The 144179-nt window shown below is 38.3% G+C and overlaps 9 protein-coding genes and 1 non-coding gene across 12 annotated transcripts; 5 read left to right on the top strand and 5 right to left on the bottom strand.

The window, feature by feature from the left end:
* The first annotated feature begins 1874 nt into the window (after window positions 1–1874).
* LOC138893800 (uncharacterized) lies at window positions 1875–2862 on the top strand. The gene is made up of 2 exons (XM_070178463.1): window positions 1875–2630; window positions 2755–2862. Exons 1-2 carry the CDS (start codon window positions 1875–1877, stop codon window positions 2860–2862), a joined length of 864 nt encoding a protein of 287 aa, XP_070034564.1.
* Window positions 2863–7920: 5058 nt separating this feature from the next.
* On the bottom strand, window positions 7921–11877 carry LOC138893799 (uncharacterized). Its single transcript, XM_070178462.1, has 4 exons — window positions 11464–11877; window positions 10607–10780; window positions 9075–9392; window positions 7921–8286 (listed from the first exon to the last, which is right to left on the bottom strand). The coding sequence occupies exons 1-4, from the start codon at window positions 11875–11877 to the stop codon at window positions 7921–7923; spliced, it is 1272 nt and encodes a 423-aa protein (XP_070034563.1).
* Window positions 11878–26370: 14493 nt separating this feature from the next.
* Window positions 26371–30816, bottom strand: LOC104112629 (E3 ubiquitin-protein ligase At1g63170-like). Of its 2 annotated transcripts, XM_070177276.1 has the most exons (4): window positions 30510–30816; window positions 28170–28708; window positions 27411–27783; window positions 26371–26864 (listed from the first exon to the last, which is right to left on the bottom strand). In XM_070177276.1, the coding sequence occupies exons 2-4, from the start codon at window positions 28673–28675 to the stop codon at window positions 26718–26720; spliced, it is 1026 nt and encodes a 341-aa protein (XP_070033377.1). In that variant the 5' UTR covers window positions 28676–28708; window positions 30510–30816; the 3' UTR covers window positions 26371–26717. The 2 variants fall into 2 exon arrangements, with proteins under 2 accessions (XP_070033377.1, XP_070033376.1); XM_070177275.1 differs by lacking the exon at window positions 30510–30816 and having other exon boundaries at window positions 28170–29185.
* A 10796-nt stretch (window positions 30817–41612) lies between these two features.
* LOC104112618 (uncharacterized) lies at window positions 41613–45854 on the bottom strand. 2 transcript variants are annotated; one of them, XR_004511229.2, is made up of 3 exons: window positions 43690–45854; window positions 43053–43253; window positions 41613–42001 (listed from the first exon to the last, which is right to left on the bottom strand). XR_004511229.2 is itself a non-coding variant. In XM_009622595.4 (2 exons), exons 1-2 carry the CDS (start codon window positions 45424–45426, stop codon window positions 43164–43166), a joined length of 1827 nt encoding a protein of 608 aa, XP_009620890.1. In that variant the 5' UTR covers window positions 45427–45854; the 3' UTR covers window positions 42861–43163. The 2 variants fall into 2 exon arrangements, 1 of the variants encoding a protein (XP_009620890.1); XM_009622595.4 differs by lacking the exon at window positions 41613–42001 and having other exon boundaries at window positions 42861–43253.
* A 24000-nt stretch (window positions 45855–69854) lies between these two features.
* Window positions 69855–70712, top strand: LOC138893797 (zinc finger BED domain-containing protein RICESLEEPER 2-like). The gene has a single exon (XM_070178461.1). The coding sequence runs from the start codon at window positions 69855–69857 to the stop codon at window positions 70710–70712; it is 858 nt and encodes a 285-aa protein (XP_070034562.1).
* Window positions 70713–76011: 5299 nt separating this feature from the next.
* Window positions 76012–79279, top strand: LOC104093337 (nucleotide-sugar uncharacterized transporter 2). Its single transcript, XM_009599062.4, has 8 exons — window positions 76012–76140; window positions 76670–76789; window positions 77520–77671; window positions 77812–78020; window positions 78100–78193; window positions 78303–78469; window positions 78569–78739; window positions 78814–79279. Exons 2-8 carry the CDS (start codon window positions 76711–76713, stop codon window positions 79097–79099), a joined length of 1158 nt encoding a protein of 385 aa, XP_009597357.1. The 5' UTR covers window positions 76012–76140; window positions 76670–76710; the 3' UTR covers window positions 79100–79279.
* A 1571-nt stretch (window positions 79280–80850) lies between these two features.
* On the top strand, window positions 80851–85245 carry LOC104093336 (uncharacterized). The gene is made up of 8 exons (XM_033655396.2): window positions 80851–81278; window positions 81865–81994; window positions 82119–82199; window positions 82328–82527; window positions 83029–83124; window positions 83267–83360; window positions 83479–83595; window positions 84838–85245. Exons 1-8 carry the CDS (start codon window positions 80919–80921, stop codon window positions 84939–84941), a joined length of 1182 nt encoding a protein of 393 aa, XP_033511287.1. The 5' UTR covers window positions 80851–80918; the 3' UTR covers window positions 84942–85245.
* Window positions 85246–92024: 6779 nt separating this feature from the next.
* LOC138893796 (uncharacterized) lies at window positions 92025–93953 on the bottom strand. The gene is made up of 2 exons (XM_070178460.1): window positions 92864–93953; window positions 92025–92287 (listed from the first exon to the last, which is right to left on the bottom strand). The coding sequence occupies exons 1-2, from the start codon at window positions 93951–93953 to the stop codon at window positions 92025–92027; spliced, it is 1353 nt and encodes a 450-aa protein (XP_070034561.1).
* An 81-nt stretch (window positions 93954–94034) lies between these two features.
* Window positions 94035–94793, bottom strand: LOC138893795 (uncharacterized). Its single transcript, XM_070178459.1, has one exon. It carries the CDS (start codon window positions 94791–94793, stop codon window positions 94035–94037), a length of 759 nt encoding a protein of 252 aa, XP_070034560.1.
* Window positions 94794–95624: 831 nt separating this feature from the next.
* Window positions 95625–95731, top strand: LOC117276068 (small nucleolar RNA R71). The gene has a single exon (XR_004506292.1). It is a non-coding gene; the product is annotated as a small nucleolar RNA R71 (small nucleolar RNA).
* The last annotated feature ends 48448 nt before the right edge of the window (window positions 95732–144179 follow it).

Genomic DNA, 144179 nt, shown 5'->3' with positions numbered 1-144179 from the left:
TAAAATCACCTTTGGGGATATTTTCAAGCAACTGACAATTAGAGAGGATATTGTCAGGATAAAGGAGATTCTTTTTAAGGAAGAACCAACTACTGAGAACAGAATTATACTACAGCAGGCACAAGCTGCACAAAAGAGGTACCTGAGCTTTGAAGAGCAATATGGGAAACAAAAGGCAAGCATGAAATGGTTTGCTGAAGGAGATAGAAACACCACTTTCTTCCACAATCATGTTAAAGGAAAGAGACAGAAATTGCAACTCAAAAAGATTCAGAATGCCAAAGGAGATTGGTTTGATGCCCAAGAGGGTATTGGTAATACTGCAACTACATTCTTTCAAGCACAATTCACAGAGGAAGGACAACTTACCAACACTGAACTTCTAAATAATGTCCCTTCCATGATTTCCAATGCTCAAAATAGGGAACTTTGTAGATTCCCAACAATTGAAGAAGCCAAGAATGCAGTAACAGCACTGAGTGGGGATAGTGCAAGTGGGCCAGATGGCTTCACTAGGCTATTTTTCCAACACTGCTGGGATATTGTGGGAGAGGACATATATAACATGATACAACAATTCTACACAGGATCACCACTTCCAAAATCCATAACACATACTAACCTAGTGCTAATTCCTAAGGTTCAGCAAGTACAAACATTCTCCGACCTAAGACCTATAAGTCTTAGCAACTTCATCAATAAGGTGATTTCAAGAGTGGTACATGACAGAATGGAGAAGATTCTTCCATTTCTAATCTTTCCTAACCAATCTGGTTTTGTGAAAGGAAGGAGCATTTTTGAAAATATCTTGCTCACCTAGGAGATAGTCACTGATATTAGACTGAGAGACAAGCCAGCAAATGTGGTCATCAAGCTTGATATGGCAAAAGCATATGACAGGATCTCTTGGAATTATCTGATTCAGGTGTTGAGGAAAATGGGGTTTGAAGAACACTTTCTCAAACTGATTTGGAACCTAATTGCTAATAACTGGTACTCAGTCTTAATCAACGGGCAAGCCTCAGGATTCTTTAAATCTAGCAGGGAGTCAAGAAAGAAGACCCTTTGTCACCATCATTGTTCATACTTTCTACAAATGTCTTGTCAAGAACTCTAAACAAACTGTTTGAGGATAAGAAGTTTATAGGGTTTGGGATGCCCAAGTGGACAAACCCTTTAAATCACCTAGCATATGCTGATGATACAATAATACTTTCATCCTCTGACCCTTACTCCTTAAGGAAAATTATGGAGGTACTAAAGCAGTATGAACATGCATCAGGCCATCTGATAAATAAGGCCAAGAGCTCCTACTACACACATCACAAAGTGGCAAGGAAAATAGTGCAGTCTGTTGGCATTCTTACATGTTTTCAAAAAGGAAACCTTCCTTTTAATTACCTTGGTTGCTCAATATTCTACAATAAAAGAAGGAAGGCATACTACAATGATCTTATCAAGAAAGTAAAAGCAAAATTGCATTCTTGGAAAGGGAAGTTACTTTCTTTTGGAGGAAAGACAACTCTCATAACAAATGTGTTACAAAGCCTAACTACACACATCCTCTTAGTAATGGATCCCCCTAATAATGTTCTTGAGCACTTGCATAAGACTTTTCCAGATTCTTTTGGAGCACTAAGGAAGAAAGCAGAAGCAGACACTAGAGGAAGTGGATGAACATGTGTCTACCTAAGGAGGAAGGAGGAATAGGGCTAAAGTCCCTATTTGATGTCTCCAAAGCTCGATTTGCAAAGCTATGGTGGATATTCAGAACCAACAAATCATTATGGTCCAATTTCATGTGGAACAAATACTGCAAAAACGAAATGCCTGTTGTTGTATAGTTCAGAGAAGGATCCCATGTGTGGAGGAAAATGCTGGAAGCTAGAGAAGAGGTTGAACATGAAATTCTCTGGGAACTAAATAGTGGTAACACAAGTGTTTGGCATGAAAACTGGACAGGCATTGGCCCTCTATATCATGTACTCCCCCAAGAATTCAACATAAATGAAAAATTACAAGAAGTAGAAGAACTGAGGAATGGTGATACCTGGGATGAACTAACACTTGATCAAAACTTCCCTGCAGATATCTCAGATCACATCAGGCACAATGTTTCATTTCATCATACTACAGAAGAATTGGACACCCCTCAATGGATGCCAACCACAACAGGCAAGTTCTATGTTAACAGTGCATGGAGGATTATGAGACAGAGAGCAACACATAACCCAGAATTATGCAACTTGTGGACAAAAGTTTTACCTTTCAAAATCTTTTTCTTCCTATGGAGATTGTGGAAAATGAAGATCCCCACTGATGACTTGTGGAGAAGAAATGGATATATCATTGTATCTAAATGCTGGTGTTGCTCACCTCCTAAAGAAGACTCCTACCAATACCTCTTCTTGAAGAGTGAAACAGTAAACAGAGTGTGGAAATCTTTCTTGCAACTAGCTGGAATTATAATAAACATGGTACAAGTCCACCAAGTCGTTAGAGCATGGTGGAGTGAACCATGCTGCCCAAAATTGAAGCCACTATTTCAAGCAACACCTGCCATCATAACTTGGGAATTATGGAAGAGGAGAAATAAAATGAAACATGGGGGAGCTGTTTCAGAAAAAAGGGTAATTCATGAAGTGAACAAGACTCTATTCTTTCTGGCAAGAAGCAAATATCCCTAGCTAACAAACATCCCAGTATTGTGGACAGATATGATCAGATACTTTGAAAGCTACAAGCCTTATGTAGTCAGCTGAAGAGTTATCTGGCAACTGCCCAATGCAGGCTGGTTCAAATGCAACTCTCATGGAGCATCTAAAGGGAACCCAGGTCCTAGTTCTTATGGTTACTACATAAGAGACAGTGCTGGAGATTTAATATATGCTCAATCTACAGACATAGGACAAACAACCAATATAGTTGTTGAAGCAAAAGGAATCCTATATGGTCTGATGTATTGTGTGGACAAACCGCTCCATCTTTAATCATGGAATCTGACTCTTTGGTGATGAAAAAGATCATTAAAAAGGAATGGGAGTGCCCATGGACAATAAGAGCAGATGTCAAGAAGATAAAAGAGATCAAGGGCAACTATAATGTCTTGTTTCAGCATGTGTTCAGAGAAGGAAATGCAGTTGCTGACCTGCTAGCTAACTTGGTTTTCTCTTCTGCAGGTGATTCCATATTTAACTCATTCCATAGTCTGCCCCCAGTAACAAAGACTCTTATCAACATGGACAAATCTCAAATCCCTAACATTAGGGTAAGGGTGGCTAAAAGGTTTCCACAACACTGATTGATGCAGTCAGTACCATAGTGCAGATATATGGGATCACTCCTAACAGACCATGAAATTAAAAGAGATAAGAATCACCAACTGCTATGCCTAATGGTGAATCTGCAAGCACAATTCCCACCTTACCTCCTGCACATGCTAATAGAGTGTGAAGGTACCAGAGATAGGATATACCCTCTTAGAAACTAAACAGAGGGGTGTTCCCTCAAGAATCTCAAGCTGGTCTTAAGCAAGAACAGTTGGAAAATAGAACACAATCAGCACACACAACATACTGGAGCACTTTAACCTGTTTTCTTTAGTGTGCAGGTTGATGTAGCCACATGACTATTGGACTTCTGTAACAAGAGCAATGTTTGGAAGCTCATGCTCAACTGTTTATGCACAAAAACAGTCAAATGCCACTACTCAACAATTCAGCTTACAGTATATAAAAGCTACATGGTTGTTGGACTCCAGGAACTAAAGGAAGGTTGAACTATGGCTGAAGATCAACTGCTTCTGCACAGCAACAGTCAACTGCCAGTATTCAACAAGGCAACTCTCAATATACAAAAGGTGCACACAATTGGAAGATATCAATACACTGACCAGCTACATTATGGGATTACAGTATCCATTATTCACATAAGTGTAAGGATACACATATGATATGCTACTTGGTTAGGATTCAGTAGACCTGAACTGACAATATGAGTACATCTGTTCACACCAAATGATAAAAAACTACTGCTTCATGTTGTTAAACACAGTATAGTGTTTTATCATTTTCTAGTGGTATTAGTGTGAATGCAAGCTTAACCTGGAGATGACAGAACACTATATTGGCCTATATCACAAAACATGCAGTACTGCAGTCGGTATGCATACTTTTTACAACATCAAAGGTGGAAAACATGTTGCCACTACTGCTTCCATTACAACTGACTCATTTTTATCAGCAAACACATCATGGAGATGTCAACAGGGAATATCTCTAACTACAAAAGAGGCAAAAAAAATAGAACATCAAGCTTCCCAGCTTCTACGCAACAACTATCAGCTGCCTCTACTCAACAAGACAACTTTCGGTTACAATAGGTGCACACAATTGGAAGATATGACATGCTACAAAAATGGATGCTTGAATATTAGTACAGTATAGTAATCTATCATTGTCCAGTGGTATTAGTGTGCACGCATGCTCAATCTGTAGATGAGAGAACATTATATTGTACTCATATCTCAAGCACACAGTACTGCCACCTTGCTGCATTCATCAACTACATGCATAATCCCCATTGAAGATCCATTTGAATACCCATTGAAGCAACTCTGCTTCTGGAGTAATGCAAGTCCAAAATGAAGATGTCCAAACTGATCTGCTTTGCAACTACTGGATTTAAACATACCTATTCTGTTGGATTGCAACAAAAGGCGTCGGGTGAGAGCTTTGGAGGTGCTACAACAAATTGTTTGCAACTGGTGTGTGCATTCATGGTCGTTGGCAACAATTGGATGTTACAAATGACTAGCTTTGTATTTTACATCTTCCATTACGCTACTACTTCATTATTTGGTAGCAATAGCCATCGGATCACTTTGTCACATTATTCTCTCATTTCCTTTTTCTTTTTGTAGTTCACTTGAACATTTTGTAATTTTGACCCAATTTGGGATTTATTTAATATATTAACTACTAGGTGAATACACCTAGTAGTATATTTGCTAAAAATAAAACCTTCCCAAACCTGCAAATTTCCAATATTCGCCAAAATGCATTAAATCAACCTACGGACCTCCAAATCCAAATCCGGACATACGCCCAAGTCCAAAATCACCATACAAAGCTATTTGAATCATCAAAAAACCATTCCTAAGTCGTCTACACAAAATTCAAATTCCGGTCAACTCTTTTCACTTAAGTTTCTAAAACAAGAATCATCCTTCCAAATCCATCCCGAATCGTCTGAAAACCAAACTCGGCCACATATGCCATTCATAATACATAATACGAAGATGCCCGAGACCTTTAGCCATCGAACGGGATGCTAATCCACAAAACTACCGGTTGGGTCGTTACATTATTAATGATACTCGCTAATAACCTACTCAGTTCATCAATGCCATAAGTACATAAAAATAATATTATCATGTCATAAATGACGGATTAAGCCACTTCGGTGTACAAAAAAAAGCATAACAAGCTCTGTTTCAATTAACAACCCAGCATATAGAGAAGATTTTCAAAGCAAAGCATGTATACATTCCTGATCTAGCATATAGAGAAGATATGCGAATAAAATATGTATACATCCTAGGAAATTGCGAGTAGAGGAGAAATGCAATAACCAAATCAAACACTAGCTAGTTTTCTTCATACCGTGTATACACCATCAAGAGAGAAACATGAGAGGGTAACCCTAGGAGATAGATCCTTATCCACACGTGGTACGGACAAATAACGTATCATATATAATAACTACACGGATAACTCACGTGCTATCATAACTTAGATCGGCATGGACCACTCACGTGGTATCAACCTAGTCCATGTCACACAGAAAGCATATACAAGAATACATGTACCGAAACAATGAACATCAAATTATATACTCATGGACTGATATATGTGACATGCTAAGGTGTAGGCACGTGCGAAATGTACTACCATAGGTCAAATCAGGTGATTACGCCGCCATAAGAATAGCAATTAACATTTTTGAACAGAAGATTAACCAACAAATAATCTCTAATATAATTCAATTAGCTCATAAAGGAGATACAACATAAGAAGCACGATAACATGAAGTTTAGCAATCAATTCAGGGCATACAATAGCCTAGTCACTACCTTGAGCGTGGATAATGCCCCAGTACACGCACATGGGCTCAATTCCCTCACATGTGTTCCACTCATAGCACGTAGCCAACACTAATAACTCATGCAACTAGTTCCTCAACCAAGTTTAGGTAACATACTTACCTCAAGCAAGCCAAATCAATACTCTAAAAATCCTTTCCCCCGTAAATCAACCTTTGGACGGCTCGAACATAGCCTAAATAACTTAATAATATCAATAAATGTCATAAGAAACTAACCAAACAATAAATCTCTGATATTTAACAACTACACAAACTCAACCCAAAAGGTCAACCTCAGGCTCGCACTCTGGAACCCGAAAAAACTTACAAATTCCGAACCGTCATTCCAATATGAGTCCAACCATACAAATTTCATCCAATTTTGACTCCAAATCACGGTTCAAATCTCGAATTTACACTTTAGATATGTTTTTACCAAAATCCCCAATTTTATCTCATACAAACACCAACCAAAAGTCAAAATCAAGGATGAAACCATGAATAATAACCAAATCCGAGTCAAAAACTACTTACCCCAAAGAAATTTATGAAATTTAACTCAAAAATCGCCCAAATCTAAGCTCCCAATCTCAAAATGTGATAAAATAACAAACCCCTCAAAATAAATATGTTATGCCCAGCAATTTCACTTTTGCGGGAAAGAATGCCGCTTATGCGGTACCGGATCTATGGAAAAACCATCCACAGATGCGGAAGTCACTTACTATTTGACCTTGCGCTTCTGCGGACTCCACATCACAGAAGCGCATCTGCTTTTGCAGAAAATCTCCGCATCTCCGGACTTCCCCTACCAGGAAAAATCCCGCATGTGCACATCCAAGGCCGTATCTACGGCTTCGCATCTGCGGCCAAATTTTTGCAAATGCGAAAACATTAGAACTCAACAAACTACAACAATGCCAACTCAATCCAAAATGATACGAAATCCATCCAAAACACACCTGAGGCCTCCAGGACCCCATCTAATCACACTAACATGTCTTAAAAAACAACACGAAACTACTCAAGGCCGCAAATCACACAAAATCACATCAAACTGATGAATCGCACCTCATTTCAAACTTAATGAACTAATCCAAATTTCCAAATTCAAAACTTACACCGAACATGCCTAAACAACTTGGAATGACCTTAAATTTTGCACACAAGTCCCAAATGACATAACGGAACTATTCCAAATCTCACAACAGCAATATAAACCTGATATCAATAAAGTCAACTCCCGATCAAACCTATGAATCTTTCAAACCTTAAACATCCCAACTTTCGCCAAAAAGAGCCAAATCAATCTAGGAACCTCCAAATCCGGACATATGCCTATGTCTAGAATCACCATATGAACCTATTAGAATCATCAAATGCCAATTCGACACTGTCTACACATAAGTCAAAGCTCGGTCAACTCTTATAACTTAAGCTTCTAAGAATAAAATCAAATGTTCCAACTCCCTCTGAAATCTTCCAGGGACCAAACCAACAAACCCCGCAACTCACGAAACATAAAGTGAACATAGAAAAGGCAATAAATAGCGTAACAGGGCTAAAATAGATAAAATAATCCGTCGGGTCATTACATTCTCCCCCTCTTAAATAAACGTTCGTCCTCAAACTATTATAGAATCATACCTGAAGTGCCGAAAAGGTGAGGATATCTGCCTAGCATATCATGCTCGGTCTCCCAAGTTGCTCCTCGACCGGTTGACCCCTCCACTGAACCTTCACCGAAGCAATATTCTTTGACCTCAGTTTGCAAACCTACCTATCCAAAATGGACATTATCTCCTCGTCATAAGTCAAATCCTTGTCTAATTGCACCAAGATGAAATCTAACACATACGACAGGTCCTCATAGTACTTCCAGAGCATAGAATCATGAAACACTAGATGAACTCCAGATAGACTAGGTGACAAGGCAAGTCTATAAGCCACCTCACCAACCCTATCCAAGACCTCACATGGACTAATATACCGAGGTCTCAACTTGCGCTTCTTCTTAAACCTCATCATACCCTTCATGGGCGAAACTCTAAGTAGAACCTTCTCACCCACCATGTATGCCACATCACAAGCCTTCCTATCAACATAACTCTTCTCTGTGGACTGTGATGTACGAAGCCACTCCTGAATCAATTTCACATTCTCCAAAGCATCACAAACTAGATCAGTGCCCAACAACCTAGTCTCCCCATGCTCAAGCCAACCAACCAGAGAATGACATTGCCTCCTATATAAGGCCTCATACGGGGCCATTTGGATACCTGACTAGTAGTTGTTGTTGTAGAAGAACTCTACTAACAATAAAAACGGATCCCATTGACCCCCAAAATAAATGACATATGCTCGCAACATGTCCTCCAAGAGCTGAATAGTACGCTCAGACTGCCCATCCATTTGGGGATGGAAAGATGTACTCAGCTCGACCTGTGTGCCCAACTCACGTTGCACTGCTTTCCAAAAATATGATGTGAACTGAGTGCCTTAATCAGAGATAATTGACATAGTCACACCATGAAGGCGAACAATCTCTCAAAGAAAAATCCGAACCAGCTGCTCTGAAAAGTAGGTAATCATGACTGGAATGAAGTGTGCAGACTTGGTCAGCCTGTCCATAATGACTCACACCGCATCAAATCTCCTTAAAGTCCATGGAAGCCCAGCTAAAAAATCCATGGTGATACGCTCCCACTTCCACTCTGGTATATCTAATCTTTGAAGCAAACCACCCATTCTCTAATGCTCATACTTTACCTGCTGACAGTTCAAACACCGAGCAACATACTCATCAATATCCTTTTTCATCTTCCGCCACCAATAATGTTGCCTCAAATAACGGAATATCTTCACGGAACCCGGATGAATGGAATACTACAAACTATGGGCCTCCTCAAGTATCAACTTTCGCAACTTACCCCCATTAGGCACACAAATATGGCCTCGAAGCCATAATACCCCATTATCACCAATAGTAACCTCCTTAGCATCCCTGTGCTGCACCGAAGGACAAGCAAGTGGAGATCATCACACTGACGTGCCTTGATGCGCTCAAGAAAGAATGACTGTGATACAACACAAGCAAGAACCCTACTAGGCTCCGAAATATCCAACCCCACGAATAAGTTTGCCAAAGCCTGAACATCAAAAGCTAACGGTCTCTCTCTGACTTGGATAAAATCAAGACTTCTCATGCTCTCCGCCTTCCTACTCAAATCATCATCCACCACATTGGCCTTCCCCAGATGATAAAGAATGATGATATCATAGTTTGTTAAAAGCTCTAACTACCTTTGTTGCCTCAAGTTCAAATCCTTTAGCTTGAATAGATGCTGGAGACTTATATGATACGTGAAAACCTCACAATACACACTATAAAGATAGTATCGCCAAATCTTGAGCATGTAAACAATGGTTGCTAACTCCAAATCGTGCACTGGTTAGTTCTTCTCATGGGGCTTCAATTGATATGAAGCATAAACAATCACTCTACCCTTTTGCATCAACACACACCCAATTCCAACCCGTGAAGTATCACAATAGACTGTATAAGAACCTGATCCCGAAGCCAAAACTAGAACTAAGTTGTGGTCAAGGCAGTCTTGAGGTTCTAAAAGCTCTCCTCATACTCATCAGATCACCTGAATGGGGTACCCTTCTGCTTCAACCTAGTTAATAGGGATGCAATAGATGAAAACCCCTCCACAAAATGGTGATAATACCAACCAACCCAAGGAATATCTGGATCACGGTAGTAGTAGAAGATTTGGGCCAACTCTGAATTGCCTCAATATTCTTCAGATCCATCCTAATCCCCTCACTAGACACCACATGACCAAAGAATGCCACCGAGTCTAACCAGAACTCACATTTGGAGAATTTAGAATATAGCTTCCTCCCTCAAGGAAAGGAGCACGATCCTCAAGTGTTGCTCATGGTCCTCTCGGCTGCGAGAATACACCAATATATCATCAATGAACACAATGACTAAGGAATGCAGATAAGGCTGAAATATATTGTTCATCAAATGTGTGAATGTTTTTAGGGCATTGGTCAGCCCAAAAGACATCACCAAGAACTCATAAGGCCCATAACGGGTCCTTAAAGTCATCTTAGGAATATCTTAAGCCCTTATCTTTAACTGATTATACCCTGATCTCAAGACAATCTTCACCAATACCCTAGAACCTTGAAACTAATCAAACAAATCATCAGTATGCGATAATAGATACTTGTTCTTGATAGTAACCTTGTTCAACTATATGTAGTCAATGCACATCCATATAAAACCATCTTTCTTCTTCAAAAATAGTACCAATGCACCCCAAGGTGACACACTGGGCCAGATGAAACTCGTATCAAGAAATTCCTATAACTGATCCTTCAATTCCTTCAACTCCACCGGTGACATGTGATATGGTAAAATATAGACGGGATGAGTGCCCAGCACCAAACCAATACCAAAATCAATATCCCTATCAGATGGCATGCCCGACAGGTCTATAGGAAATACATCTAAGAACTCCCTCACTACTGGAACTGACTCAACAGTAGGAGTATTAGCACTAACACCTCTCATGAAGGTCAAATACGCCAAACACCCCTTCCCAACCATCCATTGAGCCTTCAAATATTAAATTACTCTATTGTGAGTGTGAATAAGAGAACCTCTCCACTCCAACCTAGGCAACCCCGGCACATCCAACGTCACGGTCTTAGCGTGACAATCAAGAATAGCATGGTACGGAGATAGCCAATACATACCCAAAATCACCTCAAAATCAACCATACTGAATAATAAAAGATCGACCCTAGTCTCATAACCCCCAATGATAACAACACAAAACCAATATGCACGATCCACCACAATAGAATCACCTACCGATTTAGATATATGAACAGGAATATCAAGGGAATCATGAGGCATAAAATAACGAGCAAAATATGATGAAACATAAGAATAAGTGGAACCAGGGTCAAATAACACTGAAGCATCCCTGTGGCACATTGAAACAGTACCTGTGATCACGGCGTCAGAAGCAGCTACCTCTGGCCTAGCGGGAAATGCATAGCAATTGGCTTGTCCCCCACCTAACTGACCTCCCCCTCTAGGGAGACCTCGAACCGACTCGGTCCCACCCCTAGCTAGTTGTGCGGGTGGTGTAGCTACTGATGCTAGAACTATATAATGTGTGCTCTTCTGTGGTTCACTACTTAGAAGTCTGGGGCAATCCTTCTTGAGATGACTTAAGTCTCCACACTCGAAACAACCCCTCCTCTAACGAGGATGTTGACCCTGCGACTGACCTTGATAACCCGAATAGCTGCTCGTGGAACCCTAAGCAGACAAGCAATGTATGAGTTGTGTCTAACTGATAAACCACGGGGAATATGACGAGTTGCCTGAGCAGGCCTAAAAGGACGACCTATGTTGTAATGTGACTGGACTCCAGATGAGGCACTACCAATACCACCTGAACCACGGGGCCTCTTTACCTCATTCTCTTCTCTCTCAAGCCTCCGAACATGCTCCAAGCATCTAGCAATCTCAATCACCTGGTCAAATCTAGCATCCATCTCAGACTCTAGAGTCATACCATATCGAAGACCATAAATTAGGCCATCAATGAACCTAATGATCCTCTCCCTCTCAGTAGGGACCAAAAACACTGCATGACATGCCAACTCCATAAATCTCATCTCGTACTGAGTCACAATCATTCCCTCCTAGCATATATGCTCAAACTCCCTACGCAACTTCTCTCTGCGAGTCTGTGGGGAAAACTTCTCTAAGAAGAGAACTGAGAACTGATGCCATGTGAGTGGTGCTGCACCAGCTGGTATACCTAGCCTTCCACCACCTGTAGGCTAGCCCTGTCAGCTAAAAAGTAGTAAAGTTAACTCCATTGGAGTCCTAAAGACCCGCAGTGCGAAGAATCCGATACCACAGATCAAGAAAACTCTGAGCATCCTATGACTCTCTTCCACTGAACTGGGCAGTATGAAGCCTCTGAAATCACTCTAACCTCTTCTGCTCCTCATCAGTCAAAGATGTTCCAACCTCGGTCCTAAGCAACAACTGGCTAAACTGGCAAAACCCCTAGTGTCTAATAACCCTGAGCTTGTTGCTCTAGTGTACGGGCAGCAGGAGTCTGGGCTCCTTACCCATCCTGAGAATTAGTTGGTGCAACTGTTATCATGCCCGCCTGAGCCAAGCTCGTATGCACACTCAAGATCTGGGCTAAAATCTCCTAAAGACAAGGCATAGCAACTGGTACTGTCAATGTCTGATTTGGTCCATTGGCTCAACAATATCTGAAACCTGCTCCTCCACTAGAGAAATTGGTGGCTCCACAGGTGCTGCTCTAGCTGTAGCACGGGCCCCACCTCGGCCTCTAACTCGGCCAGGCCTCTCGTGTCCCTACTTGGAAGTGTTGTGCCTGCCCATCTGATCTGGCTGAATGTGTCTTCACCATCTATGAGATAATAAAAAAGTAAAAGTTCAAACTTCAAAAATAACAAATCCACATGACAAGAATAAAACAAAGCAAAAATTTTCCTAACAGTTCGGTAGCCTCTCAAAGATACGTACAAATGTCTCTGTATCGATCTGCAAGACTATACTAAACTTTCTCATAACCCGTAGAACCTATGAACTTAGGGCTCTAATACCAGATTCGTTGACCCAAAACCACAAATCGGTATCTTCGACAAACCTCAAGCGGGACGAGTCAATAGCAGATGCAGATTTTATTTAATAGCTGCGCTTACTAGTCGTGATGACGCCTAACACACTTGCTAGGCAAGCCGAACACAACAAAAAAGGATCCTAATAACATAATTAATGAAAATAATATAAATCTAAAGCCAGCTGACATAGATAACGGCATCAATACATAAAAGTCCCTTAGAATTGGTAATACAGATTCATGAGCTCTAACATAAAAGTACAAGTCTAGAATACGAAATGAAAAGATTGTCTGAATGAAAGCCACAGTACAAAAATAACAAAAGACGCCAAAGACTGAAGTCAAGATGCAACTCTACTTTGTCTCTCGAAGATAATCACAGCAATAAAACACAACTACTCACGGCTCGGTCCAACACCTGGATCTGCACAATTAAGTGCAGAGTATAGTATGAGTACAACCGACCTCATGTACTCAGCAAGTATCATAACTAAACTCGGCGAGGTAATAGAGGCAAGAATTATTAATGATATTCACTAATGACTTACTAGTTCATCAATTCCACAAGAATACAACAATAATATTATCAAGTCATAAATTACAGATAAAGCCACCTCAATGTACAAAAATAATGTAACATGCTCTATTTCAGTTAACAACCCAGCATATAGAGAAGATATGAAAAACAAGGCATGTATACATTTCTGATCTAGCATATAGAGAAGATATGCGAATAAAATATGTATACATCCAAGGAAATTGTGAGTAGAGAAGAAATGCAACAACCAAATCAAACACTGGCCAGTTTTTATCATATCGCGTGTACACTATCAAGAGAGAAACATGAGAAGGTAACCCTAGGGGGATGGATCCTTATCCACACGCGGCACAAAAAACTCACGTGCCATATATAACAACTACACGAACAACTCACGTGCTAACATAACTCAAATACGCATGGACCACTCACGTGTATCAATCTAGTCTATATCACACAGAAAGCATATACAAGGATACATGTACAGGAACAATGGATATCAAATTATATACTCATGGACTGATGATAAGTGAGACGTTAAGGTGTAGGCATGTGCGAAGTGTACTACCATAGTTCAAATCAGGCGATTACACCACAAGAATAGCAGTTAACATGTTTGAACAAAAGATAAACCGACAAATAATCTTTAACATGATTCAATTAGTTCACAGAGGAGATACAACATAATAAACATTATAATAGGAAGTTTAGCAATCAATTCAGGGCATATAATAGCCTAGTCACTACCTCGAGCATGGATAATATCCTGGTGCACGCACATGGGTTCAATCTCCTCACATGTATGCCACTTATAATGCGTAGCCAACACTAATAACTCAGGAAACTAATGCCTCAACCAAGTTTAGGTAAGATACTTACCTCAATCAAGCTAAATCAATACTTTATAAATCCCTTCCCGTGTTAATTAACCTCCGGACGGCTCGAATCTAGCCAAAATAACTTAATAATATCAATAAAAGCCATAGGAAACAACCCCAAATAATAAAGACTATACAAAGTCAACCCAAAAGGTCAACCTCGTGAATGGAAAAAAAACACTTCCGCACAAAAACCAACTGGCAAAGAATGAAAAATGCTCTCCGTACAAGAGACACGCCGCTACAGTAACGGGTGGTGGTCTTATGGCCACTGCTTCACCGTCCGGTGGTGGAAAACCATCCAGACCTATCTCAAAAGATGCGTCTTGATAAGGCGAACACACCCCAATAAGTTTCAGTTCAAGATTCAAAATGAGCTGCTCCACATCTCAAAAATGGATCCGCGATTACTGTAGCAAACAGTCAACTGGGTAGCTAATTGATTTCCTAGCTCGATTTTGTGTTACACCCTAACAACAGTACCCAAAACAATACCAAACAAGAATCATATGCTGGTCGTTTGAATCACACACAAAACGCAACAAATCTAACAAAGACAATTCTCAAGAAAACTGAAGTTGTTCATGGGTGGTTAGACCGGCCATGTTGTATGGGGCTGAGTGTTGGCCCGTTAAGAATTCACATATTCAGAAGATGAAAGTAGCAGAAATGAGGATCTTGAAGTGGATGTGCGGGCACACTAGGATAGATAAGATAAGGAATGATGTTATTCGGGAGAAGGTGCACGTGGCTCCCATTGATGACAAGATGCGGGAAGCAAGGCTTAGATGGTTCGGACATGTTCAAAGGAGAAGCCCAGATGCTCCGGTATGGAGGTGTGAGCGACTGGTTATGAAGGGCATGAGAAGAGGTAGAGGGCGGCCTAAGAAGTATTGGGGAGAGGTGATCAGACAGGATATGGCGAGGCTCCAGATTTTCGAGGACATGACACTTTATAGGAAGATATGGAGGTCAAGTATTAGAGTTGTAGGTTAGGATGTAGTTGAGTCTTGACTTACTTCGTACCATTGTGGGACTAGCCACGTAGGGTTTTTATCTAGGATAGCTAGTGATAATATTGTATTTTACTACTTCGTTTTTCAGTGCATGTCCTATTTACTAGCTATCATTTTTGCTTTGCATCTTTCTTCTGCATTTCATGGTGTTCCTATTTTTTCTATGATTGTTGTGGTGATACTAATATTGTCTCCTCTTGTCGTTTTGTCTTTTTGTTTTATTGAGCCGAGGGTCTTTCGGAAACAATCTCTCTACTCCTTTGGGGTAGGGATAAGGTCTGCGTACACACTACCCTCCCCAGACCCCATTAGTGGGATTATACTGGGTTGTTGTTGTTGTTGTTCATGGGATCCTAACCCTGCAGTTTACAATGGAAGAAAGGGAAGAATTTGCTAAGGAAGAAGGATTACATCAAGCTATTGTGATCAAACTCTCTAATGGCGCACCCAATCTGGAAATCTTAAGAACATTACTGCCCAAATTCTTTGGTGTGAAAGGTAACAGTTTACTAGGTTTACTCGCACAAAGACAACTTTTGTTGCGTCTTGATCAATATGAAGATTTTGTCGTTGTACTAGCACGTAGTGTGAATTATTTCTCATACAATGGCAAGGAATACCAAGTTAGGATTGTTCCATGGAGTATTGGTTTCAATCCTAATGAGGAAACATCAATGGCGGCAGTTTGGATTTCCTTACCAAGCCTGTCACCAGATTTGTTTGCTCGTCGTTCGTTACTGTCCATAGCTGCTACTGTTGGGAGGCCAATCACAGTGGATAAGGTGACGTAAGTGAGGTCGAGACCTAGTACGGCTAGAGTTAGGGTGATTGTGGACTTGTTGGACAAGCTTCCGAACAAAATTAAAATTCAAAGTATCGACAACAAGACTGGAAAAACTATTGAAGTTTTACAGGAGGTGGTGTATGATAATTTGTCGTTATATTGTTCTCATTGTAAGCACCAAGGCCACGATGATAGTTCATGTCGACAGCTCGTTTCCAAATCTCATGAGAATGATCAGGTTGATTAAGGTGTTGGTGATAAGTATAATGGTGATTTGAGGCAACTGCTAAACGAAATGAGAGGTCTGATAGAAGGGGAAAAAACAGTTGGAGCTCAAGTTGACTCTACTGGAAATGAGGCAGTCACAACTATGGATGCTCATGTCTTAAACGTGCCTCATGAGAGTCATGTACAAGATGGAAGTTTGGTGCAATACAAAGAATCAACAGATGTCATGGGTGTGGATATGCAAAATAAAAAATTTGGAGAAAAAGAATTGCAGAGGAGATTGGAGGCTGCTCAAGGTCTAGGTGAGGCTGGGCGAAACTATGGGGGTGTAGGTGTTGAGAAGGTCAAGAAAAATCAATTTGGAGCTGATAAGAGGTTGAAGGATATTCCTGCTTCCACTAATTTTGCAAGGATGTATACAACTACTTCTACCGCTTTAACGAATGTTGCTGATCGATCTGCCACTTCAAACAAGCATGCTGTGATTCAACAAATTGCTGGGGCATCTAGGGAAAAGGAGCCTGCTAATGATCCTGGTTTCAACTGTTTTCCAGCTAAAAGTACAGCTGTGGAATCAGCCTTACAAAATAACAGTGATGTGGACAAGGGTAGCAATCATGCTGAAGTGAAAATACCAACTGTGGGAAAGGAGCAAATACCTGCGCATGAATTGCTAAACTTAGGCAAAACTAGTGTAGCACCTTCAGAAATAGGTGCACACTTCAATGCACCTGGACAGATTCAATCATCTTTACCATTCCATGTTTCAACTGTGCAGGCTGGATGTCATTCTCGTCTTACAGCAGATGCATTAGGTGATCATGTAGATGTTATGGAATTGGAGTATGCAACATCTACAAATCCTAAGGAAGTACTCAGTAGGGCTGTGCTTTCAAATCTGGAAACTACTGATGAAGTACAAACAGCTAGTGACCGTGCAAACACTGAGGTAATTGAACCTAATGTCACTTTGGATGTTGAGGAAGCAAATTGTGAAGCTTTCAAAGGGTCTAGCATGGGGAATGTAGAGGCTAAACAAGTACAACGCTCAACAGAAAAGGCGCACGCAGCAAATAGGGTTTTGAAACATATTGGTTCTTTGAAAACATATGTGGCTAAAAATTCTCCTACAGCTGTTCATTCAATTTCAAAGGATGTTGGGCACTTTCTTGAAATTGCAACGCATTCATAAACTTCAAAAAGCAAATCAGATACAATGACTAACAACTGGATAGGGGTGACTAGATCACCTAACAATAAGAAATCACCAGGCCTTCAAATGCAGATTGTACCATCAGCAGTCATTGGGGTTTCAAACTATTTTGATGTTTTGTCATGCGAGGGTGAGGATGTTGTGATAGAGTCTGAAATTGAGAAGAAACAGCTAGATGATGCGACACGACCTGTAACAGAACTGAATAGCTCTCCACGAAGTGATAAGAAGCAGAATAATACAAAGGACATAAGTGCTCGACTTGAGATCGTAACTGTTAACGATCACACTCTTGGCACAACTCAATCAACTGCTACAGCAAGACCAATAATAAAAATTTCAAATCTGGAGCTAGCTAAAATGGTAAAAGATGCCCAAGCAGCTATGATGCTGAACACAACAACAATGATTAAAGCACCTCTAGTAACACTAAATACTTCAGTCTTTGAGGTACCCTCCCAAACAATGGAGTCTTTTGGTGAACATGCAGACGATTCTGGACAGCAAATACTTTCTACGGCCAACAATCAGCAGGCAAACACAGGAATGATCTCGCTCTCAGAAGCATCGACAAATGATTTAAGAGACACTAAAGAGCACCATGGAGCGACAAATGCATTGACTGTTAATCGGAGAACTTGGGCAGACCAAGCAGAAGAGGAAGACGACTATTATGCAGACATGTTTCATGAAGCTACTGAAGAAGAGGCAGTCCAGTTTACAACAACTCCTCCTTCAAAGGAAGAGGCAGCAAATGTGCTAAGCGTGCAAGTTTCTACTCCAACGTATGTTGCTCCAACAAAGAGAGGTTTGAGCCCAAATGCTGCTGTATTTGTACCTTCTGGACAGTATAGCTTGACTCCGACAAACATCCTCCGAGCTCTGGTAACTCATGACATGGATACTTTAAAGGCTCTTGACAATTCGAGGACCGAAAGAGGAGCTCTAGTACCAGCACACAATCCTATTGACGCTTTTGGCGTGGAAATGGGTTGAGATTGGTATGAAGAAGGGGAAGAGAAAGAACTACTAGATGTTTGCTTTAAAAATGTAGCTAGGGAGGGAGACCTATCACCCAGGAAAATGAGAAGTGGATCAAACAAAAAGAAGGCACATGAAAGACAACATAGTTGGGATTGCAAAGCAACACAAGAGGTTGTCATTAGGAAAGCACCAATGAGAACTGCAAAGCAAAAGGCGAGTGTCCCTACAACCTCTACAAAGTCAAATAAATCAAAAAAGAAATGAAAAAGTTTGAAGAATATTTGAAGACAGTGGAAGAAGAAGCCAATGAGTTACAAATTGAAGCGTGCACAAGGTTGAAGAAAGAGGGGCAAGACTCAATATTTTACCTTGTTTTATTTTATCATTTTTTAAGTATCATCATTTGTAATATCATCACAGGGTATGTTATAAACTCTGTGATGATCATAGAGTATTTAGTTCTTTCTAGTTCGTATTTTCTTCATGCTTGCTAGTAGATGAGGTTTATTATGCCTCAATAGGATTTGTAAGGTAAGGTCTAGCACAGTATCTGTGTGCTATATTCCTATGCCTTTGGGAAAATCTAAGCGGCTATGAGATTATATGCCCTCGTGAGACTTCTGCCGGTAGCTACACCATGATCCTCTACATGATGCTGTCATCTTAAGGCAATGGAGGCGCAGAGGAGTAATTATATAGCCAAGGCATAGAGGCAACACTATTGTAGCTAGCCCCCTTACTTGTACTTTTCCGTTGTGGTTTCTTTTTTTCTTTTATTATTAATAAAATAGCTACTAGGCATGCCTAGTAGTATAATTTGTCAAAAAAAAAGGTCAATCCCGGGCTCGCACTCCGGAACCCGACAAAACTCAAAAATTTCGAATACACATTCCAATACAAGTCCAATCATACAAGTTTCATCCAATTACGACTCCAAATCGGGGTTCAAATCTCAAATTTACACTTTAGATAAGTTTTTACCAAAATTTCCAATTTTCTCCCATAGAAACACCAATCAAAAGCCAAAATCAAGGATAGAATCATGAATAATAACTAAATCTGAGTCAAAAATACTTACCCTAAAAGAAAGATGTGAAAATCTCCTCCAAAATCGCCCAAATCCGAGCTCTTAATCTCAAAATATGATAAAATAATCAAACCCTCAAAATAAATATGTCCTGCCTAGCAATTCTGCTTTTGCGAATAAAATACCGCTTCTGCGGAAAAACCATCGTAGATGCAGAAGTCAATTACTTCCTGACCTTCCATTTCTGCGGACTCCATATCGCAAAAGCGTAGCCGCTTTTGCGAAACATCTCTGTATCTGCGAACTCCACTGACAGGACAAATCCCGTATGTGCGCATCCAAGGCCGCATCTGCGACCAAATTTCCGCAGATGCGAAAACACAAGAACTCAACAAATTACAGCAATGCCAACTCAATCCAAAATGATTTGAAATACAGCCAAAACACACCTGAGGACCCCTTCTAATCACACCAACGAGTCTTAAAACACAACACAAACCTACTCGAGGCTACAAATCACACAAAATCACATCAAAACCACGATTCGCACCTCAATTCAAACTTAATGAACTAATCAAAACTTCTAAATTCAAAACTTATGTCGAACATGCCTAAACAACTCGGAATGACCTCAAATTTTACGCACAAGTCCTAAATGACATAACGGACCTTTCCAACTCTCAAAACAACAATATGAACCCGATATTAATAAAGTCAACTTCCGGTCAAACCTATGAATCTTCCAAACCTTCAACTTCCCAACTTTTGCAAAAAATATCCAAATCAACCTAGGAATCTCCAAATCCAAATCCGGACATATAGCTAAGTCCAAAATTACCATACGAACCTATTAGAATTATCAAAATGCCAATCCGAGATCGGTTACACATAAGTCAAACCTTGGTCAACTCATATAACTTAAGCTTTCCATAATGAAATCAAGTGTTACAACTCCTTCCAAAACCTTCCTGGGACCAAACCAACCCTGCAAGTAATGAAACATAAAGTGAAAATAGAAAAGGCAATAAATAGGGGAACGGGGCTAAAATACATAAAATGACCAGTCGGGTCGTTACACTCAACCAAATTTAGATAAGATACTTACCACAAGCAAACCAAATCCATACTCTATGAATACCTTCTTGCACGAATCGACCACCGAATAGCTTGAATCTAGCCAAAAGCAATTCGAAAACATCAATTAATACCATAGGAATCAAATCCAAATGATAAAAGTCGAATTTTTAATCAAATACTCAAAGTCAACCAAAACGTCAACCTGGGATCGCACCTCGGAACTTGAAAACACCCATAAATTCTGACAACTCATTCGAATACGAGCCCAACTATACAAGTTTCATCTAAATCCGACTCCGAACAGAGGTGGAGTCAAAATTTGAACCTTATGGGTTCAAGATTGTAATTCTTTTAAGTTATTGGATTCTAAATTAATAATTTATACATATCCAATAAATTTCTTAAGATAAATATAATATTTAAATAAAGGCTACAAGGTTCGGTCGAACCCGTATCCCACACTATTGCTCCGCCCCTGACTCCGAATTAATGTTCAAAACTCAAGTATTCACTTTAGAAAAGTTTTGCCAACCCTCCTCCCCCCCCCCCCCCCCAATTTCTCTTTTAGATTCGCTAATCAAATGCTAAAATCAAGTATAGAATCATGACTAATAGTCAAAATTGAGTCAAGAACACTTACCCCAATCCGAGCTCCCAATCTCAAAATATGGTAAAATGAACAAAACCCTCGAAATATAAGCTTCTGTCCAGGATTTCTGCTTTTGCGAACCAATTGTCGCTTTTGTGACATTACATCTGCAAACAACACATTGTAGATGCGAAACACACTTAACCTCTGCCTCATCGCTTCTGTGCGACAAAATCTGCATCTCTAGTACCGCAGGTGCGCTCCTCATGCGCCCTCACTCCTGCGCTAGAAATTCCGCACTACGGACTGACCTGCCCTCGCCCAGATTATGCTTATGCACATCATATGCCGCATTAGGACCTTTGCACATGTGCCCAAAGTTTTGCAGGTGCTACCACACCAGATCCCTGCCAATTAGCAATATCCTACATATCCCAAAATGGTCTAAAACTCGTCCGAAACTCACCCAAGGCCCTCGGGACCTCATCCAATCACACCCAAAAGTCCTTAAACACAACACGAACCTACTCAAGGCCCTAAATCACACTAAATAACATCAAAGCCGTGATTCATCGATCAAGATCAAACTCTTAAGTTCATAAACTTCAACCAAGCATCTGATTCAAGTCTAACTAATCCGGAATGAACCCAAATTTGCACACAAGTCATAAATCACCATATGAACCTATTCGAAGGCTCGTAATCCAAAACGGACATCAATTACCTTAAAGTTAACTATGGGTCAAACCTATCGACTCTCTAAACCTTTAAATTTTCAACTTTCGGCAATTAGCCTCAAAATCATCTAAGAACACTGTAACTCAAATTCGGGCATATGCCCAAGTCTAAAATCACTATCCAGACCTAAAAGAACCATAAAAACTCAGATCTGAGGTCAAATACACAAAAGTCAAACTTGGTCAACACTTCTAACTCAAGCTTTTAAATCAAGAGTCAATCTTCCAAATCAATCCTGAATCACTCGAAAACCAAAACTGACCATACACAAAAGTAATACATCATATGAGCTACTCAAGACTTCAAACCACTGAATGAAATATTAATGCTCAAAACGGCTATTCGGGTTGTTACATACCTTAGTCATAGTCATATTTTTCAGTCATGATATTATATCTGTGTGTTATATATATGTGCACTCTTTATATGTTATCTCATATTTTGATAGTGACCTTGTGTGTGTGATACTGGTTTGAGATGAGTTGTGTCACGTCGGTATATTCTGTGCGGTATTTTGATTATGGTACTGTAAGATGTTGGCATAATGAGACTTGAGGAGATTGATGGCTCATCTTGGGCCATAAAGTCAAGTTGGTATTGATTTTAAGGTGACGCTTGTGCCAAGGCCCCCTATTAGACTGAGTGATATTAATTGTTCACTTTTGATTTGATTGGCGCTTGGGCCAGGATACCCCCCCTCCCCCCTCCTTTCCCCCTCCGGAGTCAGGTGATAACCCATGTTACTTTGGGCCCTGTGAGTACGGGCACTTGATATGTGCTTAGTGAGGGACTTATGCCAGGCACCCGTACAGTTCTGATTGTGTGCATTTGTGATGATTCAGGGACTTTGAGCCAGGTACCGTGAGCATGCTGAGACTATCGTTAAGGGGCATTTGTGCCAGGCACTATGTATGTTCTAAGATTGTGTTTACTTGATGATTAAACTATAATATCGTTGATTTTGGCATAAATACTTATCATACAGGCATAGAGTTGTACCTTCCTCATGCTATTTGTTATTTAAACTCTTTAAAGTCGATGTCTTGATTGATATATTTGGAAAGCATGCTTATTTTCCTCTTAATGTGACATAGTTGAACCTGATATTATCGAGTTATTTTTTATTTTCGCTATTATTATTATGTTGTTGTTGCTGTTGGCTGTTGAAAGTGAGTATTGAACCTTGCTAACCTCGTGGCTGCCTTCAAATCGAGGTTTGTCTTGCTACTTATTGAGTACATGGGGTCGGTTGTACTCATATTACAATGCGCACTTGATGTGCAGATCTTCCAAGTGTTACTGATCGTGGTGGTTGCCAGTGAGCCATATCATGACTTGTTGGAGATTTCGAGGTAGCACTGTTGTTCCATTCGCAGGTCTTGAAGTCCTCTCTTTAATATCATGTCATTGCCGTTCAGTTTTCCAGACAGTATTGTATCTTTTTCAGACTCTGTATTTAGTATTCTATAGAGTTCATATTTTTGTCGATACCTGATTTTGGGATGGTTTCAATTGTATAGTCATTTGACTTTAGTTATTTATGCTTTTTCGCTATTTGAGATTTATTTCTTACTGTTGTTGAAGTTTTTTTTATATATTTATTGTTGGCTTGCCTAGCAAGCGATATTAGGCGTCATCACGGTTCCGATGGGATTTGGGGTCGTGGCAATGAATGCTCGCAAAAAGCAAATCTTGGTATTGACTTATTGAAAATCTCTTTGAGATTTCTTAGATAAATCTTTTTATATGAGGCCGTTGTTATGCTTTTAATCAAGAGTAGTGAGTTGCACTTACTCAACAAAGGGGTGCTTGGTCAATCTATTTGTATATTAATGCTAGTTTCCTATATAAAAATATAGTGCTTGGGTTAAAATAATCGGAGCTCCCATTAGTCCCTAAATAGGTCTATCTCTCGTATGCATGATACATACCATGTCCGTTCAACCAATATAATGCACGAAACATGTTCAAAATGTATTCACTAAGCTATTTTCTTTTTTCAATTCTTTGGTATATATAAAACTTAGTGAAGTATTTAAGAGCATAGCAGTTTTCTGATAACGTGTGTACGCTAGGAAGCCTATAATTTTAGCTTTTCTATTATGACTGCATAATGGGGATAGACAAATAACAACTACTATAGTGGGAGTGTTATTAATCCAAACTTAAGGAACGAAATCTTTGATTTTCGACATCTCATGTAAACGGGTGACAATGAGAGAGCTCTGCCTGTCAGGGCAGATCTATCTTATAGGGTTGGAACGGTACACCACCGACACGCGTCGGCAAAAATTCTTAATAAGTATGTTGATATCTGTGACAAAAATGGTCATATATAAAAAGTGGCGCCCAAATTACACAGTGGCATGTGGGTACCATGGTTCAACGTTGCTTTTTGAAGTCTCTCATTTACCGGACGGGTCTAGGTTTTCTTCTTTTATTTTAAAAAAAATAAAAAATCTAGTCCCTATTTCCTTTATTCCTTGTTGGGCCTTGGGCCCTCATCACTTCTCCCTTTTCTTTGGGGATTTGTAGTCGTACCTTATATTTGTGCAATATTTTAACTTGTACCCTATTTTTAAAAATTATTGATTTGGTAGCTAGCGATAAAAAAATTCGTAATAATATGACAATTACACCCCTGACAAAAGATATAAAACATGCATCACGCATTAATCGCGTGATCTGCAACCTCATTTGTGAAAAAGAATCTCCTCCTCTCCTCTCAGCAGCTTTATCAAAAAATCATAAACTTGTCCAAATTCATCTTCAGAATCACACTTGCATGAAGTTGTTTCACCTTGAAGCTAAAACTCCATGCTAATGTAGCATGAAGTTGTTTCATATTGAAACTAAAACTTCATGCTAATATACCATGAAGTTGTTTCACATTGAAGCTAAAACTCCATGCTAATGCATGTTGAAGTTATTTATCCAGCAGTCTACAATTTTGTCACGAGTTTTATCCGAAACTTCAGTCTAAACATGCTGAAGTTATTTAGTTCATTTGCTAAAACTTCAGACTAAATATGCTTAAGTGTTTTAGTTCATTTGCTAAATTTTCAGACTAAACATGCTTAAGTTTTTTAGTTCATTTGCTAAAATTTCAGACTAAACATGCTTAAGTTTTTATCTTGCAGTATGTAATTTTCTAATGAGTTTTTGCTAATGCATGCTGAAGTTATTTTGTTCATTTCCTAAAATTTTAGACTAAACATACTTAAGTTTTTTAGTTCATTTGCTAAAACTTCATACTAACATGCTTAAGTTTTTGTCTTGCAGTATGTAATTTTCTAATTAGTTTTTTCTAATGCATGCTGAAGTTATTTAGTTCATTTGCTAAAATTTCATACCAAAACATGCTGAAGTTTTGCCCTGCAGTCTATAGTTTTGTCAATAATCTTTTATTAAAGAAGGACAAAATTATCTTTTTAAAATACTTTTTAACAAAAAAAAATTGGGTACGGGTGCAAACGGAAAAATAAAATGGGTATAAGTTAAAAAGGGGCGACCAAATACAGCGCCCCATGCAATTTGTACCTTCCTCTTTCTTTTTTCCTTTTTTTTCTTCCTATTATTTGCTACTAAATCCTCTATCTTCTTTCTTTTTTAAATTTTTTTACATTAGCTTATTTTGAGTGACTTTTAAGTAAAAATAGTTTTTAAGCCATAAGTTAAGAATTCTACCTTTTGGCTTTTGGCTTTTGGCTTATTTTTGTCATTTTAGCTTAAAACAAGTGCTTAAAAGTATTTTTTTTACTTTATCCAAAATTACAAAATGGCTTAAAAGCGATTTTGACTTAAAAGCACTTAAAATAAGTCAATACAAACGGGCTCTATATCTTATTTCATGAGCAATTTTTTTATGGGTAGTCTTAAAATTCTAGTTAATATATAGTTTTTCTCTTTTTAGTGAGACAATATTAATTTATATATTGGAATATAATTTGAGCAGTATCATTTATTAGTTTTTAAAAATATATCTTGATTAATAGAGGTTTTGAGTTGACTCTCATAGATGGGAAATTTTGAAAACTTTGCTTTGAAAATAATTGTCATATAACTCAACAATTAAATTAGAAAAATTAACCCAAGAGTAATGATAACTAATTGAATCAAACAAAATTATATAGTAATTAAGCTATACTTTAAGAAAATTTCCTAATTGGAGGCATACTTTCATGAAATATTATTTATTTATTTATTTGTAATTTTATCCAAGAACATAATTAAATCAAGCATAAAAAAATTGAACTAAAATCGAACTCATTTGCCTTTTTCTAAATAAAAGACCTAACTGAATTAATCAAAAATTAACTGAATCATCCATTCTTTTTATTCAGACTATGTCGTTGAATCATATATATATATATATATATATATATATATATATATATATATATATATATATATATATATACTAGTACCCGTAATCTTCAAATTTTGGATCCGCTTCTGGTTTTGATGCCATGTTAAATTGATCAACATATTTAAAATCTTAAGTTGTTAGAGACATAATTTTATTTGCTTGTTTATTTTTTCTAGTTCAACTTCTTGATTTTGACTCTTGCGAATAGTACTCTCGCCAGCCCGCATAGTCAGTCACCATCAGGGAACTCCAATTTACAATGGCTTCTGTTTATCTAGTTAACCATATGTTCCATACAATTTATCTCTACATACTCTTTGATTCAAAATTGGACTAAAGAAACAAAAGGGGGGGGGGGGAAAGAGAGAAAACGGGAGAAAGTATGCAAAAAATACATGAAGTATAAAGCTTGAGGAGCTTTTCATGCATTTTTACCTCTCCAGTTCTTGTTTGCAGAGAGGGCAGCAAGATATAATTCTAAGCCATTGGTCCACACACTTAAGATGAAATATATGAGAGCAAGGCAATTGTCTGATCTCTTCCTTATCTCCGTACTTTGCTAAGCATATACAACATTCCTGTTGTGACACAAAAACTTGTTTAGTCGTTGATTTCAACTTTTGTATATTGATAGTATAATTACAAAAAGGTCACCTAAACGATAGCATCTATAAAAAGTAAGATTTGTGATCTTAAAAGTAGGTCAGATAGCATACATTATTTAACCTATAAGTGTAAAAGTTATATAATCTTTGGACTTTGAGTTTAACATTTATACCTTAACAATTTAAAAGAAATTTTATACGATTAGGTCCTTAAAACATAACTAGGTTATCTCTTATGATAGGTTGTAAAACTTTTTTATACTGTCAGTATAGATAAGTTAAATATTTAGACTTTGAGTTTAACTTTATGCATTAAAAGTGTAAAAGAAGTTTTGCCCAATTTAAAAAACATAAAAGATAACTATAAAGCAAAATACTATACTGCGATCAATGCATATAAATTAAATCTTTAGATATTAAATTTAATTCTATAAATTGACATGGTACACAAATTTTACACGACTAAATCATCTAAAAGATATCTAGAGTCCATGAAAAATAGAATTAAAGATCACTTACCACATTTTCATTTTCATTTTCCACACCCGAATATTTGGGTTGTTCCTTTTTTCCACTTTCCTTGTACTTCCAACTGGGTAGACTGGAGAGTTGTTCATCAGAAGCCCCTCGATCTACGGATCCCATGTTCATGTTGTAGCCTAAAAAGCTACTCAAAATTGGGACACAGCAGCACAACAATAGAAACAATAGGAAGGGGAAAGAGTAGGCGACAGCATTCCAAGTAAGCAGTGAGATGCAGAGCAAGTGAAGTTTAGGAGCACGATGGTAAGACAGAAACCGCGATTCGAACACCCAAACATTCCCCATCACAAACCATATGGCAAAGAATAGCTCAACACCAGTCCTCAATATCTCCATCACATGCAATGCCCTATCATAATATTGTTGAAAATTTGCAAGTTTTAGTTTAATAATATTTATTATATATGCTTAAGGAAGAATGGATTTTTGCATTTCATATGATCAATTAGCGCGTGATAGAAGATATTTCATATGAATGGACCAAGAGTGGAACAGAGGGTAAAATTAAGCAATTTCAAATTATAACATAGGAGAAAATATGACATTTTCCTTTTTCTTTTTTTTATTAACGTCCTTTTCACATCCCCGCTCGAGTAACATTCAACCCTTCATATGTACAAACACTATCCAAAACATCTCTTTAGGCATCCATCCTTGGACAAAAATAGTATCAAACTTCAAGAGTACAGTAGAGACAGCTAAAAGGGAGGGACAGAATGTGTACTAATTAATCACCTGGAATATTCATCATGGCTTCTTTGTTGCTCCATGTCAGAATCATCTCTTTGTGGCCTCACATAGAATGCCCAGTAGCGCCAGTAAAGCAACATGACACTAATAATACAGCCAAAGGCATATCCCAACACCCATATCTTCATTGGCCAAACTGGCTTCTCTTCCTTTGAAACAGCCAGTGTATATGAGGCAATAATTATTTGGACACTTAATGCAATGCACTCCATCATCATCCAAGTCATTGAATTTAAGGGATTTGATCCAAGATCAGATCTTGAGCCATTCTGGTAGTGGAAAACCCTTCTTAGGAAACTAAACCACCTTGCTCTTGATATTCTCATCGCCATTCTTACTAATAATGAAGAAGGGAGAATAGACCTGTTTCTAGTTCCACCCACGCTAGACATTCTTTCATCTCCTGTTGCTGCTGAAATAATTGGTGGGAATGATACAATAATGCTCGAATGGCAAAGCGACACTGGTGTAAGAAAGTATCGTGTATTCATCGGGGAATAATATTTAGTATGGACCTGATCGATCTGTATTAGTAATAGGTGACTGTTATAATAAACACGATTTGATAACAACAAAAAGAAAGTAAATATAGTTAATATGCTACTATAACAAGTAAAATTACAGTAATAATGTAGACATTCTTTACACAGTCGGTATATATAACTTAAATTCATCCCTATTAACCGGGAGAAATTTCCAAGAACTTTCAACTTCTACGTATGCAAGTTATGTTTCATTTTAGCAACTGCATGGACAAGACACCTTGTGAGTGTGCACAGAATTCCCATGCTTAAAATGATCTAACACCAGCTAATTATTCAACCTATTTTATGGTCCAATTTCAATGTCACAATTTATATGCTGACTACTACTTTTGATCATTAACCTCCAATGCCATATTTCAAGAAATTCAACAGCAAGGATAACAGATAAATGAAGTGGCTGTACTATAAAAGTATGATAACGGTGAAAGAAAATAGATACAGAAAGAGAGAGATATGGAAATGGAAATAAAAAAAAAATGCTTAAGAAGAGAAAGAGGCGATGGGGTTGAATCAACATGACAGGGGAATCTGTTGAAGTCGGGTTCAGATGGTGACCAAGAATCGAACAGCTTTACTTTGATTCCAAGTGAAGTACTTTTATGAGATGGTGAGAACCATACCATTTGCCTAACTTCCTGCGACGTTAATTTAATTTCTTTTCTTTTTGTTTATTTAGGAAGCAAAGTAAGGCTGTAAGTTTGTAGTTCTTCAAATGGACATATACTCACGAATTGAATTGAATTAGAACATCGGCAAACGATAATTTACTTTTCTGACGTTAACCAATGGACGAGCCAGAATTTTTACTAAGGGGATGTATTGGTGGAAAAAGTCATGACACGTGGAACAACATTAAGCTGACGAGGCATGACGCGTGGAGTGTCGATATAGCTACAAGTGGCATTCTCAATTAACTGAATTAAGAATGCGCGGAAGATACGGAAGAAACACCCACGGGGTAGCATAAGAGAAAAGAACCGAGCCTGACAGTTGTCAAAGGAAAAACAGGAACGGAATGAATGAAGACTGCAAAGAAGGGAAGATACATGAACCAGAGATAAATAAGAAAGGAAAATCGGGAGCAATTATAAGGAATCTTTAGTCATAAATATGTCAGTTACGGTTATCTATAGTAATGGGCAATCAATACAGTTAATGCCCTTAATTAGTCCAAATTAAGTATGATAATAGTTACGATTGTATGCTCCTATATAAGGATGAGAATTCCATTTGTAAGGACGTGTGACGATTATTACTGAAAATCATACTACAAATCTTTGCTTACTCTCCAAATTTTCAACCTTGATTTTGGGAAGTATTTGTCAATTTATTCCTCATTTTTCTTTGTTAATTATTTCCATCATTTCTTTTATTTCTCATAAGATTATTGAGAAAGTGAAGTAAAACTTGGTTATCAGTAACCCGTTTTCTTCTAGATATTGACTTTGACCGAAAAATCTATTTTTGATTAAACAAATTAGTTCCGTTACCGGGAATCTGATAATCTTTTCACTTTCTAAATTCTACTTTTTAACAATCAACTATGTCAACTGCTGACGGAAATAACCAGTTGAACCCACAAGGTGTAACTCCACCACTCCCTTCTCCAACGGGATCCCCTCAGCAATTCCGTGGAGGTTCACCTGAAAGGTCTACATCGCCCGCTGATGATCAACAAGGAGATGAACAAACTGTAGAGCAGGACGCTCTAAAGCAATTGATTGCAGAATACGTGAATTGTTCTCTACAAGCTTTTGTTAGAGGATTGCGCGCCACAAACTCCTTAAGAGGCAGAAATTTCCAAGAACTTTCAACTTCTACGCATGCAAGTGATGTTTCATTTTAGTAACTGCATGGACAAGACACCGTGTGAGTGTGCACAGAATTCCCATGCTTGAAATGATCTAACACCAGCTAATTATTCAACCTATTTTATGGTCCAATTTCAATGTCACAATTAATTATATGCTGACTACTACTTTTGATCAATAACCTCCAATGCCATATTTCAAGAACTTCAACAGCAAGGATACCAGATAAATGAAGTGGTTGTACTATAAAAGTATGATAATGGTGAAAGAAAATAGATACAGAAAGAGAGAGATATGGAAATGGAAATAAAAGGAAATGCTTAAGAAGAGAGAGTTTTGATGGGGTTGAACCAACATGACAGGGGAATCCGTTGAAGTTGGGTTCTGGTGACTAAAGAATCGAACAGCTTTACTTTGATTCCAAGTGAAGTACTTTTATGAGATGGTGAGAACCATAACCATTTGCCTAACTTCCTGTGACGTTAATTTAATTTCTTTTCTTTTTGTTTATTTAGGAAGCAAAGTAAGGCTGTAAGTTTCTACTTCTTCAAGTGGACATATACTCACGAATTGAATTGAATTAGAACATCGGCAAAAGATAATTTACTTTTCTGACGTTAACAAATGGATGGAGCCAGAATTTTTACTAAGGGAAGTCAAAATATAAAGAAATAAATACACAAAAAAATTAAGAGGATTACACATATAGTTTACAGATAAAAATTTTTTTACTTATCTACACAATATAATTTATGACACACTTTGGACAAGGGTGGCTCTGCCACTGGTTAACGCTTGTAAGGTCCATTTTTATTTTTAATTATAGAAATGCTAACTGATTATATTCGGATAGCTATATTATTTGGGGAGTAGTATTTAATTTGATAAAAAAAGAGTATTTTGGAAATGATCATGAGGAGTAACAATAGTTAACGGATTGACGATCATTTAGGATAGCAACTTTAGGATCATTTAGGATGGCAGATGGCCACCATATCAAAGTAGCAGTAAGAGCAACTTTAGCATCTGTGGCCAGCCACTGTCAGAGCTGGTACTTTGATATGTGCAAAACAACTAAATCCTAAGGAGTAGTTTTTGTTAGGTTAATTTTTCTCCAAACATACCTTATACATAACAATTTGCATTTATGTATAATTTCAGTTTGTGTTTATTTAGGAACGCTTGAAGGGATTCTCCAAGCTAGGCTATTTCTGAATATTTGTCATTCGGTCATGCTCAATCGAAACCGATATATATATTCTGACTTGTACATTTATAGGAACCTTCGAACTTAGCTTGTAATTAATATCCTACTAAAAGATCAATTCCCTACTTTGCTCGTAAAAAGTTTACCCTTTTAAAGGTTATAAACAAAAAAGACAGCTTAATTTGTTGTTCTTGAACATATATCAGCAATCACTATCGAAAGAACAACTTGCTTCGACTCGAAAATTATGATGCTTAGGTTTAAAGTTTTCATGGTTTTTGCAGAAAAACTATAGAGCGCTGGAGGGCCATGGTTGGTACTTGGAACTTAGTAGGGTAGACGTATCAAAATTACACTATTTTGACATCCTTAAATTAAGAAAGCTCAATTGTTCTCTATATACGTAGCATCAATAGGTTGGATCGTCAGCCTCACTAGCTTGTTGAAACGTTACATGGCTTCTCCAAACACCACCAATTATCCCACTGATATTTTATATGTCAATGCCACACAAGAGGGGGTGATTTGTGTGGTATCCAATTTTCGCGTGCACTGATTATAGAAGGACCTGGTTCTTCTAAGTATTCCTTAACCTACTGTTGCTGAAATAGTAAATACGAAAAGTAAAGAACACAAGTATTTTTATGTGAAAAATACCCGGCTCAAAAGGTAAAAAAACTACGACCTACTACTCTGTAGGATTTTTCCCAACACTTCACTAAATTACTAAGCCAAAACAGCATTTACAAAAACTCTTTGTAAACCTAAGGATTACCTCTAATCCAGTTGTGGCAACCAGTCTCTAACTGTTGCGACAACTTCAAGTTAACTCTAACTTGAATACTCAGAGTACCTATTACAATTGCTTCTAGATAAAGCTAAAAGGTACAATTTGAAAACCACCTACTACAATTGAACTAGAATAAAAGACAGACGCTTGGAACCAGTTCTTCTATCTGGTTCATGTAGCTTCAGGTTCGCACACTTGAATCACACAAGAATTGCTTACAAAATGCCTTGCTATTTTGCTCTCAACTCACGTTTAACTTCTGCTTTTGTGCGTGCCTGTAGAATGAGAACATCCTGCAAGATATAGAGTTAGTAGAATAAGAAACAACTAGAGTTCTAATGCTACTCTTCCTTGGTGGAAGAGCTCTAGTTATCCTCAACTTCTAAACCCTCCCTTATCTTGGATAGTGTTCTCTTTGAGTAAGGAGTCATTTTCCTTATCAATTATGCAACATTTTCGATAAGGAGATATCTGATATAACAAGTTAAGCTTATCTCATTCACGTGCATTCTTTATGCTAGAATCTGTCTGTGTTTGTGTACACAGGGGATGGACCTGGTTCATGCCTAAGCTTCCTTTGTCAATCTTCAAAACAAAACTTCTCTTGGGCCAACGAATTCCCCCTTTTTGATGATGACAAACTCTGTGCTTTTCATAAGCTTAGACCTTGTTTCAACTCAGCTCAACATCAACACAATGTTAGAACATTTTACCTTTTTAAAGTCACTTGTCATCAAGGACCAGGTTCATTAGGTTATAAACATCACTGTCCAAAGTGAAAGCACAACCTTTTTCCCCCTTTTTGCATCATCGAAAAGTTGCATAATAATGTTAGATAACCTGATTTTAAATAGAAATTACTCATGGCCACCGGGACTACATCACATGCAATCATGGAGTCAAATATCATCAATCAATCTAAGGATATTAGCCATCTAAGAAATATCAACAAACAATTATAGCAAAAGCAGTGAATTTCATTGATTGATAAGATCCTACCACAAAGCATAAGAAGAAATAAAAATACCGGATCATGAGCAAAAGAAGCAAAAACAAATCCCGAACTGGGTCACTGGTTGATCTACACTAGGCTAGGAAGCTTAAGGCTGGGAAGGAGTAGGTTATTGGTTTTGGGTTTGGAGCAGTTTCAGCATATCCTGAAGAATACTATCATTCTTCTCCTTTTCTTTTGCCAACTCAGCTCTGAGAGTATCTCTCTCAGTCTCCATCTCTGCCAACTTCTTCTTTAGCCTATCAATCTCAACATCCTTAGCCCCACTTTCTTGCATCAAAGTTCGCACTTTGCTGTTCACCGGTATCTTTTTGGATGAACCAGGTTCTTTAGGAGTGGTTTGGACTTCATAGTCACAAGCATTTAGAGTGTTTGCCCCAAAATGATCCTTGCTTGTACCAACTTCCCATTTCTTGATGGGTACCTTGAAGTGTGCAAGTACAGCAGTGAGAATAAAGCCATAGGGTATGGCGTAAGTCTTGGTGCCATTTAGAACCCTGTCAAGAAGCCGGATGATAAATCCGTGCCAATTGATTTGCCTCCCACTTTCCAAATATTCCATAAGGACCAGGTCCATGAATGTGACAATGTGCCTCTTTTCCTGCCTTGGCAGCACACATTTGTTAACAAATTCGAATAGCACTTTGTGGGGAGGCTTCATCTAACTTTTGTAAATAGTCTTGGGCTCAAGCTCCTCTTCATTGTCACCAAACTTCCTAGTAATGGAAAGGGCAGTAGGGAGATTCTCTAGATTTGTCCATTTAAGTTTCTTATAATCATTATACCCTTCAGCAGATACACCTAAGATATCTCCCAATTCTTTATCATCAAAACTCACTTTCACCCCATTTACCACACTGGTGACCCTACCATTTTTTATCTCACAATTTGTTATGAACTCCACAATTTCAGTCCTGGCCAGTTTTTTATCCATCTGAAGAACCATGTCCTTCCATCCTTGCAATTGTAACTTCTCCAGCAGCAGTAACATACCTTCCTCTTCCAAGTCCCTTAGGAGTTTGCCTTTCAAGATGGTTTTCTTCCCAAACTTAACCATCTTATCCTTCTCAGCATCAGATTCTTCTTCTTCTTCTTCTTCTTCTCCACTCTATTCCTCTTCCTCCACTATTTTCACTTTTCTTGGTTTCAATGCAGACCTGGTTCTTTTTCCCAAAGTAGATGGCTCCGCAGACTTAGCCTTTGAAACAAACTTCTTTGTGGAAGTCTTGGCTTTCCTTGACTTTGGAGTCACAACCTCCATTTCCACTATCTCCTCTTCTCTCGATGGACCAGGTCCATCTCATCAATTTCAACAGCCTCAACAGGCTCAACCACCTTCTTTTTTTCTTTAGCAACAACTTTTCTCTTACTTTCTGCTAAGGCTTTTTCTAGTTCAGCCTCACTCTGCTTCTTCTGACTCATTGTAGCTCTTCCTCTTGTAGGAGAAATCTTTATAGGGATAGAAAAAGCAGCCTTTCTCTTCTTGTTTGCCCTAGCAGTGCCATGAACTTTGACTTCTGGACTCCTTTTCTTTTTGGGATTGTAACTGTCAGCCACCCTTTTCAGTAGGTCTACGAGGGTTTCCTGGTCAGATGGAACAGGCTCTTGAGCATCTTTCCCTAATCGAATCAACCCTTCAGCAGCTTCTCCAGAACCCACTACCCCATGTTTCTCTCACATTATCTTCTTTTCCAACAGACTCCTTACTCCAAACTACCATAGCACCCGATTCGTTAGTTAAACCAACAAGAATGGGTGAAGAATCAACCACTCTTTTTCCCGTACCCCTCACAATACTTCGTTCACCCTCACTCTCTTTTTCTTTTCTCTTTTCATTTTTACCACCAACCTTTCCAGACTCAGTAGTTTCAACACTTGCTACAGTTCCTACCAGAACAAACCTAGTCTCCAGATTTATAGCAATCTCAGAAATAATTTGAGGAGTACCTTTAGGGCCAGAAGTTACCTGCTCTGTTTCAGAAGAAACTATTTCTTCCCCCTCAATAGCAGACTTGAATGATTCATCAGATTTCTAGGGTTCTTCTTCCCTACCCGCTTTCAATCTTTCATTTATTTTCTTGATTTTCTCTCCACCAGTGACAACCTTGCAAGCTATCATTTTTACCCTACTTTTCTTAGAGGTTGGCGAAGGTTAATAGATGGGGTGGATGTGATTTCATTGGGTGGTGATGAAGGATTCTCAGAGGTGTTAGCCATTTCTGTGCTTGGGAATTTTGGGGGAAATGGGTTTATGTATGTTTTGGAAGATGAGAGAGAAGAGAAATTCTTGATGGCTTGAGAATTGAGAAGTGAGGAAGAAACTGAGGCCTAATCAATTTAAAGTGGAGGTCTTTGATTGGGTAACGGCTGCTTTTACAGAAGTCTAATCAAACTGAAATTCAGTTTGAAAAGACGTTGAAGAGTGTCCCTAGAATCTAGGCACTTAATGTGGTTTGAACTCTATTTGAATGAAACCGGTCCATTTCGTAACTGATAAGATCGAGGGGTTTAGGATTGAATGGGACTCTCCTTTTGATCAAAATCCAAATATAATTATTCTAAATTATGCAGAGTGGAGAATACGTACCAAGTAATCTTGATGAACCAGGTTCTTCACTGAGAAATCTCTTGTGTAAGTCTGAATTTTTCAAGAAAATAGAGAAAATATCATTAGGTATGAATGAGTCATTTTAGCACATGGCACAAGAGTATACTGATGAAAGTATGAAACTTAGCAAAATCTAATCAAATTATGTACAAAATTTATAGATTTTCTAACCAAATTTTTTTTTTTCATTATGAATTTGAACTGGTCCTTTTAGGTGATCTTAATCATCCCTAATTCTAATATGTTCCTTTCAAAGTGATCTCTACTTAGAGATTTTGTAAAGATGTCAGCTATTTGCTTGTCAGTAGCACAAAACTCCATAGAAATCAAACTTTTTTCATAGTTATCCCTCAAAAAGTGATGCCTCACATCTATGTGCTTAGTCTTTTTGTGATAAATCGGGTTCTTGGTCATACTAATTGCACTAGTGTTATCACAAAAGATAGGGATACAACCTACATCATTTCCAAAGTCCATTAATTGTTGTTTGGTCCACAGCAATTGAGCACAGTATGAAGCAGCAGCAACATACTCAGCTTCAGCAATAGATAAGGCCACAGAATTTTGCTTTTTGGTGGCCCAAGACACAAGACATGAGCCAAGAAAGTGTGTCATACCTGAGATGCTCTTTCTATCCACAAGAAAACCTGCATAATCAGCATCATCATATCCCACTAGATTGAAATTACTACCTTTCGGATACCATAGACACAAGTCAGTGGTGCCTTTTAGGTATCTCAAGATCCTCTTGACAACAGTCAAGTGAGACTCCTTTAGATTTGCCTGAAATCTAGCACAAAGGCCTACACTGAAAATAATGTCAGGTCTGCTAGCAGTGAGATACAATAAAGAGCCAATCATTCCCCTATACAACTTATGATCAGCAGATGAACCAGGTTCATCTATATCCAATTTTGTGGTTGTTGCTACAGGAGTGTCAATTTCTTTGGAATCTTCCATTTTAAACCTTTTAAGCAACTCTTTCACATACTTTTATTGATGGATCATAGTTCCATTTGAGTTATGTTTGATTTGTAAGCCTAAAAAGAAATTAAGCTCATCCAACATACTCATTTCAAATTCACTTTCTATTAGTTTAGCAAATTCTTTACTTAACTTATCAGTAGTTGCTCCAAAGATTATATCATCAACGTATATCTGAATTACCAAGAGATCTTTACCTTTTTCTTTCAAGAATAAAGTATTGTCAATTTTACTTCTCTTGTAGCCATGCTTAAGCAAAAAATTTGATAGTCTTTCATACCATTCTCTTGGAGCCTACTTGAGCCCATAAAGTGCCTTGTCAATCTTGTACACACGATCAGGACATTCCTTGCTTTCAAAGCCCGGAGGTTGATTGACAAACACTTCTTCCTTTAGATAGCCATTGAGGAAGGCACTCTTGACATCCATCTGATGGAGAGTGAATTCCATGTAAGCAGCAAAGGCTATAAGGAGTCTAATTGCTTCCAATCTTGCAATTGGAGCAAAAGTCTCATCATAGTCTATGCCCTCCTCTTGACTATACCCTTGAACCACCAATCTTGCCTTGTTCCTTGTAACTGTTCCATCTTCATCAAGTTTGTTTCTGAAGACCCATTTAGTGCCAATTACTGATATGTCCTTTGGTCTTGGTACCAGATGCCAAACTTAACTTCTCTCAAATTGGTTGAGTTCATCTTGCATTGCATTCACCCATTCTGCATCCTGCAAAGCCTCAGCAACATTTTTAGGTTCAATAAGAGATAGAAAAGCATCAAAAGCACAAAGATTCTTCAAAGAAGATCTGGTTTTGATTCTAGAGGTTGGATCAGTAATTATGTTCTCAATGGGATGAGAACTTTGGTACTTATAAGGTTTCACAACCAGCTGGTTTCCCTTAGATATTCCTTTAGTATTTTGTTGCTGAGGAACAGGTTCATGGACAGGTTCCCTCAGGGTTTGAGGATCAGTTCTTCTTTGTTCAGTTCCCCCTGTCAGGTTGCCCTGGGTAGAAGGACTTGTTCCTTCCTTTGGTACAACTTCAGTCTGGGCTGTGGTTTTATTTGAGTTTCTAACCAGACCAATTGCTTCAACTTCATGTTCCTGTCTCTCAGAAAGAATGTTAGTTTCATCAAAAACTACATGTACACGTTCTTCTATACACATAGTTTTTTTGTTATAAATCTTGTAAGCTTTACTATGTGAAGAATATCTCAAGAATACTCCAACATCACTTCTGGGATCAAACTTACCTAGAGAGTCTTTACCATTATTGTACATAAAGCAGTTGCATCCAAATGCCCTAAGATGAGATATGTTTGGCTTTCTCCCTTTAAGTAACTCATAGGGAGTCTTCTCTACAAGAGGTCTTGTCATACACCTATTTATGATGTAACATGCAGTGTTCACAGCTTCTGCCCAGAAATTATGAGGCAGTTTACTAGAAAGAAGCATAGTTCTAGCCATATCTTCAAGTTTTCTATTTTTTTCTTTCAACTACTCCATTTTGTTGTGAAGTCTTAGGAGCAGAAAAGTTATGATCTATGCCATGTTCATCACAAAATTCAGAAAATTTAGCATTCTCAAATTCAGTATCATGATCAGACGTAATTGATGCAAGTTGATTACCTAGTTGTTTCTGAGTTTTTCTAACAAATGAAGTGAACATGTCAAATGCTTCATCTTTAGATTTTAAAAACAATGTCCAAGTAAATCTAGAGTCATCATCAACAAGCACCATCACATATCTCTTACCACTTCTGCTTAATATTCTCATTGGTCCACAAAGATCCATATGGACCAGTTCCATCGTTCTGGTAGTGCTTACCACTTTCTTGCTTTTAAAAGAGGATCTTACCTGCTTTCCCCTTGCACAAGCCTCACAAACCTTATATTCCTTGAACTTAATGTTAGGCAGTCCTATCACCAAGTCCTTGGAGACAAGTTTGTTGAGTTGACTTAGACTGGCATGTCCAAGTCTCTTGTGCCAAATGAGGGGATCATTATTCAACACACTTAAGCAAGTGAGTTCATTTTATGAAAGTGTGGACAGATCTACAACATATATGTTGTTCACTCTTTTTCCCTGCAAAACTATCTTGTCAGTGGTAAGATTAATCACAAAGCATTTGGTAGATGTGAATGCTACCATGTTACCTCTATCACACAATTGTGATACACTTATTAGACTGTACTTTAGTCCATTTATCAAGTAGGCATTCTCAATAGAATGAGAATCATTCTTACCTACCTTTCCAACCCCAATGATCTCACCTTTCTTACCTCTTTTAAGGTCCTCAAGTGAAAGGAATTGGTTCTTATTTCCTGTCATGTGCTTTGAGCAGCCACTATCCATGTACCATATTTGACTGCTCTCCTTCACTTGGACCTGCAAAAAGAAATCAGGGGTTAGTCTTAGGAACCCAAACTAGTTTGCGTCCCTTTCTATAGGCAAAAGGATAAATTAAATTCTTTTTAGCCCAACTTGGTAGCCTATTTCTTCCTTGAACAAATTATTTATTCTTTTGACTTGCCTTTTCTTTTGCAGTGCATTCACATTTATAGTGACCTGTTTTACCATAGTGTGTGCAAATTTTGTTCTCAGGAAGTGTGAGGTACTTGATTTTAGGATCCCATTTAGGTGCCAGGTTCCCAAAGCCAAGTCCTCTTCTATTGCTACTATGATGTTCCTGTAGCCATGAAAGTGCATCGGAGGACCTGTTTTATTTACAAGTTCTGTCTAGCTCATGCTTGACCTTGCTTAAATCCTCCTTTAGGATTCTTACCTGCTCATCCCTTTTATACAACTCATCTTTCTCATTTTTCCTATATTTTCTTCTAGAGTGAGTTGTGTGTTATCAGCTGTCTTTTTACCTGTTCCTAATTTCAATTTTAGATTTTCAGATCTAAGCTCTAGGACAGTTGAGTCGAGTGCACGAACCTGGTTCTTCAAAACAGTATTTTCACTTACAGTTTCACTAACCCTAAGTTCCAGGTTTTTGCACTTAGCCTTCAAACTCACACATTCTTTAGACAACTGTTCCTTTCATTGTTTACATACTCAGATTCATCAATTAGTTTTAGAAGTAACTCAGATAACCTTTCTTTAGACAATAATTTAATCTTGTCTTTGAGATGAATTACACTTACCTCAGTTTCCTCATCAGATTCTCCAATGGCCATAAGTGTTTGTTCATCCCCATCATCATCATTTGAGCTTTCTCCCCAAGCAGTGACCATAGTCTTGGTTGATCCTTTGCTTTTCTTGGGTTGAACCTGTTCCTTCTTCTTGTTCCTTCGTTCAGCTCTTTCCTTATTCCATTCAATTTCCTATTGGGGACAGTTTTTAATGTGGTGATCAGTCTTTCCACACTTGTAGCATCCATCATTGGTTTGCTTCTCAGGAACTTTTGATTTACTATAGCTTCCACTTCTTGAAGGACCATTTCCTCTCCTCAAGTACTTCTTGAAATCCTTGGTGATCATAGCCATTTCATCATCTTCTAGATCAGAACCTTCAGTGATTCTGAGTGCAAGGCTCCTTTCCTTCTTAGGTACATCCATTTTCATGGTTTGTCTCTTAAGTTCATAAGCAGTGAGATTTCCAATTAATTTATCCAGTGGGAGGGTGGCAATGTTCTTTGATTCCTGAATGGCAGTAATTTTGCTCTCCCAAGTAACAGGAAGAACCCTTGTCAATATTTTATCGACTCTACCTTCTTCAGAAATAATCCTTCCAAGAGACTTTAGTTCATTGTCAATGTAGTGAACCTTGTGTATATCTCTTGAATGGTTTCTCCTTCCTTCATATTAAAGTTCTCATATTGAGAATACAGTAGAGTTCCTCTGGACCTTTTCACCTGAGGTGTTCCTTCGTGATCCACTTGCAGAGTGTCCCAGATTTCCTTGGCAGTGGTACAGCTTTGGATTCTGCTATACTCATCTGGACCAAGTCCACAAACAAGCCATTCATTGGCTTTAGCATTCTTCTCCCATTTCTTCAAGTCCTCAACAGTGCAATCAGCTCTTGTCTTTGGCACATCTTCTCTTTTAGCATTTTTCTTCAAAGTAGCCAGTGGATCATCAGTGACAATATTCCATAGCTCATAGTCCTCTCCTATGATGTGATCTCTTATCCTACTTTTTCACCAAGAGTAATATCGGTCGTTGAAGAGTGGTGGCCTAGCAGTGGATTGCCCTTCCCAGTTTCCAGGTGGTGCACTCATCTTGATCTTCTCCTAAGGTGTTAGCCTCTTCAAGGATAACCCGCTATAATACCAATTGATATTTTATATGTCAATGCCACACAAGAGGGGGGTGATTTGTGTGGTGTACAATTTTTGCGTGCACTGATTATAGAAGAACCTGGTTCTTCTAAGTGTTCCTTAACCTACTGTTGCTGAAATAGTAAATGCGAAAAGTAAAGAATACAAGTATATTTATATGGAAAACACCCGGCTCAAAAAGTAAAAAAAACCACGACCTACTACTCTGTAGGATTTTTCCCAACACTTCACTAAATTACTGAGCCAAAACAGCATTTACAAAAACTCTTTGTAAACCTAAGGATTACCTCTAATCCAGTTGTGGCAACCAGTCTCTAACTGTTGCGACAACTTCAAGTTAACTCTAACTTGAATACTCAGAGTACCTATTACAATTGCTTCTAGATAAAGCTGAAAGGTACAATTTGAAAATCACATACTACAATTGAACTAGAATAAAAGACAGACGCTTGGAACCGGTTCTTCTATCTGGTTCATGTAGCTTCAGGTTCGCACACTTGAATCACACAAGAATTGCTTACAAAATGCCTTGCTATTTTGCTCTCAACTCACGTTTAACTTTTGCTTTTGTGCGTGCCTGTAGAATGAGAACATCATACAAGATATAGAGTTAGTAGAATAAGAAACAGCTAGAGTTCTAATACTACTCTTCCTTGGTAGAAGAGTTCTAGTTATCCTCAACTTCTAAACCCTCCCTTATCTTGGATAGTGTTCTATTTGAGTAAGGAGTCCTTCTCCTTATCAATTATGCAACCTTTTCGATCAGGAGATATAACATATAATATAGAAGGTATTACATAAATGAGAGGATTTATAATGTGAAGGGCATAATAGACTTTTCAGGCGAAAGGTTTGTAAAATCTGGTCAAAGTGATTATTGTGATAACTAGAGCATAGAAAATTATTTTTGTGTAACAAAAGAAAGAAAAGTGACTTTTGGAAAATGAACACAAAGTTGAATGATTTTTACGTAATAAAAGAAAGAAAAATAATTTTTGGGTAATGAACACAAAGTTTAATGACCGCGATGCAATTTACTCAGAAAGAAGACATTTTAAATGTTGAGCTACTTTTTCCTTCCTCTTTTGAATTAAATAGATTTCGGAAACTAGCTGGTTTCATTTGTAGCATGGCCTGGACAAAGGTCTGAATTCTGATACATAATATATGCAGAAAGTGCCATACCTTTTATGCAGAACGCAACCCACTTATTAATGTTCTAGCAATTAGTCGGACCAGTGGTTACTTGGAAAGGCAGAATCATTGACCCGTTTGTAAATTAATTTACCAACCGTTTCTTCTTTCTCGATTCCCATGATCTACAGTGACAACTTGTTAACCATTTGATAGTAATTTGGCAGCAAGAAGTTGAGCAGATGCATGCCATATTTAACAGGATTTGACAAATTACAAGGAAAAGGATATGTTTGAACAAGTTTAATTGTACACAGAATAAGGCATTAGAAATTAACGTTGGAGAAAGTTAGTACTCTCCCCTCATCAGATCAAACAAATGTCCTAGAAAATTAACACATAAATAAACCTACTTTAAAACTAACTACTACCCAATAGCCAAGGAACTAGCAATTTATGCACTTATATTAACACATGTTGAAAGGGAATTAAACCTCGAGAGAGTTTTGGGCAGAACATAATTAAAGTCTATCACATGCTGGGCACAAAGTAAACCGCACTTCTCTGTATGGCTTCTGAGCATTAGAAACTTGGATTTGTTGTACTTATTCCTTTTGTCCTTCCAAAACAAACTCAACATACAAATCTTTAATTGCAATCAAAACTGTAGTTATTAGCGGCCCCATTATGGCTCCCTGGATAACATACGTACGCACCAAAATTAGTATCAAACATAACATCACTTTTAGAAGCAAAAGCATAAACTGTAAGTTGTGAAAGACTGTGCTACAGAAAAGATTATTATTCAAGGTGAAACCGCACTTTCTAGTGTTATCCTTTCTGGCTTAGAAAAATAGCAGAAACTATGCACATATGACTGGTATCTGCTCTATGCATTCAATTTATGTAATTCTTCTTCACACGCCCCATCATAAAATATAGTATAAATTGTGTAAATGTTCAATCAAGCCGCTCCAATTTTAAAAGTTAAGACTAATTCATCTCAGGTAACATAAGGACATTCGTTGCTAAAGCCTCATGATCCTAGTTATCCATATTGAAACAAGTTTTTACCATAATAACAAAAGGCATGCATGGTTTACCCAAAGTTTAAAGTAGTTTGTCAATTACCTCAACTACTGAAGGGAACAATGTCATTCCACCAATAATACTGAGACCAGTGAGATATGCACTATAGCCAGGGAAATCCTCTTGGATTTCAGATGTACCAAAATCCATAAGCACAAGATGAATAATAGATAAGCTAATGGCCAGCATATATCGACCTTCAAGCACCAACTGCAAAGCTGCTGGACTAGTCGAAACCAATGAGGGGAAAATAGGAAACAAAGGACTAACGAATGCAAGGATAGTTGACATATACAAAAAATGTATGGAAGATAATCTGAACAACAGCCAAGTCAGGCATCCTTGAAAGAACGCAATCTCAGCAGTTGCTAAAAGAACCCCCGAAATAGCTTTATCAAGAACCTCAACAAAACGAGTTCTTGCAAAACGCGAAATGGGAAGCATACATATCACTTGTTCTGTTACTCCACCGGACTCGGTTGTGATAAGATAATAAAGTACCCAGAAAAACAAAATCGACTGAGATACAAAGTTAACAAGCCCTGCAGCTCCTGAAACTATGGAATTCCCAATCAAGAACATGACCTTCACACTGCCACCTAAAACAGATTTGCTGCTAACAAGTACACGTCGAGCAAATCCTTTCGCCTTCTCAACCAAGTCTACTCTGGTGATCAGTAGTTCCCTGAAAATTGCATCCACTTCTGTGTATATTTGCCCCCATTCAAGATCCTTAATCCTCCTTTTTAGGCTCAACATCTTCTTAGTATATGGGGAGCGCGATGCCAAAGCTGTGGACCGCTCAAAAGAGTTATTCGCTGGGGTTATTACAAACTGTTTGATACCAGAAACAAACTCAGTCATATTATACTGCATAGCATAGCTATCTATTTGGTCAAATACTGTTTGGCACAACTGAGTACTGTACTTATCCACCATCTCTGGGACGTCGTGTTCGTCCATCCATTTCCTGATGCCAATTTTCTCAGCATAGTTACTCTCTTCTACATGTGATTTCAATGCAAAAACTGCATCTTTCCCCTCCACTCCAATTTTGTAAGAGAAGAAAATCATACCAGCCAATGATCCTACAATCAACCCTACAATCAATCCAATAGCTACAATGGTCTTCAATCTTTTCAATATCCCTCTAGTAAAGAAAGCAGTAATAGGGAGTCTCCGAAAGCTATGACTCCTAAGAGATGTCACTGCATTAATAGTAGAGTCCACACTGTTAGCTGTGAACATAAATCCCAATGCAAGAAGAGCTACTGCTCCAATACCACCAATTTGCTCATAGGTTATAACAAACACCCAAAACGACACTAGCCACCTCAACAATATAAAAAATCCACTTCTATGACGCCTTAAATCGTTCTGTTTCTGTCTCCTATGAACGACACTGAATGTCATATCCTTAATTACAACAATGGTTCCAACAAAGACCCTGAATACAGCCACGGGGACGGCTAATACGGTCTCTGTGAGGCCTAGTTTTAGAGGTTCAGACCAGAATGCAACAAGGGCTTGTTGAATTCCCCTCAAAGGAATTGAACAGAGGACAGCCCATAAGAGAGGCCTCAAATAATCTTGAAGCAATTTACCAACAGCATAAAGAATGAAAATTGTGAGGGCCATGCTAGCATGTGCCATGGCAATGTAGAGAGCCTGGCGTACCTCGGGATTAGCTGACAAGGTATTATGATCTGTGTGGTGTTGCATTGAACGGTTTTTTGGGAGAGGTTGTTGGTGATCAGGTGGTGGCCTCGGCTTCCTCATTGAGGCTAATCCAGAAGCCAAACAAGATAATTGAGATGCGCACAAACTGACTCTGAACACTTTAATTAAAGAAAAGAAAAGGAGGATGAGAAGGGAGTTTAGAAATGCCTTTCTTTCTTTGTTTCTTTCAAATGCCTTTCCTGAATATTAGAAAAATCATGATTCAAATTCAGGGTAGTCCATCTAGGTATTAAAATTCTCAAGAAGCTTTTGAAGAGAAGTTGGCAAGAGGAGGTGTCTCAGGAATAAACTGACACAAATTGCAGAGTCAGGGCTCAGGACTTGTGCTTCCACAAATCTTGGAACTGACGTTCTTGAATGACCATAAACGATATCCATAGTATCCAATTTGAAATCAGGTCTCAATTCTTTTACTTCTGACTTCTGAGCACAATATGATGATCCTTATGATGCAATGACAAGTTTACCGTTGGTTCTCCTCATCTTATGCCTAGTTCTATGACTGACCAGAAGTTTTTTAATTCTAAAAATGCATCATAGCGTTTTACTTATGCTACTTTAAATTTTGACTCTTCTTTTTTGACAATTTACATTGTATCTCTTGATTCTCAGGTATTGCTGATTGAAAAGAAAAGGTAAGACTCAAAAGTGAAACCTAACGGTGTTAACTTTAAGTTAGTTATTTAATTAAAGTTTAAATATGCTTAGCCCGATAAGACAGAAATTAGAATCTATATAATTATATATAGTAGGGACATGAAAGTCTGATGTGGCACTTCTAAAATGTTAGGATTTATATTTATCTATTTTCTTAGAGTTTTGCCTTTTTAAATGAAAGAAAAGTGCAAAAGTTAAAAAAAAAAATATACCCGTCTTTTCATATTCTTTCTGTTTTTAAAACTTATAAACCCTTTCCGAAAGTCTCTTTACTTCCCCTTCCCAAGTAAACTCCTCATTCTTTACACTCCACTTAATAACGCCTTCCTCTCCTCTTCTTCCTTGCCTTCCTCTCCTCTTCTTCCTTCCGTTCGCCAGTCGTCTTTGCTCTTCAATATTTTTTTTACCTTAAATATTTTGTTCTGTTATTCTTTCCCACAAGTTTCAACTACCCTTCATAGCCTTTTTCTTAATCTATAGTTACCACATCTCCAAAACTAACAAGATTTCTCTGAAGAATCACATGTAAACAGTTTTCGTTAGTTAATGATTGACGAATATTTGCTTCACTTTTTTCGCATTGTAGAATTTGATGTTATGTTGACAAAAGTTACCATTTTTCTCTGGCAGTATGTATTTGTGTATTTTGAGATTTGTGTGGAAGGACTAAAAGATTATCATGTGAAAATGCATCCCTGTATTGTTCCTCAGATATCAAGTTTCACTCTTTTCACTATTTTTATTCTGTTTGCGATTAAATCACCTTTCATTTTTGTGTATTTTTCAGTTCCACCTGTCTTTTTGAATTACATATCAAGACAAAAGTTAAAAAGTGTCAACGTGAGTCTATTAGTCACCAAAATTTTGCTCCTGGAAAAGCCAAAACATGCAAGGTACCTTCTCTTTCTCATAAAACGAGAATTTAGGCGGCTTAAGTAAATCATACTATTAATTTTTTATTTGCACCTTTTTTGTTTTTTTTTTTTTTGGCTTGGATTTCTTCTTTGTTCTTTTTTTTATGCTAGGATTTTTTTCTCTTTGTTTCATTGTGTTTTGGGCGTTGGTGTGATGTTTTCAAAGCACAGAGATGCCAAAAAGGAAGTAATTGTTTCGTTTAGACAAAATTAATTGGTTGAAAATTAATTTAGTCTGACTAGGGGCTGAGATTTAATGCCAACGTTAAAATGGTAGATTGTGTTCAGACACCCTTTACCCCGGATAAATTCATTTCATTAGAGTGAACTCATATGTTAAATGAGAAGTTTGTATACTGGTTCATCTAAATAATTTGACACAAATAATTTTGAGTTGAATAGATACTATTAAATTTGAATTTACCCAGATAGACATGAAGTTGAGATTCGTTCAACTATATTTTCAAATTTTCTTCTAGGATAGTTTCAAAAAAAAATTCTGTAATAAGTAAAGAGTTTACTCGGTGTTGCGTCAATTCCTATTATTACTTCATGTGATAGCGTCCTTGTGTCTTCCTTCCAATGTTTGCACATTTAAAGAGCTAAATAATTCTGACATAATCTGATCATGGATAACTAAAGTTTGTCAATTAGTTAGTAAATTAAATCTATGACCATTTTTCACTATATATTTTCTTATAAATCTTTATTTAGGTTTGAAATACTCTTGAAAGTACAAGAAGAGAATATATATCACCTTTCCCCCTCTTCTTCATCTTCTGTTGTTGAGTATTCTTCTTTTCTCCCACTCGCCAAAGAGGATTTATCTTTGTTCCTGTTGTTACTCTCAATTCTCAATGTGAATCTCTTCTTTATAATTTTAGAATATAGTTATTTGCCTTCATGTTTAAAAACCATATGAAGTTTAATTTTGGAAACCATATGAAGTTGAAGGTGGGACTTCTGCAACTTCACTATCAATTGAGCTAATTTACTGAGATATCTAAAAACTACAAAAAAAGACTAACTACTTGATTGTATGATGGGATTTTGCAGGAATTGATGAGATCTCAATGTGTATAAATGATAAAAAATTAATCATTATCCAGGCAATTGATCCAGTGAGTATAGTTCATTATCCAGGCAATTGATCCAGTGAGTGTAATGAGCAAACTAACAAATTTTTGGCCAGCACACATAATCTTATGAGTTGTGGACCACCCAAATTAAGAGCCAGAGAAAGAGGAACTAAAGAAAGAAGATAGCAAGAAAGAAAGAAGAGGACAAGGAGGAGCACAAGAAAGAAAAAGCACAAAAGAGGGAGGAACTAAAAGGAGCCTTAAAATAAAGAGGAAGCTAAGAAAGAGAAATCCAAAAAAAAGAAAGGCAGAATTACAACCAATTATGCCACTTTCAGTTTTATTCTCACAAATCAATCTAATCTAACTTTTGTAGGAACAGTACCAACCCATTTTTTATCATCTGAAATAGCTTTTGCTCATGCTAAAGCAGAGGTATAGAATAGTGAAGCCATATTAGCCGAGGTGAATAAGCACCAGCAACAACAACACATGCACCAATAGCCTGATATGACAGTAAATTATGAACAAATTAGTTTAGCTAGAGAACTCTCTACTCTCCATACGTAAAAAAAAAAAAATCGTACAATCTCCCTTCTCTTCCATTTTTCTATTTCATTTTATTGCAAGAAGACAATAACTAGATTTATTATTCTTCATAATTTTTCTCTCTTTGTTCTTTCTCTACCATTTGTAAATTTGTGCATAATTTCTCAAATAAGTGTTTCCTTCTAAAGCCTCAAAGCCTTTTCATTTCTGTAGAACGATATATGTTTTATAACTTCTAATTTTTATATTGATTTACAATACTTATGTTTCTTAAATATACTATTATAATTCAGAGTATTTTATTTTATTTACAACCGTGCGAAACAAGGATAAATTTACTAGTTAGACAATAACTCAAGGACTAAAATCATGTTTCCCCTTTGAAAATAAAACAAATAATAGTAGGATAAATGACTAATAAAAGGTACAATAAAAAATATAGAAGAAACAAATGAGCCTGGCATATGTTTGGTAGGTTCAAATTTTTCTATGTTTGGTTGGCTTAAATGTTTGAAAAAATAATTTTATTATAAACTCTTCTTCTGATTTCATGAAAATGACTTCCCTGCCAAGATAAGATAAAGGAAAAATATTCTCTAAAACTCTCCACCCCACCACCAATCAACCCCAGCTCCACTGCCCACCTCCACCCCCAATTCAACCCCTACCCGCGCCCTCCCTGCCCTACCCCCAAATCCAACCCCGACACCCCGCTCCCACCCCCCAAACCACCGCCCATCCTTGGTCCCCACCCAATTGCCCCCTCGACCACCCAACCCCTACCTAGAAAATAAGTAGGAAGACTACTTTTTTCAAGAAAATATTTTCTTTGAAAAATATTTTTCTTCATATCAAACACACCTTTAAACGTGTTCTCACATTTCTCGTCTACAAATGCTGAAATTTGTTCTGCTTATACAGTTTCACTTAGCACTTTAGTTTAAAAAATAAGTTTAAAATAATCAATATAGAGCTAATTATCTTGAAATGTGCAGAGACCGTTATAAAGAGTTGATTCAATTTGGAGCAAATAAAAAAGGAAAGAAGCATGGAAACAATTAATCTAATTTCTTGTTATTTTTTATCAACAATTATACGTTAACCAAATCCCTAAAAATAGCATAACATTTGAGACTAAGCAGTAATGGTTATTGTATTGACCAGCTACATCAAATAGTTGAAAAGATCTAGTTGCACTTTCTTTTTAGTCTATCGCAAAAAGAGTGATAACTTTTTATATTTAAAAAAAAAATTTAATTTTAAATTTTTTATTTATAGCCACATAAATATTGATATTTTATTTTAGACTATAAATTTCAAAGTCAAAACTTAGTGCCAATCAAAATGCATCACATAAAATGAGATGGATAGAATAATATACAATTAAATAATATTATACATGTTATAAATAGAATTATATTTAAGGTGAATGTCTATATTTTAGAGAGATTTTAGGGTTTGTTACTTGGTGGCTAAGTCAATTTTTCGCTATAAATAGAGGGGTTCTATTCCATTGTAAATCATCCCAAATCAATAAGAATTCTCTCTCTACTTTTCTCTACAATACTCTTCTTCTTCTCTTGTTGTTTTATAGCACGTTATCAGTACGAGACTCTAACCAATTGAGTAGAGGCATCTGCTTTGGTCACCAGGCTTTGAAATACGTGCATGGTGCTCAACTAGAGCATAATGATTATCAATTGTTGTGATGACCTGATAGGTCATCTAGAGTTTTAAATGTTAATTCTGTATTTCGAAACCTCAAATATCTCATTTTAGCCTTCCTCAATTTATGTGCGCAGTCCGTATCTTTTTTCGGGAGGCTTTTATGTTAAAAATTGATAAAATGTGAAATTGTACCTTAAAGATCCATTTGAGTTGACTTCGGTCAATGTTTTGAGTAAACGGACCCGGATCCATACTTTGACGATCCTGGTGGGTCCGTATCATAATTTTGGACTTGGGCGTATGCCGGAAATCGAATTCGAAGGTCCCTAACTCGAGTCATCGCATTTTGTCGAAAATTTAAAGTTTAAAGGTTTAATGAATTTAAAGATTTGATCAAGGTTTGACTTTATTACTACCGGGCCCGGATTTTGGTTTTGGAGCTTCGTATATGTTCATTACTATATTTATGACTCGTCTGTAAAATTTGGTAAAAAACGGAGTTGATTTGACGTGATTCTGACGTCCGGTTGTTAAAATAGAAATTCTAAAGTTTCATTGAAAATTTCATTTGAGTTGGTGTCTGATTCGTAGCTCTAGGTGTTATTTTGGCAATTTGATCTCGCGAGCGAGTTCGTATGAGATTTTAGGACTTGTGTGCATATTTGGTTTGGAGCCCCGAAGACTCGGGTGGGTTTCGGACAGGCTACGGAAGGATTTTGGACTTAGAATCATAGCTGAAGCCTTTGTGCTTCTGGTGTCTGCTGCAGACTTCACAATTGCGAGGTCTGGCTCGCAAATGCGAGCCTCGCATTTGCAAAGATATCATCGCATTTGCGAGCATGGGCTGGGAGATTGGTTTCTCGCAATTTTGAGTACTCTGGCGCAATTGCGAAAGAGGCAGGTCCGCATTTGCGAATAAATTATTCGCATTTGCGATGGGAACCAGGGGGAGCTTGTTCGCATTTGCGATCAATTGGGTTGCATTTGCGGTAGTGTCATGACCCATTTTTACCTATAGGTCATGATGGCGCCCAACACTACGGCTAGGCAAGCCAACTTAATAAATTAAATATTCATTGATAAAATTTAAAATCAAGAGAATTAATAAAACCTCAATTCTACCAATGTGTGTGCCAAGACCTAGTGTCACAAGTGTATGAGCATCTAGTAGATTATATAAAACCTCAAATACTGTCTGAAATAAAAATAGACAGAATTAAAAAAATACAAAGAGAGATGCTAGTAGCTGCAGAACGGATCAGAGAAACAACTCACCATTATGCCCCTAGATAACGTGGGTATAAGACGATAGGTCCCCCACTAGTACTTGCCTCAGTTCCTACACAAAAAGTGCAACAAGTGTAGTATGAGTACGTAAACAACGTGTACCCTGTAAGTATCAAGCCTAATCTCGAAGTGGTAGAGACGAAATGACCGACCGTGACACTCACTATGGGTCAATAATAATAATTGAAATCCAACTAGGATATTTAAATTAGCATAATTTACAGAATTTAAAATAATTTATTTAATCAGCGGAAATAATCAAATTTCTTCAAATGCAACAATTCTCAATATATTAATTAAATTCCTTCAATTCAAATAATTTCCAATTTATCAATTAAATATCATTTACAGGAATAACAATTAATTCTTTAACAAGCAAGAATAATAATTCATTAAATTCCAAGGATTTTTCAATTTATCAATTAGTTTCGCAAGCTGAAAAAAGCTATTAAAGTATCGTGTAATAATAATTATTATTAAGCACGATTTCTGCCGAGGACGTACGGCCCGATCCAGAGTATCGTGTACACTGTCGAGGGACATGTGGCGCGATCCATAGATGCATCTATCCTGCCGAGGCGTTCGGCCCACTCCACAAGAAAGGAGGATATTTTTTTATGTACCTCCGGAAGGAGAGTATATTTATTATGAGATAAATTCGGGAGGAAGAACAATTTCTTTTAATAATTAATTGATTTAAACAGAAAATCAAGCATATAAAATTTCCATCCTTTAATATCTTTATCTAACAATTCACAATATATTCATATATATCAATTTAATATTAATAAATCAGGGAATACAATTTATACAAGTAATTCATGCTTTGAGTCCTAAACTACCCGAACTTTAGTATTTATAGTAGCTACGCACGGACTCTCGTCAACTCGTGCGTACGTAACCCCCACAATTAGCGACAATTATTCAATTTAATCTCTATGGGGTAATTTTCCCCTCACAAATTTGGACAAGAGACTTACCTCGTCACAAAGTCCACTTTCCGATTATCGCGTCGCGTAAAATTCTTGATTCAATGCCGAAAAATCTGAAACTATCCAAAAGTTATATAAAATAATTAATATATGTTCAATAATTTAAAATTCATCTATTAAATAAATTGTCCTATCCAAAATGGTAAAATTCCTAAAATTCACCCCAGGCCCATGTGCTCGGATTCTGGAAATATTTGGATGAAAACGTTACCCATAATCTCAAGAACTCAAATATATAATTTTTATCCAATTCCATAACCATTCTCGTGGTTAAAATCTCATTTTTATAAAAATCTAGGTTTTTCACCTAAACCCTTGATTTCTAAGATTTACTAGTTATAATCTACCCATAATTTATGTATTCAACTCAAAGGGTGTAGAATTAACTTACCTCCAAGTTTTTAGTTAAAAACTCCTCACAAAGAGCTCCAAAATCGCCCAAATACGGAAGAAAATGGGCAAAAATGGTGAATTTCCGTTCTTTTAAGCTTTTTGCCAAACAGGTCTTTCGCACCTGCGGAAGTTGGAACGCACCTGTGGCTCCGCACCTGCGGAAAAATCCTCACAGGTGCGAGTTTCACTTGCCTGGCCAATTCTCGCATTTGCGCACAAAGCTTCGCACCTGTGCGTTCGCAGGTGCGCAAATCGTCCGCATCTGCAGTGGATTGCCCCCTTCCCTTTTCCGCTTCTGCGCTCAAAATCTCGCATATGCGAGTGCCGCGCCTGCGAGCTTCCGTCGCATCTGCGAATGTCGCACCTGCGACTGGCCAAGCGCAGGTGCGATTCTGACAGTAGCTGGGAGCTTCAGTTTTGGCTCCCAACTTCCAACTTGGTCCGAGCCTCGTCCGATTGACACTCGGGGTCCCCGGGACCCCGCCCGAACATACCAACAGGTTTGAAATCATAAAAACGGACTTGCTCAAACTCTCGGAACGTGTAAAGCATCATCAAATCTAAGAATCATATCCTAAACCAAATTGATTCAAACTTAAGAATTTCAAGTTCTTCAATTTACTTCCAATGCGCTGAAATATACTTAAACTACTCGGAATGACACAAAATTTTGCGTGCAAGTCTTAAATCATTATACGGAACTATTCCCAAACTCAGAATTCCAAACGGACTTCAATTACTCAAAATCCTACTCCAAACCAAATTTAAAGAATTTTAAACCTTCAAATAGTTGATTTTTTCTATTAAGCGTCAAAACGCCCCCGGGTTATCAAAACCTCGATTCGGACATAAGCCCAAGTATAAAATCATCATACGAACCTATTGGAACCATCAAATCCCGATTCCGGGGTCGTTTTCTCAAAATATTGACCGAAGTCAAACTTGGCCTTTTAAGGCTAATTTGGACAAGAGGGGTTGCTTCGATGGTAAGCAACCTCCACTTCCAACCAAGAGGTTGTGAGTTCGAGTCACCCCAAGAGCAAGGTGGGGAGTTCTTGGAGGGAAGGATGCTGAGGGTCTATTGGAAACAGCCTCTCTACCTCATGATAGGGGTAAGGTCTGCGTACACACTACCCTCCTTAGACCCCACTAGTGGGATTATACTGGGTTGTCATTGTTGTTAAGGAACCAAGTATTCCGATTTCAACCCAAACGCTTCCAAATCCCGAACCAACCATCCCCGCAAGTCAATAATCATTAAAAGCACATACGGGAAATTTTATTTTAGAGAACGAGGTTCTAAAAGTTAAAATGATCGATTGGGTCATTACAAGTAGGGCCTAGTTCGCATTTGCGAACAAATCATTGCAAATGCGATGATAGCAGAAATGTGGGGACTTCGCATTTGCGAAGGAAATCTCGCATTTGCGGGTTTTGTAATTGTGAACCCTAGGTCGCAATTGCAACATCTATTCTTGGTCAAAAGCTGAGTTAGACTGGATTTTGTTCATTCTTTCAAATTTTCAAACCTAGAAACCTTAGAGGCAATTTTTTCAAGAGCCTTTCTTCCTCAATTTGTTGGTAAGTGATTCTAACCTACTTTCTTTCAATTAACCATGCATTTTATAAGATTTCAACCTAAAATCTAGGATTTTCATGATAGAAATTGGAGATTTTGGTAGAATTGGGAATTTTTGTAAAATTGGAAGCTAGACCTCAAATTGAGGTCGGATATCAAAACAAATTGCATAACTGGGCTCGGGGGTGAATGGGTAATCGGATTTTGGTTCGAATTTCGAGTTTGGACTAAGCGGGCCAAGGAGTTGACTTTTGTTGACTTTTTCAATAATGACCTAAATTGAACCTTTCTCATTCGTGGGTAGTTCTTAAGGCTTATTTTGAATAGTTGGTTGATAATTTGCTAGATTTGGTTGCTCGGAGGCTTTTTCGAAAGGCAAATCCGTGGTTAAGCTTTGAGTTAATTTTTGGAGCGAGGTAAGTATCGTGGTTAACCTTGACTTGGGGAATTAGGACTTGTTTGCCTGTTTGCTACGTGTTTAAATGTTGGGTACAATGTATATATGAGGTGACAAGTACTTATGCGTTGTTCTTAGGTTAAAGCATGCGGTTAGAACTTGTCTCGTGATTTATTTCCTTCTTTGATTATGATTTCCTTGTCTAGACTAGTTTATTACTTAATTGATCAGTCTTTTCGCATTTATGAATTAATTGTGATAATTAAATATTATTAGAAATTGAGCCCAGGTATTGTGGAAAAGTTGTTGATGTAAGATTTATTCTTGATTATTCTTTCTCCCAAATGTCAAATATTCATTGCTTCATGCCGTGCCGATTATTGTACCATTTGTTGATTCATACATAGTGAGGAAGAGAGTAAAAGAACGAAGGGTGATGTCGTACCATTATTACTGTTTCATGGTGAGGTTGAGAGTAAAAGCACGAAGGGTGATGTCGTGCCGTATTTATCATTTTATGGAGAGATTGAGAGTAAAAGAATGAAGGGTGATGTCGTACCATTATTACTGTTTCATGGTGAGGTTGAGGGTAAAAGCATGAAGGGTGATGTCGTGCAGTTTATTTTGTACCCCTCTCGCATGTCCCCTCCCAATAGTACATGTTAAATCCTTATTTGTCGTTATGTTGTGCGTTTATTTTTGTCTATACATGTATAATTACGTAGGTGTCCTGTCATAGCCTCGTCACTACCTCGTCGAGGTTAGGCTCGACACTTACGGAGTACATTGGGTCGGTAATACTCATACTACACTTTGCACTTCTTGTGCAGATTTTGGTACTGGTCTCAGCTGTATGTGAGGTGCATTAGCTCGGATTAGCATTTGGAGACTCGAGGTAGATCTGCTGGCGTCCTCAGACCTTGGAGTCCCCTTTCTTTTTTCCTTATTTACTTTTCATCTCATTCGAGACAGTTGTATTTATTTTAGACTCTGTATGTAAAACCTTTAGAAGCTCATGTACTTGTGAGTCCAGATCCGGGTTGTACTAGATATTGGATTATTATGCTATTTCATACTTCACTTTAGCTTTATTTTTGTTTGATTGGTTAAATTGTTCAAAGTGTTTAAAATTGGTATAAGAATTATTCTAACGTGGGCTTGCCTAGCAAGTGAAATGTTAGGCGCCATCACGATCCCGAAGGTGAGAATTTCGGGTCGTGACAATTGTTCCGTGAACTTCCTTCAGGAATAAATTTTGGATTGAAGGTAAGTATTTTACCTTATTTTTCTCTTCTAAACTCTTGAAATTTTATTATTTGATTTTAAATACAAGCAAAGACAAAAAAGTTTGATTATCAGTCTAATAGAGTTTGTAAGAAATTATAACCACTCAAAGTGGCAAAATTTCTCTGTCTTGCCATGATCAAATTCATGTATGATTGTGAGCACAAAAAGTGAAAACTCGTCCCATTGAATTTGCTTCATTCTCATTCCCTAAAGAGAATATGGTAGCAATATATAATAAGTCTAAAAGAAGACAAAATTATTACCGTGAAGGTATCAATGGATGTGGATGTGGCAATAGACGAAATTATGATCGTCATCATTATGGTAATGAGAATAATAAGGATTCTCAAAATAATCCTTCACTCTGTAAAAGTAATGTTTGTCATCGATTTGACATTAGATTTTGTAAAGCACATATAGATAATTATGGTCCATTCATTATGTGAATGTGATAACATGTGATTTATGAATACATATTTATTCTTGGAAGAATATGAACGTGCTAGTGGTAGTGAATACACCACACTCACCTCTAGAAGAAAGTTTGAGATGAAATAAGAAAATAATGTCATTATTATGACATGAATGGTCATTGGTCACGTACCTATTATACGCCAAAATATTTTGGCAATGTGATTTTTAAAGAACAATAGTAATACAAGAAACACATCTTTCATATAATTTTGACCATGACCATAATGGTATATGTCACGACCCAAACTAACCTCTGTCGTGATGGCGCCTATCGTGGAACTAGGCAAGCCGACTCATTTCCAAAACAAACCAATATTTTTGTTTCAAAGATAATTTTAAGGTTATTTAAATAAAACCTCCATTTAAAGAGTTCAAATCAAAGAAAAACAGAAGTGCGAAAAAGAAAAGCCCGACATCGGGGTGTCACTAGTCATGAGCATATACTACAATCCGTCTAACAATATCAACTCTAACTCAGCCCGAAAAATAGCTAAATACAACTAGAGAAAGATAAGAGGGAGAAGTGTAGGGGCTGCGATCGCCAAACAGCTACCTTGCTATCTCCAAGAAAATCTGCAACCAGAACACTCAATAACCGCTACCGTGTCCAGCTACACCTGGATCTGCACACAAGGTGAAGGGAGTAACGCGAGTACGCCAACTCAATAAGTAATAACAATAAATAAAGACCGAGCAGTAGTGACGAGCAATGAAGCATATAACGTTCATGTCAGAAAATCTCAATAAAATACCACATGCCTTTAAAAATCAGGATTTGAATCAAATTAACTAGTTTAAACCCAGTTCCAATAAAAAAAATCATTTAAAGACATTTTTCCAATAATTTTCAAACAAATGCTCAATGCAAAGGTGAGCAAAAATGATGAAATCGCAAACAACCCCTCGGGCAAAAGATCACTCATATACAGCCCCTCGGGCAAACCTCACAGTCACTCGTGCCACTCGGGCATACCTCACAATCACTCTTGCCACTCGGGCATACCTCACATCACTCATGCCTCCCAGTCACTCAGCACTCGGCACTCAGCACTCACACTCAGTAGGTACCTGCTCTCACTGGGGGTGTGTACAGACTCCGGAGGGGCTCCTTCAGCCCAAGCGCTATAATCTGCACGGACAACTCACGTGCCATAATAATAAAGTATGCTGCAGGCGGGCAGCCCCGATCCACACTCATCCTCACAAATCAGGCTCTCGGCCTCACTCAGTCATAAGTATGCTGCAGGCGGACAGCCCCGATCCATACTCATCCTCACCAATCAGGCCCTCGGCCTCACTCAGTCATAAAGTATGTTGTAGGCGGGCAGCCCCGATCCACACTCATCCTCACAAATCAAGCCACTTGGGCATTACAGTAAAACGGGGCATTCGGCCCAAAATATTTATATGCATCAAAATAGAGTCATAAAACTGAGTTATGCAGTAAACAAGTATAAACATGACTGAGTATAGATGTTCAATCAAAAACAGTGAGAGGATGGTAAGAAACAGCCCCTAAGAGTCCAAACAGCATTGGCGCAAGGCCCAAACATGGCATTCAGCCCAATTTACAGAAAATCTTTCCAAAACATATAAGTATCAATGGTTTCAACAAAGTATGCAACTTTACAGTTGCTACGGGACCGACCAAGTCATAAATTCCCAACAGTGTACGCCCACACGCCTATCACCTAGCATGTGCATCACTTCAAAATAGTAGAATGATACGAAATCCAGGGTTTCATACCCTCAGGACTAGATTTACAATCGTTACTTACCTCAAACCGGTCAAATCTCTATCCCGCAATGATCTTGCCTCTGGACTCGGCCTCCAAATGCTCCAAATCTATTCACAATTAGTATAATACCATCAATATATGCTAGTGGAATGAATTCCACAAGAAAAGCTTCAAAATTAGACCAAAACCCGAAATTGGCTAAAAACAATTGCTTGTGGGGCCCACGACTCAGAACCCAACAAAAGATACAAAATCCGAAAGCCCATTCAACCACGAGTCTACCCATATCAATTTTACCAAAATTCGACCTCAACTCGACCCTCAAATCTACAAATCTTATTTCCAAATTTCTAAGTTCCAATCTCCGATTTACACCTCAAAATCATATAATCTAGTCGGATTATTTGATGATAATTCAATATTATGGAGTAGAAATGATCACAAGGGACTTACCTCAAGTTTTCCTTGAAAATATATCAAAATCGCCTCTCTTCAAGCTCCAATTTGTCAAAAATGGCAAATGGGACGAAGTCCCTATTTTTTATAATTCTGCCCAGACAACCTCGGTTCTGCCTCGGTCTTGGCCTTCGATCGAGGTCCTCGATCCTGGCCCTCGATCCTGGTTCTCGATCCTAGGCCTTCTATCCTGGTTCTCGATCCTAGGCCTTCGATCCTGGTTCTCGATCCTAGGCCTTCGATCCTGTCTTCGACCCGGCCTTCGACCGTGACCCTCGACTCTGGGCTCGATCATGGCTTCGATCGTGGCCCTCGACTCTGGGCTCGATCATGGCTTCGATCATGGCCTTCGAACCTGGGCTCGATCATGGATCGTGGCCCTCGACCCTGGGCTCGATTTTTGGGCTCGAATCTGGCAGAAGCAATTTCCAACAGAAGAAAATTGCAGCCGCTGTTCTAGTTCAATTTTTTGATCCGTTAACCATTCGAAACTCACCCGAGACCCTCGGGACCTCAACCAAATATACCAACAAGTCCTAAAACATCATACGAACTTAGTCGAATCCTCAAATCACCTCAAACAACACTAAACCCAAGAATTACACCCCAATTCAAGCCTAATGTACTTTGAAATTTCTAATTTCTACAAACGACTCCGGAACCTATCAAATCACATCTGATTGACCTCAAATTTTGCACACAAGTCTTAAAGGACATAGCAGAGGTATTCCAATTTTCAGAATCAGATTCCGACCCTGATTTCAAAAAGTCAACCCCCCGGTCAAACTTCTCAAAAATTAAACTTTCGGCATTTCAAGCCTAATTCCTCTACGGACCTCCAAATAATATTCCGGACACGCTCCTAAGCCAAAAATCACCATACTGAGCTATTGGAATTATCAAAATTCGAATCCGAGGTCGTTTACATATAGGTCCATATCCAGTCCACTTTTCTAACTTAAAATTTTCAATTATGAGACTAAGTGTCTCATTTCACTCCGAGTTCCTTCCGGACTCGAACCAACTAACCCGATATAACATAATATAGCTAAATAACACAAAAATAAATGGGAATAGGGAAAATGGGGTTATAACTCTCGAAACGACCAGTCGGGTCGTTACATCCTCCCTCTCTTAAACATCCGTTCGTCCTCAAACGGGTCTAGAAACATACCTGGAGTCTCGAATAGGCGTGGATATCTGCTCCGCATCTCCCGCTCGGTCTCCCAGGTGGCCTCATCCACAGGCTGACCTCTCCATTGCACCTTCACTGAAGCTATATCCTTTGACCCCAACCTTTGAACCTGCCGATCTAAAATAGCCACCGACTCCATATCATAAGTCATATCACCCTCCAACTGAACCGTGCTGAAATCCAAAATATCGGACGGATCTCCAATATACTTCCGGAGCATGGAAACATGAAACACTGGATTCACACTCGACAAGCTGGGTGGCAAGGCAATCTTATAAGCCACCTCTCCTATCCTCTGAAGCACCTCAAAAGGCCCAATGAACCGGGGGCTCAACTTGACCCTCTTCCCAAACCTCATAACACCCTTCATGGTGATACCTTCAGCAAAACCTTCTCCCCAACCATAAAAGACACATCACGGACCTTCCTATCCGCGTAGCTCTTCTGCCTAGACTGCGCTGTGCGAAGCCGCTCCTGAATCAATTTCACCTTATCTAATGTGTCCTGGACCAAGTATGTACCTAAGAGCCTAGCCTTACCAGGCTCAAACCATCCAACCGGAGATCTACACCTCTTCCCAATTATACCACAATCAAATCTGATAGCATCCATTCTAGGCCCAATGACCTCGTGTCATCCAACACGACCACTCTAATGACATGACACATCAATACAATCTAAAGCCACAACCCGTGCAATCTGTGCACCAGATAGCAATATTACAAATGTACCCAATCGTAACAATGACCCAAACAGGAGAACCGTTCCGCAAGCTCGACGAGTACCACCCCGACACAATGCTAAGAACCCATCACACACCGCAGAACCATAACACATGAATCTTACACGAGGGATCATATTTCTACATAACTCTGCTGCAATATGCGACCCTATCCAAATACTGGTCCATATGAAACACCTCAAGTCACCTTGCTAAAAATCAATAACCATGCGCAATTCGACATCAAGTACCCAAAGTGCATTACTATAACCACAGAGAAGCAAACGACACCATGCCACATAAAACCCGAAAGAACACGACCAATACGTCATCAACTAAGAAATATCCAATACTATTCTCGCTCAAATTCTGCTATAAGGCCACAATAGAACCGCACCATATGTGCATATAACCACGAATCCCAACTCCTCGTAGCCTAGAAGAGTAACTCACCGATCATTTCAGAGCACGAATAAGCTTCACATCAACCGAATGGCATATCCTTCAACAATAGCAGTATGGAGCCAATCAATCCGGCTCGGTGTAGAATACACATCCTAATTGGGCCTACCAAAATGGGCCCCGAATCAACTATGGTCAGCCACCAATAGATAAAAAAACCTCCGAAAGTCCACAATGACGGAATCATAACACCTTCTATCATCTGGCTAGCTCCGGCCACAACTTCACAGTCCACCACCATGAAACAATCTGCTCATGAGAACTTCCAATCTTCAATTCCATAGAACACATGAATCACCCTATTTGATTCCACCTCCATCGCCCGAATGCCTAACACCTCTCTCAAACACAATCCTCCCACGAGAAATACTTTGAAACTTCTTCCGTGCCACCTGGCAAAAATTTGAATATCAACAGTCGATCAACCAGGAGAGTGCCGCAATACCAGCGAAGTACCCATAAATCAAAACACACTGCCCCTTCTGAAATGTACACTCTCATCAAGCTATACCAGATAGTAATATCATTTACCTAGTCATCGGAAACCGTTCATGCTGCCTAAGAATTTATGTCCTTCCCTTCAAAACTGAACTGTGACCTGGTACATGTAAATCCTATTCCCGCACAACACACCACATCTATTATGCCATCATGTGACAAGCATAAGAATTCCATTATCAACTCTGAGTCACTAGCAATTACATATCTTATTAGTCAGAAACCTCTTTCTTGCTTCTTTCTAGGAGAAAATCATAACACACAACACGTCCGTACATCGATAGAAATTATCCGGTTTAAACCATGGTAGAACCTATCATGAACACTTTGAAATCCATTTGCACATAATCAAGCTATCTAAACCGAATTCCTCTAACTTCACCAAGCCACACAGGTTACCAAATCCGGGAGCATTGCCACGAAGCACCTGTAGATACTAGCCACGTCATAAGTACATAAATAACCGATCATACCCATTACTGTGCTACCCCAACCTACTTCCAAACTGTCCCATTTCCCCAAGTCCTTTCCAAATTGCCTTCAAATTGCTATTTTATTTCCTTATTAGAACACTACTATCCTTAACTAAAACTTGCCCCGCGAACTCTAGCATAGAATCACACCGCCCTAAGGCTTATAAGCCGCTGAATTCCCTTTTTATGTATTCCAAAGGTTCCACAACCAAAAATGCTTACTTTGAAGAGACTTTATGTGAATCTAAAACTGTTTCCTTCACCTTTTTGATACTAAAATGCATACTTCACAATGATATAAGATGCCACTAGTCTCAAAACTGTTCAATGCAACTCCCAGTTTTCTAGCCATATTTATAAATCTTGAATCCATTGTAACCATTCTCGAATTAACCGACCAAACGGACCGAAATGACCTGTGCCCCATTAGCACACCAACACCCAAGGGAATAAAGAGTAACCCACACTCCTACGCAACCGAGCAAATTCCCGCTTCATGTACACTACATTCTCTGTGAATAACCACTCAATTATTTTATGGTCCTCCTATAACCATAGAGTGTAATACAACTTGTGTCCAGAAATTCCTTTACCCGAGTCATCCTCGACCTCGACCTCTGCAAGTCATAACTGCTTTACCGGTATACCCCGAACCGAAACTAATACGACCCATAACTGTGTAATTAACTCGTCGATAGCAGACTCCCCCACTTAGCCTTAAGCTGCAATTATATAAAATTAGAACCCGTAAGGATTTCTCCTTCTCAATTACCAAGGTCTCGCTCCGCTAACCTGCCAGACTTCTCGAAGTCTTTTATTAAGCCTTTCATGAACATTCTGAATCTCCAGCCAAAATCACACACGCGACCTACTACTGGGTAGCAAGTAATATTCCTCGCAAAGCTTCATCAATATCACTCCACCGCTAGCTGCACATAGAAGATAATCCACATGTGGAATTCCTTACCGACATCTCCCAATGACACTGCACTAAGTGCAACGACCACTGAATCCGTAAATTCTCCTGAGTTCATGCTCGCCCACCATTTGTATAAGTCTGCACTTTCCCTATTGACATCAACTGTACGTCAACAATACCTTCCGAACTCAAGTCATATTGCACCTGACACGATAATCAGAACTTTACGCCTCTATTCATTTCAAACACACTCCTTTCTGCCATATTCAATTTTCCTTTGTACACTAACCATCACTCCAAATAGAGTCTGCAGGCTGGTTCAAATACTAACACGATTCCAAACCATTCTACACTTTCTCAAGGCACACGACTACCCTACTAGTGAATTCATATGCTAATCTGCCACTCTTACTTTGGTTAAATCATCTCCTTTAAGAAACTTCTCAACCTCTACTTCTCCTACTTGACTTCTAGTACTTCAACCACCGTGAAACACTTCCCGTCATGTCTTCCCTCATACTTTGCTACCCAACTGCTGCATCAAATCGAAATGTATTTCTGTCGCACCTGAACCAATAAAATGTTACTGACTCTAAGTCTCTTCAAAGATTATCTTTCCCGAGCTATCAATATCAAAATACCCATTCGTAACCACCACTACTACACAACCACTTACTCTTCTTGAGTTCAAACTCATTGACAGACATGAGAATTTAATTTGCCCCAAAATTTAACGTGAAAGATCCTTCAAAACATTCACACTCGAGATGGTACGTCGCATCAAAATAAAAATCCAAGCACCCAATGGCCTTCCTTTACATTTAAAGAAAACACTTCTCGTCACACTCATATAGTCTTAACACTTCCAGCAGTTACGTCATACTTACCACAAAGCCATTCCACTGCTCATCGAGCTACAATTCAACTCGTAGGGACATTATCGGACATATGAGTCCAAATGTATAGGTTACAACTGAAGCTACCGAGAAGTTGCGGTCTAATCATGGCCTCAATTCCTCCAGACTGGCCCACCACCATAACACAGAATACACATCTCAACCTTGTTCATAGAATCACAAGCCGGCAATGCACAACTGATACCGAGCGCTCATGTGCGCATACGAGATGCGTGAAAGGAATTCAAAAAGTTATGTCTCAAGCTGAATCATTTTTGCACGATAGAATACAAGAAAGTGAAATTTTTCTAAGAGTTCTGCAGCCTTTCGAAGATAAGTACAGACGTCTCCGTACCGATCCGCAAGACTCTACTAAACCCGCTCATGACTCGTGAGACCTATGTAACCTAGGCTTTGATACCAATCTGTCACAACCCAAACTAACCTCTGTCATGATGGCGCCTATCATGGAACTAGGCAAGCCGACTCATTTCCAAAACAAACCGATATTTTCGTTTCAAAGATAATTTCAAGGTTATTTAACATAAAATCTCCATTTAAAGAGTTCAAATCAAAGAAAAACAGAAGTGCGGAAAAGAAAAGCCCGACATCGGGGTGTCACTAGTCATGAACATATACTACAATCTGTCTAACAATATCAAGGCTAACTTAACCCGGAAAATAGCTAAATACAACTAGAGAAAGATAAGAGGGAGAAGAGCAGGGGCTGCGATCGCCAAACAGCTACCTTGCTATCTCCAAGAAAATCTGCAACCAGAACACTCAATAATCGCTACCGTGTCCAGCTACACTTGGATCTGCACACAAAGTGCAGGGAGTAACGTGAGTACGCCAACTCAATAAGTAATAACAATAAATAAAGACTGAGCAGTAGTGACGAGCAATGAAGCATATAACGTTCATGTCAGAAAATCTCAGTAAAATACCACATGCCTTTAAAAATCAGGATTTGAATCAAATTAACTAGTTTAAACCCAGTTCCAGTAAAAAAAATCATTTAGAGACATTTTTCCAACAGTTTTTCAAACAAATGCTCAATGCAAAGGTGAGCAAAAATGATGAAATTATAAACAACCCCTCGGGCAAAACATCACTCATATACAGCCCCTTGGGCAAACCTCACAGTCACTCGTGCTACTCGGGCATATCTCACAATCACTCTTGCCACTCGAGCATACCTCACAATCACTCTTGCCACTCGGGCATACCTCACAATCACTCATGCCTCCCAGTCACTCAGCACTCGGTACTCGGCACTCGCACTCAGTAGGTACTTGTGCTCACTGGGGGTGTGTACAGACTCCGGAGGGGCTCCTTCAGCCCAAGAGCTATAATCTGCACTGACAACTCACGTGCCATAATAATAAAGTATGCTGCAGGTGGGCAGCCCCGATCCACACTCATCCTTACCAATCAGGCCCTCGGCCTTACTCAGTCATAAGTATGCTGCAGGCGGGCAGCCCCGATCCACACTCATCCTCAGCAATCAGGCCCTCGGCCTCACTCAGTCATAAAGTAAGCTGTAGGCGGGCAGCCCCGATCCACACTCATCCTCACAAATCAAGCCACTCAGGCATTTCAGTAAAACAGGGAATTCGGCCCAAAACATTTATATGCATCAAAATAGAGTCATAACACTGAGTTATGCAGTAAACAAGTATAAACATGACTGAGTATAGATTTTCAACTGAAAACAGTGAGAGGATGGTAAGAAACAGCCCCTAAGGGTTCAAACAGCATTGGCGCAAGGCCCAAACATGGCATTCAGCCCAATTTACAGAAAATCTTTCCAAAACATATAAGTATCAATGGTTTCAACAAAGTATGCAACTTTACAGTTGCTACGGGACGGACCAAGTCACAAATCCCCAACAATGCACGCCCACACGCCCGTCACCTAGCATGTGCGTCACTTCAAAATAGTAGAATGATACGAAATCCGGGGTTTCATACCCTCAGGACTAGATTTACAATCGTTACTTACCTCAAACCGGTCAAATCTCTATCCCGCAATGATCTTGCCTCTGGACTCGGCGTCCAAATGCTCCAAATCTATTCACAATCAGTATAATACCATCAATATACGCTAATGGAATGAATTCCACAAGAAAAGCTTTAAAATTATACCAAAACCCAAAATTGGCTAAAAACAATCGCTTGTGGGGCCCACGACTCAGAACCCAACAAAAGATACAAAATCCGAAAGCTCATTCAACCACGAGTCTACCCATATCAATTTTACCAAAATCCGACCTCAACTCGACCCTCAAATCTACAAATCTTATTTCCAAATTTTTAAGTTCCAATCTCCGATTTACACCTCAAAATCATGTAATCTAGTCGGATTATTTGATGATAATTCAATATTATGGAGTAGAAATTTTCACAAGGGACTTACCTCAAGTTTTCCTTGAAAATATATCAAAATCGCCTCTCCTCAAGCTCCAATTTGTCAAAAATGGCAAATGGGACGAAGTTCCTATTTTTTTATAATTCTGCCTAGACAACCTCGGTTCTGCCTCGGTCTTGGCCTTTGATCGAGGTCCTCGATCCTGGCCCTCGATCCTAGTTCTCAATCCTAGGCCTTCTATCCTAGTTCTCGATCCTAGGCCTTCGATCCTGGTTCTCGATCCTAGGCTTTCGATCCTGTCTTCGACCCGGCCTTCGACCGTGACCCTCGACTCTGGGCTCGATCATGGCTTCGATCGTGGCCCTCGACTCTGGGCTCGATCATGGCTTCGATCGTGGCCCTAGACCCTGGGCTCGATTTCTGGGCTCGAATCTGGCAGAAGCAATTTCCAACAGAAGGAAATTGCAGCAGCTGTTCTAGTTCAATTTTTTGATCCGTTAACCATCTGAAACTCACCCGAGGCCCTCGGGACCTCAACCAAATATACCAACAAGTCCTAAAACATCATACGAACTTAGTCGAATCCTCAAATCACCTCAAACAACGCTAAAACCAAGAATTACACCCCAATTCAAGCCTAATGTACTTTGAAATTTCTAATTTCTACAAACGACTCCGAAACCTATCAAATCACATCCGATTGACCTAAAATTTTGCACACAGGTCATAATTGACATAACAGAGGTATTCCAATTTTCATAATCGGATTCCGACCCCGATATCAAAAAGTCAACCCCCGGTCAAACTTCTCAAAAATTAAACTTTCGGCATTTCAAGCCTAATTCCTCTACGGACCTCCAAATAATATTTCGGACACGCTCCTAAGCCCAAAATCACCATACGGAGCTATTGGAATTATCAAAATTCGAATCCGAGATCGTTTACACATAGGTCCATATCTGATTCACTTTTCTAACTTAAAATTTTCAATTATGAGACTAAGCTAGCGTTTGGCCATAAATTCTCAAATTTGTTTTGAAAATTCTGATTTGGGTGAAGTTTGATTTGAAGATGAAAATGTGTTTGGACATGATTTTTCAAAACATATTTCACTTTTTATTTGAAAAAATATGAAATATGACTTATACCCACAAGTTCTAAAAACTATCACAAATACCCAACAAATAAACTTGCTATCATGTATATACATAAACTTCATTACTCAGATTACACATAGGAAGTCATTACTCATATTACACATAGGAAGTCATTACTCAGATTACAATCATGCCTACACCACAACGTACAACTAAAATAATTAGCATCAACGCATTAGAGTACAACATAACAAAATAAAAATAACAGTTAGCTCAATTTTTCTTTAAGTCGTTAAACCATTCAACTTGATTTTTTTTGGTCATATGAGCGAATATCTTGCGAAAGCTGGGGTTAAGCAAGAAAGGCACTGCTAGTGAAAAATTTTCGTCGGCTAAACCATGTTTTTGCAAGACAAATTGCAAGTGGGTAGTCACAGCTTTCTCAGAGTAGATATCAATCTCAGTTTCTTTCGAGAGCAGATACAAAGAAAGAAGCAGGAACAAGAGCAGAAATTGAGGTGATTATTTAAATATGGGCTCTTTTACAAACTATAAAAGTTTGGGATAATATTTAAAAATTTTAAAAAATATAATGGTCATGTTTTGGCCCAAAATCAGCAATTGAGGTGATTTTGGGATTTGGGATTTGGGATCTTGCCAAAATGTGGGCAAAATTTATGGTCAAACATGTGTTTGCCAAATAAATTCCAAATTTATTTTGGCAAAACTCATGGCCAAACGGGTCCTAAGTGTCTCATTTCACTCCGAGTTCCTTTCGGACTCGAACCAACTAACCCGATATAACATAATATATCTGAATAACATAAAAAAAAGTAGAAATGGGGAAAACGGGGTTATAACTCTCGAAACGACCGGCCGGGTCATTACAGTATAACTTTCTCTTTAAAAGATATTCACTATATAAATGTTGATGAATATATGGTAGTACAAAATTAATTGAGAGCTTTGGAAGTAGGGGTGTTCAAAACTGAACCGAAACCGAAAACCGAGCCGCAAAAATGGCTTAATGGCTTATTGGTGTCGGGTTAACGGTTTAACGGATGGGGAACAGATTGAATTTTTTTATTAACGACTTATCGGTTTGGGGACGGATTATTTAATTTTCTTAACAGATAATCCGTTAACCCGTTAAGAATATATATGTAAGATGTATATTAAATAAGTAATAAAAATCCCTTTCTTATCGTGGGCCGTGTCATTATACAAGCAGAAGTGTTAAAACTTAAAAGTGTTTCTTTACAGTAGTCCAGTACCCTTCTTTACCAATACTCTATTAGGCATTTAGATTTAAGACATTAGAAAATAGAAACCCTAACGTCTAAAAGTGTTAATTTCAGTATTACACCCAGCAGCCAGAGCAGCAGACTCACCGTCTCCCTCTCGCTAACTCGCCTCTCCATCTCGCCTCTCCCTTTCGCCAACTCGCCAATTCGTCGTCTCGCCTCTCCCTCTCGCCATAGCCAGAGCCCAGAGTAGAAGATGGTAAGTTTCTTTTCTTGTTGAAATTCCAACTGTTGCCTTCTCTGCCTTGTGCTGTTTTGAGATCAATTTTGACAGTTTCTGTTTAAATATCTGTTAAGGAAATTGTTATTTTCATTCCTTTTCTTTTCTTGTTGTAGTGACTCATAGCATGACTGAAAATATACAAAGTGATAAGATGATGGGTGAAAGTGGGGCTTCTAATTCAAATGCATTAAGCCAATCTGAAACAACGGAGTCAAATATAACCAAAAAAGGAAAAAATGGTCTATTGTGTGGGATCATTTTACAGAAATTATTATTTCTGAAGGGAGTACAAAAGCAAAATGTGACTATTGCTTTATTGAGTATTGTTTTAAGACCAAAGACGGTATGTCGACACTTCTTTCTCATATGTTTAAATGTCCTAAACGCCCTGCTATTGTTGATAAAAAACAATCAAATTTAGGTTTTCAATCTGTTCTGGGGGGTAGTCAGGGTGACGTAGCTGTTGTTACTTGAAAATTTGATCAAGAAGAGTGTAGGAAGGTGTTATGTCGTATGGTAATAGTTGATGAGCTTCCTTTCAGCTTTGTTGAGAAAGAAGGTTTTAGAGACTTTATGAAAGTGGCGCAACCTTATTTTCGGATCCCTTCCCGTAGTACTATAACTAGGGATTGTTTTGATCTTTTTAATGAAGAAAAGCAAAAGTTGAAGAGGTCTTTTATAGAAACGAAACAAAGAGTATGTATTACCACTGATACCTGGACTTCTATACAAAGAATCAATTATATGTGTATCACTGCCCATTGAATTGATAGTGAAAGGAATATGCATAAAAGAAAAATTAATTTTTGTCCTATTGTTAGTAATAAAGGTGAAGATATGGCAAATAAAATTGGTAGGTGCTTACGTGAGTGGGGGATAAATAAGATCTTCACTGTCACAGTTGATAATGCAAGCTCCAATGATGTGACAGTAAAAGAATTGTCTAAGCAATTAACAAAAATGGGAACTAATTTGATGAACGGTAATCACCTTCACGTGAGATGTATGGCTGACATCATGAATCTTATGGTCCAGGATTATTTAAAAGAATCTTCAGTGTCTATTGAACGTATTAGGCATGCAGTGAGATATGTTAGGCAGTCTCCTGCGAGGTTGAAGAGGTTTCAAGAATGTTTTGATGATGAACAACTCAATTGTAAAAAAACTTTATGCTTGGATGTTCCAACTAGGTGGAATTCCACCTACTTGATGTTGTGCAGGGCTGTTGAATTTGAAAGTGCATTTTCACATTATGCATCTAGTGAAATTGGCCTAAGACATTATCTTGAGCATTCTTATATTGAAGTTGGAATTCCTACAGGTGACCTTTTGAGTAGTGATTGGGAGAATGTAAAAAGAATTACAAAGTTTCTTGAAATCTTCTATCTTCTTACTTTGAAAATATCTGGATCACGTTATGTTACATCGAATATTTATTTTCTTGAAATTTGTGCAGTTGCTGTTTATTTGAAGCAATTAATAGCAAATGAAGATATTGTTTTAAGTGAAATGGCAAAAAAGATGAAGGAAAAGTTTAAAAAGTATTGGGGTGATCCAGGGAAAATGAACAAGATAATTTTCATCTCATGTATTTTGGATCCACGTTGCAAGCTCGAATCAGTTGGTTATGCACTTGTAAAGATGTGTGGTGAAGATCTGGGGGTAACTATACAAGCAGAAGGAGGAAGTACATGACTTTATTATTTAGTGAGAATGTAAAGTCCAACTCAAAAGGTGTCGTGCTTGCTTCATCTTCAGATTGTTCTTCATTGGACACTTCTACTTCCGGGATTTCTGACAGTCAAGTAAGCACCCAAAATACAGGACTTTTAGAATCACTAATGCAAGATATAAAAAAAATATAAAAGTGGGAGTGGAGGTGTGGATACTAAAACAGAGTTAGATAAATATTTTGGTGAAGAAACTGAGGATGACACTAAAGAATTTGATGTTCTTCTCTGGTGAAAATTGAACTCAGCTAGATTTTCTATTCTTGCGGAGATGGCTCGTGATGTATTAGCGGTTCTGGTTTCAAGTATGGCATCCGAATGTGCGTTTAGTACGGGAGGATGTCTTTTTGATTCATTTAGGAGTTCATTAACTCTTAAATTGGTGCAAGCTCTAGTGTGTCTTCAAGATTGGCTTCGAAATGAAAAATTAAAACAACCTGTTAGTGTTGAGGAAGATATTGATAAAATCGAGCAGCTTGAATAAGGTAATAATATTATTACTATATTTGTTGTATATAAGTGTTGTGGATATGCTTATATTTATTACACGACTCATTATTTTAATTTATTTTCTTCAGATTTAGCCAGCAATGAAAAAGACTCTTCCGTAATTGACGTGTACTGTTAATATATCTGGTAAGAATTCGAATTGTAATACAATGTTAATAAATATGTTAATATATTAACAACAAATATGAATTTTTAGATCAACAGTTTATATAATTCTACTAATTAGCTCAAATTTTAAGGTGTATCTGCAAACTCATTGATCTCATTTTGTAAAGTCTTGTGCCCTCAAGCTGTCATATTTCAAGTCTGCTACCATTTGAGTTATATAATGCTAGGCTGTTGGATGTTAGCAGTTTGTTATTTCTTGCAAAGTGATTCCAAAGACTCTTAGGTTGTTGTTTGAACTTTGAAGCTGCAGAAATTGAAGCACTATTAGGCGTTAGCTACAACAATTATATTTTGTGGATGTCTCCAATTGTTATAGATTTTATGTCTAAATTTCCATTTTATCTCTAGTTGTATTCTGGACTCATTTTGACAGGTGTAATTGCCATGTTAGGAAGTGTTAAGTGTTAATAGAATCTCCATTCATCATTATTATAAAACAGTTAAGATTTCAAGTGGTTACTATATATGGATAGTAAATTGGTGATTAATAAGCATGTGTAAATATGTGTATTAAAGTTTTGTACTCTTTGTTATTTCTGTGTATGGATTAATCACGTACTAGCAAATAGTTATTTAAGCATGTGTAAATTAAATATCTTTACAACTTTGTCTTTAGATCTTTTTTATCTAGATCTTTACATATTAAATTAGTATCGATGTGATCTTTATGAAAATGGTATGTGCGTCATGTGCAATTGCATTCATTGCTCCAATATTTATAGTCTGAACTGAAAGCAGCGTTAGTAGGCACTAGCAGATTTCTCTAGTGTTTAGAGGTGTCAATTTTGGTGTAACAACTAATATATTGTAACATGAAGGACCAAAATAGTCCTCTGTAATATAGATTGAGCTAGGCCGATAAACCGCCCGATAATAGTTAAACCTATACCAATCCGCCCGATATCTTATCGTGTGGCTAGCGGATTAATATATTTAAAAGCCGATAACCGATAAGCCGAACCGTTAAGAGTAAATAACCGCCCGATCCGCCCGATAAGCAACCCTATCTGGAAGAGCCAATTACTACTATTTTTTAGGAATAAAATTGATTATCAATAAGGCATTGTGTTGTAGTAATTCTCAAAAAAACTTATTGAGTTTCTAAAGTATTCGCGAAAGCGGTTGGTTATATTGAGACTATAAATAATGAGAAGATTTAATATCTTTATATTACTACAACTTTAGTAGGGTAATATGTATATAAATATTACCCGCTTTATTGCCTTATTTGTACTACATACATAAAGTATGGTGAAATTACATGACACAGTAAACTGGATGTTTATTGATATATAATACCCATGTCATAGTAAATTGAGAATTTAATTAATAATTGCACATGTCATAATGTAAACCTGAAGTTTACTGATACAGATAATTTTATCACGCACGGCCTATTGAGCAATCTTGATTTAAGCATGATGTGCAAAATAAATGAGAATTCACATGAGTAAGTGTTGAAGAAGATTCTTCATGAATTCTCATATGTTTCTTGTTCTCATTAATTAATATACCAACTAAAATTGAGATTGAATCCCTTGAATTCTGGAATTTATCAAAGGTGAATATGGGCTCATTCACCTGCCATGTAAACCTTATAAAAATGCATCTATGAGATGGTTATATATGCGTTTATTATCAACCCGCAATTTGAATGCCATGTTTCTTGCTCAATAACTTAATTTAGAGCATAATTTCTAGATTTTCTATTCAAGAAAGTTCATTTTGATAAGTTGGTTTACATCACAGTTGGTTTAGCAAAATAAATTTTTGACTGCCTCCACTTAATAGCTAAATTATTGCTTATGAGAACAAAGTTATCTATATTAGTTTGATATACATTATACACGAAAGTATATTGCATTCTCTCCTCACAACTCGTTCAGGGTCAGGAACCAAATAATTTTATCTTATTATTATTGATGTACGGTGTATATTTTGATTAACACCATAACGCACAAAGATGGGTTCCCAAAGTTGAGGAAGCAAGTTAGTTTTTCTAGCATGAGGGGGAGAGATGATAAACATTTGAGAAAACGTTACGTGGAATGAATTATCATTTCTACATCTAGATCCTCGAATAAGATAATATGAACTTGAAGTTCATAAAAAGATTATTCATTGGCAATATATTTCAAAGCATGCCGGACGCATTTGCTGACTCAAAGAAAGTAACTATATTCTCACTGCAAATGCTCCTATTAGAATAAGTCCTATAAGGACAAAATCTATGGTACGCTTGAAGAGTATAGACAAATCGGTTTCAAATAAAATTCTTGATAAAGAAGATGAGCAAATGATCAAAATAATCATAATAAGGAGGCAAGTGATCTATAACATCACATGACATAACACTTCATAAAATCTCAGGAGAGGTTAGGTACATGAAAATATAAACGAAGAGATCTCTATGTTATGTCTTTATGAAAAAAAAAGAAGAAGGTTGGAACTGATATAAAATATTCGTCGACAACATCTATGATAGTGCTAAATATATATATATATATATATATATATATATATATATATATATATATATATATATATATATATATATATATATGAGGATCTTAAGTCCAGAGAAATGATTCAAGTAGAACTGATTTCATATGAAAGACATGTAGTTTTGGACATGCAGTTCAAATACTTGAAAATATAAAGTCAATGGTGGGTACAATCACTTTTATCTATCTTATATGTCTAGCATGACATAAAACTTGATATGCATCTAAAGCCTATTTATATGGTTTATATGACTTAACTTATATGATAATCCCTGAAGGATTTAAATCGATTAAAACATATCCAATTCTTGATCTTGAAGTACCACATCCTCACTGTAATTTATGCACAAATGTATCTTGCTATAACTATAAGCATGATAATATGAAAGAGAGAATTTTTACCACTATGGAGATATTGAAAAGTCTATTCCACGACATTATACGAAGACATTACATATCTATCAAGAATGATTATTTCAAGGTGCAACATATTCATTGGAGTTAATATGGATGATTTATTTACCAAATCTCTGCCGACGTCAACCTTCAAGAAGTTAGTGCACAAGATTAGAATACGAAGGCTCAAAGATGTGAATTGATGCTCTCATCAGGGGGAGTTAATACGCGTTGTACTCTTTTTCTCTTACAAGGTTTTGTCCCACTTGGTTTTTCTTGCAAGTTTTTTAATGAAGCAACCAAAAAGCGTATTGTTAGATATGTATACTCTTTTTCCTTCACTAAAATTATTTTTCCACTGAGTTTTATTTTAGTTAAAGTTTTAACGAGGCACATTATCTATTGAATAGACATTCAAGGGGGGGTGTGAGGGGGGTGTTATAAATAGAATTATATTTAAGGTGAATGTCTATATTTTAGAGAGATTTTAGGGTTTGTTACTTGGTGGCTAAGTCACTTTTTCACTATAAATAGAAGGGTTCTATTCTATTGTAAGTCATCCCAAATCAATAAGAATTCTCTCTCTACTTTTCTCTGCAATACTCTTCTTCTTATCTTATTGTTTTATAACAATACAGATAAAATGGGAGTAATTTTTGAGACCTAAAGCAACATTTTACTTTTACCTTTGCGTTTAGCCGCTCATTTATATAGTCTTGATGACTTGTAATTAGGGGTGTACAAACCGAATCGGAAAATCGCACCAAACCAAAAAGTTAAACCAAATCGATTAAAAAACCCTATTAGGATTGGTTTGATTTGGTTTGGTATTGAATACAAAAATTTGAACCAAACCGACATATAAATATATAATTTTTATATATACTTTTAAGACTTTTTATAGAATTTTCTTTAAAAAATATCTAGAAATATTTGTGATTCTTTTATGGGATGTAATATTTAGTTAAATATGAAGTGCTCCATATTTATTAACTTTAAATAATGGGTTATATGATCACTTTCTTATCAAGTGTTAGTGAAATGCGTCAATCTCTTTGTTCTTCGATATTCATATGTCAAGATCTATTAAATTCTTATATCTTTTTTGAATTTGAAATGACATTTCGATAATTTAAAATTAAATAGAACATATCATTATATAGGTTCATATTTATTTTTATGTTTAATTATTAAATTCGATTAACTTTTAAAGTATACATCAACGTAAAATTATTGTAAGACGACTAAAAAATAAATATCATGTGTTATTAAGAAAATTCTTTCATAAGAATATTTTAATAGATCATATATTTGTCAGTTTTTTTAATTTTTACTAAACATATATTTACTTATAAAAAATTTAACAAAGTAAGATTGAAATAATATTCATACAATAAAAAAACCCCAAAAAATCTAAAAAAACGAACCAATCCAAACCGATATAGTTGGTTTGGTTTGATTTTGATAAAAATCGAACAAACCCGGTCCATGTACACCCCTATTTATAATATAAGTGATGTAGGATGAAATTATAGTTATTAGGCTGTAATTTCAAATCCTCTATCCACAATATTCCTGCTGCAATCTAATCATTTTCATTTTTTGTTTCCAAATGAAACTCGGACCATCCCAGCAACCCGCCTTCTTACAAATAAAAGATACGATGTTCCGTGTTATTGAGTAGTTTGAACCGACAGAATTTAAAAAAGCCCAAGAAAGGAAGTTTTGAATACCAAATCTTACCTCGTTGGTGGAGATTGAGATCCGTGATCTTCGCTTTGCTTACGGCACCTTACTTTGATTTGATCACTTCTTGTACTGAACTGTTGCCTCCTCCTCTGCCGCTCAAACATTCAATTCTCCATTTCTTTTTTAAATTTATGTGTTATCTCTAATGCTCAGACTCTTTAATTTGACTAATACTTAATATTTGTTTCTTTCCACAAGATATATATATATATTTACTCACTCAAACAATTTTATTTATTTACTTATTTTTATAATTAGGGAGAAAATGATCTTGTATAACCACAAAGTTACTTTGTACTGAAAAATGTCATGTTATTGGAATGCACAAAAGTTCAATTTGTGGAGTAGGCTGTTATCACTTTTGGATCTCACGCAATTGCATGGCTTTAACAATTCTCAAAATATTACCTTAAAAACATCCACATGAGTTTGGTGACAGAAAGTTTTCATTCTTTTTTCTCCTACAGTCCTTATACTCCATATCATTCATGAGATCTCTGAGATTTTGCCATCGCATTCATCAGATTTTGAAATCATTCTCAGTCTAAATAGTGGTTTTCATTATTATCACTTAATTTATTGTCATATGCACTAGGAATTCTTCCCTTTGGTAAACGATTTCTTGTGAGGAGGGTTATGGGCCTTGTAGATTCTTTGTTGGGAAATGAGAGTAGAAGGTTTATCAAGAGAAAAGATAGTGATGCGGGTGAAGCAGGTTTGTCCGCTATTTGCCCCTTTCAATTTGTTAGAATTGAGGATCTTAAAATACACTCTTCTGTTTGCATTGTTATTCTTGCGGTTCCTGTTATATACTTTATGTTTTAAGGGGTCAACAGGGTTTTAGGTTTTCATAAATATAATTTATTTTGCACACATTCTTTCGTGTGTTAATATCTGGAAACTGGGAGTTAACAATCTGTTCATTAATTATCTTTATGAAATTAGAGTCTGAGTTTAGTAATGCAGTCTACTTCTTTGCTCCAAGAAATTGCTGTATATTGTTGTCTTAATCAGGAGTATCTAAGTTTATCGAGCATTTGGTTTAGAATCAATTATTGGGTTTATATGCCTTGATGAGTGAAGCTCATTGGTCTTTCAGAATTATGTGTTTAGAATTTAGTATTTGTTGACGTTTTGGTGAAGTTTCACACAAACACGCATATCTATGTATATATATGTTTAGGCGTTAAAAAATACTTGGTTCAGTTGAACCCATAATGCATAAGCTAAGCTGCGCGACATCCACACATATCTTGTAGGATTTCTGCTTTTTGATTGCTCTGCATCATTTTGGGTAATAAGGCATTACCTGGACAATAATTTATCTCCGCTTAGTAGTACTTACTATACATAATTTTTGCTAATATTCAGAACAACTTGTGCTTTTGCCTTGATTAAAAGCTATATTGTTTGAATCTTACTGGTATGGCTCTATTCTAAACCAGGTAGAGCATTGGAAGAACTCAGAGGTTCTCTCTACAATGAGCTTCGAACATCAGAAGGAGCAAAGCGTCAACAACAACGATTCTGTGGTCCAGTTGTGGCAATGACCTTCAATTTCATGGTTGCGGTTGGAATAATATTGGGAAACAAACTTGTATGGCTTTCTTTCCCATATTTATAGATTGTGGATGGTAGCAATATATGTAACCCCAAATAAAGTGTCTTTAACTGTTGTTGACATGGTCTAGCGTGTAATATGTTATTGGCTTCTAAGCTTGTTAATATGTTTTGCAGGTTATGGGCAGAGTTGGATTTAATTTTCCAATTTTCCTAACTTTTATTCACTACTGTTGTGCTTGGATACTACTTGCCATCTTCAAGGCTTTGTCATTGCTTCCAGCTTCTCCTCCCGCTAAATCAACGCCATTTTCTTCACTGTTTTCTTTGGGTGTTGTGATGGCTTTTGCCTCTGGTCTTGCCAATGCAAGTCTGAAGCATAACAGGTTCCCATAGTGTAAACGTTTTCTCCAAGTCTCAAACCTGTGGCAACTTCTTTTTCCTAACTAGCCCCGACTTGTGCAGTGTGGGTTTTTATCAGATGGCTAAAATTGCTGTTACTCCAACCATTGTCATTGCAGAGTTCTTTCTTTTCAAGAAAACCGTATCTCTTCACAAAGTTAGTCGTGTAAAAGCTTTACCAAATAATATCGACAAATCATATTATAGCCCTTCATGATAACATCATCCTGGAATTTTCTATTTAAGTTCAAAGAATGGTGCTGCAGGTTGTGGCATTGGCTGTCGTGTCAGTAGGCGTTGCAGTTGCAACTGTCACGGACTTGGAATTTAATTTATTTGGGGCTTGTATAGCAATAGCATGGATTGTTCCAAGCGGTGTAAATAAAATTCTTTGGTCAAGTCTCCAGAAACAAACCAATTGGACTGCTCTCGCGTAAGAAGTGCTTCTCTATTCTTTTCATTTAAATACATTATGATAGCAAGTGACTTTGTGCTTGAATATACTTAATGAATACCAAATGTTTTAACGCAGGTTGATGTGGAGGACAACCCCAGTGACAATTTTCTTCTTGGTAGCTCTGATGCCTTGGTTAGATCCTCCTGGAGTGCTATCCTTCAAATGGGATGTCCATAATACGACTGCTATTCTAATTTCAGCTTTACTTGGTTTTCTCTTGCAATGGTCTGGAGCTTTAGCACTTGGGTGAGAGACACTATTTTCCTATTAATGTGAAACTTTCTTATTTTGTCATGTAAAACCGTAACTTTTCTATGCAGAGCTACATCAGCGACATCACACGTTGTTTTAGGACAATTCAAGACTTGTGTGATCCTACTAGGAGGATATTTCCTGTTTGGTTCAGATCCAGGGTGGATAAGTATTTGTGGCGCCATTACAGCTCTTGGTGGAATGACAGTTTATACGTCCCTTAGCATAAAGGAATCAAGAGAAAAGGCGAGTGACCAGCTCCCGAAGCACAGCTTACCTCCTCAAAAACTCAAGAGTACTGAAGATGATAACTCCAAATACTCACCCTCAGAACACAATCCAAGTGTCGTCTGAGCTGCATTTCTTCCGCTCTTTATTTCATCCTGTTTCCTTTTCTTTTTTTTTGTAGGTACAGAAGTTAGATCTAATTTGGGACTCACTTTAATCTATGGAACATCATAATGTAAATTTCTGCATTGCAAAACGTTGCAACACACAAGCATCATGTTAATTGAAGAAAATGCTTCAGGATTAGTGCATGATAACTTAGAAAGTTTGGCTTTTTAGTACAAAAAGATTCGCTAAAGTTTAGCCAACTTAAATCAAAATTTTCCAAAGAAAAAATATGTATGATAGAACCCTGACTGCAATAGGAGCCAAAAATTGGTTCAGGGGCCTCCTCCGAACATGGTAAATAGTTTTCCTTTCCTTGTGTTGTGTCTCTTTCTGCAAATGAAAAGAACAATCCTGGACATCATTAGCTACCTGCATAGGTGTTCTTAACATCACTAGATTTAGTACATATACTGATATTTCCTTCCAACATTCTTCATATTGATTTCTTATGCAAAAATGTGAGTGCAACGTGACAAGGTTTTTTGGAAATACTTGGAGGTCCTTCTTTTCACATAATATACAGGAATCTAGGTGTTTTAAAAAAAAAATACAAAATATGATGTATAACAAGAGTACGTGTATTATTTATACTTAGATAAGAACAACTACAAATTAACAAGTCTTTTGTCCTTTTCTTCTTTTGTGGCGCTTGTATTAGGAAACAGTTTGGTTTGTTTTGTGCTTATTCTAGCCTTGTTTTAGTTCTATATTTTTTATTAAAGTGTGGACTTAGTTTTGAGAGAACTATTTATAGAATTATTATTTGAAAATTAAGTTTGGAGTTTTTGGACAAGAGAATAAAATACAATTATTCAAAATATCATTATAAAAAAAATATATTTTTTCAATTCTGATAACCAAACGACCCCTAAATCTTGGTGGTAGAAGTATCCCAAATTTGCTTGCCAATAACATATTCTGTTGTGGAAACGACGTCATATAGCCACTTTTAATGATGTTAAAGAACATAGACAATTTACAATATATTCAAATTTTAACCATTTCTCCGCTGCCTCCTCATTCAATATGAACTAAAGCCACATAGAAAAGCAAATGACTTTGCGAAGGTAATAAGGCGACAAGTTTTGAACCCATCTTCTAAATATAGAAACAAAGTAACATATCCAGGCGCAAATTGTACGTAAAAGTTTTTCGCAGACTCTAGAGAATCATTGAGATGATGACATAGAAGAGATTGTTTGGAGAAAATAGCATTAACGCCGTCCGATCAGAGGCGAATCCAGCATCTTAAGTTTATGAGTTTCTATCGAAATTTCAAGTCAATATACAATAATAACTGAATTAATGGACTGTGTTCCAAGCTAAATATTTTTATACATTTAATAAATTTTTCAATACAAATACAAGATCTAAACAAAAGTTACTGGGTTCACGGAAACCCGTAACTAATGCACTGGATTATGAAGTGGCTGTTTGTATTGGCCCACCTCAATGAATTCAATGATTTGTTCAATAAGGTTGTGGAGGTGAGAAAAAGGAGTGGTGAGTAGTTCAAATTTCAGCCATTGGACTTAATTTTTTTTTTTTTTTATAGTGTATGTTACCTGTGTCGTGTGCCGTCGATACAAGTGGCTATATTGTAAATACAAATGTTGACTTATTTTAAGCAGCAGCCCTAAATGTGGCTACTGATGCAAATGCCCTTGGTTTGTGTTGTCCTGTTAGCCAATCCGCCTAAAAAGATTCAGAATGAAGATATAAAGAGAAAATATTTATGATTCCTTAAAACCCTAAACCTTAGACTCTCAGCCGGACAATGGGTTCCCCGACAGAGAGCGAGAGCACATGGACACAAGGGGAGAGCATCGATTGTACTAAGATAGCAAAGATTTCAGTATGGGATTTGCCAGACGTGCCGCAGGGGAAGTTGCCCCCACATCTTGAGCTCCAGAGGACTCGCGTTATGTGTGATTTTTTAGCTCCCACTAATACTCAGAATATACAATACTCAGGTGCCTATGCTTCTATGGGTGTTGATAACAGCGTGCGCTTTGAGCAATTCCGCAACAATTTCAAAGTGGAAGTTGTGACACTTGATGAGGACGAATTGGAGTTTGACATGATTGGTATTGATCCTTCCCTTGCCAACGCCTTTCGCAGAATCCTCATTGCTGAGGTGCGCATCTCTCTCTCTCTCTCTCTCTCTCTCTCTCTCTCTCTCTCTCTCTCTCTCTCTCTCTCTCTCTCTCTCTCTCTCTTACACACACACACATTATTGGTTTTGTTTTACTGTTTGTGTTGTTCTTTAGATAAACTGTGAAGCTTATTTAAATGAGTTAGTACTGGAGTCACATCTGATTAGCAAGCCTTTTTTATTGGACCATAAAAATGGAGAGGCCCGAGCTATGATTTGAACTTTATGGGTTCTAATTTAGGATAGCGATATTATGTGTTAGCAACTGGGTTTTAAGTTTAATATTTTACATATTCAGTGAATTTCTTAGTATAAATATAGAGTTTGGACTAAAGCTGTTGGGTTTAGCCGAATCCGTGACATACCTTCTACCTCCTCCCCGGTAAAAATGTATTGGTTAATTAAAGGACAAGAACGCTGAATGATTGGGGCATATATATTTTTATTCCTCAGAACGGATTATGGCCTTTTTTGGGGTTAATTCCTCTGCCCGAATACTTGCTTGAAATTGTGTTTGGTATTTGAGGTGATAAAATTTATTTATTTCCGATGTTGCCTCGTCATGCAGGTACCAACTATGGCTATTGAAAAAGTTCTTATTGCAAACAATACGTCCATTATCCAAGATGAAGTGCTTGCTCACAGACTTGGTCTCATTCCAATTAAGATCGATCCAAGGCTGTTTGAGTATATGTCAGGTGTTATATCTTCTTGTAATACCGTATGAGTAGTTAGTAGTTACTACTGTGTTTCCTTCTAATCCCTGAAGGATTTGCTTTTGATGGGAATAATGGTGACTAATTACTTGTTTATGTTTTCCAGAAAATGATGTGCCTAATGAAAAGAATACAATTGTTTTCAAACTCCATGCTCTTTGTGAAAAAGGTGGCGAGCGACTTAGAGGTACTATTAGTATGCTTTATTCATTTAGTTTTCGATTGTCTATTCTTTCGTGTGTGATTCTTCATTTGATTGCCACTAGTCATATGCGAGTTAATCAATTTTCTGCATTTTTGTGTTACAAATTGCAGTCTTGTCTAGTGAGCTAAAGTGGTTACCCAATGGCAGTGAATTCATATTAGGAACAGAAAGTCAAGCGTCAAATTCGTCTGCAAAACCAAAAACTTATACTTCATTCAGCTGTAGTCAGGATTCTCTACCAGAATTCTCGAATGACCCAATTGCCCCCAGAGATGCAGATATCATTATAGCTAAACTTGGACCTGGTCAGGTAGCCTTTGTGTCATGTATGTTCTTTTATGCTGCTTTCTGTTGAAAAAGGAAAAAAAACAAAGGAAGAAAATTACTAGAGAAAATGTTTGAATTATTTCTTTTGAACATTGTAGTATCACTGTTTGATCGTCAACTCTTTGCTCCTTTGTTATTTCACAAACTTATAGGTGCTCTTTTGCTAGTGCTTTTATATCCTTTTTGTTCTTTGCATTACTAAATGAAGATACTGCTTGACAACCATTTGATACAAAAGTTTTGAAGATCTAAAATACCCATCTCACCATCTGACCAAGAATGGAAAAGTGCACAAACACCTTTTGACTCCTTCTACGTGGTGCACTAACTCATCCCACAAATGTTTTTGCTTTCTGGTTTTGTTTTAAATATTGCATATTTGTCTCTGTTAAACCGAAATTTACCGTCATATTTTAGTGGTAAAAATTCTAAGAAATTAAGGTGTTTAATTTACTTCTGGAGAACTTTTATGCCTTCGTTGTAGGAGATCGAGCTAGAAGTTCATGCTGTTAAAGGCATGGGTAAGACGCATGCAAAGTGGTCTCCTGTGGCTACGGCTTGGTACAGGATGCTCCCTGAGGTGAATAAATGTTTTCACCATATTCGTTTTTGTGTATAGAAAATACCTTCTGACTGTTAGTTTTCAGATTTCACTTCTTAAAATTGTGGTCGATCAATTTCAGTAAATGCTTGGTTTTAATCTTTTTGTTTGGTTACTGAAGGTTGTATTATTGCGAGATATTGAAGATGATGAAGCAGAAGAACTTGTGAAGAAATGTCCGGTTAAGGTGTTCGATATCGAGGATATTGGTAAAGGTAAAGTGACATGTATCTGTCAGTCGTTGATTTAATTAGGTCACCAATTGCAAAGTTCAAAACATAAAGCTGAAGCAATGTTGATCTTTCCACTGTTCTAACAAGCATTAATGTATAGGTAAAAAAAGGGCTACTGTTGCACGACCAAGGGCTTGCACCCTTTGCAGGGAATGCATCAGAGAGGAAGGTTGGGATAAGAATGTAGCAGTGAGGCGTGTAAAAGACCATTTCATCTGTAAGTGTAGTAATAGCAGTGTATTTAATAGGTTGAGTATTATATGCAGAGACCTCCAAAGCTCTTACCATCCTTTAAATAGAAAATCCTCTGTATCCTTGTCTCTTTATTTATCTACTCCCTCTGTCTCATATTATCTGTCATGTTTTTCTTTTACATGTCCCAAGACACATTAATTAGGAAAGGGATTAGACTATTATACCCTTATTTATGTCTTAAGATAAAATCTCTCTTCATTGAATATTTATTCTATTTATGTATTATCTCTATCTTCAAGAACAATTATTACTAAGGGTAAAAAAGGAAAAGAAAAATCAATTTTGTCTTGAACTTCTAAAATGACAAATAATTTGAGACAACTATATTTAGTAACCACGACTGTTAATATGGGACGGAGGGATTACTTTCTTGTGAGTGATCTTAAATTCAAAATTTTTGAGTTTCAATTTCTCTTTGGGATTTTCATTTTAGTTTTGTTATACATAAGGGGGAAGGGGAAGGGGAAGGGGAAGGGGTAATGGGGGAGGGGATTACAAGGTGAGGAAACCCCCTACGGACAAGGCGAAAGTTCAAGTAACCAACAAACTGGACTATTAAGATTCCCCTTTTTGAGTTTTGGAGGTAATTGTGGTGAGATAATAATAATAATAATATGTTACTTTGTCAAAGAAAATAATGGTAGTAAATACTAGTATTTTTTCAATTGCTTCTAGTATTTTGTCTCCGTGTGACCTATAGGTCACATGTTCGAGCCGTGGAAGCAGTCACTAATGCTTGCATCAGGGTAGGCTGTCTATATCACATCCCTAGGGGTGCAGCCTTTCTCCGGACCCTGCATGAATGCAGGATGCTTTGTTGCACCGGGCTACCCTTTTTGCCTTTGCTTCTAGCAGATTAATTTTGTTTCAGTCTGTGATATTAAGTTATAGTGCACAGAGATTTTAAGGTATTGAGAATATAACTGCAACTTTCTCATCACTTTGAAATTCTGCATTTCAAAGTGTATGGTTGAGTGTAATATGTTAGAATTTTGTACATATTTTGAAGTTCAAGATGAGAACAGATTCTTGTCCTTTAAGTTGGTTGTAACATGAGAGCAATTTTTGCATATTTTTTCAATAGCTGGATGAACACCATTCTGGGCTTCTTGCTGATAAATGTTTTACCATTCTGGGCTAATTCATCCCGATCAAATAGCTTGATCTTCAGATAACTTATGTTATTTCTCGTGAATCTTTCTAGTTACTATAGAGTCAACTGGAGCATTGCCACCTGAGGTGCTGTTTACTGAAGCTGTGAAGATTTTGGAAGAAAAATGTGAACGGGTGATAACAGAGCTGTCATGAAGGACTTTTGGGTATGTCATCATCCTTCCCAGAGAGCCAAGTCAAGAGTTCAGCTTGGTTTGCTTATGTAGTAGTAGTTAGCATGATGGTGTAATTTTGTTTTTCTACATTCATATTCTGATTTTTTGTTTGCCTATTGTCTTCGGTACATATGGACGGGAATGGGAAAAGTGGGTGATACTTGTATTCCTGACTGTTTTAAAGAGGATAAGATGAAAGCTAACAATTTGTAGTTCCTTTGTGTTAATTTTTGCTCCTTGTAAGTGAAATGGAAAAGAAGAAAGGTATTGAAGGCTTTTCCATACATCATGCATCCAATATGATTTTTAGTTGAAATGGTTTTTGGAGTTTCAATAGTAAATCATAATTCATCTAAAGTTCAGCAGTCCAAAATATTTTCTTTAAAGCTATGTTAGCTGGAGTTTGCAGCTTACCACACTATCTGTTTGATTGAAAGAAATGGAGTTATTGTTGATACAAGTACTTCCAGCACTTCAGTAATTTGGCTTGGGGAGTGTACTGCAAGGGAGAGGGAGAGAGTGACGGTGAGAGGGGATACTAAACACCCTCACACAAGTATGGCTTGTCATGTTTTACACAATGTAATATTTTTCAATGGGCTTGCAAACCGAATTAAGAAAATAAAGAGGTTCGAAATTAGTTCTTTCACCTTTTGGTTAAGCATGTGTTCAAGGAGGTGTATTTCTTTTGGGGATTTTTTTTCATATATATACAAAATTATACTCATTTACCCGGTATTAGCTAGGTTTTTTTTTCTTTTTAGACAAATAGCTATACTTTTTTCACAAAATATATACTAAGTCAAACTGTAGCAAGTTCTTCTTCCTTTGATATAGAACAGAAAATCCTACTAACTTTGTTCGATATCTTCACCAAATTGCACGAAAATTTGGATATAAACTCTTTAAAGTAATTTTAATTTCAAAATCGAATCCAATTTCGAAAACCTGGTTTTTGAACTCGAAGCTTTATTTAATGTCAGACAACTCTTCTTCAAGTTTTCATACTCCAAATCGATGGGTAAATAAACTTGAGTTCGAAATTTCTCGATCCAACAAGGTTTAGCAGCTTATGATCATGCTTGTATTCATAGTTCCCATACCCAAGTAGGTTCAATCTTAAAATCTCAATTTCAAAATTATTTTAGCAGTTATATGAGCAACACAAACCCAACAATATAGAACTTCACGCTTCTCAATTATTAGTGCGTACAACTTGCATACAATTATATTATTGTATGTATTGTTTATGTCATTTGTATGTATTTTGTATGTCGTGTTTATGTCACTATATGTCCAGTGATATATTGAACATACAAATAACATACACCCAACATACAAAATACATACAACTTTTTTGTACAATATTGTTTTTCATTTTCTTTGAGATTTAATATGAAAATCCAATCAAAATTAACTTGAATCTTCGCCAAACACCCTCAAAGTTGAGATATCAACTCCAAAAGATATTCTCAATAATTTGTAACAACCTCTAATTCAAACAAATAATAATTTAGTAGAATTTATTTTTTGAATTCAAAGTTCGAAATTTTTTAATGGCTAATGATATTTTTAGTGTTTCTTAATTAGGTTTAAATCACTTGCAACAGGAATGTTACCCCACAACACATTCAACACCTGCTGCTCTCCAATTATAACAAAAAAGTAATTTGGGTAACCTAACAAAAATCTCTTCATGTGCACTCCAACCGACAATATAACTTTATTAGCTTGTGTTTTCGCAAAACCCACTTGCAATAGGAGTGTGTTTCTCAATTTTGGCTTCATTTTTCCAATTTTTTTTTTTTATAAAAAAAAAGGTTGTTTGTTAATGAAATATGATTATGTTTTGGGAATTTTTTTTTTTTAAAATTTCAAGTTTCAAAAAACTAGTTTAGGGTAGTTTTTGGGTGAAATTTTTTCTTGCACTCACAAAACTTCAACTTTTCTTCAAATAAAATGCATGTCCAAACACAACTTCAACTTTCAATTTTTTTCTTCATATTTCAATCAAATCTATGTCCAAACGCTAACACAATTTATTTACCTCAATAGTAATTATATTTCTTTCAATGTAGTTTGTTGATTTTATTGAGTTATAGTAATATTATATTTTTCTTTCTTTTCCTTTATTTGTTTTTTCAATCATGTGAATGCCTTATTAAAAGCATAAATTTTTTACTTAGAATAGATATTTAACGGTAGTTTCAAAGAATTTAAAAAGTTGTCTTAACACTCTTTTATTGTCAAATGAATACTCTAGCTTTACATTCAAAAGTATTATATTTAAAAATTGTTAAAATGCGAGAACCTAAGTATGCAACCATCAAACAAGTCAAAAGGTGCGAATCACACCAGTTCTTCTCTTTTATTTCCTACATACTACTCTAAAAGTAAAAATTAAAAATTAAAAATTAAAACTACTACCCGGTTCAAGTTACATCCCATGAAAAAGAACTGAGGCACGAAGAAAAATCACGAGAGATTATTACAGCATAAGGAAAATAAAAGATATGTTTTTGTATTTTTTATTTTCTATTTTTTTTGCATTTTTGTTTAGACTTAAATCCCTTAAAAAAACTGTATAGGAGATCCATCATCGGAAAAAGTTCATTTTTTTTTAATTCTTCTATTTTTGTTTTCATAAAAAAATAAATAAATTAAAAACTACTACACTACTTAATACTGTTCTAATGGTTATACTACTTTATATACGCATCCTAAAATAATAAAACAAGAAGCTAACAATAAAAAAAATAAGAAGCTAGGAATTAAAAATATAAGAAGCTAACAATAAAGAAAATAAGAAGCTAGAAATTAAAAATATAAGAAGCTAATATTGTTACTAATCTATTACTACTATGCACAACGAGAGTTACCCACCCCACACTTAAAACATGCAGTGTCCCCATTGCATAATTAAAGTAGTAAGGGTGAATAAGAAACTCCCTGATCAATCCTTGAGATGATGGCCCTTATCGAAGAAGGCTCTGCCAGCCTCATCCCAATCATCAACATCATCACCCAGATCCTCACCAGTGGCATCAACCGCTGGAGCAACATGCTCCTTGTCGCCCTGTACCGAATGCTCTAGAGTGTTGATATCTTTATCTGGTGGCACCCACTGGCCCACAGCTAAACCAACAAATTGCTATGCAGGTATGGTATGAAGGAACTGCTCAGTCAACTGAGTCCTCTCCTTTGAAGTAGCAGTCTTACGCATAATCCACAACTGTAAGTTCATCGTCCCATATAAATGAGCCATGACGCTTTCATCGCGAGCCTGCTGCTCCTCTGTAGTCAATGTCATACCATCTTCCTCATCTGACCCACGGATAACAGCAATGTCGGTAGCTCGAGATGTGGCTGGAATCAACATATCATACCTAGGCTCCTCATCCACTTGATCCCTACGCAAATATTGCGTAAGCAGATTCACAAAGAATATCCTAGTAAGCGTGAGCTTTCTAGATTGTGCTATCTGGCTACGTATCAACTGGCCCACATTCATTGGCCACCCTTTCATCAAGAAATATACTAGAAATACTCTTTCTCGGACAACAACATAATCATGATCACAAGGAAGTAGTCTCGTATTCACCAAGCGCAACCACACTTTAGCAATTTTCATAAACATCACTTTAGGAAAAAAGGCACGGGTGTTGTATTTCTTGTCCCGTATCCACACCGCATTTGAATAAACACCATATAGCGTGTGCCTAATATTTGTGTAAGCAGGCTGATCAATAAAGTCAGACAACGCCCACATGGAATATCAGGGGCATCCAAAAATCTACATAATGCGCTAGCCGAAATATCAATAAGCATCCCACGAATAGGCACTAATTTCTCCTCAGCCTCAAGGTTCCACTTGGCGTAGAACTCGTGCATTAAGATAAAGTTTGCCTCTCCCGGATTTTTAAATACAAAACCAGTCCTAGTTCATGTATTCTTTCCCAAATCTGAGGGTAATAGGACTTTAATTTGTGCTAATTAACTGCAAAATGAGGGAGATATGAGTTTGGACGACACTTCCTGTACCATGCCCTCCCAGATGGGGGTACACTGTTGATTCCATACTCACGAGTCACCTTCTCTTGAGGTTGTGCCTCGGTAGAAGCAGAAGCTACTTGCTTTCCTTTACCACTGTGACTACTAGATGTAGCCTCAACTCTGTTCCTTTTCTTTGGCGGTGGGCCTGACGTGGTAGCCTTTGCCTTTGGTGGTGCCTTGTCCTTAGCTAGTGCCTTAGAACTAGCTGTTAAACGAACCGTATTGCATGTACCTGTCAATCATGCCAATTGTCAATTCAAGTAAACACGAACTATCACAGAAATAAGGTCGGAGTGACCCCACACTTAAAGCTCTAAGATATGCTAATTACTTTAGACCATAGGCTACTTAGACTTCGCCTTCATTAAGTAAGTGCATTAGCATCTAAATCGTGGCACTACACATAGCCCGTATGTCATTGCAAACACACTTTATCAATTCACCCTGACTCCGTAGAGTCACCCCATGCATATTCTATTGTATCAATCATGATCACCTAACACAAAACAACCAACCTCGTAGACTCGAGCTCCAATTGGGACTAAAATTGCTAATGAGAAAATTTATCGAATACCTTGTATTCATTATTTATGGGTGAAGGATTGCTCCACCCTCCAAAATCGGCTTGAGAATCGAGTGTGAAACACTTATTGCAACAATCACAAGATATCCTATGGGGTATTTGGGATTGGGAATTTCGTTTAGCATAATCGCACCATTGTTGTACATTGTAGAGTACCCAAGAATTGAAATTACATAGAAAAAGATAGAATAGAGGGGGGAGAGAGAGAGAGAGAGAGAGAGAGAGAGAGAGAGAGAGAGATAGATAGATAGATAGATAGATAGAGAGAATCATACCTGGGAATTTAGAGAGAGGATGAGGCAGTGGGGTGGGGTGGTGACTTGAGGAACTTGGATTTTTGTTTCTGCTTGGGAACAAGACAATGTGGTTGGGAGATGTTAGGCAGAAGGTTATTTTTTTATTTTGTTTGTTTTAGGGGCTGGGGCGTGTGTGTCTTTACAAGGGAAGGGGTGTTTGTAGGGCTGGGTAATTAATTAAGAGGGATGTAGGGTTTTAGGTGAAAGAAAAAAAACACAAGAAAAAGGAAAGGAAAGACTTAACTGGGCCTCTTGGCACTGGCCTGCGCGAGGTAGCTTGAGACACGGCCTTGAAGCTGCGCGAGGCGCCCTAAGGCGCACTAATTGTGCAGTGTTGGACACAACCATGCCATGTGAGAGGCGACGTCCAAACCCTGCGAGGCGCTAGCAGGTGCGCTAACAGTCGCGCGCTAGACCCTGCAAAGCATCGTGTGGGGCAGTGAATTTTTAGCGCAGGGCGGAGTGTGGGGCTCTGTACCTTTGTGCTAAGCAACGTGAGGTATGCTAAGATGGCGCATTCGACTTTGCCCTGCGATGGCTCAGTGCTTTCTTGTTTGGTTTGCAAAAGATGTTTTAGCCCCGAGCACATCTTTCTTCCAAGTACCTCCACAACCTATCAAAACACTTAAAATTCACACAACCCACTTGTTAGTCGGCCTCAATATCAAACAAAAACAAAAACTAAACTAAATTAATCTACGCTACGAATTGGGTTACCTTCCAATAAGCGCCTTAGTTAACGTCATGACATGACAAATACAACACGACCATGGGTTGCCTCCTAGGAAGTGCCTGATTTAACGTCGCGGCATAACACATGCTTTCAGGATTACACTTCGCTCACATATTGGGGCTTTTCCAAGTACATCACATCTTTCTCCCCTTTTTCTTCCATCATTCTAAGGTAGTATTTCAACTTTTGCCCATTCACTTTAAACCTGTTTGTCCCATCTTCGGAATCGATTTCTACTGCTCCACTTGGGAACATTTGCACAACTGTAAATGGTCCCGACCATCTAGATTTCAGCTTACCCGAAAATAATTTCAATCTCGAGTTGTATAACAACACTAGATCTCTGGGTTTGAAGTTCCTATCTAGAATGTGCTTATCATACATCATCTTCATCTTTTCCTTGTACAATCTTGTACTCTCGAATGCCAGGAACCAGAACTCCTCGAGTTCATGTAACTATGTAACTCTACTTGTGCCCGTGATTTCCATATCCAAATTCAACTGCCGCAGTGCCCATAAGGCTTTATGCTCAAGCTCTATCGGAAGATGGCATGCTTTTCCAAACACAAACTTGTACGAAGACATACCGATTGGAGTTTTAAATACTGTGCGGTAAGCCCATAACGCATCATCCAACTTCCTTGCCCAATCAATCCGAGTCGCATTCACTGTCTTGGTCAGGACACTTTTGATTTCCCTGTTGAACACTTCCACTTGCTCGCTCATTTGTGAGTGGTAAGTTGTGGCAACCTTATGGCGAACTCCATACTTTTCTAATAGCCTTGTGAACACTCTATTGCAGAAATGAGTTCCACCATCACTGATTATAGCTCTCGGAGTGCCAAACCGTGTGAAAATATTTTTCCTGAGAAATCTTATTACTCCTTTGGCATCATTTGTTGGAAAAGCCACAACTTCAACCCATTTGGAGACATAGTCAACTGCTACCAATATGTATTTGTTACCATACGAGCTGACAAATGGTCCTATAAAATCAATCCCCCACATGTCAAACACTTCCACCTCTTGAATTGTAGTTATCAGCATCTCATGACGGCGAGATATGTTACTGGTTCTTTGGCACTCATCATGACTTTTTACCCAGGCATGGGCATCCTTGAATAGAGTCGGCCAATACAAACCCGACTCCAACGCCTTTGCAGTTGTCCGGATTCCTCCAAAGAGTCCACCATATGGTAAAGCATGGCAAGCCTGCAAAACAGAAGATTGATCTTTCTCGGGGATACACCGCCGGATCATGTTATCCACACAAATTTTAAAAAGTAAAGGTTCATCCCAGTAATAAGACCGACAATCGCAAAAGAACTTTTTCTTTTGAATCGACGAGAGTTCATAAGGTACAATACCGCTTGCCAAATAGTTAGCAATATCAGTTTATCAAGGTGCCTCCTCCATTGCCACTGCTAGTAATTGTTCATCCGGGAATGTCTCTGTTATATCTTTAACCCTTACTTTCTTTTCAGCTCCCTCCAATCTTGAAAGGTGGTCTGCCACTTGGTTCTTTGTTCCTTTCCTATCACGGGTCTCCAAATCGAATTCTTGTAGCAAAAGAGCCCAACGGATCAAGCGTTGCTTTGACTCCTTCTCTGCTATCAAGTACCTAAGTGTTGCATGATCAGTATAAACAATCACTTTTGAACCTATCAAATTAGACATGCATTTGTCAAATGCGAAACACTATAGCCAACATCTCTTTCTCAGTCACGGTATAATTGAGTTGTGCATTGCTTAGCGTTCTACTTGCATAGTAAATTGGATGCACTATTTTGTCCTTTCGCTGCCCCAAAACTGCTCCTATAGCATAGTCACTCGTATTACACATGAGCTCAAAAGGCTGCTCCTAGTCGGGTGCAACGATGATTGGTGCAGTCACCAGTCTATTCTTCAGATCCTCAAATGATAATCTGCGATCATCAGAAAACACGAAGGGGTGATCCTTTTAAAGTAGTTTACATAAAGTTTTAGCAATTTTAGAGAAATCCTTTATAAATCACCTGTAGAAACCGGTGTGCCCAAGGAAACCTCTTACGGCCTTGACCTAAGTGGGCAGTGGAAACTTCTCTATCATGTCAACCTTAGCGTGGTCGACCTCAATACCCTTACTTGACACTCGATGTCCCAAAACTATACTTTCTTGTACCATAAAATGACACTTCTCCCAGTTCAGTACCAGGTTTGTCTCCACACACCTTTTCAACACTCTTCTCAAATAAGACAGTCATCAAATGATTTTCCCACCACTGAGAAATCATCCATAAAGACTTCTATAATATCTTCAACCATATCAGTGAAAATGGCTAGCATACATCTCTGGAAAGTGGCTGATGCATTGCATAGGCCAAACAACATTCTCCGAAAGGCAAAGATGCCACACATACAAGTGAATGAAATTTTCTCTCTATCCTCAGTGGCTATTGTGATTTGATTGTACCCCGAATATCCATCCAAAAAGCAGAAGTGAGACCTCCCTGCCAATCTATCCAACATTTGGTCAATGAACGGTAGAGGAAAGTGGTCTTTTCGGGTGGCAGTGTTCAGTTTTTTGTAATCCATGCAAATTTGACAACCCGTGATTGTACGAGTAGATATCAACTCATTATTCTCATTCTGTACAACAGTCATACCATCTTTCTTCAGAACATATTGGACTGGGCTTACCCAGACACTGCCCAAGATAGGAAATATGATGCCCGCATCCAGCCACTTAATCACTTCCTTCTTCACTATTTCCTTCATGTTCGGGCTCAACCTTCTTTGATGTTCCCTAGAAGGCTTGTGCCCCTCTTCCAACAGAATCTTATGCATCCAAAAGGCTGGGCTGATACCCTTAATGTCTGCCATGGTCCAACCAATAGCAGTCTTGCATTCTTGTAACACCTGTAAGAGTTGTTCTACCTGCACAACTAACAAACCAGATGAGATGATAACAAGTAAAGTAGAGTTAGGTCCTAAGAACGCGTACCTGAGGTGAGCTGGAAGCGGTTTCAGGTCTAACTGTGGTGGCTCCTCTATCGGCGGCTTCGCTAGTGGTGTTTTTCTTTCTTCTAAGTGTAAGGTCTCAAACTGAGGTTTTCTTTTCCAAAAACCTAGACCTTCATGGGCCATAACCCACTCTACCAACTCTTCACCATCAACTTCTTTTAGATTCATCAAGCAAGCTTCTAATGGGTCTCTGACATGAAGAGTCTCATCCTTCTCTTGTAGTATCACATCAACTGCCTCCACTAGTGAACAATTTGTAAATTCGCTGGGCCTCCTCATAGATTGTTGAACGTTGAATATTATTTCTTCATTGTTCAACCTCATTTTTAACTCTCTAGTCTCATAGTCAATCAATGCTCTCCAGTAGCTAAAAATGGCCTTACCAAAATTATGGGTATTTCTTCGTCAAACCTGATAGTCAAGAATAACAAAATCAGCAGGAAATACAAACTTCCCCACTTGGACGTGCACATTATCCAGAATTACTCTTGGCCTTTTCATTGTGCGATCAGCCAGTTGCAACAACATTGATGTTGGTCTAGCTCTACCAATGCCTAACCTTTTGTAGATTGCCAAAGGTATCACGTTAATACTGGCTCCCAAGTCACACAATGCTTTAGCAAAAGCATAACTTCCAATTGTGCACGGGATAGTAAAATTACCGGTATCAGACAACTTTTGAGCAATAGGTCTTGTCACTACCGCACTACAAGTTTGAGTCAGAGTTATAGTAGACAGGTCCTGGAAGTCAAACTTTCGAGATATCAAATCCTTCATCATTTTAGCATAACCTGGTATTTCACTCAAAGCATCCATCAACAGAATATTCAATTGAATCTGCAAGAGCATTTCTATGAATTTCTTGTATTGATCATCTTTCTTTTTCTTTGCCAACCTTTGAGGGAATGGTGCTGAAAGTAGCTTCTGCCCACTTCTCTGTGTCTTTTCCTGATTAGAAGTCTTTTCTAATACATGTTCTGGGAACTGTTCAATTTCTTTCTTCTTACCTTTGTCAACTTGTGCTTGCTCAAATACGACCTCTGTGAGCTCCATCGACTCATCGATCTCGATTGGCACTGGAGTATGTGACACTATCTCTCTACTAGATCGAGCAAATTCTTGCTCTCTGTCCAAATCCCTTCCATTCTTGAGACTCACTGCCATTAGTTATTTCAGGCACTGCTTCTTCGGATTGATATGCGTATCCTCAGGTAATGTTCCTGGAGGACGATTATTGAGAGCCATGGATATCTGCCCTAATTGAATCTCAATTCCCTTGATATCATGTGAAACTACCTTTTCTTACATCTGGTGGACCTTATCTTCCATCTTCCCGCTGGACCCAATGAGTTATTGCAGCATTCCTTTAATTTCAAACAACTCGTCATCTTGTCTCACTATCTGTTGTTTTTAGGTTGTTGATAAGCTAGCTGCTGATTCTGCTGATTGTATCTCTCCTGCCTTTGATAAGGCACAACCTGACCCTATGTTCATGCTCCTACAGGGTTGGCATTGTGCTGGTCTGTACCGCTGATTCTGAGTTCTCTATTGCTGTCCACCTTGCCTTTGACCCCCAAAATTATTTACGTAATTCATGCCTTCTCTGAAGCCCTGGTTATCATTTTCTCCACTCCATGAGCAAACATACTGCTGATTAATACAAGGAGTGCATAGGCCTCCATTGGTTGTGTCAACAATGTGACCTGTTTCGTGCCTATCTCATCAACTTTGTTTGTCAACAAGCTCATCTTGGTCATGAGAGTGGCTATGTTTTCTGCATTTGTATTGTTTGGGTCAAGAGTAACATAATGCACTATTGGAGTGAGTGTTGTATCCCTCGTCATCCAGCCTGAATTTTGAGCCATCTTGTCAAGAAGAATCTTACACTCTGTGAATGATTTGCTCAAGAATGCACCCCCGGATGAAGCATCTATATTAGCCTTCAGACTGTCAGCCAAACCCATATAGAATCTCTGTCCTAGCATCTGATCCGGGATGCCATGGTGTGGACACTTCTCCAACATACCTTTAAACCTCTCCCATGTTTCTTGCAAAGTTTCAGTTGGTTTCTGCCTGAACTACAATATCTCATCAATTTGCCTTGCAGTCTTGTTGGGTGGATAAAACTTGTTTAAGAACTGCTTGACTAGTTCCTCCCAAGCAGCAATGGAGTTTATTGGGAGCGAATTCAGCCAAGTTTGAGCCTACCCAGTCACTGAGAATAGAAACAGTAACAATCTGATTTCTTTGGGTGTCACATTCGACTGTCTTTGAGTGACACAAATTGATAGAAAATTCTTTAGATGTTGCTGTGGGTCTTCGATGTAAGACCCGGAGAACATCCATTTGTTTTGGAGCAAGTGCAGCATGTTGTTTGTAATTTGAAAAGTTTCCGCTTGTATCGGAGGGACTGCAGTTGTAGTTGCCAGATTGTGAGCAGTTGGTTGCGCCCAATCATATAGAGCATCCTCCGGCACAAGAGGTGCTACCACTCTGATGTTTGGGTCAACTTGATTATTTGTATTTTTCCCATTGATGTTCTCGATGTCACCCATTTCAATTTCGATTTGTTCATTCTATTTTAGCTGTTTGCCCTTCTTGTTAGCCCGATTCAATGTCCTGAATGATTTTTTGAGATCTGAGAGACCTTTAAATAGTTCAACAGTTCTCAAGGAGCTTCAAGGCATGTACATGAGGCACATAAGAATTCAAATGAGAATTTCAATGGAAATATTTTTAGCACCACGGAAAATTGATCTAAACTAAAAATTCTACCAATTCTTTCAAGTTATAACGAATAACACCGTTAGTTCCCCGGCAACGACGCCAAAATTTGATCACGCCCAACTATGCCTTATAAACAGGACTAAGCGGTCGCTGCAAAAATAATTCGGTTCAAGAGTTCGGAGTTGAATCCCACAGGGAACTAACCTATTTGCTACAACTTTTCAATATCACTAATGATAAGCTGAGACAACTTTCAGAGTTCAAGATTTGATTTGTGAATTAACAAAAATTACTTAACTAAGAAAAAATGACAATAAAATCTATCAACTAGCAAGAATGAGGTTGAATCAAGGATAAAAAAATCTAGGGTTTACGATTTCCCCAATTGCCAGATTAATTCCTAACACATTAGCTATACTCTCACCGCAACACTCTCTAAAGATGTTGAGTTCTTATTTATTGCAATTATCTCTTGATCAATTACGATAATTTATTAGAAGTATTCTCTCGAACTACTCTAGTTGACGTTTCGTACAACTCATAAAGATTGTGCCAACGCTTTGTTATCTCTAATCCCACTTTTAAATTCAAGTAATTAATCTCTTAACTTACTAGAAAGTGGTGTTGTTCAAGTGTTCTCTCTCAAACAACCCAAGATAACTAGACACGATTAATCAAGGGCCCTTCAATTAACCACAAGAAACACATAGTTGAATAATTAGAGAGTAAAAACGGCTCAATTATATCAATACGCAATCAAGACTTCATCCAACAATTTGGTTCCATCAACCCTAGATGACGGTTTTAGCTACTCATAATTGTGTAAATAATCATAGTAATATCCAAAAGCATTAAACTACAAATTAAAGGAAAACATAGAGAAAAACTCTTGTGATTCGTGCTCCAAAGTGTTACATAGACTCTTGCCTCTCTAATGATGTCTCACCTTTCAAAAACTTACTTTAAGAGGTATTTATATGGTGGGGCTGAGGTTTACACGTCTAAACATAATGAGGAAATAAAAGTGGCTCGGATAAGCATCATTGGCGCGGGGCATTGTCAGAGGCACCAACATTACTCCGCGAGGCACCATCAGAGGCACTAACATTTCCCCGCGAGGCGTTGTCAGAGGTGCCAATGAAAATTCCTTGGACAAAGCCTTGCACTGTCTACGACCATGACTTTTCATTGCCTTGGACATCTTATTTTATTGCTTTGTCGCTTTGAGGTACCATTTCTTGCAACTGTTCTGCACTTCATGTCCAAGCATTTCTACACGTAAAATAAACTCTATTAAGTTCAATTATCGCACAAATTAGCATCCAAACAACAAGCAAATAGCGTAATTAACGTCAAAGTGTATGGAATTATAGCACGACATCAATATGCAACTCGATCCAAATATAAATCTGTTACGGTGTGTAACCCGATCCAAATAACAATCCGTTGCGACGTGCAACTCGATCCAAATAATAATCTATTGCGACGTGCAACTCGATCCAAATAATAATCTATTGCGACGTGCAACCCGATCCAAATAACAACTCATAATACGGCTCTATGGACCACATCAGTCATCAATCCGCTCAAGCCTTCATATGCCAATATCTCATAGAAACATAATCCAATTATATAACACGGAATATCACAATATGCCACCGGATTCAGTTCAAACTCGTATCACGTACAAGGACACTAATAACATGTGAGACAACATATCAAAAGTGCACAGAGATATAACATGCAGATATAACAATCATGACTGAACAATATGACTACGACTAAGGAAAATAACTCAACATGGCAAAAATATCCCTACCATGTCTCAAACAATTAAGAAGTTATCCTAGACATAATTTCTAGCATGAATAATAACTCATGTAGTCAAAAAAATGGAGATTACATGATATCACATAATCATGATAGCAAAATAAGGCATATAATAGCCTAAGAACTAGCCGAATCATGAATACCCCGGTGCACGCACACATGCCCATCACCTAGCACGTGCGTCACCCCCAACACATCTCAAATATCATAGTTCTCAGGGATAATTACCCTCAAATCCAAGTTTAGATATGTTACTTACCTCGAACAAGCCAAAATAATACTGAGCAACCCAAGCAATACTCTTAAAGTATCATCCCGCATGAATCGACCTTCGAACGACTCTAAACTAGCCAAAGCAACTCAAAATTATCAAATAATGCCATAGGAAACAAACCCAAGTGATAAAGGTCGATCCTTTAATCAAATACTCAAAGTCAACCAAAAGGTCAACCCGAGCCCGCACCTTGGAACCCGATAGAACTCACAAATTCCGATAACCCATTCGAATACGAGTCGAACCATACTAATTTTACTCAAATCCGACTCTGAATCGATGTTCAAAACTCAATTATTCATTTTAGAAAAGTTTAGACAAAACCCCTAATTTTTCTTTTAGATTCACCAATCAAATGACAAAATCGAAGATAGAATCATGTAAATAATCAAATCTGAGTAAAAAATACTTACCACAAACCAAATCGTGAAAATCTCCTCTAAAATCGCCCAAAACCGAGCTCCAAATCTCCAAATATGATGAAATAACCAAACCCACAATATATAATATAAACTGCCATGGAATCCGCATTTGCAGTCAAACAGTCACATCTGCGACATCGCTTTTCAGTCCCCATCTCATATCTGTGAGATTACCTCAACAGGTCGCTCACCGCATCTATGTCTAACCAACTGCATCTACGGCTCCGCAGATGTGGTTCCACAAGTGCAGAAGCACAAATCCTCAGCTTGATCAAACTCCGCAGGTACGCACCACCAATCGCATGTGCGACTACGGATCTGCGCTAAATCCTCCGCAGAAGCGCCTCCTGGGTGCCTCCTCTTTGCAGAAGCGATCCAACACTCGCATAAGCGGATCCGCACCTGTGACCAAACAAGCGCGGGTGCGAAGAACCAGAACTGTCCATCATAAACAAAATAACCCGAAACTCATCCAAAATACCCCCGAGCCCCTCGGGACCCCATCCGAACATACCAACAAGTCCCAAAACATAACATGAACTTACTCAAGATCTCAAATCACACATAATAATATCAAAATCACAAATCGCACCTCAATTCAAACTTAATGAAATACTTCGAATTTCTAAATTCCAAACTTATGCCAAACACGTGTAAACAACTCGGAATCACCTCAAATTTTTCACACAACATCCAAATGACACATCAAACCTATTTCCATTTTCGGAACAATGATCAAACTCGATAACATTGAAGTCAACTTCCGGTCAAACCTATGAACTTTTCAAACTTATAAATTACCAACTTTCGCCAATTAGAGCCAAAACCTTCTAGAAACATCCAAATGAGAATCCAGGTGTACGGCCAAGTCCCAAATTACCATACAGAACTAAGCGAACCATCAAAACTCCAATCCGAGATCAAATATACAAAACTCAAACTTGGTCAACTCTTCCAATTTAAAGCTTCCTAGTTATGAATCATTCTCCCAAACCAATCCCGAACCACTTGATAACCAAAACTAATGATACACACAAGTCATAATACACCATATGGAGCTACTCATACCCTCAAATCACCGAATGAAAAGCAAATTCTCAAAACGACCAGTCGGATTGTCATAATATATTATTCAGTGTAGCACACAACTTGACAACCCAAAGAGTAGTAACAAACAAAATAATAAAAGGAAAAAGAGCCAGAGGAATCAAAGTTCATTCATCCAAACAATAACAAGTCAATATAAATAAAGTCTAGCTGCTACTTCATAAGTCAATATAAATAAAGTTTAGTTGTTACTTCATAAGTAAAATGAATAAATAAATTTAATATAAAATAAAACATATCCAAAAGAACCTCCCAAGACTAGTGTCACGATGTCATGAAAATCTAGTACGACCTATAATACTGTCTCAAAATACTGATACTATTTTCAAAGACAAAATAGTAAATAGGATAGAAGAGGACTCCATAAGATGCGAATCCAAGTACAACAACTCAGAATGAAGTCTCTATATCATGCACCAAAGGTAGACTCCCGAACTCCGCTAGCTCTAGGTTCGGTGTCTACACAAAATATTCAGAAGTATAACACGAGTATAAAAGATAATTACTTAGTAAGTATTAACTCTAACCCCAACAAAGTAGTGATGAGGTCTTAACAAAAAGGATACTCACTTTTACAACTTGAGTAGTTTATAATCATATATAATACAGAGAAATAATAAAAAAATAACAAATATAGATATTAAGGTGCACAGTCAACTAGAAAATAATAAGCATATACCAAATTCTCATATAGAGATGATATGCATCAAGTACCATTTATATGAATGCTTTTACATGAGTCTAGAATATCTATGCATGACAAAGTGTCACGACCTAAAATCCAACCAGCCGTGATGGAACCTAACCCAACCCGCTAGGTAAGCCAGTTAAAAATAAACCAATTCAAATGAGATTCATTAAGAGAAGAAATGATAATACAACTGAACTTTTATACAAAGAATTCCCAAGGACTGCTAGTACAAATCATGAGCTTCTAAGATTTACAGTTTACAAAGCTGGTATGAAATAAATACATCATCTATTTGAAATATACATGAACATATTAAAAATTCTAAAGCTACCAAGAACAAGAGGCAGCTATGGCCGGAACACTGGTACATCTTCAAATCCAGCTCCCGCCATACACAGAAACATCAGCACGTAAGGTGCAGAAGTGTAGTATGAGTACAACTAACCCCATGGAATTAATAAGTAACAAACCTAACCTTAGGTTGAAAGCAGTGACGAGCTTGACAAAGGTCAGAGTCCAATACCAATATCCAACAACAACTCATAACAATATAGTAAAAGTAGTACAAGAAACAACTCAAAGATATGATGCTCACCTCATTCACAGTTACGAGAAAATAAGCATGCTTTTCAAGTATAACAGTAAATCCCAAATCTTTTACCGGAATCTCCAAAAACAATATGAGTAAGTAAGAAATCTGTGATTTTTCCCAAAAACATTCAACAACAGATAAGAAGTCTCATTTTTAGATGGCATGAGGAAAGTACATCTTTATGCCTACATGTCAATGTGCATGTGAATGTCATGAATGTCACTATACCGTGCAACACGAGGAAATGCATCTCAATTCCTACATGTCAAGTATGCATGCCAATTGTAATGCAACGCAGTGATAAAACCATATGCATACTCTCGGAGTATCAACTCGCTCAGTCCTCCCAATCACTCAGTCCTCACAGCCACTAAGTCCTCACAATCACTCAATCCTCCCAGTCACTCAATCCTCCCAGTCACTCGACACTCGCGCTTGACACTCGCACTCAGTAGGTACCTGCACTCACTGTGGGTTTGCGGACTCCGGAGGGGCAAATCCAACCCAAGCTCTATAATAAGCCAATCATGGCATAAATCAATAAAGCTTGTTGCGGCGTGCAACACGATCCCATAAATATCACTCACAAATAGGCCCTCGACCTCACTCAGTCATCAATCTCTCTAGTCTCTCGGGCTCACGATGTCATGAAAATTATCCCAAAAATGATGACATGATGTATCAATAAATAACAATAGATACTGAGATAAGATATGCAAATGAATGAGCATGATTGAGCATGTAACTGCAATTTAAGCAAATAACTCAGCAGTAGATATGGCCTCAGTGGGTCTCAACAGAATAATCATATAGGCTAGACATGGTTTCTAACATGAATCACAACTCAGTTACTCTAGCACGTAGAGATTTCATGGAAAAAAATAAAGATTAGGTCACTACACTGTACCATAGAATCAATCGAGTCATAATTCACACGGTGCACGCCTACACGCCCATCACCTAGAATGTGTGTCACCTCAACACCAAATACATATCACGTATATTCAGGGGTTCATACCCTCAGCACCAAAGTTAGAAGTGTTACATACCTTGAATAAGCCAAATACAATACCGAGCAAGCCAAACAATGCTCCAAAAATGCCATCCCGCGCGTACCGACCTCCGAACGGCTCAAAACTAGCCAAAAGCAACTCAAGAACATCAAATAATTCCAAAGAAAATAAACCCAATCGATAAAGGTCGAATCTGTTACATCCCGCATTTTCGTACGATAAAGTTTCGTCGTAAGTTAATCGACGCAAGTTCGGGAATGAAATTATTTCTTGATTATAAGCATTATGCTATTTTAAACAAGTGATGAGTAAATTAGTGAAGGTGAGAGGGTAAAAAAATCGAAGAAAATAAATTTTGTCGAAGTTTGATATTTTGGGATAAAATATGGCCCGAGCTAAAATACCCGGTATTTATGGACTAGTACCATACAAGGTACCACATGGTCATGATAGTGAAGTGTATAAGGTATGCTAAAAATGAGCTATTTTAAGTAATTTGGGATAATTTTTAAGTATGTGGGTAATTGATTAATTATTGGTTAGTGAGAGATTAACAAGTTAATTAGGAGATTAGTGAATAATTAACTAAAATTATGGATACACTTAAATGCCAAACGTGGCAGCAAGGTGTGGATAAATTGAATGAGTCATTATTCACAAAGAAAGGTGGCAAGCTAAAGTGTCACATACAAAACACTAAATCCTTCTACGTGTGAAGACTTAAAGAAATGGGCATTTGGCTTCTTTGGACATTAGATATTCAAGTCGTAATCTGATAATGATTTCTTATTGAAAAGGTTACAAAACAAAGAAGAATTCATAACATCTACAAGAATTCCAACATTAGCAACCAAAAATTCCAATGAGATTTCTTAGCACCTTAGCAACGTGAGATTTTGCGATTCTAAGGGAGTACGGTGCAACCTTTTCCAAGAATATCATACAGATTTTTCCCTACTCCAGGTATGTTAAGGCTAAGCCCTTCCTTCATTTTGGCATGATCTCGTAATTACACGAGTTTGATAACGAGGCATAAAGAGAAATTCATATTCCGGAATTTACGTATAATTTTCTAGTCTTGTAAGTTACAATATTCTCCTTATCGGGACTTCATATTCAATTGAGTATTTCTTTTTTCAGTCAAGAGAGCAAAGAGTCTATATATACAGTATTACAGTATTTTCATTACCATCGAGCTATAATCGATGGGCAGGCCCCTATTGGGCAACCTCTGATCAAATGGTAAGTTATATACTGAGCCCACTGTGGCCGAGCGCCTATGAGCAAGCCCAGTTGGCCGAGTTACAGAGCCTAGTATGGCCGAGCGCCGATGAGCGAGCCTACTACGGCAGAGCAGTTATATATATATATATACTGAGTCTTATAAGGCCGGACAACTATTTTACTTACTATATTGAGAGAGTTGAGTCAGTATCGGTAGGTAAGCATATCTTCAGATTATCATTGACTTCCAGTTGCTTTCAGTTATTATATTATCAGTTCAGTTTCAGCTTTCAGTATAGTGCCTTACATACTCGGTACATTATTTCGTACTGACGTCCCTTTTCTGGGGGTGCTGCATTTCATGCGTGCAGGTTCAGACAGACAGACGGGTAGACCTCCTTATTAGGTGTTGCCCAAGTTCAGCTTGATCGGTAAGCTCCATACCCTTCGGAGTTGCCGGGTCTAGAGCTTTACGTACATCTTTGTATATATATATATATATATATATATATATATATATATATATATATATATATATATATATATATACCTGTTATGAGTAGGTCGGAGTCTTGTTCCTATCACAGTATATCCATCAGTAGAGGCTTGTAGACATATCCTGTCAGTTAATGCAGTATGTTGGGCTTGTAGGCCTTTTATGTACATTTTGTTGGATTGTCAGTTGTAGTAGTTATGACGGCCTTGTCGGCCCAACGTTTTTATTGATATTTAGTCCGTATTTGCAATTGTCTTGCAATGTGTCCCATGGCCAAAGTATGACATTATATGTTCGGAGTCCCTTAGTCGCAAGTTGGTACGTGAGGATAGGTGAGGCATCGAGTGCCGGTCTCACCCCCAGGTTCGGGGCATGACAAAAGTGGTATCAGAGCAGTTCTGTCCTAGGGCGTCTACAAGCCGTGTCTAGTAGAGTCTTATTTATGGGTGTGTCATGCACCACACTTATAAGCATGAGGCTACAGGGCATTTAAGACTGTCACTCTTTCTTCTTACTCTAGATCGTGTGGCAGAGCTCCATTGTAAGAACTCAATTTCCTAAACTCTATCTTATTCATAATACGACGATACCTACATCTAGAAAGATGGTTGGTAGAGATATAGCTGTGGAAGAGTTGAGTTAGAGAAATTAGAGTTTGCATCATTCCTATGATGGATAAATGTGAGGTCTTCAGTAGAACATGTGTGTACCTTACGTGTACGCTTCTTGATAAGGTGCCTTAAGGCAACAATATTTATCCACCTCTATGGTGAAAGGCAATGAGAGGTTCAGAAGATAGATACAAGCTTCAACAAGTAAAAGGATAAAGATAAGAAGGGTACGAGGTACCCAGTTAATGAAGATTACCGGTATTTTCAAATCCGGCAGAAAAGTAGAAGCATTGTGACTTACCTTCAACAGTAACGGAAGTATGTAGAATTTGCCACACCCATCTTAGTTATACCTTATTGGGGCTAACATGTGTAGTTTAAGAAAAGGACAGGATATTAGGATCCGACTAGGGTTAGAGTAACCCAAAATGGTAAATGGATTGTTTGTGTTAGTTGGCATTTCTGAAGGATATTACAAAGGTGCTAATAGATCTCCTTGTGAGGCACCCAGATGGTGCACTCTAGAATATTACAATTAGATGTGGTACGGAAAGCCTGGAAGGGATAACTATTACCTTAGTGTGGCTCGCATCCCTAGTAGAGCGAGAACGTTAAGCAACCCCTAGAGCCACTGGATGGAGCAAGGGGAGCTAAAAGCAAAAGAATGTCTTGTTCGAGTTTTCAGAATAAAGTGATAGACATAAATGTTAGCGGGAAATAAGAAAAGAGTTAATGAAGCATTATGAATAAGATATGATACATGGATGACAACGGTGGATCAAAAAGATGACAGTATTACAGAGTCTATAGTCAATGGAAGGAAAAAATGAGAGGTGACATGCCTTGAGACAACAAAAGAGTATAGGCCATAAAGTCATATCCTCATTTCAAGAAATAAGTTCGTAACTCCAACGCGATTACCAGAAGGAAAAGTTAGACTCCAGAACAATAGAAATCAATATGGGCTGGTGAACAAGATAAACTAAACATGAATTAGGGATTGAGTGATTGGATAATAGTCAGCATCATGAGAATTTAAGATTTTATTTTCGGCGATAATAGAGCGGACAACAGAAGAAGATTCATGGGAAATTCAGAGAATGGTCATTCAGGAAGACGCTTCCCTAAAGCAAGCAAGGTGAGTAAAGTTAAGCTTAAGGGACTGTATGTGCTAGTTACACTAAGTGTCACCCTCGCGAGTGAGGAATTTCGTTATCCTTGGTACTGAAGGATTACCACGAGGTGAGTAAGGATCATCGATGATGTGAAAAGATTCCAAAGATGAGAGGGTAAAAAATCTATATGTAGATCATCGTAGCACTAAATCTTAGTGCTCCCTTAAAAGGGGGAATATGGTGTGATGTGGCATTAGGTCAGAATTAAGTGGTTCTAGTAACTATAGAAATGGTAAAGAAAGAATGTGATAAGAATGAGAAAGGGATAAGATTGCACTTATTCAAGTTCTGTAGATACGCTATGATTCCAGAACATTATGCAAACACGATGTCAAGGAGAGGAGGTAAGGGTTCCCGCCTGAGATTTTATTGATAGATAAGGAGCCAGTGCAGGACATAAGTTAAGATAAAGGAAATGACCCATGAAAGATTACACAGAATATTAATATGAGAATGAGCCAATGAGTAGTTAGTAGTTGATTCAAGAAGAGCCTAGTTATGGCTAGACATGAGGATACAGACAAATCAATAAATCGCGCAAGATAAACAGAGTGAACCCCAACATGGGGAATTCAGTCTCGCAGATATGACATTGTGACCTTGAGAAATATTCGGATAGGAGTTGGAGTAGTTAAAGATACTATATGAGTGTTAAGGGAAGACAGTCAAAACTTCAGTTCGGGAGCAACCGTACAAGCATATAAGTATGGAGGTAAGTAACTAAGGAATTTTATATGTGAGTACGAACATCAAAAATTCCGTCGAGTATACGATGTAATAATCTTGCAGCCTTGCAAGAATCAGAGGGTCCTCCCTAAGTACTACAATAAAAGACTAGCGGAGGAAATAAGGAATAAGGCTTTAACCAAGCACAGTCACCTAAAGAGGAAATGGTCATGCAACAACAGTCTCACAACAACATTGTATGCACTCAATCAGCAGGCAGCACCTATCGTGGCTAATGAATGGGAAGAAGAAAAAATATATATATATCAAAATCAAAAGGTGAAATTCAAGATCATATGGGTTGTATGGAATTCCAATATGTGTGGGCACTAAAATAAGCTAAGTATGCACGCAACAAGGAGGCAGAACGACCAGGAAAAACAATTGCTTGCATTTAAAGAAAGTTGAGAAGGAATGAAAGGAATTATTCGATCAATGATCTAGAGATAATTACATAATGAATGTACCTAAGATTTCAGAGTATTATCCATGCGGCATATATGTTGACAATCATACAGCCGTAGAAGATTCCGGTATAGGTTAAAAGAAAGAATTGAGCCCAGGTCATAGACAAAAGATTGAATTAAGATTGTATCATGGATATTCCATAGCGTCCATGAAGGGCTAAAGTAATAACTATTGCCATGAGCCGCAGATCGAAAGATAGATTAAGCCTACATAAAAGTTGATCAGAAGGAAGAGGAAACTAAAGAGTTACAACAACGAAGTAAATCACGAGTCTGATTATTGGACCTAGAAAAATATAGAAATTGCGCTTGAGAACATGGCAGAATCACTCTTAATATCAGAGGTGCAAGAGAGATAATGCAACAACAATATTCTATAATGGCTCTATAAGGAAGCCAGTTAGAAGAAGTACCAACCTTATAAGAAGTCGGTATGAAGCTCTCACTGGATTGGGTATACACCAGAGGTGCCAGTATTGTAATAGAGCTTTAAGTTGTGAATATGAATTATACCTATGTGGAAAGGAGGTCATGAAAGAGATAGAAGATGTGATGCGAGATTTTAAGGTAAGTAAGGTAAAAGTGAACAACATACGAGATACTCAGATGCAGAAGGTTGGAAATAGTCTATACTTCAGATAGAAGGCTAGAACCACGAGGATTCAATATCCAGGAATGATAGCGGCATCGTCAGTGGCATATCTTGTAGTCTATGGTTTCTAGGTATCGAGAGGTCTAGTTAAAAAAGTAAAAGAAGAGTTAGAGACGATGTGATGTCTCACTTGATGTTCCAGAATAACACAAGGAAATCTATGGTGCAAGGAAGTTGAAGGAAGGCTGCAAGTAGTATAAATGGATATGTATGGGTCGCAATCTAAAGTATGGTAGAGCGACAAGATTGTAGGAAGATAGGAGTAAGGATAATAAAGGGCGAGTTAGAAGGTGACGAGAATGGATAAGCCCTCGGGATTAAGCCCACGAAAATGAGAGAGAGCTGATGGGTGCCTGAATAAGCTCAAAGGAGTCTATGACTAGTAGTATTTAGAAGAGATGGAATGCTGCCCTGGTAGTGAAATAAGGGTGTGATTGCGATAGATAAAGGATGACGTTTAGGCCTTCGAGTGAGTAATGATTTGAAGAGGATTTCATGGACTGTACGAGATTAAAATACCCACGTAAGTGAATCACATTGGGATGCTATAAAATACGGTGATTGAAGTACAATATCACCCCTAAGTGGATTAGGAAAGTCACTTCAAATGTTCTCCGATGAGACGCGAGCCCTAGCGGTAGTGTTACATAAGAGGCCAAGTTATCGGTATTAAGATGAATCAATAATGGATGGACAAAGGTCACAAAGTATGAGATGAGATTAGGCCGACATTATTAAGATGAACAGTAATGAGAGGGCATTAAAGGACTTAGCTTATTGCATATAGGATAAGCAACGAAAGTAACCTGGATTTCGGTAGCAGCACTCAATAACAATAAATCAAAGTAAGAGTTATGGCAGTAAAGTCATACGGAAGGATAAACGGATCTATGCGAGAAGGTAGCAATAATTACGAGATTAGAAGGATTTCGACTACAAGTCGTGGTGTGAGAAAGAAGCTTAAAGGGGGAATGCCCTGGCCCTTAGAATTATTCACAGAACAATTGCTTAGATGGCAAGGAAATTACTAAAGTATTCAGAGGACATAAGTTATGAAAATGATAAGTATATCAGTCAACATTCGAGGACGAATGTTCCAAAGGGGGGGAATGATATTACATCCTGCATTTTCGTATAATAAAGTTTTATCGTAAGTTAATCGACGTAAGTTCGGGAATGAAATTATTTCATGATTATAAGCATTATGATATTTTAAACAAGTGATGAGTAAATTGGTGAAGGTGAGTGGGTAAGCAAATCGAAGAAAATGAATTTCATCGAAGTTTGATATTTTGGGATAAAATATGGCCCGAGCTAAAATATCCGGTATTTATGGACTAATACTATACAAGGTACCACATGGCCATGATAGTGAGGTGTATAAAGTATGCTAAAAATGAGCAATATTTTAAGTAATTTGAGATAATTCTTAAGTATGTGGGTAATTAGTTAATTATTAGTTAGTGAGAGATTAATAAGTTAATCAGAAGATTAGTGGATAATTAACTAGAATTATGGATAAGCTTATATGCCAAAACGTGGCAGCAAGGTGGATCAATTGAATGAGTCATTATTCACAAAGAAAGGTGGCAAGCTAAAGTGTCACATACTAAACACTAAATCCTTCTACGTGTAAAGACTTAAAGAAATGGAAATTTTGGCTTCTTTAGATATTAGATATTCAAGTAGTAATCTGATAATGATTTCTTATTGAAAAGGTTACAAAACAAAGAAGAATTCATAACATCTACAAGAATTCCAACATTAGCAACCAAAAATTCCAACGAGATTTCTTAGCACCTTAGCAACGTGAGATTTTGCGATTCTAAGGGAGTACGGTGCAACCTTTTCCAAGAATATCATACGAATTTTTTCCTACTCTAGGTATGTTAAGGCTAAGCCCTTCCTTCATTTTGGCATGATCTCATAATTATACGAGTTTGATAACGAGGCATAAAGAGAAATTCATATTCCGGAATTTACGTATATTTTTCTAGTCTTGTAAGTTACAATATTCTCCTTATCGGGACTTCATATTCAATTGAGAATTTCTTTTTTTTTTTCCAGTCAAGAGAGCAAAGAATCTATATATATATATAGTATTACAGTATTTTTATTATCATCGAGATATAATCGATGGACAGGCCCCTATTAGGAAACCTCTGATCATATGGTAAGTTATATACCTAGCCTACTGTGGACGAGCGCCTATGAGCGAGCCCAGTTGGCCGAGATACAAAGTCTAGTATGGACGAGCACCTATGAGCGAGCCTACCATGGCAGAGCATTTATATATATACCGAGCCTTATAAGGCCGGATAGCTATTTTACTTAATATATTAAGAGAGTTGAGTCAGTATCGACAGGTAAGCATATCTTCAAATTATCATTGACTTCCAGTTGCTTTCAGTTATTATATTATCAGTTTAGTTTTAGCTTTCAGTATAGTGCCTTACATACTCGGTACATTATTTCGTACTGACGTCCCTTTTCTGGAGACACTGCATTTCATGCGTGCACGTTCATACAGACAGATGGGTAGACCTCCTTATTAGGTGTTGCCGAAATTCAGCTTGATCGGTAAGCTCCATACCCTTTGGAGTTGCCGGGTCTAGAGCTTTACGTACATCTTTGTATATATATATATATATATATATATATATATATATATATATGTTATGAGTAGGTCAGAGACTTATTTTGATCACAGTATATCCATCAGTAGAGGCTTGTAGACATATCCTGTCAGTTAATGCAGTATGTTGGGCTTGTAGGCCTTTTATGTACATTTTGTTGGATTGTCAGCTGTAGTAGTTATGATGGCCTTGTCGGCCCAGCTTTTTTATTGATATTTATTTAGTATTCGCAATTGTCTTGCAATGTGGAACATGACCAAAGTATGACATTATATGTTCAGAGTCCCTTCGTCGAAAGTTGGTATGCGAGGATAGGTGAGGCACCGAGTGCCGGTCTCGCCCCCAGGTTCGGGGCGTGACTGAATCTTTAATCAAAAATCCAAATTCAAACCCAGGCCCACACCTCGTAACCTGACAAAACTCACAAAATTCGATAACCCATTCAATTACGAGTCCAAAGATTCAAGTTTTACTCAAATCCGACTCCGAATCGATGTTCAAAACAAAAAAATTCACTCTATGAAACTTTTGCCAAAAACCCCAAATTTCTCTTTAAAATTCACAATCCAATTACCAAAAGTGAAGATAGATTACCGAAATATAACCAAAATCGAGTAGAGAACACTTACCCCAATCCATATAGTAAAAATTGCTTAAAACATCGCTTCAATCCGAGCTCCATAGCTCCAAATATGTAAAAATGGCTGAAACCCCCGAAATTAGAGTACTTATAATCACTGGGCGAATTAATGAATCGCGATCGTGGAAATAACATCATGATCGCGAAGAAGGAAAAAGCACTGCCCCAGAAAATACTCTTATGCGATCGCGGAGCAACTTTTGTAATCGCGAAGAACAAACTACACAGCCTCCACAAATACTCTACGCGATCGCGAATTAAGTCATGCGAATGCGAAGCACTCATGCGCTCATGCTTTGCGAACGCGTCACATTTTACGCGAACGTCTTGAAGAAATTCCAGCTTCCAGCTTCCCACCTCGTCTCTATGCGAACGCGGCCTCCACTATGCGAACACGTACAATATCCAACACCAAGCTACGCAATCGCAGCCCTCCAATTGGGACCGTGATTAAGAAACTGTCCATCTCCAATTTTTTCTCTACGCGATCACATCACCTACTTCTTGATCACGAAGAAAATTTAGTGCACCAGACTTCAGCAGAAACTAGCAATGCAATATGAAGAAGAAATGGTCCGAAATCGATCCGAAACACGCCCGAGCTCCTCGGGATCATGTCCGAACATTCCGACAAGTCTCGTAACATAACACGGACCTACTTGAGGCCTCAAATCATGCATAACAATATCAAAATGACAAATCACACCTCAAATCACACTTAATGAACTTTTGAACTTTCAATTTTTAAAACTCGCACCGAAACATATCAAATCAACCCGAAATGAGCTCAAATTTTGCGCACAAGCCCCAAATGACATAACAAAGCTATTCAATTTCCCGGAACTATAATCCGAATCCGATATCCTCAAAGTCAACTCTCGGTTAAAGTTATGAACTTTGCAAACCTTCAAATTTCTAACTTTCGCCAATTAGCGCCGAAACCTTCTAGAATCATCCAATTGCAAATTCAGGCATATGCCTGAGTCTAAAATCACCATCCGGACCTGACGTAATTGTCAAAACTCCAAACCAAGGTCAAATACTAAAAAGTCAAACTTGGTCAACTCTTCCAACTTTAAAGTTTCAATCATGAAATTTATTCTTCCAAATCAATTCCGAATAACCTAAAAATTAAAACTGACGATTCACACAAGTCATAATATATCATATGATGCTGCTCAAGATTTCAAATAGTTGAACGGAATGCAAATATTCAAAACGACCGGACGGGTCATTGCATAAAGGCTCAAACTTTACATCAACTGATATCTTTCAAGTGTCCTACAAACCTGCACACATGAGACCCAATGTAGTATGAGTAATAACATGACTCTAGAGGGATAGATTAAAATTCATTCAAATGTCAATATCTCCGTAATCAGTTATCAATCCACACGAAACAAACCATCGTGCTATAATCTTAACAACCGCACAAAATGTTCTATTGTTTCATATCCTCAAACCATATAGGAGAACCATATGCAAGGGTGTATGTGTATATACAAGAAATAAGTATATCCAATGCATATGGACAAGAAAGATAAATACGCAGAGATATACGCATGTGTATTATGTATGACTACTACTACAACATATAATCCAATATAAAAATAGCCCATCATATTTAAATAAAACATAAAAATCCTAGACATGACTTCTAGCATGAATAAGAATGATCAAGTTAACATATAAATAAGTAAAGCATGTCACAAGTAAAACATGTTTTAGAACAAGGTATAAAGAAGCCTAAAATCTACCCCCAAGTATAAAACTATCTATATATCCATATATATGCTCGTCACCTCGTGTATACGTCACCCACAAATATGTAGCAAGTAGCACATAAGTCCATTTTAGGAAATATTCCGTCAAGTCGAGGTTAGCCAGGATACTTAACTTCTTCAAAATAAGTTTCAACCTTTAATAGCGCCTTTTTCCATGGCTTTCAAATGTTCACAATCTAGCCAAATAATATTCAATAAGGTCAAACAATACTGTAGAAATCGATCCCACATAAAAAAAAAATCAATCTTTATTAAGATCTCAAAAGTCAATAAAAATCAATCCGAGCTCACAGAGTCAAAATTCGAGACCAAGATCAAATTCTGGCGATCCATAATCTTTCGAGTTCAAATATGTAATTTATTTTCAAATCCAAGCCCACATAGGTTTTCAAAATCAAAAAATCCATTCTCTAATGAATAAAGTCAATTTACAAATATTAATTAGTTAGATTATTTGAACATCATGGACAAAAATTATAGGATAGAAGCATAAATTTATTTTTAATAATCAGTCATAAAACTTATGAATATAATGATATTTTTCTCAAAATATATACCTTAATTGTTTTGATTTATAGTATATTGAGAAGTTTAAGTTGCTTCTCCAACTTTAACTCTTCTAGTTTAGATAACTTTGTTTTTCGTTAAACCCCACTATAACTTAGAAGAAAATACAGTACCGACAACAATTGTCGAATAATTCTTTGATAAGTTGCCTGAATTAATCATTATTTTTATAGGTATGTGAGCAAGGATAATTATATATGTACAAAGTTATTTAAGCAACCAAATTAATTACACAACATGAAAGAACCAGACATGCTAATTTAAGTTAAGTTAACAAAACTTGAAAATTCTATGTTGTAGACTCACTCGATATATTAGACGTATGAAAGCTAAAGTTTTTGAGCAACTAGAAGAGCTTTAAACTAGCCTTTTGTCCTGATCCAAAATCTCAACCTGTCGTGATGGCACCTAACACACTTGCTCGGCAAGGAAAGAATCACAGAACAACTAAACAGTTGAATGGAACATACTTTAATAAACTCAACAACAGATAATCTCATAAATATATAATAAAAGTAATTGAAACTCTACTACAACCATGCCAAAACCTGGTGTGAACGAGTACATGAGCACTACTAAGTATCAACATAAGTAAAAACTCTAGTACAACTGTCTGAATAATAGAACAGTACTGAAGAAAATAAATGGAAAGAGAGTCAAGGTCTGCGGACGCCATATCAACAACGTTGAAGTCTCCAAGCAAGTACTGGCAACAATCTAGCAATCACCTCGTTCAGATGTACCTGGATCTGCACATGAAGTGCATAGTGTAGTATGAGAATAACCGACCCAATGTACTCAATAAATAATAGGACTAACCTTGGGCTGAAAGCAGTGACGAGTTCAGAAGGATACATTCAGAACCAATATAATGACAACGCAGGTAAGATAATGAAAACGACAATAAATAACTCAGGGAAACTTCCATATTCAGCTCGTTCATGGTACAGAATTTAGGCACGCTTTCAAGTTCACAATTAGAGAGCAACACTGAATAATAGCATGTCAAGTATAGCTAGCATGAGGAATGGTACATCTCTATGCCTACACGTCAAATATGCATGTCAAATGTAAGGTATCACAGTGATATTTCCAGGTACTCCCACTTTAAGAGTGCTCAATCTTTCTATCTCAAATATCCACTCATCACACATACAATCACTCAGCACTGTACGAGTACCTGGCATCATTGCCCGTCACCAAAGCACATGTATAAATGATTGTGCCAGCGCTCACTGCTGGTATGTCAGACTCTTGAGGGGTGGATCCCGCCCAAGCTCTAATATAAAGCCTATAAGGCTTGCTGCGGCGTGCAACCTAATCCACAATAATAAATACGCCAATAAGGCCTGCAGTGACATGTAGCTCGATCCACAATAACACTCGCAACCCGGCTCTCAGGCCCACCTCAGTCATCAATCTCTCAAGTCTCATGGGCTCACAATCTCGTACTACTCAACCCAAACAATAATAACATGTGATGTAACAGTAAAGGATAATAGAAGCTGAGATATAATATGTAAATGGAGGATCACGACTGAGTACATAATTACAGTTAAATCAGATAACTCAAAACAACAGAAATAACCTCACTAGGTCTCAGCAGAGTAAGCACATAGACTAAACATGGTTTCTAACATGAGTCACAGTTCAATTACTCTAACAAGTAAGGTTTTTATGGATAGGACCAGACTTGATAACAACAGAGTATAAAGAATCAACCGGATCGTGATTACCACAGTGCACGTCCACATGCCCGTTACCTAGTATGTACGTCACCCAACACAAACCATATAATATATTTTTCAGGGATTTATACCATCAGTTCCAAGTTTAGAAGTATTACTTACCTCAAAGTGCACAACTCAATACTCCAACAAACCCTTGCCTTGCGAATCGGCCTCCAAATGACTCAAATCTAGCCATAAACAACTTAATATAATCATTACAAGCTATAGGAATCTATTCCATACGATAAAGCTAATATCTTTAACAAAAATAAAAAAGTCAACCCTAGGCTCACACCTCAGAATTTGACAAAATTTACAAAATCCGAACGCCCATTCAATTACGAGTCCAACCATACCAAAAGTATCCAATTCCAACCACAAATCGACTCTCAAATCCCCAAATCTTACTATCATATACATAGTCCAAAATTCCCCAAATTTCACCTCAAACACATATAATTTAGGTGTAAAAATCTATGGGTATTCAATATTTATGGACAAAAGTGATCAAAAGTCACTTACCTCTTGAATTATAGTGAAATACCTCTCAAAAAGCGCCCCTAGTCGAGCTCCACAAGTCCAAAAATGAAAAAAAATGCCAAACCCTTCGACATATATGTTCTGTCCAGCCAAACCGCACCTGCGGTCCAAATGCTCACTTTTGCGGAACTGCTTCTGCTGTCACATCTTCGCATCTATGGAAATCACTTAACTCCTGACCAAGCGCACCTATGGCCCCTCTTGCACAGCTTCAGGACTTCTTCTGCAGCCTTGACCTCGGTCCTGCGTTTCCGCATTTGCGGAGAAGCTTCGCTTCTGCAACTCCAGCCTCACCTGACCAATTTCTGCTTCTGCGACCAGCTGCCCGCACCTGTGCAACTTGCCAGCTCCAACCCAGAACTGCTTCTGCGACCCCATGGCCCCTTCTGCATTCTCGCACTTGCAGTCAAAACCATGCAGGTGCGATCACCCTAGAAACTTTAAGCTTCAGTAATCCTTAAGTCTAAATCCTTGATCCAATTTCAATTCAAATCAAACCCAAGGCCCCCGGGACCCCATCCAAACATACCAACACATCCTAAAATATGATACGAACTTAGTCGAAGCCTCAAATCACATCAAACAACATCGAAATCACGATTCTTACCCCAATTCAAGCCTAACAAAACAAATGAATTTCCAACTTCTAAAACCAATGCCGAAACCTATCAAACCAACTCCGATTGATCTCAAATTTTTCACACAAGTCATAAATGACACAACAGACCTATTCTAACCCTAGGAACCAAAATTCGAGCCCGGTATCAACAAAGTCAACTCTCGGTCAAACCTCTCAGCCTTCCAAACCTTAAACTTTTCTACTTTTGCCAATTCAAGCCAAAACGATCTACGGATCCAAATCAATATTCGGACATACTCCTAAGTTCAAAATTATAGTACGAAGCTATTAGAACCATCTAAACTCCATTACAGAGTCGTCTACACAAAAGTCAAACTCCGATCAACTCTTTCAACTTAAATTTCCAACCTTGGGACTATGTGTCCTAATTCACTTCAAGCATCTCCGGAACCAAACCAACCACCCTGGCAAGTCACATAACCACAAATGAACATAGAAGAAGCAATAAATAAGGGAACGCGGCTACAATACACAAAACGACTGATCGGGTCATTCTCCTCCCTTAAACAAAAGTCTAGAATCATACCTGGAGCCTCGAATAGGTGTGGATAGATGCTCCGCATCTCCCGCTCGGTCTCACAAGTAGCTTCCTTGACTGGCTGGCCTCTCCACTAAAAAAATACACAGAAGCTATATTCTTTGATCTTAACTTTCGAACCTGCCGATCCAAAATGGCCACTGACTCCACATTATAAGTCAGATCTCCATCCAACTGAACCGTGCTGAAATCCAATACACGAGACAAATTACCATAATACTTCCAGAGCATAGAAACATGAAATAGTGGGTGAACACCCGATAGACTAGGTGGCAATGTAATCTCATAGGCCGCATCTCCAATCTTCTCAAGCACCTCAAAAGGGACAATGTACCGAGGGCTTAACTTGTCCTTCTTCCCAAACCTCATCACACACTTCATGGGAGAAACTATGAGCAATACCTTCTCTCCCACCATAAATGCAACATCACAAACCTTCCGGTCAGCATAACTCTTCTGTTTAGACTGTGCTGTACGAAACCGATCCTGAATCAACTTGACTTTCTCCAAGGCATCCCAAACCAAATCAGTACCCAACAACCTAACATCTCCCAGCCCAAACTAACTAACTGGAGAATGACACCGCCTCCCATATAAGGCTTCATAAGGCACCATCTGAATACTCGATTGTTAGATGTTATTGTAGGCAAACTGTACAAGCGGTAGAAACTGATCCCAAGAACCCCCAAAATCCATAACATAAGCGCGTATCATATCCTCCAAGTTCGGAATGGTGCACTCGGGCTGTCCATCCATTTGGGGGTGGATTGTTGTACTCAAATCCACCTGTGTCCCTAACTCTCACTCCACTACTCTCCAAAACTGCGATATGAATTACGTGCCATGATTAGAAATAATAGACACCAGCACACCGTGAAGATGAACAATCTCGCGGATATAGATCTCAGCCAGACGCTCTGAAGAATATGTAGTCACAACCGGAATAAAATGTGCCGACTTGGTCAACCGGTCCACAACCACCCAAACTGCATCGGATTTCTTCAAAGTTCATGGGAGTCCAACAACGAAGTCCATGGTAACACACTCCCATTTCCACTCAAGAATCTCAAGTCTCTGAAGCAAATCACCCGACCTCAGATGCACACACTTCACCTGCTAGCAGTTCAAGCACCGAGCCACATACTCCACTATATCTTTCTTCATTATCCTCCACTAATAATTCTGCCTCAAGTCCTGATAAATCTTTGCGGCACCTGGATTAATGGAATATCGTGAACTGTGGGCCTCTTCAAGAATCGACTCACCCAATCCACCCATATTGGGCACACAAATCCGGTCCTGCATCTGCAATACTCCATCATCTCCAATAGAAACCTCCTTGGCATCACCGTGCCGCACCTTGTCCTTAAGGAAAAGCAAATGTAGGTCGTCATATTGACACTCTCTGATGCACTCATACAAAAAAGATCGGGAAAACACACAAGAAAGAACCCGCCTAGGCTTCAAAACATCTAACTTCATGAACTGATTGGCCAATGCTTGGACATTTGATGCTAGCGGTCTCTCACCAACTAGAATATATACAAGGTTACCCATACTCACCACCTTTCTACTCAAGGCATCGGCCACCACGTGCTGTAGATCCAACTATCTCTGCTACCTCAAATTTAGATCCTTCTTATTAAACAAGTGCTATAGACTCTGTTGATCTGTAAATACCTCACAAGATGCGCCGTAGAAATAATGCCTCCAAATATGCAATGCATGAACAATGGATGCCAACTCTAAATCATAAATGGGATAGTTCTTCTCATGGCGCTTCAACTAGCGTGAAGCATACGCAATCACCCTACCCTCATGCTTCAAGACACACCCAATACCAATCTGAGAAGAATCACAATACACCGTATATGAACCTAATGCTGAAGGAAAAACTAAAACTAGAGTTGTGGTCAAGGAAGTCTTGATCTTCTGAAAGCTCTCCTCATACTCATCAGAATGGAGCACCCTTCTGGGTCAATCTAGTCAAAGATGCAGTAATGGACGAGAAACCCTCCACAAAACAACGATAATATCCGGCCCAGCTAAGAAAAGTCCGAATCTCAGTAGCTGAAGACGGTATGGGCCAACTCTGAACTGCCTCAATCTTCTTCAGATCTACTTTGATCCCCTCACTGGACACCACGTGCCCCAATAACGCCACAGAATCAAGCCAAAACTCACACTTAGAGAATTTAGCATATTACGTTTTCTCCCTCAACGTCTGGAGTACAATCCTCAGATGCTGCTTATGATCCTCCTGGCTGTGTGAGTACACCAGTATATCATCAATGAATACTATGAAAAAAGAATCAAGATATGGCTGGAATACACTATTCATCATATGCGTAAATGCTGCTGGGGCATTGGTCAGCCCAAAAGACATCACAAGCAACTCGTAGTGACCATAGCGGGTCCTGGATGCCGTCTTCAGAATATTAGAACCCCGAATCTTCAACTAGTGATACCCAGACCTAAAATCAATCTTAGAAAACACTCTAGCACCCTGAAGCTGGTCAAATAAGTCATCAATTCGCGGTAACAGGTACTTGTTCTTAATTGTAACTTTGTTCAATAGACTGTAATCAATGCACATCCGCATAGTAGTACCCTTCTTCTTTACAAATAGAACTGGTGCACCCCAAGGAGACACACTAGGACTAATGAATCCCTTATCAAGTAGCTCCTAAAGCCGTTGTTTTAATTCCTTTAACTTTACTGGTGCCATACAATACGGAGAAATAGAGATGGGCTGCGTGCCCGGCACCAAGTCAATACAATAATCAATGTCCCTATCGGGTGGCATGCCCAACAGGTTTGCAAGAAACACATCTGGAAAGTCCCGTACTACTGGAACAGAATCAATGGTAGGAGTATCAACATCAACATCCCTCACAAAGGCCAAATATGCCAAACACCCCTTCTTAACCATCCGTTAAGCCTTCAAGTATGAAATCACTCTACTAGGAATATAATCTAGGGAACCTTTCCACTCAACCCTAGGCAATCCCTGCATCGCCAATGTCACGATCTTAGTGTGATAATCTAGAATAGCGTGACATGGTGATAACTAATCCATACTAAGAAGTAAGAGATCAACTCTCGTCTCTAATCCCCCAATAGTCACCATACACGACCGATAAACACGGTCCATAATAATAAAATCACCCACTAGTGTAGATACATGAACATGCATAACTAAGGAATCACAGGGCATATCCAAATAATTAGCAAAGTACGATGATACATATGAATAAGTGGAACCAGGGTTAAATAATATGGAAGCATCCTTGTGGCACACTGAAATAATACCTATGATCACTATGTCTGAAGAAACTGGCTCTGGCCTCATGGGAAAAGCATAGCATCGAGCCTGACCACCACCTGATCGACCTCCCCCTCTAGGGCGACCTCTAACTGCCTGAGTCCCACCCTGAGCTGGCTGAGCGGGTGGTGAAGTAACTGGTGCAGAAGTCATAACTTGACCTCTCTGCTGAACTAGACTTCCCATAAGACGGGAGCAATACCTCCTCATATGCCCCAACTCTCTATACTCATAGAAACTTCTATCTACAAATTGTGGCGAGGACTAAACCGGACCCCGAGAGCCAGAATAACCACTAGAAGAACCAGGTACTGATAAACCCTGAACTAATGGAGCATGGGATGAACTCTGAGTTGGGATGGCGCTGAAAGATGACCGAACCAGATGGGCACTGTATGATCCATGACTAGCTGATGGACCATGATGAACTAGACAAGCCATCTGAGCGGGACTATAAGGATGACCCTGCTGTGATGGGACTGTCCTCCAGATGAGGCACTACTGAAACCACCTGAACTATGAGGCCTTTTGGTTTCCCGCTCCTCATGCTCCTGACTACGAACCAGCTCTAAGCATCTAGCAATATCGACTACCTGGTCAAACCTCACACCCGTCGCAACCTCCCGAGCCATAATGAAGTGTAATCCATAGTTGAGGCCATCAATGAACCTCCTAATCTTCTCCCGCTCAGTAGGAACTAACCATACCGCATGATGAGCCAACTCTGGAAACCTCATCTCGTACTGATTCACTGTCATACCCTCCTAGAGTAGCTGCTCAAACAGCCTACGCAACTTATCTATGCAAGTATGTGGGACAAACTTCTCTAAGAAGAGAACTAAGAACTCATGCTATGTAAGTGGTGCTTGATTGGCTGGCCTGCCTAACTCATAGGCCTCCTACCATCTGTAGGCTGCCCCTGCCAGCTAAAAAGTAGTAAATGAGACTCCGTTGGTCTCTAAATACCATCTATGCGAAGGATCCGTTGGAACCTATCTATAAAATCCTGAGCATCCTCTGACTCTACCTCTCTGAACTTCTAAGGCTTAAGCCTCCCAAACCGCTCTAGTCTCTTCTTCTCCTCATCACTCATTTGTGGGCCAACCTGGGCCTGAGCAACTACAATCGGCTGGGCTGGTAATACCCCTAGTGTTTGGAGTCCCTGAGCTACCTGCTCTGGAGTACGAGCGGCGGGAGTCTGAGCACCTCCTACGACCTGAGAAGTGGCTGGTTCAGCCGGAACTGAAACCGCCTGAGCAAGGCTCATGCATACAATCAATATCTTGGCCAAAGCCTCCTAAAGGCCTAGGATCATAATGGGGCATAACTGGTGCCTGAGCTGGTCCCACTGGCTCAACATCATTTAGTATCTGCTCATCAGTTGGAGAAACTGGTGGCTCCACAGGTGCTGCTCGAGCTGCAGTACGAGTCGCACCTCGGCCTCTACCACGGCCCTGACCTTTTGTGACCCTAGCAGGTGGTACTAGTGGCCATCCATATGATCTGGTTGCACTTGTTTTCACTATCTGTTATTGAAAGAAAGAATAGAACTTTAGATTCCCGAATAAACAATCCGCATGACAAGAATACAAGAAAGTGAAGTTTCCTGACAGTTCGATTGCCTCTCTAAGATAACTACAGACGACTCTGTATCGATCCATAAGAATCAACTAAACCTTCTCACGACTCGTGAGACCTAAGTAACCTAGTGCTCTGATACCAACTTGTCACGACCCAAAATTCCAACCTATCGCGATGGATCCTAACACACTTCTAGGCAAGCCGACAATCACATAACAACTAAACAATTGAATGGAACATGCTTTAAAAAACTCAACGACGGATAATCTTATAAATATATAATAAAAGTAACTGAAATTCTACTACAAACATCCCAAAACCTGGTGTCAACGAGTACATAAGCCCTACTAAGTATCAACATAAGACAAAATTCTAGTACAATTATCTGAATAATATAACAGTACTAAAGAAAAGAAAAGGAATGAGAGTCAAGGTCTGTGGACACCATAGCGGCTAAATTGACATCTCCAAGCAAGTACTGGAAACGATCTAGAAATCACCTTGTCCAGATGTACCTAGATCTGCACACGAAGTGAAAAGTGTAGTATGAGTAAAACCGACCCAATGTACTCAATAAGTAACAGGACTAACCTTGGGTAGAAGTAGTGACGAGCTTAGAATGATATATTTAGAACCAATATAAGGACAACGCAGGTAAGACAATGAAAATGATAATAAATAACTCAAAGAAACTTCCATATTTAGCTCGTTCATGGTACGGAATTTAGACATGCTTTCAAGTTCACAATTAGAGACCAAAACTGAATAATAACATGTAAAATATAGCTAGAATAAGGAATGATACATCTCTATGCCTACATGTCAAATATGCATGTCAAATGCAAGGTATCACAGTGATATTTCCAAGTACTCCCACTCTGAGAGTGCTCAATCTGTCATTCTCAAGTACCCACTCATCACACACATAATCACTCAGAACTGTACGGGTGCCTGACATCAATGCCCCTCACCGAAGCACGTGTATAAATCACTATGTCTACATTCACTGTTGGTATGTCAGACACTAGAGGGGCAGATCCGACCCAAGCGCTAATATAAAGCCTATAAGGCTTGCTACGCTGTGCAACCTAATCCACAATAATAAATAAGACAATAAGGCCTGCTACGGTGTGCAACCCGATTCATAATAACACTTACAAAATGACGCCCACCTCAGTCATCAATCTCTCAAGTCTCAAGGGCTCACAATCTCGTACTACTAAGCCCAATCAATAATAACATGTGACGTAACAATAAAGGATAACAGAGACTCGTATATGATATGTAAATGAATGATTGAGTACATAATTGCAGTTAAAGGAGATAACTCAAAATATCAGAAATAACCACACTAGGTCTCAACAGAGTAAACACATAGCCTAAACATGGTTTCTAACATGAATCACAGTTCAATTGCTCTAACAAATAAGGTTTTCACGGACAGGACAAGACTTGATAGCAACACAATACAAAGAATCAGTCGGATCATGATTACCACGGTGCACGCCCACACTCCCGTCACCTAGTATGTACGTCACCCCAACACAAACCATATAATACATTTTCAAGGGATTTATACCCTGGATTCCAAGTTTAGAAGTATTACTTATCTCAAAGTGCGTAACTCAATGCTCCAACAAACCCTTGCCTCGTGAATCAGCCTTCAAACAACTTGAATCTAGCCATGAACAACTTAATATAATCAATACAATCTATAGGAATCGATTCCATACGCTAAAGCGAAGATCTTTAACAAAAATCAAAAAGTCAACCCCGAGCCCACACCTCGGAACCTGACAAAATCTACAAAATATGAATACCTATTAAATTACGAGTCCAACCATACAAATATCATCCAATTCAAACCACAAATCGACCCTCAAATCCCCAAATCTTAGTCTCCAATACATAGTCCAAAATCCCCCGAATTTCACCTCAAACACACATAATTTAGGTGTAAAAATCAATGGGTATTCAATATTTATGGACAAAAGTGATCAAAACTCACTTACCTCTTGAATTATAGTGAAATTCCTCTCAAACATCGTCCCTAGCCGAGCTCCACAATTCCAAAAATAAGAAATATGCCAAACCCTTTGACATGTATATTCTGTCCAGCAAAACCGCACTTGTGGTTTAAATCCTCGCTTCTGCGTTCACATGTCCGCATCTGCAAAAATCACTTAACTCCCGATCAAGCGCACCTGCGACCCCTTTTGCGCATTTGTAGGACCGCTTCTATGGTCCTAACCTCGCTCATACGCTTCCGAACCAGTGGAGACGCTTCGCTTCTGCAACTCCAACCTCACCTGACCAATATTTGCTTCTGCGACCAGCTACTCACACCTGCGAGCTCGCAGGTGCGTAAAATTCCCCGCACCTGTGCAGTTTGCCAACTCCAACCCAGAACCGCTTCTACGACCCCATGGCTGCTTCTGCGATCCCGCACCTGCGGCCAGAACCACACAGGTGCGATCATACCAGAAGCTTTAAGCTTTAGCAATCCTTAAGTCTAAATCCTTGATCCGATTTCAATCCGAATCAAACCCGAGGCCCCCGACACCCCATACAAACTTACCAATACATCCTAAAATATGATACGAACTTAGTCGAAGCCTCAGATCACATCAAACAATATCAAAATCATGAATAGCACCCCAATTCAAGCCTAACAAAACTAATGAATTTACAACTTCTAAAACAAATGCCGAAACCTATCAAACTAACTTCGATTGACCTAAAATTTTGCACACAAGTCACAAATAACATAACAGACCTATTCTAACTCCCATAACTAAAATCCAAGCCCGGTATCAACAAAGTTAACTCTCGGTAAACCTCTCAACCTTCCAAACCTTCAATAATCCAACTTTCACCAATTCAAGTCAAAATGACTTATGGACCTCCAAGTCAATATTAGGACATACTCCTGAGCTCAGAACTACAATAAGAAGCTATCAGAACCATTGAAAATCCATTACAGAGTCGTCTACATAAAAGTTAAACTCTGGTCAACTCTTTCAACTTAAACTTCCAGCCTTGGGACTATGTGTCCCAATTCACTTCGAACATCTCGGAACCAAATAAACCAACCTGGCAAGTCACATAATCACAAATGAACATAGAAGAAGCGATAAACTGGAGAACGAGGCTACAATTCACAAAAATGACCGGTCGGGTCGTTACACTGTTATACATAATATTAAATTAATATTACTTTTTTAATCATGCTTAACATAAACTAAAAATATTATATAATAAATGTTGATTGCTCAGTTTCAAAAAATTATCTAGAGCGATAATTTAATCATATATTATCAGTAGAGTTAGAATATTGAGGTTTCAGTTAATAAGGTTAATTTTTAATTTCTCGATAATATCTTAAAAGAAATGTGATGATAGATTATCAATGCAGATTTATTTACCAATTTTATCATCACATGATGATTCATGTGTTGCGCCCCATTTTTTCGCGAATGCGGGTTTTGACATATGAAAATTCTTTTAAATGGGTGTTAAAAGAGAAGAGTCACCACCTAACGATTTTGAGGTGTGCTAGGGCACCTATTTGTAAATAAATCTGTTTAAACTAGTCCGTATTATCAAAGATCGGGTAAGAGCACAAATTACCTCAAAGAGAAGGGGTTAGATACTCTTCGAGGTCCACAATTGTGGTTCCCGACCGAATTTAAAACTATATGGGGATTATCAAATTATAGAAAATTATTCTAAGTGAGCATACAAAACACGGGAGTGAGGAGTCTAAATGATTGATTAGCTAATCGGGTTAAAGCAATTAACATAAAGAAGTCATACATAAGTAATTTAAAGGAAATAGTTCGAAGGAAACATAATTCATCCATTAATAAGCTAACTGGTACAACTCTTTGGAGGTTACAAGATATAGCTAAGTCAAAGCTGAGTCGCACAAGCAATAGTTATACATGGGGGTCCTATGTTTTTTAGCCTGAAAGATCACCCCGTGCAACATAAATAATACTTCGCAACCCTTTAAAGTACAAGGGTTGCTTATATTATTCAGCGAGCGCATACTATCATCTTCTGCTACCCGATTAATATCTTTAAGTTGTTTACCTAAAACACACTAGTTCAATTCTAAGTCGCGTCCTATGCCTGCCTACCCGTCCCATGCCTATGGTCTAGGAGGCTTTGAACCACTATGTAGGTGGTTCTAGACTCAAACTAGGCTGCTCAAAAATGAGAAGACTAGGCGTCATACAAATGAAACAAATAGGACTTCAGGTAAGATACAATTAGCACAAAAGGGAGTTTCATGTTTACCTCCACACATAGGTGCATATGCACATATTTCATCAAGTAATAGACAATAGTAGAACGGTAAAGTAATTACACCCTAGTCAGAATTAGACAAGTAGTTGCTTTACGAATCAATTAAGCCTTGGGCGGGGTTACTAGGTGAGCGAGTGGACGATCAATTATAAGTAAGAAGACCTGGAATCGGTACATGAATAGTTGGTGGACATGCTGCATTGTTTAAGTCCTATAGGGATGATTTCTAGATGATTAAACTTAAACGGTTTAAAACCAAGCAATTTGAGTAATGCTGATTCTCATTGTATTTAATCCTATAGCCATGATTTCTAAGTGGGCAACACGATTAAAGAGGGTATCATCGTAAACAGTTTCAAACATGGAGTCCTATAGGCATGATTTCTAAATGGTCAAATTTAGACAAATTGAGGCGTGAAGCTGTTGAAAGGCGCAAGTTTTGTTTCATTGATCCGATAGGCACGATTTTTAGGCGAGCCATACAATTGAAAGAAATATCAATGTAAGTAGTATCAATTACTTAAAGTAGAATCCTATTGGCATGTTGTCTATACGGGGAAGTAAAATAGGCTAAGCAAGTAGAAAACAAATTCAATTTGAATCCTATAGGTATATTTTCTAAGCATATTGCGAGTCTTGTTGACGCGGCCAATATTAGAATTAGTTAAGGTCCTAAATCAAGTTCTCTAGGTGAATATGCGAGGTTGATGGCCTATAAGCAAGCTGTCTATATGCAAGTAGTTCATAGGAATAGAGCATGGTAAACAAAATAGCAAATAAAGCATTTAGACCCTATAGGCATATGTTTCACCCATTCATGCAAGAATTAGAGTACCCCAACCCCCTCTTACACTAATTTCCCCATCATTCGTTATTATTAACCTAAATAGCATAAATTCAAGATTAAATAAAATAATCATAGGACAAACTAGGACAACTACAGGCTTAACACAAAATATAGAATAAACCAGGGATGCTTCTGGGCCTTCAACTAAGATTGGACCCTTATGTGGATGAGCAGGCCTACACTCCAGATGGCCGTAAATCTGCTTCAGTTCTCAGTACCAAAACTGGCCCAATAGGATAGCAAATATTCACTAAACAGAAATTCAAAGAAGACACGATCCACAACTAACTTTGGTGGTGTAAGGCCCCGTAAAAATTTCACCTAGAACCCGGGTTTTCGTGATGCCAAGGTAGCTGCGGTCATTTCTGCGGTCCATTATGCGACCGCAGAATCACTCTGCGGGCCGCAGATCAGCCACAAAGTATAACAGAAAAATGGCCAATTTTGGAGGGTCGTTTCGCGGTCCAATATGCGACCGAATAATGCTTTCGCGGGCCGCACAATTCATCGTAGATCCAACATGAATATTTATGGAGGGGAGTTCTGTGGTGCATTATGCGATCGCAGACCTGCCGCAGACCTGACCCGAACAACCCAGTTCTTGACATCACTTATGCGGCCCATTTTGTGGATCACATATCTGTTCTGCGGTCCACTCTGCGACCGCAGAGCTGTGTTCGGAGAGTCCATTTTTTGGTTTTTATAACCCAACCCTACTTCGATATATAGACGTTAGGACCATTTATTAAGTAAGAATTTTATATTTTGAGAGTGAGGAATTGCTCTAGAGTGAGAGGGGTTCCTAAACTAATTGTTCATCAATTCTTGATCAAGGCATGGAGGATTAACAAGGAAAACTCACTTGGTCTTCATCCTAGAGGTAAGATTTTACTCCCTAACCCTCAATTTCAGGATTTAATTGAAAATAGGTTATGAGAAAAGTAATTCTTGGGTGTGGGAGTTGTTCATTATACATGCATGTACTACCAAGGTTTGTGGGAATATTGTTGAGCTCAATTGGGTAGACTTTGGGTAGTGGGATGAAGGAATCCACAATAGGAGGACCTTGAAACCTTAATGCATACCTGGTGCTTGATAAAATGCTCAAATGAGCTGGAACCATGAACTCCTTCCTAATTTGTGCTCAATTTTGTTATATTTTTAAATAGACCGAAGTCGCTAGGATTTTTAGAACATTGTAGTAATTTAAGGACGCGCAAGGTGAGGTATGTTGGCTAAATTTCTCTCTTAGAATTGAATCCCACGTTGTTCTTGTAAGCCCCGGGTTGATCATTACAAATGTGACTATTCCGAATACTTTTATCTTATTATGTTATCCTTCGGGAATGTGATCTAAGTATGTGCTGTGTGTTAACATGTTATAAATTTAGGACATGGTTCTAGTGAAAGCTATTATGTCGAATTGTGTAATAAATCTCATTGTGTCTAAGACTCTTATTTGCTCACATGTGTACATAAGGTCTTGAATAGAAATGTCTTGTTGTTGATAATCCTTGATTGTGTTTGAAAGCAACAAAAGTGAGCATGAGATATGAAACACGATCAACGTGCCGAGATTGATATTACAATAGAGGCCACTAGTGCCAATGAAATGAAGAGAAGTGTAAAAGATATTGAAATAAGTTGTAAATTCTTTAAATAATAAATGCCTTGCGAGTATCGCTTAGTCACCGAGGAAGGGTAGGTTGAAAAAACCTAACCCCAAAACTACACGTGCCGGTGTAGGAGTAAGTGTTGGGTAAAATCCCCGTGTGAGTTTGTGAGAGTTTTCCCCGAATATGGGATGAGATTGATGTGTTGAGATAAATCCCCTTAAATGGGATGAGATGATTGCAAGCGGAATGTGAGGTGTCGTTGACCCACACGACATTGTTCTGAGACGACTTAGCCGATCGGGCTGAGATCGTACGCCATGCCGCGTACATGGTGGTATTGTGTGTGGACGTCTCGGGTGAGGCGACTTAGCCGATCAGGTTGAAATCGGACTCCGTGCTAAAAGTACGATGGTGTATCGGCACTAAAGATCTTCCAACTTAAAATATTGAAACTTTCTTGAAATTTATTCTTTATCCTAACTTGGTACTTTAATATTGCTGAGGCCCTCATTGATTTCATGTTTCTTTATCATTGTACTATTACTTGTTCTATTGAGGGGGTGTTTAGTTTTCATACTAGTACTATTCCATATGTACTAACGTCCTTCTTACCGGGGGTGCTGCATCTTTAATGGATGCAGGTGGTTCCACATCGGACGACATTGAGCAGTGATAGCAGTACACCCTCCCCTCAGTTGACTTGGTGAGCCCCACTGCATTTTTGGGTCCTATATCTTTTGTTCTTTGTACATAGCATTTTGAGGTATAGCCGGGTCCTTATTGCCGGCACTGTCATAACACTCTTTGGTTTGTGTTAGAGACTCCGTAGACATGGTATGGGTTGTATATTGGTGTTGGAAAAATAAAACTAATAATGTTGTATTTGTATCACGTGTTCCACTTCAAACTATGAATGTGTAATGTATTTTGATACTTATAAATGAAGTAACCAATGGTGATGAAGTGATGTTGTTCACGTGACCTTCTTATTGTCTAATTAATTAAATGTATCTTCTCTTTATTCTTGGGTGAGTCGGGTAGACGGTGTTGTGCAGGCTTGTTTTATCGGGGTATCTCGCTTGAGCGCCGGTCACGCTCCCCGAGGTCGGGGCATGACAGGTGGGACTTTAGACATAGGAGCCTTAACATGGGAATATAGAATAGTCATGATCATAAATTAGCAAGTAGCAATTTTACATGAATGTCTTTAACATGAGAGCCAAATGAAGACACTGTCACTACTAGTTTGTAGCCAAATAGAATTCTATAAAAACAAGCAGAGTGGTAGGCATGGTCCAAAGTAGTTGAAAGCATTCACTTGGTTTAAACATGAGATACATAACATATTGAGATTCTAGGAAGTCATCAGTCATCACAAGAAGGTTCTAAAAATCTAAAGCAATGCAAGAACTCATGGTAGATGAAAAATATACAAACTCAAGGCTAACATAAAAACCAGGCAAGACTTAAGAGGACCAAAACTTATTCGAGTCGACTGCACATAGGAGGAGTAGACTACACATGTTAGAGATCATCTTAAAAGTCTTAAGAAATACTAGAGAACACATCATTGCAGAAAATATCACTGAGACAAACAAATTAGTAGAGCATGTGATGATAACACAACATTAAAGTTCAGGTTGCAGGAAAACTAAACCATGTTTGTTCACAGTCTTAGAGCAAACACATAAACAAAAGGAATAGAGTTGCGAAGGTCAAGATTACTCACTAGTTAAACGAGCAAATAAAGGAAGTAGACTAAGTCTCAACAATGGTTTAATTAGAAACAATCGAGAGAGAACAATAAGAACCCCCATATACGGTGTGTGTTGACCCGATATGTCATTTATCGTTTTACCCTTCATTTCTGTGTTCTGAAGCCTCAAATAGCTCCGTTGAGCCTTTCTCAATTTGCGTGCACAGTCCGTGTCTTTTTTTGAAAGCTTTTTATTTGAAAAATTGATGAAAATGTGAAATCGTGCTATAAAACTCATTAAGTTCACTTTGGTCAATAATTTGAGCAAACAGACCTGGATCAGTATTTTAACGGTCCCAGTGGGTCCGTATCGTGATTTGGGACTTGTTCCTAGGCCCTGAATCGAAATTGGAAGTCCCTAGCTTGAATTATCACCATTTGTTGAAAATTAGAAGTTTAAAGGTTTAAAGAATTTCTAAGTTTGATCGTAGTTTGACTTGGTTGCTACCGAGTTCGGATTTCGGTCCCGGAACTTGGTATATGTTCATTTCAGAATTTATGACTTGTCTGCAAAATTTGGTGCAAAAGAGAATTGATTTGACGTGATTTGGACACCCGATTGTATAATTAAAAGTTTTTAAGTTTTTTTGAAACTTTCATTTGTATTGGTGTCCGATTCGTAGTTCTAGGTCTAATTCTAGTGTTTTGATCGCTCGAGTGAGTTCGTATGATATTATTATACTTGTGTTCATGTTTGGTTTGGAGTCCGAGGGGCTCAGGTGAGTTTCAGATTGGCTACAGAGTGCTTTTTGAACTTAGGAGAATGCTGGTGCATCAGGTCTGCAAATCTCACATTTGCGAGGACCTATTCACAAATGTGAGCCTCGTAAATACGAAAATGGTGGGGGCTGGGTTAGCTTCGCTTTTGCGAAGTGAAGTCCGCAGATGCGAAGAGGGCAGGTTCGCATTTGTGAACTTTTGTGTCACATTTGCGACTAAAGGCATACTGAGGCAGACTCACATTTGCGAGTCGATTGTTCACATTTGCGGACAGCCTTGGTTCGCATTTGCGACAAAATTATTGCATTTGCGATGACAACATGCTTAGTGGCTCTTTTGCATTTGTGAAGGATTGATCGCTTTTGCAATCATCTCAATTGCGAACTATGTGTCGCAATTAGGAACTATGTGTCGCAATTGCGATAACTGTGGCTGGGTAAAAGAGTGGAAAACGAGAATTAGCTCATTTCTTTCAAACTCTCAACCCTAAACACCCTAGAGGCAATATTTCCAAGAGATTTTCTTCCTAAATTCGTTGGTAAGTGACTTTAATCTACTTTCTTTCAATTACCCATTACATTTCATAATATTTCAACATTAAATCTAGAATTTTCATGGTAGAAATTAGGGATTTGGGTAGAATTAGGGATTTTTGTAAATTTGGGATTTAGACATCGAATTGAGGTCGGATTTTAAAATAAATTACATAACCGAGCTCGTTGGTGAATGGGTAATCGGATTTTGGTTTGAATCTCGGGTTTTGACCAAGCGAGCCCGGCGTTGACTTTTGTTGACTTTTTCAATAATGATCTAAATTGAACCTCATTCATTCGTGGGTAGTTTCTAAGGCTTATTTTGAATCGTTTGGTTAATAATGTGCTAGATTTTGTTTGTTTGGAGGCTTATTCAAAAGGCAAGGCCGTGGTTGAACTTTGAGCTGATGCGGAGCAAGGTAAGTGTCGTGGTTAACCTTGACTTGAGGGATTAGGACTTGTTTGCCTATTTGCTACGTGATTAGCTTGTGGGTACAATGTATATTTGAGGTGATGAGCATTTATGCGTTGATTTTGGTATAAAACATGCGGGTAGAACTTGTTGCCTTTTTGATCCATGCTTAGATAAGATTATTATTTATTGGATCATTTCTTCCATAATTATTGCTTAATCAATAATGGTTGAGTATTTTGGAAATTGAGGTTTGGTATCTTGGTATCAAGTTTGACGTAAAGCACATTCACTGCGCTATTTATCTCCCGAACATATATTATCTTTACTACATGGTAAGGGATAATGTTAAAGTATGAAGGGTGATGTTGTGCCATTGCATTATCTCGTTTATTGATTAATACATAGTGAGGTAGAGAATAAAAGCACGAAGGGTGATGCCGTGCCATCTATATTATTTATTCATTGTTGCATAGTGAGATTGAGAGTAAAAGAACAAAGGGTGATACCGTGCCATCTATATCAATTATTCATTATTACATGGGCAAATCGAGAGTAAAAGCATGAAGGGTGATGCTGTGCCATTTCATTCTACTTATGTCATCATTTCATGGTAAGGTTGAGAGTAAAAGCATGAAGGGCGATGTCGTGCCATCTTTTTAGCGTATATTTATCCGTCTTTATTGGTTGATGATTTATTTGGCTATCTTATGATGTCATACATGTTGTAGTTATCATATCTCTTAACCCTTTCGCATGTCCCCTCGCAATTATACATTGTTAAATTTCTGTTTTATTGCTTTTTCGTGCATATATATATATATATATATAGTTTGTACAAGTTTAATTACGTGAGTGTCCTATCAAAGCCTTGTCACTACCTCGTCGAGGTTAGGCTCAACACTTACGAAGTACATTGGGTCTGTTGCACTCATACTACACTTCTGCACTTCTTGTGCAGGTTTGGTATTGGTACCAACGGTACGTGAGGTATGCCAGCTCGGATTATCGCATACGGAGATTTGAGGTAGATCTGCTAACGTACGCAGACCTTGGAGTCCCCTTTTTCTTCCCTCTTTTACTGTTCCTTTCATTCGAAATAGTTAAAATTATTTCAGACTTTGTTTGTAGAACTTCTAGTAGTTCGTGTACTCGTGACTCCGGATTTTTGGGAGTAGATATTATTACATGATTTATGCTGGTTTTGTAATAGATTAAGTTCCTATCGCTCTTTATTTATCATCACCTTGTTTAAATTGTTAAAATTTGGCTATTTAACTATCTCACGTCGGCTTGCCTAGCAAGTGGATATTAGGCACCATCACGACCCCGAGATTGGGATTCCGGGTTGTAACATGATGCTTTAGAGTTCACAAGAGCTTCGAGTGATCTCTAAGCATTTCTTGCACTAGGGGACGTTAATTAACCAATCACGGTGGCCTTGGTTTTCATCCGACCAAGAACCCAATAGTTTCAGAAAATATTCGAGTGTAACAGAGTGATTAAGGTATGTCCAAAAGGAATTGGGGGAAGGGGTTTATATATTGTTTAATCGAACAAGCCAGCATGGAAAACAATCAATTAAGCACAAATAAGGAAAGAAAATCACATCCAATCAGTGATAGAGCCAGTAAAGGAGATGGAGCAATTTTAAACCCTAGTTGGGTAACAACTATAAATTGAACCAGGGATGCAAAACATCGTTCCTTGTTGAGTGTGTATAGACGGAACATCGTCCAAATCATCACAAAATCGAAGTCAATCAGGCCCGTTCTTGAAAGGTAGTACTTGCCAAAAATAGAGCAAGTACTAAGTAACACCACGAATGCGTACATAATGGCGATGCATAACGAATAAGGTAAGTGAATCACGGAGTGAATCCATGGCGTGGCCGGATTCAGGGAAGGTTTAGGCATAATCAGGCTAGGGTTTCATAGGGGAGAAGAGAGAAATGAGAGCATGTGAGGGCGGCAAAGACGAGGGAATGGGATCATCTGAGATCAATGGCCAAGATTTAAAAAGAAGCGGAGCAGGTCAATTAAATGGGCCCCGATTGGGTTTTACTAAGGGGTTGTTTGGTTTTTGGGTAAGGGGTCGTTGGACCAAGGATTTGGGCTTGTTTTGGTCCGGTTTTCTAGCCTAATTTGGGCTGGAATTTTTAAAATACGAAAATTAATAAAAATATGTAAAAAATGATTATAAAATGATTTAAAAATGCTATTGTGAAATTAATTCATAATAATGGACTATAATTGAGAAAATATATAAAAGGTTTATTTTGACCTAAATAGCATAATGAAAATAATTATTGGAAAAATAGCGGCTATTATTGCAAAGGATATGCAAATAATATAAAAATACAAATATAATTGTATAAAATAAAGCAAAATATTATAAAATATAAGAATTATTTGCATGGAACTTGTGTAATGATAATTTTAAAAGAGTATGAAACATAATATTTAAAAAATATCTAGAAATACTTTATAAAAATATGCGGGCAAAATTGAGTATCAACAATTACCCATCTTTACCCGGATATGATGAAAGAATTGACGGATAAATAAATCGAGATGATAATCAATTTTGTCCAAATAAATGAGGATGGGGGTATGAGGTATTTAAAATTATGGGGGCTGAACCCTAGTTCTTGAGCTGCCTACATAGCCCTTATTTTACGAGAATCAGGCGACGTGTAGTTCTGGATCTAAAGGTGGATGAGACCGATGTAGTTGTTATGAAAAGACTATGTCTTTCGAAGAATGATTTTCTCTGGGTGGGTCAATGTCGTGAATAGTTGACATTCGAGCAAAGAGTATGAATGGCAGTAATGCGAAATTGATCATTACGGATGCATGGGACAATATGTTAGTGGACGATTAAGAGAAAGAAGGCAATCAATTATTGGTCATCGGTTACTCGAGGACAATAAAAGAATGAGAACATTTGAACGGAAATCGGAGCGAGGATGGCTCCTATTTGTAGAATGGTTACCTTCTGAGTTACTTGCAAAACTTAAAACACGACACATGCGAGAATATATAGAGTCTTTCTGGAAAATTAAACATGATGCAAATTCCCTTTGGACCATGAAAATTGTCTTCGGTCAATGAGGATGATGTTCTTAGACCTTCTGGGCCATGAAGTGTATGATAAGGGATTCGTAGGCTATGAAAGGGCATCCTTGGGCTATGAGGATAGTGCCTCTAGACTATGATGCCTTTGAATAATGATATGCAGCTTCAGGATCTTTAGGCCATGGAATGGTTCCTTTGAACTATGACGCCCTTGGATAATGATATGCAATTTGAGATCCTTAGGCCATGGAATGTTGTCCTTAGGCTATGAAGATGATGTCTTCGGACTATGGCGATATTTCAGCCAATGAAATGCAAAGATGCAGCGATATTGATTGTTAGACAGAGGAGACATGTAATGCTTAGTCATATGCGAGGATGAAAGAAGGCAATGCTTAGCCTTGTATGAGATGAGGGCAGTGCTTATCCCTATGCAGGTGAAGGCAGTGCTTAGCCTTATACAATGATGGAGGCAGTGCTTAGCCTCATACAATATAATGAGGGCAGTGCTTAGCCCTATGTAGAGAAAGGCAACGAATAGCCTTATGCAGTGATGGAGGCAATGCTTAGCCTCATGCAATGTAATGAGGACGGTGCTTAGCCCTGTGTAGAGAAAGGAAACACTTAGCCTTATGCAGTGATGGAAGCAGTGCTTATCCTCATACAATGTAATGAGGGCAGTGATTAGTCCTATGGAGAGAAAGGCAACACTTAGCCTTATGCAATGATGGAGGCAATGCTTAGCCTCATGCAATGTAATGAAGATAGTGCTTAGACCTATGCAGAGAAAGGCAATGCTTAGCCTTATGCAATGATGAAGACATTGCTTAGCCTCATGCAATGTAATAAGGGCAGTGCTTAGCCCTATGCAGAGAAAGGAATGCTTAGCCTTATGTAGTGATGGAGGTAGTGCTTAGCCTCATGCAATATAATGAGGGCAGTGCTTATCCCTATGCAGAGAAAGGCAACGCTTAGCCTTATGTAGTGATGGAGGTAGTGCTTAGACTCATGCAATATAATGAGGGCAGTACTTATCCCTATGCAGAGAAAGACAACACTTAGCCTTATGCAATAACGGAAGCAGTCCTTAGCCTCATGCAATGTAATGAGGGTAGTGCTTAGCCCTATTTAGAGAAAGAAAATGCTTAGCCTTATGCAATGATGGAGGCAGTGCTTATCCTCATACAATGTAATAAGGGCAGTGCTTAGTCCTATACAGAGAAAGGCTACACTTAGCCTTATGCAATGATGGAGGCAGTGCTTAGCCTCATGCAATGTAATGAAGGTAGTGCTTAGCCCTATGTAGAGAAAGGCAACGCTTAGCCTTATGCAATGATGGAGACAATGCTTAGCCTCATGCAATGTAATAAGGGCAGTGCTTAGCCCTATGCAGAGAAAGGCAACGAATAGCCTTATGCAGTGATGGAGGTAGTGCTTAGCCTCATGCAATGTAATGAGGGCAGTGCTTATCCCTGTGCAGAGAAAGGAAACACTTGGCCATATACAGTGATAGCAGCAACACTTATCCTCATACAATGTAATGAGGGCAGTGCTTAGTCCTATGCAGAGAAAGGCAACACTTAGCCTTATGCAATGATGGAGGTAGTGCTAAGCCTCATGCAATGTAATGAAGGTAGTGCTTAGCCCTATGCAGAGAAAGGCAACACTTAGCCTTATGCAATGATGGAAGCAGTTCTTAGCCTCATGCAATGTAATAAGGGCAGTGCTTAGCCCTATGCAGAGAAAGAAAATGCTTAGCCTTATGCAATGATGGAGGCAATGCTTATCCTCATACAATGTAATGATGGCAGTGCTTAGTCCTATGCAGAGAAAGGCTACACTTAGCCTTATGCAATGATGGAGACAGTGCTTAGCCTCATGCAATGTAATGAAGGTAGTGCTTAGCCCTATTTAGAGAAAGAAAATGCTTAGCCTTATGCAATGATGGAGGCAGTGCTTATCCTCATACAATGTAATAAGGGCAGTGCTTAGTCCTATACAGAGAAAGGCTACACTTAGCCTTATGCAATGATGGAGGCAGTGCTTAGCCTCATGCAATGTAATGAAGGTAGTGCTTAGCCCTATGTAGAGAAAGGCAACGCTTAGCCTTATGAAATGATGGAGACAATGCTTAGCCTCATGAAATGTAATGAGGGCAGTGCTTAGCCCTATGCAGAGAAAGAAAACGCTTAGCCTTATGCAATGATGGAGGCAGTGCTTAGCCTCATGCAATGTAATGAGGGCAGTGCTTATCCCTATGCAGAGAAAGGCAGCGCTTAGCCGTATGCAATGATGGAGAGATTGCTTAGCCTCATGCAATGTAATGAGGGTAGTGCTTAGTCCTATGCAGAGAAAGGCAATGCTTAGCCTTATGCAGTGATGGAGGTAGTGCTTAGCCTCATGCAATGTAATGAGGGTAGTGCTTAATCCTATGCAGTGAAGGACAACACTTAGCCTTATGCAATGATGGAAGCAATGCTTAGCCTCATGCAATGGAATAAGGCTAGTGCTTAGCCCTATGTAAATGATGATAAGGCGATGATTAGCCTTGAGTAAATGCGAAAAAGGAAAGTGATTCTTTACTTGACATGTATGGGCTCGGTAGCGTCTATCTATGTAAAGATGGTGGTCTTTGTTGTGCATCCTTTGCGGATACTTCTAATAATGTTGTATCTGTTATACCTGCATCCAAAGAAAAGTCATAATTTGGGGGGAAGGTTGGTTCGTGCTTTTGATCCCTTATTTCGTCCTTGCTTCTGGATTGACGCTGTTATGCTTGAGATGGCCTGGATAACATTTTGCTGTTACAAAATGGAGGTTTAAAAATGTGCATTTTGCAATCAATTAGTTGTAGGAAATGTAGTTGTTTAAAAATGTGTGATAATGCATAAGACAAATAGGTTTATCGAATCATAGACTGTGACACGATCTTGAGACATTGCAATGTCCTTATCTTTAATGGAATTTTGAGGACTCCCTCAAAATTCTTCCTTAGTTTTGACGAATGCTTTCGGCTATACCCTTTCAGCGACCCTTGATGTGATAGCACTTAAATCTGATGAAGCTAAAACTCTTGCCCTAGTTCCCGACCATAGAGGGGAATGGAGATTTTATTATAATGTGACCGAACCCACAAGGCTGCCTAGGCATCCCTTCTTAAATGGGAATCAGGTCAAGAGTAGTTCATGTTACATCAAGAAGAAAGTGCAAATACAATCTCAAACATAATATCTTTTGACGTCATCTGAATTGATAGGTTTTGGCCATATCTTTCCATCCATTTATGCTAGTATAAGTGTTCATCCTATCAGAACTCGGTGAACCATGTAAGGACCTTGCCAATTAGGTGAGATATTTTCCTTTGCTTCATCCGGATGTGGAAATATCCACTTCAGCACCAGTTTCCTCGGTATGAATTTCCTTGGTATAACCTTCTTGTTGAAAGCCCTTTCCATCCTGTTCTGGTAAAGTTGATGGTGACACACCGCGTTCATCCTTTTACCGTCAATGAGAGACAACTGATCATATCGGCTTTGCACCCATTCCGCGTCACTAAACTCGGCCTCCTGTCTGATTCTCGACGGGTATAACAACTTCAGTACCATAGACCAGTAGATAGGGAGTTGCCCCAGTTGAATTTCGTACTGTGGTGCGGTATCCAAGCAGAGTGAATGGTAACTTCTCGTGCCAATGTTTGTAGTTGTCTACCATCTCCTTAGTATCTTCTTAATATTTTGGTTGGCGGCTTCTACGACTCCGTTCATCTGTGGCCTATATGCGGTAAAGTTCTTGTGTTTGATCTTGAATGTTTCATACATGGATTTCATCAGGTCACTATTGAGATTGGCTGCATTGTTAATAATGCTTGACTCAGACACCCCGAACCAGTAGACAATACGGTCCCGAACAAAATCAGCTACAACCTTCTTCGTCACGGCTTTGTAGGATGCGACTTCGACCTATTTTGCGAAGTAATCAATGACCACCAAGATATATTTGTGTCCGTTAGAGGCAATAGGCTCCATTGGTCAGATGACATCCATGGCCCAGGTAGCGAAAGGACAAGGCGAACTCGTCACATTGAGTTCATTAGGCGGTACTCGTATCATTTCAACATGTACCTGACATTGGTGACATTTTTGTACGTTCTTGATGCAGTCGGTTTCTATGGTCATCCAAATATATCCCGTCCTTTATATCGTTTTGGCTAGAACGAACCCATTCATGTGAGGTCCGCAAGTTCCTGCGTGTATCTCTTCGAGCAACCTAGATGCTTCCTTGGCATCGGCACATCTTAGCAATCCCAAGTCGGGAGTTCTCCTGTACAAAATTCCTCCGCTCTAAAAGAAATGGTTAGCTAACCTTCATAATGTGCGCTTTTGAGTACGTGTAGCACCTTCTAGGTAATATCCCCTTTCCATATATTCCTAGACATCGTGAAACCATGGATTCCCATCAGATTCTTCTTCAACATGAGCATAGTAGGCAGGCTGCTTGCGGGTCTCTATTGGGATGGGGAAATATAATTCTTGTCTGGATGTTGTATCATGGAAGATAGGGTGGCCAATGCATATGAGAACTCGTTTTGAATTCTAGGAACATGTTTGAATTCTACTTTGTGAACCTCTTGATCAAATCCTGCATACAGTGTAAGTATGGTAGTGTTTTGGTATTCTTAGTGGCCCATTCTCTCAGTACTTGGTGTATCAGCAAGTTTGAATCTCCGATTACCAGTAACTCTTGGATGTTCATGTTGATGGCCAACCTGAGTCCCAAAATGCAAGCCTCATATTCAGCCATTGTCACGCCCAACCTCGAGTGGGGGGAGGGGGAATCGGCTCTCAACAAAGTCAACCCGGTCAAGCAAGCCTGCACAATGCCGTCTACCCAACTTACCCATGAATAAAGAGAAGAATACATTTCATTAATTAGATAGTAACATGTCATGTGTACAACAACAGTTCATTTCCATTAGTTACGTCATTAACAAGTCTCCAAAACACTACACTGTACAAACGTGGTTGCAGTGGAACATGTGGTACGATTACAACAAATCTAGTTTAACTTTCCCAAAATAAGATACAACCCACACTATGTCTATGGAGCCTCTAATAGAAACAAAAGATTGCTAAGACAGTGCCAGCAACAAGGCCCCCAGCTATACCTCAAAATGCTATGTACAAAGGACAAGAGATACAGGACCCCAAAATGAAGTGGGGCTCAACAAGTCAGCTGAGGAGAGGGTGTGCTGCTGTCACTGATCAACACCACATGCTATGGAACCATCTGCATCCATTAAAGATGCAGCGCCCCCGGTAAAAGGGACGTTAGTACATATAGAATAGTACTAGTATGTAAAACTAAACACCCTCTCATTAGAATGAATAACAGTTAACGCAAAAGGAAACATGAAATCATTAAGAGATTCAACAGCATCAAGGTGTCAAGTTTGGGGAAAGGTAAACTTCAAGTAAGTTTCAATCTTTTTAAGTTGGGAGATCTTTAGCACCGATACACCACCGTGTTTTTGGCACGGGGTATGATCTCAGCCCGATCGGCTAAGCCTTCTCACCCGGAGACATCCACTCACAATACCACCATGTGCGCGGCATGGCATCCGATCTCAGCGTCTCACCACAATGCCGTGTGGATCGACATCACATCACATCTCGCTAGCAATAATCTCATCCCATTCAAGGGGAAACATCTTAACACATCATTCTCATCCCATATAAGGGGAAACAACCTCATCACATTAACATGGGGACTTACCCCTCAATCACTCCTACACCGGCATGTGTAGTTTCGGGATTAGGTTATGTTGACCTACCGTTCCTCGGTGACTAAATGATACTCCCAAAGCATTTATTATTAAAAGGATTCACAACTCATTTCAACATCTTGTTCTCTCCTCTTTGTTTCATTGTCACAATGGCCCCAAATGTAATATCATTGTTAGCACGTTGGTCGTATTTCATATTCTATACTTACTGTTTCACTTTCAAACATAATCATGGATCGTCAACAACAAACATTTCTATTCAAGACTTTAAGTATACATTTGAGCAATTAAGGGTCTTAGGCACATGTGATTTCTTACACAATTCGACATGATAACTTTCATTAGAATCACGTTTTCAAGTCATAACAAATTAACACGCAGCCCACACTTAAATTACCTTCTCAAATAGTAACTCAACATAACAAGAACATTTGGAATACATATTGAACGCATATATCTTTTGACACAAGGCTTATTCGGAATAATCAATTTATAATGAGCAACCCGAAACTTACAAGGCCATTGTTGGGTTCAATTCTAAAAGAGGAGTTTAGCCAACATACCTCGCTTTGAGGTTTCCTTAATTCACTACACAGTTTCGGAAGTCCTAGCAACTTTGATCTATTTAGAGATATAGCAAGATTGAACACAAATTAGGAAGGAGTTCATGGTTCCAGCTCATTTGAGCATTTTGTCAAACACTAAGTGGGTATTATGATTTCAATGTCCTCCTATGGTGGATTCCTTCACCCCACAAACCAAGGTCTACCCATTTGAGCTCAACTACCTCCCTACAACTCATGATTGTACATGCATGCATAGATACACTCTCACACCCAAGAATCATACCCCTCATTAACCATCTTCTACCCTAAATTCAAAATTGAGACTAGGACATGGAAGCTTACCTCTTGGATGAAGAACTTATAAGTTTCTCCTTGTGAATTCTCCAACTTTGAGAAAGAATTGATGGACAGTAATCTTAGGAACTTTCGCTCTCACTCTATAGCACTCCCTCTATCTAAAACTATCAGGTTTTTACCTTACAAATGGTCTTCAACGACTATATATCAAAATAGGGTCGGGTTAAAAAATTACAAAAATAAAGCCCCGATGCAGATCTGCGGTAGCATATGCGACCGCATAATGCTTCTGCGGCCAGCAGAATGGACCGCATAATGGTCCTCTGGAACTGGGCAGTTCTGCTTCACTCTGTGATAGGTTTGCGATCCACAGACCAATTCTGTGGTCTCATAATGCGCCGCAAAACTTTTCTCCAGAAATTTTTATGTTGGATCTGCGATGGATTATGCGGCCCGCGAAATGATTATGCGGCCGCATAATGGTCCTAAAATTAGCTCAAGTTTCTGCTTCATTCTGTGGCAGTTCTGTGGTCCGCAGATCAGTCATGCAATTGCAGAATGGACCGCAGAAAATGTCCTACACTGCTAAAAGTTTTCTTTAACTACCTCGGCACCACGAAACCCCAGGTTTTAGGTAAAATTTTACGGGGCCTTATAACCATATTGTTGGTGTGTGGGAATCTGATCTTGGAAGATACTAGATAATGCTGGCTAGTTTCTGATACTAGGACAGCTCCGATGCGCACTCCGTTGAGGTTTGCAGCTCCATCGAAGAACATTCTCCAACCATCATATGCTTCAACGATATCTTCTCCTATGAAAGACACTTCCTCATCGGGAAAATATTTTTTTAATGGTTTGTACTCTCCACTCACAAGATTCTCCGCTAGGTGATCAGCCAATGCTTTCCCCTTGACTACTTTCTGAGTCACGTAGATGATGTCGAACTCACTTAGTAGTATTTTCCAATTTTTCAACTTGCCAGTAGGCATAGGTTTCTGGAAAATGTACTTTAAGGGATCCATTCTCAATATTAGGTATGTGGTATATGCACAGAAATAATGCCTCAACTTCTAGGTTATCCATGTCAAAGCACAAAAGGTACGTTCCAATAGTGAATACCGAGCTTCGTAAGGTGTGAAATTCTTACTCAGTTAGTATATTGCCTTTCTCCTTCCTTCAGGTCTCATCATGTTGTCCCAAGGTGCATCCAAAGGCTCCATCCAACATGGACAGGTACAACACTAAAGGTCTCCCAGACTCTGGTAGTAGCACATGATTATTCACAAAAATTCGAAAACATAATTAAATGAAGCAAGTAAAGGAGATGGGGAAGGGAGGTTCATGATGTAGCAATTTCGAGCAAATAAAGGGACGAGAAGAGGGGAGGTACATGAAAGAAGTTAAACAAGTAATTCAATAATCCACACAAGCAAAATTCTTTATGGTAAGAGCCTAAGTATATCCCCAGTAGAGTCACTATGCTGTCGCGCCCCGTTTTCTCGCGAAATCGGGTTTCGATATGTGAAAACTCTTTTAAATGGGTGTTAAAAGAGAAGAGTCACCACCTAATGATTTTAAGGTGCGTTAAGGCACCTATTTATAAATAACTTTGTTTAAACTAGTCCGTGTTACCAAAGATCGAGTAAGAGCTCAAATTACCTCAAAGAGAAGGGGTTAGGCACTCTTCGAGATCCACAATTGTGGTTCCCGGCTGAATTTAAAACTATGTAGGGATTATCGAATTATAGATAATTATTCTAAGTGAGAATGCAAAATACGAGAGTGAGGAGTCTAAATGATTAATTAGCTTATCGGGGTAAAGCAATTAACAGAAAGAAGTCATACATAAGTAATTTAAAGGAAATAGTTCAAAGGAAACATAATTCGTCCATTAATAAGCTAGTCGGTACAACTCTTTAGAGGTTACAAGATATAGCTAATTCAAAGCTGAGTCGCACAAGGAATAGTTATATATGAGGGTCCTAAGTTTTTTAGCCTAAAGGATCACCCCGTGCAACATAAATAATACTTCGGAACCCTTTAAAGTAAAAGGGTTATTCATATTGTCCAGCGAGCACAGACTATCATTTCATGCTACCCGATTACTATCTTTAAGTTGTTTACCTAAAACGTACTTGTTCAATTCTAAGTCGCATCCTATGCCTGCCTACCCGTGCCATGCCTATGGTCCAGGAGGCTTTGGTCCACTATGTAGGTGGTTCTAGACTCAAACTAGGCTGCTCAAGAATGATAAAACTAGGCATCATACAATTGGAACAAATATGAATTCAGATAAGATAAAATTAGCACAAAAGGGGGTTTCATATTTACCTCCACACATAGGCGCATATGCACATATTTCATCAAGTAATAGACAGCGGCAAAATGGTCAAGTAAATTGTAAAGTGCCGTAAAATTTTGCAAAAAGAAATATAATGTTTCGTGGTGCCGGATTGGGCTTACGTGTTTGAGGATTGTATAAATTCTTCGGCTCGGACTTTTTGGGTTGAACAATGCACTGAGGGATAAAGGAATCATTCTTTTAGCAGAGAAATGCATTTCCGTGGTCCATTATACGATCGTAGAATCATTCTGCAGATAGCATAATGGTCGCAGAGTGAGGAAGGAGAAGGGCAGTTTTG

The sequence above is a fragment of the Nicotiana tomentosiformis genome, chromosome 6 (assembly GCF_000390325.3).
Source record: "Nicotiana tomentosiformis chromosome 6, ASM39032v3, whole genome shotgun sequence".
NCBI lineage: Eukaryota > Viridiplantae > Streptophyta > Magnoliopsida > Solanales > Solanaceae > Nicotiana > Nicotiana tomentosiformis.
This window is presented reverse-complemented; position numbering and strand designations above follow the sequence as displayed.

Coding starts and splice junctions, on each gene's coding strand:
- LOC104093336 (XM_033655396.2), top strand. CDS start 80,919: ATGGGTTCCCCGACAGAGAGCGAGAGCACATGGACACAAGGGGAGAGC. Junction 81,995..82,118: donor GCTGTTTGAGTATATGTCAG/GTGTTATATCTT, acceptor TATGTTTTCCAG/AAAATGATGTGCCTAATGAA. Junction 83,596..84,837: donor TGTAAAAGACCATTTCATCT/GTAAGTGTAGTA, acceptor GAATCTTTCTAG/TTACTATAGAGTCAACTGGA.
- LOC138893796 (XM_070178460.1), bottom strand. CDS start 93,953: ATGAGGTTGAACAATGAAGAAATAATATTCAACGTTCAACAATCTATG. Junction 92,288..92,863: donor GGGAAAATCATTTGATGACT/GTCTTATTTGAG, acceptor CTAATTTGATAG/GTTCAAAAGTGATTGTTTAT.
- LOC138893795 (XM_070178459.1), bottom strand. CDS start 94,793: ATGGCAGTGAGTCTCAAGAATGGAAGGGATTTGGACAGAGAGCAAGAA.
- LOC138893799 (XM_070178462.1), bottom strand. CDS start 11,877: ATGATTGTGACTCAGTACGAGATGAGATTTATGGAGTTGGCATGTCAT. Junction 10,781..11,463: donor CAGCTATTCGGGTTATCAAG/GTCAGTCGCAGG, acceptor TAATATTTGAAG/GCTCAATGGATGGTTGGGAA. Junction 8,287..9,074: donor TATTTGTGTGCCTAATGGGG/GTAAGTTGCGAA, acceptor AAATTGATTCAG/GAGTGGCTTCGTACATCACA.
- LOC138893797 (XM_070178461.1), top strand. CDS start 69,855: ATGGCAAATAAAATTGGTAGGTGCTTACGTGAGTGGGGGATAAATAAG.
- LOC138893800 (XM_070178463.1), top strand. CDS start 1,875: ATGCTGGAAGCTAGAGAAGAGGTTGAACATGAAATTCTCTGGGAACTA. Junction 2,631..2,754: donor GAGCTGTTTCAGAAAAAAGG/GTAATTCATGAA, acceptor AGCCTTATGTAG/TCAGCTGAAGAGTTATCTGG.
- LOC104112629 (XM_070177275.1), bottom strand. CDS start 28,858: ATGAATTTAAGTTATATATACCGACTGTGTAAAGAATGTCTACATTAT. Junction 27,784..28,169: donor AGCCATGATGAATATTCCAG/GTGATTAATTAG, acceptor ATATTATGATAG/GGCATTGCATGTGATGGAGA. Junction 26,865..27,410: donor AAAATGAAAATGAAAATGTG/GTAAGTGATCTT, acceptor GTGTCACAACAG/GAATGTTGTATATGCTTAGC.
- LOC104112618 (XM_009622595.4), bottom strand. CDS start 45,426: ATGAGGAAGCCGAGGCCACCACCTGATCACCAACAACCTCTCCCAAAA. Junction 43,254..43,689: donor TGTTCCCTTCAGTAGTTGAG/GTAATTGACAAA, acceptor TATGTTATCCAG/GGAGCCATAATGGGGCCGCT.
- LOC104093337 (XM_009599062.4), top strand. CDS start 76,711: ATGGGCCTTGTAGATTCTTTGTTGGGAAATGAGAGTAGAAGGTTTATC. Junction 77,672..77,811: donor TAATATTGGGAAACAAACTT/GTATGGCTTTCT, acceptor TATGTTTTGCAG/GTTATGGGCAGAGTTGGATT. Junction 78,021..78,099: donor GCAAGTCTGAAGCATAACAG/GTTCCCATAGTG, acceptor CGACTTGTGCAG/TGTGGGTTTTTATCAGATGG.